Here is a 111,135-nt window from a genome sequence, read left to right on the forward strand (position 1 = left end):
ATTCCAAACCATTTCCGTTGTTAATTGCGAAAAAAAAAATTGTTGTTCTTTGTAACATATTTATTGACTATTTTTTTCACAAATTTTATTATTATAACAATTTATGATCGTTAGGGAAAGTACACGGTATGGATTACAAAGAAAGTTGTATTGAATATGGACTAACTACTGCAAATAAAACTCAACATCCCAAGAAAGCACCAGAGTCGCAAATAGTGCTGTCAATTGTGCAGCAACTTATCTAAAAGCGAATGTAATGGAACTGCTACAGCTGAAAACATTCCAAGCAGGCAACATACAATGTTGTGTGCCTATTTCTTATTTGATATAATCATCATTTATTTCTCTTTCCCCCCTCCTCTAATAGAATAATTATGAATCCTACGCCCCAGATCCAGACAGACGCCTCCTACTGGCATTTGAAATGGACACCTGACCACGCCTATCCGCATCTGTTGATGCCATCCGTTCCTTGAGCGGCATATAATGTTGCAGCCACACTCCAGTATAAACCTGAGATGTTTTAAGAGATTCGTAAAATGATATAAAGAAGACCATTGACAAAATAGTCAGTTCACAATAAGATAATCTATGTAGCCAAGGAAGTTAGGAATCACAAAAACTATTTGGTGGGTCACCACCCTACCCACTCACTTCTAGTATTATTTACGATTGTAATATACTTTCCCTGCTTCCAATGTTTTCCTAGGTCTTTACTGCCATTCATTCGAGGAAATAACATTATTCATTCACTAGATGACAGACAAGACCACTATCTCAAGGTTACAAACGGACATATAGCCGTAATGATATATTTATCCGAAAGAAGGAAATCATGAACGAATGTTCAGAAAAGTCGGGAAGTAACCTGCTGTGGTCTCATTATCTTTGTATCAGGATCATCCAAAGATTCACACCAGTGTGCCAAGTACCCAGCCATTCGAGGAATCGCAAATAAAACAGGAAAGAACTCTGTTGGGAAACCCATTGCCCTGTATAAAAAGTATGTTGTAATTTGTTGGCCAGATTAAAGGAGGAGGAAAATTAAGGACCCACAACATCAGAATGCGTACATCCAGTTGTTATACTAAATGGGTACGAATTCTATGACATCACATACGTACCTATATATCAAACCAGAGTAAAAATCGACATTTGGATATAGCTTCCTTTTAATAAAATACTCATCAGATAGTGCAGCCTTCTCCAAAGCAACGGCCACCTGCAGACAACCCATTACAAAAATCAAACATAACTTTGAATGAGAGAAGTCCAAATAAACAACAGAAAGAGGATTTGCACTCCCCCGCCATAAATAACCATATTTGAAGGTCAGACAGAGACCTCAATAAGAGGATCACGGCCAACAATAGAAAATACTTCCTCTGCAAGTTTCCTTATGACCTTTGCTCTTGGATCATAGTTTTTGTACACTCGATGGCCAAAACCTGACATCTTTCGCTTCCTAAAAAATGTGGGTTATCAAATAATAACAATTAAAACTTCATGGTAAAAAATCACATACAACACTGCAAGCAAATTCAGTCATCACGACCTGTCTGGGAGATAAACCAATAGATGTAACTAAATCACCTGTTTTTCACACCCTCAATGAAGTCTGGAATATTTTCAATCGATCCAATTTCACTCAGCATCTTAAGCACAGCCTACAATAATTAAGGTAATCGATAGCTTAGCCACTGTTAGCCACTGACCATAAAACATAAGTCCAGCCATAAAAGAAGAAGGGGAGTTTGGTTAGCAAAAAGATCAGAAGTGTGACTGTTTTCACTAAGGTATAAGATGTACATGATGCAGATTCTGTTTGCAGTTCCTAGACACAAGAAAAAGAACTCATGATAGAAAACACATTGTCATTATGCATACCTCATTTGCTCCACCATGAAGAGGACCGTACAGAGCTCCGACCGCTCCAGCAAGGGCAGTGTACACATCAACACCACTGCAAGTAGAAGCACTAAAGTGTAATGATGTGCCGATTATATACATACATTTGTGCACCCATTAAATGTGTTTTTGTCTAGTTTTTGGCATGCATGGAAGAAAGTGAGCAAAAAGTAGAGAAATCACTCTAGGGACTTTTTAGATCGATCGGAAATCAAGTCAGATCGATCCGAGTATTTTGAAGCTTGCTAAAAGGAACATTATTCACAGCATTGCGCAGATTTCGAGAAAAAGCCGCACACTCAAGTAGGTCCGACCCAAAACAATACACACTTGTAATAGAAACGGCATAGGGGTTTGGGGAAGTATAAAAGGGCGAAGAATAGCTTTTTGCCTCATTCTTGGAGGCTAGGGCCTAGAGACACACAAGAGGGCAGCCATTGGAGCTTGGGAAGAAGGGGTTTTCTCTTTCTCTCGTATTAAAGACTGCCATTGATTCTCTTATTGTGTATTTGAACTCTATGAGGAACTAATCCTCTCGTTAGGGCCCTAATAGAGCTCCACTTTGAATGTTGAATGAACTTGGTTTGTGATTCTTGATTTCTCTTTCTTGTTGATTGTCTATGGATGTTCTTAATACTTTTGAGTGCTTGATCACCACCAGAATGATGTTTTGCCTAGGTTGAGACCGGAAGGAGATACCTAGGGTTGCTCTCACCATAGATGACATAGGTTACATGAACCATAGGAATATAGGTGAATACTTATGCAATCGCAACATGATTATCCACCGTTCTTAATAGGCTTTCAATATTTGAATATGATTCTTAGGAACAGTGTTGTTAGAATCGCATGAATAGCGATTTGATTCATGCGATTCGTTTCGACTTTTAACAAAAAAGATACGACTCCTTAGTTGAATCGCATTGTATGATGAATTGTGCGAAACAAATTACAAATGATTCAGAGTCTCAGACGACTGATACATTGAGGAAGACGACGACAAGAGATGGAAATCTATGATATTATTATTTTTTAAATAAAAATAACACAACGGCATCATTTTTATCTTGTTTGGTCAAACCCAAAACACAAAGTCTGATATCATTTTTGTGTTGTAATTGTAGTACACATACCATGCGACCAATATGCTATAAGTGTCAATAAATACATGCAACGTAGACAGCAATTTAAGACAAAAGGATTCTTCGTTTGCCTATACATGTGGGTCCCACCTCACCAAGGGCAGAGCCAGGACTCAGTGGGGGGGGGGGCCATGAAAAGTTGAGGGGGTTCGGGGGCAAATCCCCCAAAAATATTTTTTAGGGCTATTTACAACATTACACTTGTTTAAACTGATATTATCGATATACATTTATCTTGATATTTGGTAGAATAAAATAACCCAAAATGTTAGCATAAATACATATTGAAATTGACGAAATCATCTATTAATGAATCTAAATTGACTCTCAACAAATTATCGTTCAATGTAAAGAACCATACAATCTACAAAAAAATTCATCGCCCATTTTGTTGCAAAGTGTTGTCTTAACATTTCAATATTTCATAGTTGACTTAATTAAAATTATTTTTAATTAATATATCTTACCAAAGGGAAAAAGCTATAAGACCATATTAATTATAAATAATATATATGGTATTATCTTTCATGTTAAATACAGAAATGTTAGATGGGTTGGTTGCTACTCAAGGCACCTACACCGCACACGAAATCTAGTATGCATTTACAGCCCAGATAATAATGATGATGAATTGATGGTGGTCCCCTTCTTTAGACAAACCACATGCCACGTAATCACAACCCACCACATTAATGCCCACCCTTCAGCTGCTCTTTTCTCTCTCTCTTCATTTCCTCTCCTATTCTTCGCTAGCTCCTCTGGAAAGTCATCATCTATATATATCTGTATAAGTATATTTCATTTTTTTTTTAAAAACCTGCATTGGGCTACAGCCCAGTGCAGTCCCCCCCCCCCCCATCCACCCTTGCACCTCACAAGAAACCTCCCACCCAACACCCACCCACCATTTTAATCTATAAACCCATCTAACCAACAATAATTTCTCCCTTTCAAAGACTAAACATTTTTATTTTGTGATGTATAATTTTTAGATTTTAGACTATACGAGACATAATGTAATAAAATTCATTTTAGATTGTTATAAATCTAATTTTTAGTATCACCAATTTAATCTATATGAATATATATTTAATTTATATGAATATACATATATTTTCAATATATTATTAAAAATTAAGTGAATATTACGATTCACGATTCAGAATTTTGGTTAATCGATCCATACGATTCGATTCGATTTGACAACCTTGCTTAGGAATAACAAGGATTAGTGTTGAGAATACTTTTGATGTATCTAGGAATAGAACATTGAATAGAATAGGGAAATCGATTGTCAATGATTGAATAGGGAATTAAGGGTTAACAAACCAAGGTAGTTCACTTGTTAATTACTTAATTACTTGCTTAGTGTTAGTTAACAAACAAACAACCACTTCGATTCTCCAAATAGTGTAAGTAAAGCCAAAATTAGTATTCAATTGAATTGTCAACACATCCTCGTGGGAATGATACTCTACTCATTCACTTTATTAGTTGGAACGATTTGTACGCTTGCAATCATTGCACAACATGTAACAAACTATTTCCGTTATTCAAGTGTTATTAAGATGCATACCTTGATGCAAGATGCCGGGCGGCAGCTGTAGAGCAGTTCATTTCATGTTCCGCATGCAGTATGAAGAGAACATCTAAAACTCGAGCCAGCCGAGGATTAGGTTTATAAGACCTATTGCCCCTGCAAAGTTGCAATGAAATCTTGTCAGCAAAAAAAACAGTGCGCTTAACTACATATGCAAAAAAAAAAAAAGAAGGAGTATTGGATGGAGCAAAAGATTCTGGAAGAGCATACAATGAATCTAGCATGTAGAGAAAGTTCTCCGCATAAGAAAGGTTATTGGAAGGAAGAACTGCAGGTCTTCCAGCCATTCTTAAATAAGCTGCTGCGGCAATGGTTGGCGCCTGCAAATAAAGTACCAATTTTATATAGGGGTAGTTGCTATACTGCAAATAAGTGACTAGCCATAGGTCCAGGTATGAAACATAAAAAGTTTGAAAGGATATAAGTACACAGGTTGTAGATAAAAAAATGTAATCCCACCTTTAATAAAGGCAGTTTGGCATGATCGCTACTGATTGGCTTGTCATATAAGGCAAGGAACAAAAGCAAGAGAAGACAAATCAAAATACTGACCTTTCCAAAAATGCGTACAATTTGCTTCTCTCTCACTTGTTTTGACTGGTAAAGATCCTGGCCCTATGTCAATAAAGAATAGATTAGAAATTAATGTAAACCTGATGACATCAACAGAAGTTTCAATCTGAGTCACAAGAACAATCTATGTTTCTTTAAATTGATTTTCTTCTTGTTATGGTAATGCAATGCAAGATCAAATAAGCAAACTATTTCTGCTGAAGATGGAACTGCCACATACACTGCAGCTTGCAGAAGCTATATGTTGAAGTATTCTAGCAATCATGTCCATTCATAAACAACTGTAAAGACAGAGTGAAGTGAAAAAAGAGCAACTTACTCTTAGAGCAGGGTTGGCATCTGGATGAAAGACAGAAAGAGCACTCATTGCACTGACAAGTACACCCATTGGATGTGCATCATGTGGCATTGATTGTATGATATCCTAGAAAAAACATTTAGTCAGAAATAATAAATTCATGTTAACTTAACGCCATATGGCAGCTTATGTTTCACTATTGTAGCAAGCAAAAAATATTATTATACTTTTGACATCCTGCCCTTCCTGAACCCAAATCCTATGTGGTAGCCTTAAACAATGGTTATTTTGGCAAATACAGTTTCCTCATGAAACATTAAGACACCACATAGTAACATCTACAGTTAAGCGCATATATTGTGTATCCAGAAGCACTGATTAAAAACTAATTTATGGTCAACAACAGACAAAAAACAGCAACATGGGATCAAAAAAGTCAATGTCAGTGGCCTAGAACATGTATTATTGTTACTTTAAGAGAGTAACAGAGGAAGAAACTGAGAGAAGCGCACCAGAACTCCTTGTGGCACAGCTGAATGCTGAGAAACAGCAAATTCCCAGTCTGCTAACTGACTCGCTGATGGCAAATTTCCATACACTGAGAAGAGAAATTAACATTAATTTGATAACAGAAGCTGAAACGCAAGAAATGCTTGAGTGCAGAGAAATGGACAGCGTAAATTATAGTTGCCAGATACATGTCTTTGTCTAGGCATTGGGAGACTTGGAAGGGAGCCATTTCGCTCACTATATCTACATTAAAGAACCCCGCACAAAAATGAAATAACTATGCTGTTCCTCTTCTGTTTATCACAAATAAGAATATTATTAAATCCCCATCACTTACTCAAAAGGTAGGCAACTTCCAAATAGGTACTACTCTCGGCCAGCTCTTCAATTGGGTAGCCTCTATATCTGAGGATGCCCTCATCCCCATCAATGTAACAAATGGACGAACGTACAGGAGCTGTGTTGAGGTAGCCTGGATCATAAAGTTTGAGCCCCTTGTCATTCTTTCCTGTAGTGATCTGTTAATTAAGTGTAATAAGTGAAATATTCTTGCACAAAATTAATACTGACTAAGAAGAAAGAGTAAAGCACATCACATCCGGTAATCTTATCATGATTGTATCAGATGAAAGGAAGGAAAGTAAAGGATTCAAATACATACGCCACTGAAAAACAAGCTGGTCCCTCCCTTATAAACACACTCCTCATAGACAAAGACAATTGAGTTCAAGATCTAAGTTTACAATGTTCCTCATAGACACCTTCCGATAAAACGAAATCCGAAGCAATCAGGATTTAATCAGTAATGAATTTAGGATGAAATCAGTTATAAAACGAAATTCGAAGCAATCCGAATTTAATCAGCAATGAATTTGGAATGAAATCAGTTAATTAACAAATATTTAGCTACACCTTTTTTAGATCAGTGGCCTTCACGGTGCCTTCAGGGGAGACCTTAATCTGGTAACTTTTGCCTGTGCGATCGTCGACGACGGTTAAGGCGCCCTTAAGGTTAGGGAGAGATGGGACCATGGTCTGAGATGAGACGAAGTATGGCTCGAGGACGGCGGAATAAGGTTCGTCGGAGCAGACAAGAGAAGCAGCCGCCGCCAGATGAGCGGAGAGCACTGCCAAACGACCACGAGCTGCAACTGAGGAATCTGACATTTTTCTGTGTCCAAAGTGAGAATTGAGAGAAATTTCTTCGAGATAGAGAACGATGGTTTTTGGTTGAGAACTTCAAGCCTTGCTGATTGAGTTTTGAATGCGCTTACCGAGATAAATATAGAAAGAGAAAAAAGGGGAAAAAAAAAAAAGGACAATTTTCCTTTTTCCTTTTTTATATACAATGACAGGCAATGGCCGACTTGATTATCCTTTGGGTTTGGTAAAGTATTTCAAGTTTCTAGCATAAATGTTATTTTTCAACCAAACACCATGCTTACATGAGCATTTGAACATTTGAAGGGGCATTTTGGTAATATTTTCTGGAGTATTTTTGAAAAATAAAAACTCCCTACCCACCTTTTTTAACGGTATTCTAAATATATTCATCCCTCACTCTCCACTGAACCAAACACCATTGGAATATAGAAATATTCACTAATTAATTACTTTTGTAAAATACATAGTACTATTGTATACAATTTGACATGACATTTTCAATAGCTTAAATGCTATCAGTAAGAATTGAACCAAATAGTCACAGCATTATGGACAACATATATGTTACAATTTAATTAGGTGAGAGAGTATTTTATCACATATGGGCTCTGTTTGACAGAGCGGAAAGCTGGATTTTCAATGCTAACGGAAATACTGTGAAAAATATGCTGAGCTTAAAGTTATGAAATATGTTGTGAGGTGTTTGGTGAACTAAAAACTGACGGTAGAAGAAAAGTTGTGGAATAAAAATATTATAATATTATATTTTTTATTTTTATATTAAAATTTGTTATTAAATTTAATATTAGATGAATATAATCAATATAATTTTATCAAAATTAAGTTTAAGTTTAAGCATAATTAATTTTATTAATAAAATAATTAATTTATTAAAATTTATATTTTAAAATAATGTTGTTAATAATTTAATCTTAAAATTTAATTTAATAAATATGATTTATTACTTAAATCTTAAGTATAAATTTTAAAGAAAAATGAATAAACTGTTATAATATTACACGGATTTCATGTGGATAAAATGTTATAATATATTAATAACGAATTTATGTGAGTAATATATTAATAAAAATATTAATATAACTGTGGTCCTCAATTGTTTTTAATCAAAAAAAACTAATATGATTCGTGGGGCTAGTGTGGGCCCCACGTTGCTTTTTGAAAAAAAAAAAGTGGACAGCCGAAACCGCTTTATAAGCTCCCAATGGGAGTTTATAAAGCGCCAACGGATCCGCTTCCACTTCTGTTGTGTCAAACAGGCAGATAATGTGCAGTGATTGAAAGTTTAAAATCCTTAGTTTGTGTCTCAAGGACATCCGTTATCAATATCCATATGAAAATTATGCTTGTTTGTTGGAATATAAAATTATTTCTGACAAATCAAATTTACTTGTGCCTATGTAAATCTATATATATATATATATAAATAAAAGTAGAATACAACTTCACAGTTTTTCCCTCCCAAACCTCCAAGTGTTTTTTTTGGATTTTTTGATTCTTATTATTTTTCAGGTATTTTTCAGAACCGTAACATATTTCTATTCCTTCATCTAACAACCATTTAAAATGATCCTTATCATGTAAGATTATTCTTTATTACCATTCCAATAAAAATTAAACTTTTAAATTAAGATAATTATAGACTATAATAACGATAAACATATTTAAACATTTTTTAATCCTTTAAGTATTTTGAAAATAAATTAAAACACACATATTTTAAATGTAAAAACTTAATAATAATTAAAAATCTTAGTTATGTAAATACACCTAAAAACTAACTATTATCATATAGTCAGCAATTTTAAATATTCAAATCGATTTTGATAACTAACGCGAAGATCTCCGTTGAGGAAAAAAGATATTTCACGCTGTCACGTTTCCTTCTCAGCACATTAGGCTCTCTCCTCTTTTCTAAGCGTTGGCCTTTATCCATTTTCGGCTATCTATTTCAGATAATCGTTTGGGTTTTTGTAGGTGCATGTGCTTTTTGGTATGGATAATTGGGTTCTTCCTCTATTCTCGGCTATCTGTAATTGTTTGGGTTTTGTAGATGCATGTGCTCTTTGGTATGGATAATTGGGTTCTTCCCCTCACTTTGACTTTTTTACAACTCATACAATCCTTAGATTGAAGCGTGGAGAGAAACAAAAAAACCAGAAGAAACACAAAAGGCCGATTTGTTCTAGGAGCGAACGAAGCAATATCCAGAGTACAGGTCAAGTTACCTTCGGTGATTTTTCTGATACTGAAAAGGTCTCACTTCATTATCAATATCTTGGGCAGGCCCTGAAGACATCCACCTGTCCAGTTCTCTTGCTAGCTGTCTTGACAATAAGCTCCCTGCTCCTGCATTTACACTATGTGTTTCTATGTTTTATGACGTTTGTAATATTTATTTCATTAATTTTTTGTGTTATCAGTTTAAAGTTATTAATCCTTCATTTAAAATTGTTGTCTTTAGAGATGTTTAAGCGAAGATTAAGGTTTAAACTGATATTCTGATGTTTTTATGTTACAGAGCAAGCAATCGGTCAATTGGGCATCACATTTATGGCCCAAACGATTGCATTTTCATGGGACTGTTGACAAATGCTCAGTAATCGATGCTTAATAAGTTAGACAATGATTAAATAAATACCAGGTAATGTGCCAATAGCTTAACAAAGAAGGCATGTTTGTTAATGTACTGGAAAGTTCTATACATTCTTTATATCGATATCAAGTGCATTACATTCACTATAACCTTGATGATTACTGTTGGTTTTGATTGTTTTTTTTTGGCAGGAGCTTTGCTTTTGCCTGATCGATTCTTGAGTGTTCAATTTGGTGTTCTTGAGAAGGAATCAGGTGCCCAATTCAATCCAAACAATTCTTTTTATTGCATCGATTGATATGAATTTTTACCTTAAAAATGTTCTTGGATTTGTTTGATTGTTATCCTGGATTTCTGTTATTCATCTTGAACCTCTCTGTGATTTGGGGTTTGTTATGAGTTTTATTTGCTGATAATCGCTTCTCAGAGACCATTCTAGGCGATTTGCACCATTTCCTCTGTTGCAAATTTTAAAAATAATTATGAGCTTTATTCTCTAAATTGTTGTTGGATTGTGATACCAGGTTGGAGAGTGACGAAGAGTTCAGGACGGTGATGGAAGTCCCACCTCTGGTAGGAATAACGTATCAACAGTCCTTCTAAACTGCATTAGGGCCACAGGTGAAGGTGGTGAAAGAAAGATGTAAGAGCCAACCAAACAATGAAAACATGAGTCTTAAAAGTTGAAAATTGTTCGATCTTAATGTGTTTCAGTGTTTTATGGTTTTCCAAGACAGTTAGAGGCTCCATACTCAAATTCTATGGTACGTTTGTTTACTTAGATTTTTTATGAGAACTGCACCATCTTTACTTGGTTTCATTTGTCCTCAACATGTTTATTTTCCATTAGACCATAAAAGCACGGAAGAACCAATACAGAAATTAGTTGTATGATCATTTGAGTATAAGAAGGTATGAATGATTCTTCTGTTGCTTTTTTTTTCCTTTGGAAATGTCTCATATCAGAAAGGAAGGATGTTGTTTTCATGTAATATGTTTTTGAAAGTTTTCTAATATTTTTTTCAACTCCTGCAAACAATATGGTTTCACTGCAACAAGTAATGTGCTTATTAATGATTATCATCACTGTTACTAGAAAGTTAGGTTACATTGATTTGCACAGAACCTTCCATGGGAAGGTGAATTAGCATGCATGGATGCTCTGAGGATGCTAGCCCAGCAATCATTCCATTCACAATGTTGAGTTAAGTCGGGGGTTTGACTTGCATAACAACATAAGTGCTTTGTCTTAAATTTGGGGGGGAAAAACTGCTTCTAATGGTTAGTTTCACTTTATTTTGTGAAAACTATGCTTGATTTTGCTTATGTTGCTGTTTTAGGAACCCTCAAACAAGCAACCACTGATTTGAGATTCACTCATTTAGGAAGAATTCATTCTATTGGTTTGAATTTAAAAAAATCGTAGTAGATTAGGATAAATTTTCTTATGCAGCTCTTTGCATTAGTGTTGACAGGTTTCATGCTGCCTCTCTTTATCTATTTTAAGATGCAATTTTATTAGTTAAGCTACTCTTTTTATGTGAGCATGACAGATTCACTAGACTGTGTTAGCAGTGGATAGGTACAAGCTGTTAAAGGGATCAAAAAGACTTTGGGCATTGGCCAAGTCGTGTGGACTCCATTTACTTGAAGCTCTTATCAATATTTGATTTTAATTGGGTGGTCATCAGATACTAGAAAGCTTGGATTGAAATACTGCTACAATAGGCAATGTGCACTATACGCAGTTAGGGCACCACTTTTGAAATTGATGAACTTTAAGTTAAGTGGGTGACTTGCATCGGTAAATTATACTCCTATATTTTGGTATTCGTTTCAACATGTTAATGCTTTCTCATTGGGGAATGTAACTATGTTTCAAATTGTCAAGTTTTGTCGAAGTTCCAAGAAATACCCTCAAACCCGTACAAAGAGGGAAGCATTGAATTTTCCTTCCTTGATATGCAGGATGATTATGTCTCTAGAGACTCTCTAAAGTAAGAACAACTTCAAAAAATAAAACATGGTGCTTGTGAATCGTGTATCCTGTATATACCATTAACTCAATCTCTATTTAGCGATATATTTCTAGATCAATCTTTCATAACAAACAAAATTATCACACTTTTCGGTAACTCTGTTGATTATTTTATGATAAATATTTCATTAAAGTTATGAAAAAAAAAATTATTTTCGTGCATCGCACGAGTCCAGATATTAGTTTTGGTATAAATTCACATGTGAATACCGGAAAATCCCTACATCTTAATCTCAATCTTCAAAATGTAAATTTAAAGTGGAACTAGAGAAGCCCATGCATCTCGGTCATTGTCAGATTATGAGAATGGTCCCACTTGACGTAGCAAATCAGTTACAATTGTTGTTATTTATTCTTCTTCCCACACACGCAAAAACCATATAGTGATGTTGAGGATATTGTTGTCACTCGTTTACCATTTTCAGTGATAGGGTCAGGTGAAGTTCTTCCTAATGGTTTGTCATTTTAAGTAAGAGTTCTTCGACTTCTTTAATCATTAAAAGTTCATAGTCATGTTAATTGATTTATATACATTATTTTATATTATAAAGAATTGACAGATAACAAATAAGATAAAAAAAAATATTTTACAATCATTAGTTTTAATGGTTAATCAGTAATCATTAAATAATACAATAATAGGGTAAATAACTACAATTGAACTATAATTACTTAATTAGTTCAATTTTAAGGGCTATTTACATGCTGCTTTAAAAGCACACTGTACAATTATTACTAGTTTTAATAATTAAATGTGAAATAGCAGAGAAATTAATTAATATTTTTTTTAAATGCCACTAAAAAATATGTTTCTCATTAACATATATCTATCCGATTGTCAACCAACCATCTCTCGTTGGTGTAAGTAATTACTAACTGAATTAACTACAATTAATATTTGATTATAGATTAATAAACTAAGTCAATAATTAAATACTAATATTTAAATAACATCTGATTTTATTATATATATTTATGTTAAAAATAAAAAAAAAATCCAAGGGCACCCTGCGTACAGCATGGCTCCATCCCTGAATAGAATGAAGCTTTCGATTAGGCGAACTGAAATATAGAGATGCCGACTATAGTACAACCAAGTAATGGACCAATCTCTCACACGCACACACAGAGTCCCATTGATGATATATCATATATGCCTAGTATGATACAAGACCCGTTTGAAGTTAAGTTCTTCCTCGCACAATTGCCTTCTTCATAAGCAAGTGTAAAACTGTAAATACCTTTTTTTGTTGCAAGGAGTGGATGTAAATACTTTTGGGAGTAAGTACATTTTTCATGGCACAAAAAATTTTGGGTGTAAACACTTGCATGTATATCAAGATGGACCATTCTTCAATAAAAGGTGGTCATCCCCACATGGACCCTGGCCCATGGTCGTCGGCTCACATGTCTCTATCTTTCTTTCTTTTTTTGCGGGCAAGTATCGGCCCACATACTTCTCTTGCAATAAAGCGCGTGTTCTACACTCGTCGTTGTAGCCATTTCTGGTACACTCCACTCTTCGAGCCGATCCACACTTTCCACCCTTCTCTCTATCTCATCGCAGGTAACTAGGTAAGTACCCCGAATCAACTCTGCGGCTCCTACTTTCTGTTCCTACTTCTAAGAATCAAATTAAGCAAATTCAATATGTTGAAAGCTTTGATCTTGAGCTATGGATCATTGATCTTTTTTTTTTGGATCAATGTTGGTTTTATGAAAATTAGGGTTTCTAAGCCGCTTCACGAATCGTACATTCCTGGGTCTGGTTGGTTTGACGGGAAACCAAAGAGAATTTTTTTTCCCTGATAGAAACTTAAGAATCGATAAGTATTTATTTTACAAATTTTGATGTCAAAAGGAGTCGAATTATTCTCTTAACAGGAGTTATTTTATTGTTTATATATCAGGAGTTATTTTCTCAGGTACAGTAATGCTGAAGCATGTGAACAAATCAAAGGCGCCGCATGCAATTCAAAGCTACAGGGTCCCAGTTCTTATCCCTTCTGTAATTCTAAGCCTTCTAGTTGTGATTTTCTTCTTTCACAATAATGGACAAAATCTTACTTCTTTACCCTCAATTCCCAGGGAGAAGTCGGAAATTTTTGACTCTCCAATGCAATTTAACCCATCTGTAGAGTTCAGGAATGGAACAGATTTGATATGGCAAATACCTGATTCTCCCAAGGCACTTCTGTTTGTTGCTCACGGATGTAATGGAAGAGCTGTTAACTTCTGGGATCGATCTCCCAGCTGCCCAAAGTGCATTGGCTTGCCTGAGGAAAGGCTTCTAGTTCTTAATGCTCTTTCTCGGAAATTTGCTGTTGTTACTGTATCTAGCGCTGGCAGATGCTGGACATATGGGAAGGAATTATCTATTGTTAGAGACATCATAAGATGGTGGGTTGCAAAAAACAAGCTTGAAAGGCTTCCTCTTGTGGCCTTAGGAGCTTCTTCTGGTGGATCCTTTGTGTCTGTGCTTGCAACTATTTTGCAGTTTAGTTGTATTACACTCATGATTGCTGAAGGGATGTTTGATCAAATGGATATTACCAAGGATTATCCACCTACCCTTTTCGTTCACATGCCCAAAGATTTGTATAGGCAGCAAAAGATAAGTGAATATAGAAAAGTTCTAAGGAATAAAGGAATTGATGTTGCTGAAGTCGAATGCATCCAATTTCCCTTGACGCCAAGTTTCTTGGCCGAAAGAATCCCAGGTCTTGATCGAACAGCCTCTGCTCAGTTGTTTGAGCTATTCCGAGACAAGGGCTTTGTAGATGAGAATGGGTACATGAAGAAGGATGGACGTGCAACACGTTGGAAGGATTCTCTCCGTAAAAGTAAGAATCAATTGCTGGATACAAGTTTGTTTCATCATGTTCAGGAGGAGCTAAATCTTGCTTTTGCATACCATGAAATGACAAGCTTGCAATCGGAGCAGATCTTTAAATGGTTTGAGTTTCATATGAGCTAATCAGTGGTTCAAAGCTACTCAGGGATTTCACCATGTGTCGCATACCGTCCCGTCTTCATGGTTTGTCTCTCATTCTAGCCTATATTTTCTAAATTTGAAACATTGAAGCAATATAAATATGCAGTATATAAGTGATGTTTCAAACGAATCCTCTGTTATCATTGCAATATTCTGGAGTATTTTCTTGTCTCAACATGCTATGTGATAGGTAAATTGAAGAGTGTAACAAGTGAAATTCAGAATGGAGTTAAGAGATGCGGGTTTTTATAGTCATAAAAAAATGTTATGACTTTAGAATTTAGATCATAAAAGAAGGCCCTGTATTTTTTGGGGGTTTTCTTTGTAGTTACTTTGTCTTCTTTTTGTGCTTTCTTTTTTGGGATGCTGTACAGTTTTTAACGTGTTGTCTTAGCTCTGCTTCTGAAGTTGTTTCTTAATCAGCTTCATTTCTTATTCACTTTAGGTTGTCATATCCTGCTAGTTTTTTTTTATAAGCCTTGTGACCGCGCTTTTCGTTTTAAGGAAATTTTGGATCAATAAAAATTGTTTGATGATTTATTGGTAAAATGTCAAGGGAATGAAATCTGAACAAGTTTGATGTCATAGATTTCTCAAGAGCATTAACTTGACGCTTGCCTGTTTAGCTACTTCTATAGATTCCTTGTTATTCTTCTGGCTACTTTTCATCTTCTTTGTTTGATTTATCCCTTTTGCCTTATATATTGGTGGTTTCGTTTATTGTTGACATAACTGTCTGATTTGTGGGTTCGTTCATTGTTTATGTTATCATTTAACCACTTTCTGAACAGAATTGATGTTGAATCATTCCACTAAAAATGGCATTTTGGTTTAGGTGCCTATGGCAATTCCTTTTCAGGTGAGCGGGGTGCAAAATTTCGATTATGCTTGGTAGTTGGTAGGTTTTTTTTTTTTTTTACAATGGTAGTTTTTAGTTGGTAGGCCTTACAATTACAGGATTAGCTAAAAGAGAAAACTTCCTAGTTAATGGTTATCAGAAACATACTAGACATGGTCAATGGACCCAAAAGATTTTCACAAACTTCTAAATACAAAATTGTGTTCGGCACTTTGATTTCTTATATGAAGTGAAAAATTATAATGAATTGAAATGATTAGTGTTTGATTATGAATGTCCAATTGTTGAAAATAGTTATGCTTAACTTTTCTTAGACGTTTGATCTAAAGGTAATTATTACTCAAAATGTAATGATAACAACACCCTTCTTAAAGAAGTCCTTTTCTAGACTTGTCAATTCTGCAATCAGTTTATACAAACAGCCACAAGCTCTTATTATCTGTGATGAGATCCTTTGAATTGTTAGAATTATAGGTAGATTGTCCTTGAGAGAGGGAGCAGTTGGTGTTCCACCATTTCCTTCCCATTGAACAGTCTTTAGAGAAGACATCTATTGCCTTTACTGGCAAAGGAAATATGAAGATTTCAAGCCTAAGGAAACATGAAAATCTCATTTAATATTTAGAATACCTAAAACATTAATATCAAAATATGTAATGTCGCATGACAGATACCATAGTAAGATACTAAGAATCACATAAAACCCTAATCAAGTAGCACACACCAGCAGATAAAATGCTTTCTTGAAATTCTAAGACCAAATAAAGTTGATAGCTGCATTCAGGTTCAGGGCTTGAGGTGGCCTTCATTGGCCAGCTTGAAGACACTGGCCTGAGCTGCTGCAGCCTTGTTTGAGCCAAGTGCAGAGATGAAGTTGTCCCTGACTTGTTTAGTGGTGAAAGGGAACCTGCTATTCACCATGGAGTTGAGCAGCGAAGCTGTTCCTTCTCTGTAGAGAGCTCCAAGCCCATCTGCACGTGTATTGGAAAGTGCTTGCAAGACATTCATGCTTGGGCCAACGCCCGGAACGCTAGGCACTCCGAAGGCACCTCCCAATGTGGACCACCAGCCCAACAGACCCCAGACGACCGTCGGATGAGTACTCCAGTAACTGTACAAGCCAGAAAAAGGTATTTAAATAGACCAGTTCATGTTAATAATATGTCAAATCCCTTGCTTTGTGGTCCATGGACGTGAAAGTTTAATTATTGACTTACTTGCATGTACCACCGAAGGGTGTGTTTGGGTCAGGGATGAAAGGAGGACTGGGAACAATACTTGGAGTGGTTGGGGGGCTTACGATTACCGGGGTTGGAGGACTTCCACCGCTAGAAGTTGGGGGAGGGTAGTAGGTACCACCACCTCCTGAAGGAGGAGGGTTGTAAGATGGCCTGGATGGTGTAGGCATGCTAGGTGGAGTTCCACAGTTGCTACTTGAAGGTGGTGGAGATGATGGTGTTGGATTGCATCCTCCATGTGAGGGTGGTGTGCCCCCAGAGCTGCATCCTGAACCATGTGAACCCGGACTGTGTGATCTCGAACCATGTGAGGGAGTGGTCCTGTGTGGTGGACTGCCATGAGAACCTGATTTAGGCCAGAAAAGAGAGTTAACACTTGACTTATGCATAAGAATGAGTTTCTGCATAAGATTGTGCATATGTATCTCTCTAGAACACACTTTCGAACAATGATGCGAGAGCTGTCTGCAATGAGTCATTTTTGTGATTGAAAGTAGCTTATCTGAAGTACTTAGTTTGGACTTGGACTACTGCTACTAAAGTTGGGAGAAATGTTTGTGTTAGAGATATTATGTTATGTTATGGTAGTCTTAAGGGTAGTTTAGCCTTTCCCTTGTCTCCCTCTATTTTGATTACAGCATATTTCTTCTCACAGTTGTGGATACACTGTTAGAAGAAGTTATAGAAGGCTAAAGCAAGTAACTGGAGAAACAGTTGGCCATCTTTAGCAAAAAATTCACTGTATAAAGTGCAGTTAAGCAAATGAGTGTGTGTGTGTTTGAGAGAGAGAGAGAGAGAGAGAGAGAGAGAGAGAGAGCACTTGGTGGAGTTCCTGAATGTGGGTCTGGGGGTGAGTAGTAGTTCTTTTGATTTTCAAAGCTTCGAGACATAACAGGAACAGCCAAGTTCTGGACAAGCAACCCAGCAACCAAAACCCATATAAACACGGAACGCTCCTGCTTGTTTCTCATCTCACTTGTTTTTTGTTTGGACTCAGAAACGAGAAATGAAGATATCGAAAGGAAGTTGCGCGCCTCATGTGGAGGAACCGGGGGCGAAGTATAAAAAGGGTTAAGAGGAGGTGAAGTAAATAAAGCAGGTAGAGGAGTATGTAGTTGGTAGGATGTTTCAGGAGCATTTATATGTCCTATTAACTACTCGACACTGTGTGTATCAATAATGCGGATGCCATAGTCGAGATTGCTGCACTCTACACATGAACTTTGTCGAATCCCTAGTACTCTTGTTAGCTAGTTGCTTCACTACATGATTAAGAGCTGTTTAAGACGTTTAAATCTGTACCAAATCTTTCATTCTTCACTTGTCTTTCGAATGCCTAGCTACTAAAAATTATGCCGAAAACTTGAGAGGGTCTAATATCTGGTGGATTTGAACGGTGATAGCAAAGAAAAAACATTATTGGTAAGCTCGTTTTCCATTTTGATTGTGATGGAAAAGTTTTTACAAATCATGAGATAATCATTCTTATGGTGGTCGATTGATTGGTTTTGATAAAAATACGGCTGGAACATGCATTCTGAAGTAAAGGGAGGGAGTACTGGAGTGATAGCGGGAAACATTGATATGCTTATTTATATCAAAAACATTTTATGTAAGTGATCACTTTATTTCTGACTTGTGGTTGGGCACTTGGGCCAGCTGTTGCAACCGTAAACTCAATGAAGCATGAAAGACTCAGCCTGCTTATTATATTTCCCGTATGAGATCGAGAGCCTAGGTACTAGCCTAGCTACTAGGGAGAGGTTCCAGTTTCAATTTCTCTTTGTTCTGATGACGAAGAAAGAAAGTTGAAAATTTTTGGACGTACGTGTACAATGAAAGACTAAATACAATGTAGATCTTGTTGGGATCTAAAATCTGCACAAATCTAAGGTGAGTTTCCACGATGGTGAATGGTCCATGCATGCAGACTGCAGTGAATGATAATGAAATTAAAGTGAAACAAAAACATGACAACTGGCAAGCATTCGATAAAAGGGATCTAATTCTGCAATGATACAAATGCTTTCTCAAAGCAAACGTAAATGAACTTGACAGGGAAGTAGGTGGAGCCGTGGAGGTATCAACTATCAAATGTTAATGCCACGGAGTAAAGGAAGACAGCAAAAGCCTGGCTATTTGATGTGTGTCTGTCAAAGCTCTTTTGACGAAAAACTTTTGTATTTGTGGATTTTATTTATCGGATGGGTAAGAAACCAGGTTCTTTAAAAAAAGTGTACGAATCCAGGTTGGCCACACAGTTGCCACAATATGTTCTCGATCTGTTAACTGCCTGTGCTCTTCATGGAGCGGCAATTTTACAGCACTGAATAAGCAGCAAAAAGTCATTCAGAAATAAAGGACTTATCAAAAGGAGGAGCCAGCCTAAATTCGAGTCTCAATGGCTCTTCTCGAGTAGAGACTAGAGAGATCTATATGTCCATATCAAAAATAAAGGAGGGATCAATCTGTTGTTAGGAAGAGGAAAAACGCTCTCACTCACTACCAAATTGTTGAGTTTCGGAGAGGGTGAGTGATTTGAATGTTTTAGAGACAGAGAGATGCACATAAATCAAATTCATATTTTCTCTTTTACACGGCAGCCCATATATAGATATACATACATAATTCTAGACTTCTCTAAATACACAATTCTAGCCACATATACATATGGTTGAAACTTAAACACATATGATACACATGTGAAGCATAAGGCATGTGACTTCAACACATATAAACTGCAATTTATCATTGAGAACACTGGACTAGCATATCCAAAAAAGAGAGAAAATAGGAAGGCTGAAACAATTAACAAGTTTTTGTTCTCCAGTAAATTTCCCCCTGTATATTGAGCAGGTCAGAGGAAAATAGACTAATGCATTTGCAGAAGGATTTGCATTACAGCAGACAGCTTCATTGGAATGCATAGAGGCTACGCATAATTCCTTGAAGTGTTTCATGAGTAGCGTCTGCAAGATCAATGTCTAACATCTCTTCTCAAAACAGATCAGCCAAATTGTATCATTCTTAGCAAAAATTGTGAGATTGTGCAACCAACAAAGGAAATCATCATCAACAATCTCACAGTCAAGTTAATCTGCTAACCAATTTCATAAAAATAATCAACCAAAAAGACCTGCTACAACAATCTCTCCCAATCAAGTTACAACTTGCAAGATAAAGTAATCGATCAACCCAATTTCATAAATATAACAAGCAACCAAAAAGACCTGTTCAAAAGTTACCACGATAAGCTCCTCTAGAATACCACAGAAAAAGACAATCATAAAGCATTGAGCATTTTCTTCTTCTTTTCCTTGTCCTTCACTTCCTCAGTTTTCAATGAAAACCCGCCGTTCTTTTGTTTCTTTTGCTTGATGCTATCCTCACTCGTCCCATTAATGGGCAACCCAACTTTCTTCACCTTAGCTGCCTTCCTTGCCACTTTATCATCCTCAGCTTTCCCCTCATCTGCCATCTTTCTCGTCATACCCACTAATTCACTACCACCCATCTCACCATTCGTATCATTCATACCATCCTCGCCCTCAAAACCACCCATTTCATCCTCATCAAAAATCCCGCCAACATTCCTATCCATATTCCTGACCTCATGTATCCTCCCCTTCTTTTTCTTCTTCATCTCCACTTCCTCATCCTTAACAGCCTCTCCACCCTCTTCCTCCTTGAAATCCACATCTTGATCCTTCACTCCCTGTATCTTCAGCTTGATATCATCAATACCTGGGGCACCCTGATAAATAGGCAATGCCAAGCTCTCAAGCAACTTCACATGGAAAGACCTCACATTTCCCCACTTCTTCGGCACAGTTTCGGCAATCCCATTGATGGCAGCCACTAAATTCTCCACGATTTCCTCTTTCCCCATCGAGAGCCTCGCCACCTTCACGACACTACAAGTTCCTGTACTCAAATACAGCATCGCAGAAGCACATGACTTTTCAATCTGCTCTTTCCAGTTCTGGTGCTTCAAGTCCATAGGCACTGGAATCTTCTTCTTCTTAAAGAACTGCCTCCCCAGCAGCCTAGGCAACAAGGGAATCACCCTCTTATCCGCAAAAAACATGTCGTAGGAATCACAGAGCTTCCGCTTGGCCTCGAAAGGTCGGTAATCGGTCTTAAGCTTCGAAAGCTTCAAGACCTTGGAGATAGGAATATTCTGGCCCTTGATCTTATTCTGGGCCGATTCCTTGGTGAGATAGGATTTGGAGCGATCGTCAATGATGAGGCAGAGCTCCGAGGTGATGGGTTCGGTGAGAGGGTGAGGGAGGGGAATTTTGTGGGCGTTGATGCGGCCTTTCTGTGGGATCTTCTTGAGCGTCAAAATCAGGAATACAAACTCGTCATGCTCGAGGAGTTGAGGTTTCAGTGTCTTCAATTTGGAATCTCTCCACTTGATAAGCGCATTGACAGCTTTCTCTACAACTTTGGAACTCGACGACGGTGGCGCAGTAGGTGGGTTGGTCGCGGCCATTGAAGCTGCTACGGAGAAAGACGAAGTAGACAGATTTCCAGTTCTAGGGTTTAAGCATAACGAGGCAAAGAGGATTGGGTTTTGCTATTTTACAACTGGGTGGGCTCGGCAGTAAGGCCCAATGTTTGTAGTTCTTTCCTTTCGTTCCTTTTTCATTATCTTTCCAAGGCTTATTTTTCACGAAGTAGACAGACTACCAGTTCCTCTTTCCCCATCCAGAGCCTACTTCCCATAAAAAACAAAAAAGATAAGACAACCAGTTCTCGATTGCACTACTTCCCACTCCCCTATTCTCCTTCCCCGCGGCCGCGTTCCCCTTTTGATGAGACCAAACTTCTCATATATTTCAAGGAGGATAATCCGACATACAAATACTATTTAGTTAAAAACTCTACATGATAATTATTATTTTGATTAGTGTTTGCTTTCAATTAACTTAGCTTAGTAGCGAAGGAATAGTTTTCTTTTTGGTTTTAAAGTAATAGTTTAAGTAAAATTTGTTTTATCTTTCTATGACTATATAAGTCGACAGAACATTAGATTGTTATTCATTCAATTAATCAAACAAAGACGAGAATTTATTCTCACATCCGCTTGTTCTCTACTTGGTTTAGTCCAAGTTCTATCACCTTTCCCCTACTCCCCACTGACCAGTCTGACCTACAGGAAAAAAAAATGTGAAATGTAAAACATAGAAGATGAGCCTCGTCACCACTTGGTAAAGTGGTTGAAGTCCCATACTTATAATGGGAATGGAACCCGAAAGGAATTTACAAGCCTTGAGGTAGTCGATGAAGCCACAGGGCTCCAAAAGCACAATATTCATCGACTTGCCCAGCCCTAGCAGTAGTGGACGAAGCACAAGGCCATCCATCAGTAGCTGCAGTCAGGTCACAAGTTTTTAAATGCCCACACTTCTACCGAGACGATATCATTTTACAAAACAAGAATCGGAGAGGGCCCATTTGAAAAATCATATGCTCTACGTATATATAAATAAAAGAAAGACATCAGACACGAATAGTTTCCCTGTTTTATTTATCTCACAAGATTTGCCTATCAAATATAAACATTCTCCAGATATCATCTCCATGTAAGTATCCAATCACCCATTGTTCTTGGGGAAGAAAGTAAAAAAAATTATTTTTGTTAAAATGCAAGTATAATTTGAAGGACGCAATTGTTTACATAACCTGAGGTTGCTGCTGGTGGCTCTAGATAGAAAGTTGAATGCTTCTTTTCCTTCCCCGTTTCCCTCTTCTTCTGCAGTACACACCAAGGGGACAATTGATTTTCCAGAAACAGCCCCTTGCCTCTCCGCATGGGCTACTCGATTCAGCCAAAACCCATAAAACCCTTTTTTTCCTTAGTACATCTTTGTCACACCATACTGCATGGTCCCCATTTTTCGGTGAGCAGCTGCAGTTGCTGCGGCACTGGCAACAACACCTAGACCGCTATACTGGGACTTAGCCGCCTGCAACAAGTTTCCATCCCTCGTCACAGAGTCATTGACATGTTCTGCCTTATTAATCCCAGCACGTGTCATGAAAAAAGGGCTCGAGTCTATGTTGATCTCTACGTCTGGAGCAAATTTGTTTGCCACACCACATTGAGTAACTTGTTTTGCTTGAGAGGACAAGTCCCTCTCAGCTTCTGTTACAGACTTCTCCTGCTTGACAGAGCTAGACTTGTGAAAGCAGTAAGCGGGAGGAACAGCATTAGGAGGGTGGACTGAGCTTCTGACAAATGCTCTTGGATCATAGCTATCCTTCATAATACTTCCATTCTCATATGGAGCAATTGGCCCCACAACTTTTCCAGGTTTGGCTGAAAAGGAAAACAAGTAAATCCAAAAGGCAGAGAAGAAAGAACTATGAAAAGACAATTGCCCGCAAAAAAATCAAAAGTACCAAGTGGAATCCTTTGGGCCGCTTGCAAGGCTCTAGACGGATTTATAGAAATTCCTACAGCATCTCTAGAATTTCTGTGGTGCATATCTTCACCAACGTGCCGATCTTTGAAAGAAGTGACATTTGCTTGCTCCTTTGGAGGGACTGTATTGGAATGTATAATCGTAGACCTACAAATTGTCATTTGATGGAAAAGCAAATCATTTATACTTGCTGAGCGATAATGACAACCACATCAACTCTTTGCCATGCAAAAGTACCATAATTACTTCCATAATTTTCCACAATTAGTAGCTGGTAGCATACTCATAAGTCACAACTATATTGCTATCATTACTTGACTTGTACCAATAGCAAAGAACTATAGTAGGAGGGCATCGTTTGTCAGCAGGTTGTAAGCACCACAAGAAGAACAAGAACCATAAAAGCAAAAATGAGAATAAAAATTAAATACCAAAAGATGACAGATGAAAACCAAAATGAATACCTAGGAAGAGAGACATGCTTCCTTTCTAATGGAATAACTGGACCACTTTTACCACCATTTTCCTCAAGATGCGCAAACTGCTTTCTAAATTGATCAACAGCACTGTGTACAGAATATAAGTTAGAAATTCAGGACAGAGTGGCAGTGCAATATCATGAACTGATCCCTTAACTCGAAATTTAACAAAAAGTGAAACAACCAAGAAAGCAGAACCTTGGGAAAAGGAAATTAGTCCTCTCAGTTCCATTGATATAGTCTTTGAGCAGCTGGGGATGGTATTCAAGTATCTCCCGAAAAATTAGCTCTCTTATGTCCTCCTTTGTGACCCTTCGTCTCTCAAACTCAAATTCCATTTTTGTAATTGGCTGACAGGAAGGTTCCCTCTCAACTTTCGACAATCCCTTGAAGTAGGGATCTGCCAGTGCCTAATATAAAACCAGAAAAGGTCACGACTGCATAGCCTAAATTAACCATAAAAAAGGTTGAACCCGGTGAAGAGAAAAGGAATGTGGGCATATAAACTTTAAGAATATAAAGGTAAAATTGTGCACCAAGACAAACCTCCTCAGCGGTAGGTCGGTCTTTCGGATCAAAGGCAAGCAACCTTTCCAAGAGTCGCAGGGCTAACGGATCGGCATTTGGAAATTTTTGAGCAAAGGGCACCAGCTGTTTCTTCCTCATACTTGTTAAGTATCGTCTTGCCTTCTCATTTCGAACCTATAATAGGAAAGAGCATCAGAGAGAGACAATAAGAGGGAGATTCTAGTTCAAAACTCAACCATGAGCAACATGACCCTACTCTGCATAAAAAAATTAGCAGCCTACCCGGGAGATTGTATCTAACGAAGGTGTCCCAAGTAGATCCGTCATTAAATCCAGCTGGTGAACAACATTCTTTCCAGGAAAAAGAGGTTTCCCTGTTAGAACTTCAGCGAAGATACAGCCTATACTCCATATGTCAATTGCAGGTGTATACTGCATCCAGATGCCAACAAAAATTACTGTAAGCTCAAGATGGAGAATAACATTTACAACAAAAAACAGAATACAACTGGAACAATGATTATCACATAATTTGCTATATCACAAAACTGAGATAGAAAGAATGCCATCGTTTTCTTCCTTTTCCAACAAGTAAGAAATGCAATCATTTTAACACTTACCTGGCAAACTCTCTTTTCCAATAAGATGTATTCTTCTTGATATAAGATTGCTTGACAATACTTAAACTTTATATAATTAAAATTATTACTACCAAAATTTTCATATCCAGGTTCCTATCCCATAGCTTACCAGGTTACCCTCAACAGCCAAGTTCCTATCTCATAGATTAACAGTTATGTAAAAAAAAAGGCAAACGATTCGGAAGGAATCTGAAGTAAAGCAATAACACCCGGAGCACAGAACTTATGAACTGGAACTATCATGGGAGCTTTCATTAGATGACCAATCAGCTTAGGAAAAGGCAACTGAAGATCATTTTGAGGCCTTGAAGGCTTCAAATATGAGAGGCTGTCCTCTTAGTATACATGCAAACTGCCAAACAGGTCACATATTCCACTTACCACATCAACCTACTAATTCACTCAAAAAGAATCTAGAAAAGAATCTAATTATGAAACAAGCTTACATAGTTTCTTGGTATTGAGAAGGCGGTGTCTAGGGAGGGAGATCCAAATATTAAAAAGAATCCAAGGGCATGCATCGTGGTTCGGCCTCAAACAATAAAATAAGCATGATACAGATACACTGCCATACGTGATCATACAATCTTCATATAATTAATTAATAGTAAGCAGTTTATGTTAAGTTATCATCAACCTCAACTCAACTCAGCTCAAGGGCGATGCATGCAATACCCTACCTTCGAGAAAAATGATCCACAGAGTTCAGGAGCTCTATACCATCTTGTAGCAACATAGTCCTGTCGATGTATAACAAATTTCCAAGAAGTGTCAGCTTCCATTATATTCAGAGATTTATAGCACAAGAATGCAAAACAATAATGCAAATGCGCTGCCATGTTCTATGAGAATGAATTACCGTCCAAAAGATTGTAGTTGGCGTATCATTGAAGGCAACTCTCGCCAATCCAAAATCGCAGATCTTAAGTTTGCAGTTTGCATTCGCCAGTATATTCTTAGGTTTCAAATCACGATGATAGACATTCGCTACGACCAATTACAAAAGAATAAGACAAATTTCTCAACCCATTGAAGCAATGAAAAGAAACTAAAACCCCCTCCCTAACATTGATAGTTAGTAGCCAGCAACCCTAGTGTTAAAAGCGGGGGAAGACATTGCCCAAAAAATAGGTACTATTTATCAGAAATTATCATTAGCCTAAAATAAATAGACAAGTGACATTATTCACTATAATACATGTCATTCAGGATTAAGATGGTGAGAAATCATACTATGTTTGATATTTGAGTTAACTCAATAAACTCCCAAATGTCAGCTAAAGAAATTATAATTACCTGTGTGAATATATTTTAACGCACGAAGCAGCTGGTAAAGAAAAAATTGATAGTGCTCTCGTGTCAAGTCATCATTGGCTTTGATGACTTGATGAAGATCTGACTCCATGAGCTCAAAGACGACATAAATATCTTTGAAGTCCCTTCTCGAAGGTGGTAGCATGATATGCTTGATTTCAACAATATCAGGATGTCGTAGAAGTCTAAGCAGCTTTATCTCACGAAGGATACGGGCAGCATCAGATATGTGTTCAAAAATATCATGTATCTTTTTAATTGCCACTTTTTCCCCAGTGTGAGTGTCAGTGGCTGAACAAACAATGCCATAGCTGCCTTTCCCAATAACTTCCTGGATTTTATACCGATTAGCATCACCATATTCAGAGAAGAAGTCCATCTCTGTCGAACTCTGTAGAGTAGAAAAAAAAAACAGTATGAATTAAAAATAATAATAATTAAAAAAAACTGAAAATGCCTAAGAGGTCTGCAGGCAAATACAAACGTGTAATGTATATGTATACATTCTACAGGCAAAGAACGAAGATAATCAATTATTAAAATTTCCTATCAAATGGTGATACAAGCTAACAGAATAGAAGACTATAAAAGTAATATCATAAGATGAATTATCCTCTTATAGAAACAAGTAACTGACCTAAGCCATTTCTGATTAAGGATATAAGTGGGAGGATGATGATCATGTGATAAATTAGCAAAATCATGGAGACAAAGAACCAGAATAAATGCAAAAAACAAAACCAAAAGAAAAGCAACAATGATTCATCGGCCTATTGAATGACATAAATATTAAACAAGCGCTACAGCTCTGAGGGCCAAAAGTACCTCAAATTGCCTATGTGACTAGCAGAACAGCCATATAATGTATGCCATACGCTTAATTTAGAATCTAAAAAACAGACAGTTCAACCATTTCCACCAGCAGAGTATTAAAATACAAATGGGCATAACATTAGCAAGTAAAGGAATCAGATCTGATAAGAGATATAAAATGAAAAATGAAGGAGAGAAATTTGAAAAAAAAAGAAAGAAAAGAAGGCATCTGATGAGAACATAGATGAGGTAAAACGCATATACCTCCATGGATGGCGTTCCATGGCCAGAATGAAACCCACTCCCCCCAAAAGAAAAAGGAAAAAAGATTCCTCATTAAATAGTGGCGTTATCCGCTACCCATTACCCATAACGAACAGAATTTATTGCTAAACTCAATTGAAAGAATAAAAAAAAATTCTAAGGCATCAAAATACCCCAAAACAGGTCACAGTGCGTAGGAATGTATTTATGCATATGATTTCAGCTAATCTATCCACCAAACAGTGCGAATCCACAGTTTTTAATCAGATGATGATGTACGTATAAGAAAACAGTTACCAGTTGTTAATCAGATGATGATGAACGTATAAGAAAACAGTTAGGATTCCAATCTGGGATGATCAAATCGCCTTCTTCTGATGATCCTGGTGCATCACCTTCAATGATCCCCAAACACAACAAGCTTAGTGAAAAACAGGGAGAAGACACGAATTGATTGGGTGAAGATCACTAGTTCAGTATTTGATGAGATGAAATGAGGATGGGATCATTAGCCACATTTGCCCCATCTACCCCTGCTCCGGATCACAAAGCCGCAATCCCACCTTGAACATAAACTCCAGATGAAATCCCTACTCATGCACAACCCTTCCTTGCAATCTCCCTCGCACACCTCAACAACACCACCAACGGCTATCATAAACCAGGCATCGATTGGTTCAACGGAACAAAAAAAACGAAACTTTGGAGCGAGCAAGAGATTTGGAGAGTATATGGGCCGGTTTATTGTCGTTGTTGTTTGCGGTTGTTGGATCTTGAAGCAACCTGCACAGAGGTGTGGCCGAGGCTGTGGAGTGTAGAAGCTGCAAGATCTGAACACCGACAGACCGATAGGAAAATGAGAGAGAGAGTAATAATAAATAAATAAATAAATAGAAGGAGAAGCTTTTGCGGCAGGAATATAGTGGGGTTAATACCGACAGAAACGTACGTACATACCCAAGTGGCAGTGTTGTAGAAATTATATACCAGTATTAGGGGTGGAGTGGTAAAATTGTTTCTTAATTACATTTACAACATGATTTCCGCATGGAAAATTTGGTTTCCTTTTATTTTGGTGGTAAACAACACGCATACTGATACAGTTATAAATATGACTAAGCTAAGTAAGCTAAATTAGATAAAGATCATCATACAAGCCTTAAGGTTGTCTTATCTTCGGTTCATAATCAGTTTCAATGGATATGCTTTGAAACCAGTTTGAATTATGTATAAATGGGAGTCTTAACTCTTAATTTATCAATTTAATTTGACTAAGCTAAGTTGGTTCAGGGGTGGGTTTCGTAGTTAATAAATAAGGGGCACTTCTCGAGACATTATTATTATTATTATTATTTTATAAAAGAAAAGCATATTGACAACGTGATATATATATGTTTGGACCAATTATATATATACACACACACGGATTCATAGATGGGGTTGTTGATTCAAGTGAAGGCTGACTTCCCAACCTCCTCTTTCTAATTGACTTCGGTGGCATGAAGCATAAGCACACATTACCATATATATGTTTTAAGAAAAAGATACCAACTTAATTTATATTGTAGTTGAAACCATTTTTATGCACTATTTTGTTCAAATTTAGGTAGTGTTTAGTTCAATTTTTACAGATAAAATTTAAGTTATGTAATATTTTATGATAAATTACGTGTATAGGTATTATGTATTTTTGTTGAAATTGATAGCATTTTCAAACAAGCATAAAATAATGACAAAAGTGTCGCGGAATTGCTGCCCAAAAATTATTGTTTGGCAACGAGCCACAAACAATTTATGTTAGAAACAAAATTAATTTATAAAATAAAGATAATTTATTGATTAATTTAATAAAGATAGTTAACTAATTTATAAAATAAATATAATTTATTAATTAATGGGGTGAGGATATAATAGGAATGACAATTAAATACTAATGACATAAAAAGAATAGAAATGAAAATGCTACAAAAATTATTCAAATTGATAGTATTTTAAAACAAGTATAAAATATTGGTAAAAGTGTCACGGAATTTGCCAGAAAATTGTTGTTTGGTAGGCACAAACAATTTATGCTAGAAACAAGCATAAATACTGATAAAATTATATTACCAAACTGAACCTTATACTCGCTCTCACTCCACTCCATTTGTGATATTCTTTTCATTTATCTAATATATATTGTTCTACGATCGATGAATAAATGACACGCAATCAATCCTCGATACATATAAATACGTAAATTGTTGGTAAAATAAACTAATCAACATAAATTTGTGACTTTAAAAATTTGCAACTTTATTGAGAATCTAACCGGAGAACATACACATATATGGATAGGGTCATTATTCTGAACTGGTAAACCCGCATTTAGTGCCGCATGTATTTTATGGAACTTTTATTATGTGGAATTAGGAGCACTTGTAACATGTTTTCAGAAATGCAAGTCCATCAATCTCAGGCAATCAAAGTGTTCAGTCTTCTTAATTTTTCCATGTTCTAATGTTTGATGATGTGATACATTAACATTTATAATATATGATTTTGATCAATGTACTCAATGTATATAGAGACTGTACATGAATTTATGCAAATGAATATACATTATGTTGTTTTGTTCAATCCACGCAGCATTGTGGAACAACACAAATTTGACATGGACGCACAAAGTATTGCTCAAACTTGAATTTGTTCCCTTGTTATATATATATAGAGATGATGGAGATAGAGAGTCAACATGGAACCACTCGACATAAAATTAAGTTTATTTATAATTGTAAAGGTTAATATCACTTTTAATCACTGAAAGATGATCAATGTTTCAATTACGGACGTTTTAATTTGTGTCAATTTAGTTATCCGCATAGAAATTGCTCATTTCTATCAGTCAATATGTTGGGGTGGTAGGTTGATCGTTAAATATAATACATACACAATTTCCAAGTTTTTTTATTGCAGTAATTGTTTTCTCTATTAGATCTGGTCATGGAATCTTGATAAAAAGTTATTCATGGATGAAAGCCTGGAAGATGCTTCGCATCTAAAGCATATTAACATGACGTTATTGGGTCTTTTGTCTCTTCTGAGTCGCATTGGCATTGGAGTAGCTAGCAACTGCATGCCATGTATTAATAAAGTTAATAAATTAGTGAGATTGTGGATGCCACGGGTGAGCACTTATAATACAATAACACTAGCACCACTCCATTAATGATTTCTTTTGAAGAAAAGAGAATTAAATTGAGACCAATTGAAGCCACAAGAATAAAGATACAATGAATAGTATATGATTGATAGGTAGTCGGGGCCCTAGCTAGCTATTAAAAATTTATATAATAGTATTGATTGGGTTAAAAAAATCAATATTTCTCAATATGAATTAATTACAGATGAAACCTCCTCTCCTGCCCCTGACCTGATATTGTTTTGCACACTATAGCTAGTTAGAATTTTAACACGTGTCGGTGTTGTTGACTTGTTGCGTCGAAATAATCTCCTTAAACGTGTACATACCAAGGCCATATGTAGACATACAAACACACATAAATATGCTACACCATGCCCCTGGAATTAATGGATCAGAAGTATGTAATCTACTCTCATGCTGGCCGGCCACGTGATTATTGTAGATGCCAACTCACAGTCGTCGTCGGTGTGAATGGAGTCTTTGTAGAAAATAACAATCGGTAGTGATATACATACATAATATTTGTGTACATAAAGATCCATAATGATGTGGCTGCTGACTGGACATGTTAATTGTGTTACTTTTAAATTCAAAATTGTAGATATTAAATAATATTTTAAACTGATTTTACATATTCCAATACTACACCCTTCAAACCTCGGTAAACGTATCAATGAAAAGTTTCCAAAATCCTCTCAAAATTCTCTCATTTGCTTGAGCTACCGAGACCTCCGACTCCGACGAGAAGCTGGTTTTTCCGTTCCCCCGTCTTCGGCATATAGTGTATTTGGCATTTCCGGTGAAGATGGAGATATTTATTTCCTGGTTTTGCTGATTTTGAGCTATTTTTGAAGTGGGTCTTGCTACAACCCTCTTTTCTGTGAGTGTCTGCTTCTTCTTGTTTATTCTTGGTATTTTTTGGTGGATGTGCAGTTGATTTGTTAAAGAATTATGGTTTCCATCCATATATTGATTTTGCACGCAATTATATAGTATTTTATACTGCTTCTTCGATCAATCTATTGGAATCGTTAGATAAATTTAGGTTTTTTTCCCCTGTATTTGTGAATACTTGTAAATTTATGTTTTATTTATTATTCTTCGGTTGCAAAACTTACAAATTGTTTACCAGATAATGTATTTTGTAAATAGTATATTTATCATTTAGTGTATTTAGAACATAGTGTATTTAGCAAATAGTGTATTTTTTTGGGCTGCTCCTCGTCATGATGTCTTGGATTGGTGATTTTAGTAATGCATTTGTTTTATACAAACCAAAAATATTACTACACTGTAAGTTCCCATAATGTAGTTGCATTGAATACTTTAGTTTTCTTGCTTGATGGATTCGATTGGTTCACTGTCAGTGTGCAAAATGTTTTTCACCTCCAAGTATCACTTTTCGTCACCGGCATGATCGACTAGACAACCGTTGTCGGAATATACAGTATTTTAGAATTCGCGTCGAAGAAGGACAGATTTTTGGGTTGCTCTTGTTTGTGTTGGCTTAATACCGACTAGCAATATACATACAAGGTAAATTTATGAACTTTGAGAGTTCCATTTGTTTTTAAAGAATGTATTTGCCATGTTTATGTTGTTTTATCTGGTTACTCTATTGACTGAAATTTTGATGTTTGAATTATTGAACATGAAATTTGCAATTACTTGAACCTACGCTGCTCATTATTGTTTGCTAGACTGGTCCTCGTCATGATGTCCTGGATTGGTGATTTATTGGTTCCACCAAATATTTGATTACACTTTTTTTTAGTAATGCATTTGTTTGGCTTGAATGGTTCTGTTTAGCTGTTATTATGACGAAATGTATAATACATTACCAGTTTGCATAATGTATTGGGTCCAAGTGTTGTATGCATAATGTAACTACTACCATTTTGTTTGTTTCAGTATGCCCAAATTACAGTACCGGTCTAATCTGCAAGGGATAACGACACTATTAAGAAGCGTGCGATTGAAGAGTATTCATAAAAGGTTTTTGCAAATGACACCTTTTTGGAACTTGTACAAAGTGTTCAAGAAGAAGGATCATATGGAAAATAAATACCAAGAAACATGATTTGATCGTACAAGACATTATCGGCACCTACAACGAGAAACATGGATCATTTATTCTTGGAGGTAAGAGAGTTACCATTACAGAGAATGATGTTTCTTTGATCTTTGGAATAGTGTCTGGAGATATCCCATTGAAGATAGGCCGAAGCAAGAAGCCCGATGATTCTGAATTTGTGAATCGAAGGTTTAATGGAATTGATATGATGAGATCACCCAACATAAAGCAAGCAATTGACAATGCTTTGATGGGGGATACTGACGAGGATGCAAAAGATGTCGCACGTTTGTTTGTGCTATACGCATGTCTTACTCTGTTCTTTTCAACAAGAGCAGATGCGTTACCATGGGCTTTAGTAAAATTTGTTGAGGTGGTCGAGGACATGAAGAAATGGAATTGGTCGCAGGCAATCTCAGAGAACATTCTGCAATCAATTAAGAAGTACCAAAAGGAAACAAACAAAGTTACAGGTTGTGCAACTTTGATCTCGGTAAGTAATGACTACTTTGTGCGAGTACTATTTGATGTGTATTTACAGTGACAATTTATGTGTATTTGCATGCAGTATTAGTTTTGTGAACACACAACTGTTTTTACCCCCGCAAAGTCTGACGTGTTCCCAAGGTTTGTAAAATGGGACATAAGTGGATGGCGAAAGGACTTCAAAAAACAGTATATACGCACTTTGGTGGGGGGGGGGGGAGGTTAGTTCATTACGCAAATTTATCTACATTTGACAGTTTATAATTACATTGTCTATTGTATATTGTATTTAAAGGATTTTGGTTAACAGTATTAAATACTTTAGAAAGTAATAATGTATTTATACTGTTTCAGTTTACAAAACTTAATTAATCTATCAAATTATAATGTATTTATACTGTTTATTATTCCATTGCCTAGTGTATAGTGTATTTAAAGGATTTTGTTTAACAATATTAAATACTTTACAAAGTGATAATGTATTTATACTGTTTTAGTTTACAAAACTTAATTAATCTATCAAATTATAATGTATTTATACTGTTTTGGGTCACAGGAATTAAATAATCTACCAAAATATAATGTATTTATATTGTTCTGATTCACACAACTTTAATACTTTACCAAATTATAATGTATTTATACTATTGTGGTTCACATTAATTAAATACATTATCAAATCATAATGTATTGCATACATATTTGATATGCATCTGTGAACAGGTAATTGAAGGTGAATTGTCTAGTGATGAAAAAGAGAGAGAAGCACTGCGAAATGATTGTGTGCCATTAGAAGCAGGTTCTGATGCGGACACACCAAGCATCAGTTCAGTTCACAGTGATCCATCATCTGAATCTGACGATGGCAGTGAAGATGATGTTGAAAAACATTCAGGAGGAGATCAATCAATTGATGCATCCCAAAAAATACAAGAATTGGAGGAAGAGTTGCAGTCCAAAACGAATGCTCTTGAATTGCTTCGGGTTGAGAAGGATAATGAACAAAGAAAAAATCAAGAGCTACAAGTTGAATTGGATCGGGTGATTGCCACAAATGTTCAACTTAATGTTGAGATTCAAATGCTGAAAGATGCGGTGCCAAATACATTGGAGATTGTTGAAGTTAATGACAAATGGCAATCACGTGATGACCAATTTGTCATTCCTGACATTGAATTGTTAGAAAAAGAATATGCTGCAAAAGAGGATACAATCTATGATAATATCATAGCTCAATTAGTGTTCAATGAAGATGAAACGAATGAGAAAAGGGCAGAAGCAATGAAGGAAATAGCTTACCAGGAGCAAACTCGAAGTTTGATGACTAAATATACCCCTAACTCAATGATAAAAGGGTATTAAAAAAAAGGAACGCATCCCAAATGAAGATTCGGACTTTGAGTATGAGGTGCAAAAGAAAAGGCCGAAAAGAAATGTCCATGGGAAGGAGTTGGCAATTATCAATATTGATGATTGCAAGACACCGGAGCCTTCTATGAGCAAAGAATATGTTATGGACACAAAGTGTGCAATCTACAAGCACCTTATTCCATCTGATCGGGATAAATTGAAGGCTATAGATTGTATTAAAAAATCCAAGTAAGTTCCATACATATTCTTATTAAAATGCCTTGAGTACAATTTCTATAGTTTTGATAATTACATTATTATAATTATAGTGTAATAATATGTTAACACCATTGTATGTTGTCTTTGCAGCATTGTTCTGTGGAATGGTGAGAATCAATTGCTGTGGAGTGATATAATGACAATTTATAACAGTAATATGATCACGAACAATGTAAGTATACATGTTATGAAATGTAACTTTGATAAACTATGTTAACCAATATTTCTTAAGTAACCTATATAAATACACTGTAATTTTTTTGTAGATCATTAATGCCCACATGGAATATCTTACAATGAAACAAGGTACTATTGCGCGTGATCCACCTCTTGAGATTTGCAAGACTGCTTCGCTTGCGATTACAAGTTCATGCATGGCTTTCTTGAGGATGAATAATGATTCGCTGATTAACAAATTCATCTCTGACAAACTTCGTGGTAGTGGGACTAGATACAGGTTTATCATTTTCCCACTCCATGCAGCTAGAAATCATGAAGTTCCAAATCACTGGACATTGTTGGTTCTAGACACTGAGGATGGCATATGGATGCACTACAATTCATTGTTACCAAGGAGGAAAACAGGAGTAGACCCATACTTGAAAGATGCTGAGAAACTAGTAAGCCTCCATCTATAATGTAAATGAGTACATATATATATATATATATATATAAAAGTAGATTGTAATAATGTTTTTATATATATATAATGTATGCAGATAGCTTATTACGATACTCTATTTCTACCACCTGTTGGCAGTCAATACACTCAACAAAAATTGGTTACAATGTGGGACACACCACAACAAGCACCGACTTCGTAAGTTCTGAAATACACTGCCATTATTTAGTGTATTTTGTTCAATGGTTCGTTTTCACATTATGCGAACTACACTGCCAGTACACTGTTCTTAACCATTTTTTGATTGAAAGATTCAGTTTTGTTTATTGGTTGTTATTTTTTTTAGAGTCTAAATTATTACACTGCGATTATTATAATTTATTTGACTTGATTGCTATAGTTTGGTTTCTGGGTTCCATTTATGTTCGTAAATAAAATATTCATCACACTACAAGGTTTGTAATGTATTTATTGTTAATGAACAAATCTATAACTACCCTGCCTTTGTGCATATGAGCTTTAGTAATGTATGTCTGATCATGAAGATAGATTGTGTTTGATGGTGGACCATGAGGGTCGATGGACTTTGAAGTGTTATATGTGTTTTTGGATTTGTTTACAGGTTGGGGTCCCCAATTTATGGGGAGATACTGCCGAAATTTTTAGTGATGTCTCATTCAATTATTTAGTATTTTATATAACTTTTATGTTGTGTAATATATTTGGGTTAAGTATGTCCGAGTAATTTTTTCTTTCATTTGTTGTTTACAAAATATATATAAATACACTGACACATTCTTGTGTAATTAAAAAACAGGGTCGATTGTGGCTTAATATGCATGTACGTAATTGATTGCATATTCAACAACGTGAGCATAAAGAAGAAGCTGACCAAAACAGACATCTACCAACTGGGGGCGAAATACATTCATAACTTTTTGAATGATGGTGGATATTCATGGGATGTGGATCACTACAAAAAAGTAGAAATGATGAGGAAGGCATTTCTTTAGTTATGTAATTGGGAAGGGAAGACGTGTTAAACTCGCCATGTTAATTGAACCGTTATAATTTTGTTGATGTTCGGATGCTTAAAAGTCAAGTGAGACTTATAACTTGAAATGGCTGTCTATGTATATTTCTCCCCACGTCGATTGAAACATTTTGTAGGTAAATATATGGTTATCTCATAATGCATTAACAAATATGAGATGAATAGATAGACATTACTAAACCTTATATGCACAAAGGCATGGTAGTTATAGATTTGTTCATACATAATAAATACATTACAAACCTCGTAGTGTGAGGAACATTTGATTTACGAACACAAATGGACCCCAGGAACCCATCTACAACAATTAAGTCAAATAAATTATAATAATCGCAGTGTAATAATAACGAATTCAACTTCCATGAAGAAACTGGTGAACAAATTCAACTGGGTCATAAAAACGAATGATATACACTATCATATTAGATTTTAATAAATCATTGACATAAAAAGGAAAAACCAAGAATTGAGAAGTGGATAACCATACACTACCGAAACATAATGTAATAAGTTACTGCCATGGATAGATATGTTAAATAAACTGTTAATTTATAATGCATTAAAAACAGTGATAAAAAAACACTACTAAAAACATAATGTATTTAGCTACTGGAATGATAACAACCGATAATTACACTGTTAATTCATAATGCATTAAAAACAGTGATACAAAAAACACTACTAAACATAATGTATTTAGCTACTTAAAAGGATGACAAAATATAATTACACTGTTAATTCATAACGCATTAAAAACAGTGATACAAATACGCTATTAAAAACATAATGTATTTAGCTACTGGAATGATAACAACACTCAACACCCTAGATCTCCATTTGTCCCAGATCCTCCAGCTGCGTTGCTCGTGTTACCACTATAATTTCTCTTGAAGACCTTCTTCTTCATCACACTGCGTGGACGTCCTTTCCCTCTTTTGATTATTGGATCATTAGATATTGAAGAACCCACTGTCAAAGAAGCAATCGGTATTTGCCTTGGAATTGTTGCCATGTTATTTATGCACCCTTCAATCCACTTTATGACGTTTGAATAATGGTGTTCATTTTCCGCCGCCAAGTCTGCCAACCGAGCAAATATCTTACACATATGATCATATAGGACTTGATCATTTGTGGTTGTCCACCCATCAAAGTTTATCTTCACTCGAGAATGACATCTTCTAACATCTTTCCTCCACCGCGGGAAGATGTAATATGCCGAAAGTAAATACTCATCATTTGCCAGAAGGACAATTATAGCATGTCTGCACAAAATACCCCTAAACTCAAAGTTCAAACAAGAACACCCAACGTTTAGTCCATCGTACATTACAGTGAACATAACTTTCTTCTTGCCACCTTCACCATAAAAAATGTCTTCATATAGAATGTATTGTGTCCCTAAATCAACGGTACACATTGACTTGATACCGCAATACATCATCCCACTCAATTCCTTCTGAAACTCTAAAAACTTCGCGTGGGTCAATGTGTTTTGCATTTGCATTTGCATTTCGTATTTTGTAACACACACTAACTTCTTGTTGGCTGAGTCAAAATCCGCCTGGCATTCCTTCTCAATTTTCTTCCTCAAAGCATTACTATATTGCTTGACAAATTGTTTCAACGTTGTCTTTGAGTTGACATAACCGTCAAAGAAAGCATTCATGCTCTCGCTCCGACCAGTTGTTGACATTCCGGCCCAAAAATATTTTTTTACGTAGATAGGAACCCACTTTTCTTTCTCCATGTACATATTATCCAGCCAATAATTACCATCCAGATTATGCAGGTAAATAAGCAGACTCCAATTATCTAAGAGAAAACAAAAAATTATAAGTTATATAAATGCATTTGATGTTCACAGTGTAATTAATTAATTACACTTTGAATTATATAGTGTATTTAATGCACTAAAAAATTGCCAGTAAGCTTAAATAAAAAAAAAAAAACTCACTTTCAAAATCTTCAATCCTATGTGAGTCATAAACAGCTTCAGCCAACATTCGCTTGATGGATTCATATTCACCATGTGATCCAAATTTCTCAGGGACCTTCTTCATGATATGCCATAAACATAATCTATGCCTTGTGTTTGGGAAAACAATTTCAATCGCATTCTTCATTGCCCTATCCTGGTCAGTTATTATACCATGAGGAGCAACACCACCCATGCACGCTAACCATGTCGTAAATAACCAAACGAATGTTTGAGTGTCCTCACTAGAGATCAAACCACAACCAAGAAGTATTGACTGCCCATGGTGATTCACACCAACAAACGGGGCAAATGGCATGTCATACTTGTTAGTTAAGTATGTCATATCGAACGTAACAATATCACCAAATTCATGATAAGCTGCCCTGCTGCGTGGATCTGCCCAAAAAACGTTCCTTAAACGTCCATCATCATCCCAATCTATCAATGAAAAAAACCCCTGATTATTAGCTTGCATTTTAAGAAAGTAATCATGTACGACATTAGCATCCCCTTCACCAAGGCGCAAACGTCTAGTCCTAGCAATACGGTTTCTAGTATCTCTCTCCAGAAATTGAATATTATCATGACCACCCGCACCAATGACAAATGAATTGAAACTCTTGTTCGGTCGAATTCCAGCAATATCATTAATTTCTAGTTGTCTTTTCACGGTCGGATTTATTTCCCTATTGCACACAAAGAATCTAGAATGACTAGGACTTAGATTGTGGTTGTGGACATCTTCAAACAATGTAATCTTCCATTTCCCATCAATAGAAAGTCTACCAACAAGCCTCCCCTTGCACTCATTCTTACTATAACCACGATGATTGACTGGATTCTTCGAACGTGATACAAATTTATCCGACCTCCCGCATGAAGATATCAGATATTTGTAATCACCATTCGCATCCTTCGTTAATGACCTCCTCTTGACTGAAAACCCATTTACTTGACCATATTCCTTGTAAAATTTAAACATCTCATCAACCGATTCAAACAACATTCCTACAACTGGAACATTCGATCCAACCGTCTTGGCACCAATTTCAACACAATCATTAACACAAGCAACTTGATTGATATTGATATGACTATCAATATCATCAAGTGAAACCATATCTTCACTGCAAAAAGAATATTGAAACATATACTTGTTAGGAAGAAATATAAATTAAGTAATTTATAACCATAATAACGCAAATAATATGTAGGAAAAAAATTAATGGACACTAACATTATGACACTATCATACCAGATCTGCAAGAAATAAAACACTGGCCTAAAAAGTAATACCAATGTATAACAAGGAAAATCTATATGTAATGAATAACTGGGATAAATACACTGGTTATTCGTAATGCATTAAAAACTGTTTGACAAATACATTACGCAAACATAATGTAATAAGCTACTGGCATGATAGAATTGGTATCCCAGTGATAAAGTCTCACCATCAAAGTAAGACCAATCTATTTATTAACAAATAAAAGATCTCTATACAATGAACAACTGGTTTAAATACACTGATTGCTAGCAATGCATTAAGAACTGGTTAACAAATACACTTTTGAAAACATAATGTAATAATTAAATGGGTTACAAAAGTTGGTATCTCAGTGCTAAAGTCTCACCATCAAAGTAAGACCAATCTATTTATTAACAAAGAAAATCTCTATACAATGAACAACTGGTTTAAATACACTGATTACTCGCAATGCTATAAGAACTGGTTAACAAATACACTTTCGAAAACATACTGTAATAATTATCTGGGTTACAAAAGTTGATATCTCCAATGATAAAGTCTCACCATCAAAGTAAGACCAATCTATCTATTTATTAACAAACAAAATCTCTATACAATGAACAACTTGTTTAAATACACTGAGTACTTGCAATGCATTAAGAATAACACAGTCTTCAACCACATCTAACTCATTTACAATAAATCAACAAAGAATAACATCAACATCTACCACACCCAATTCATTCTCAACAAAAACCATTCAGATCAAAAACATAAACTCCAGTTTTCATAAAAAAAAAAAGTTGAATAAGAGAATATGAACCTGGAACAACTAGGGAAACTCATAACTCGTAAGTATAATAGAACCAAAACCCTGCCAAAATAGAAACTTTCAGTTGATGAATATGTGCAACGTTTAACCGATTATTCACGTCTGCAACATCGCCCCATTCGAAAAAGATAGAAAGACAAATATTATTCTAGCCGGATTCGGAAAAGGGAGAGACACCCAGATGGTTCTAGCCGGAGTCGGAGAAGAACTGTGGTCGGAGATATCGTAAGATCTGCAAGATGAGAGACATAAGTTGGTAACGTATGATATTGGTTAACGTATAAGAGTGGACAACAGAGTTGTACTCAAGGAGAGATAAGCGGGAAAAGATGTGAGCTTTAGGGTTTTGTGTGTGTAAAATATCTATGTGGCATGCCTAGTTGACATGCCACATAGATTATGTAGATTATGTATACTAAATATTATTTATATGACATGCCACATAGATTATGTAGATTATGTATACTAAATATTATTTATATAAGTCATTTTCCAATAACAATAGATGACATATTTGGTAGCAGAACTCAACTGACAAGTAAGTAATCAGTGGAAACACCATTCTTTGATCCGATCTGTTTAAAAGTGGTACAAGTTTTTAATAGAAACAACATTTCAAACAGACTCCTTGAACAATCCTGAATTTCACTGTTGTCAACAATATAATATATTAATAATATTCCTCCAACATACTCATCATATATATATATATATATATACTACGTACGACCAATTACAAATGCCACCAGAATTATGCAAAGCTAAGAATAAAGAAATGTAATTAAAGTGATTAGTTTACGGTACTTGTTATATGAAAATTTTCAAGGAACGGATATTCCTTCCTCTGCCTTGTTACTTGTAACTTGTAAGACATAACCCTCGATATATATATAATCACTACTAAATCTGGGAATAATGATTACGCATGCCTCAACAATTTAAATATAGTGAAGAGACTTGAACTTCTGAGCAAAAACAAAATAAACGATCCCCGGAGGACATAGAGCCATACCAGTATTCAAAGTAAAAAACTTACATTTGATGCAATGTTAGAATTACTTGGATTTCTTTTGTCTTACTTAGAATGGGAATTAAAGGGGTTTTGATATTGAAATGACAGAGTTGAAATGCATACCAGTAAAGGAGGAGGCAGGCATGGGATCGCAATTGACAGTCCCATCGAGTATCAAATATCAATGCTTTCCCAAAGCTATTAGTTGAACGACAACGACATTGCATGTAAGGGATTATCCATCCATTAAGTTGTGGGTTCGAATCTTATCCCCTCGTCAAATTTCTGTTTCAAGGAAAAAAAAAAACGCTCTAAGACATGTAATAGTATGCTTGTGGTAAGGAAGATTACTATAAAATCACAAAGCAGCAGCATACATATAGAATTAATGCTTATACATCCATGGAGTTTTCAGTTTTTGATTGGTGGGGTATCTCCCGATGGGTTGGACTGAATCTAACCACTTTTATTTTTTAAAAAATAAAATAAAAAGAATCTATCCACTTTTGCCGAAGTAGTGACCCCTCACTATTTTCATAGAACAAAAATGACATGTAGCCCATTAATTTGGTTGCTCATGGGAGTCCACTAGGTTTATTCCATTGATTTAACATAGATTCTATTGTTTTTAAAAGCATAGTCGATAATTGATTGTTTTAGTTATGAATTCATTGTTTTTGAAAATTCCATTGAAAAAAATAATGAAATTAAGAAATTTCATTGAAAAAAACAATGGAATTAAGATTTATCCGATAAAACTCATCGACAATGAATCCTTTTAGAAAGAGCTTTATGTGTTGATTCTAAATATGTAATTTTTTTAAAAATCTAACATGTATTTTGAGAGTTAAAACTTAAAACGTTTTAAAATTTTATTTAAAATACTTGGGCTCCCATGGATTACCTAACACTACTCTTCATAGAAAGAGCGAAAAATCGGCTACATTAAAATTCATTCACTCCTTTCTTACACGCAAATCTCATTGGCTCCCATAAACTAATTTTGTCTCTTTTTATTCAATTCAATATCACATTTTTCTCTAATCACATCATGGCATGTCCCCACTGCAAAGCCTAAACTCCCCCATTTTACAGCTACCACTCTCATCTCAATAATAATAATTATGATTTCTTTTTAAATTATACGAAAAAGAACTCGAGATCTCTATAAGACATCATACATATGAGTACCATACGAGCTACTCATGATTCTCCTAATTATGAATCTTTTCATAACTCCGGAATGCCATTATCTTCATTTTTTTATTCTTCTAAATACCATAATTAACTGCTAACATTTAATATAGCGTAAAATATTGACAACTGGCCAATGTGGATTAATACTCATTTTAATATTTAAAATGTTTTCATGCCTATTGTGTCAACGGACTCCAAAAACAATTCAAATCCAGCGAATTCTGATATGTAGAGTAGAGAGCGTAAAAAAATAAAATATATATATATATATATTAATAATAAATAAATCCAAAAACAAAATAAAATAAAGGTCGTCGGACAGAGAAGCAGAGAAAGCTTAATTTAGTGCCGTGTTTGTTGTTGGTATCTCTCCCAATAATTTCTCCGTAGTGGTACACTCCGCTCTCTCCAATCATTCTCCGTTTTCAGTGTTTTTAATTTTAGTTTTGATTCTAATTTTCGTGTTTCATTTTCCCTCTGTGCGTGCATTGAGAGGAGTATAAGAAACAAATATCTCTGCTTCTACGAAACTCTCTCTCTGTGTGACACTATAAAGTAATCTTTTAATCAAGACAAATAAACTTTGTTTGGAATTTGCAAGAAATCCATTTCCAATGCCCTTCCAGTGTTTGTTTCTTTCTTTTTTTCTTATCGAGGTATACTCTCTCTCTAATTTTCCATTCTAAATGTGATTCTTACTCTATGGGTTGTTTCTACGGTTTGTTTTTTATATTGGCTTTCACTGTTCCCGATCATGTCTGCGCACAAGCGATGGTATAAGTGGAATTTTGGGTGATTGTTTAGGAAGAAGTAAGTGATGTTGGGATCGATTGGGTTTTTGGTTGGTGGGTATTCCTGGGTGTGCCGAAAGTGGCCATCTTTCGGTTTTTGATTGAGTTTTTGAGTGGGGCTGACTTACTATTAGCGGTATTTCGTAAGCTGCTATGTGATTATTTGTTCCCTTTTTGTGCTTTGATCTTGTTTATTTTGCTTGTATAATTCGAGTTTTGACCTAATTTACTTGTTTGATATGGGTTCTGGGAGCATTTGACATGGGTAAATGTTAGTTATTGGGTTAGATTTTCATTCAATTCGTATTATTGGTAACTCGTTGTGGAAACAGATGGGTTTAAGAAATTTTCTGGTTGATGTGTTCTTTTTTGCCCTTTTTCTCCCTAATATCTTGGACTATTTGGCTGTCTCACGTAAAGAATCGACCTGACTGTTTAAGTTTAAACTCAGATATATCTTTCTTTTAACTCAATTCCTGATAAAATCTGCTGTGGTCTATACATTTAGTATCTGGTCTATGGGTTTTGACTACCATATGATTATCTCTATTTATTGAAGCTACGCTTTATCTGTCTGCGCATATGCTATTGGATTCGAATTGAGAGTTTAATGATTACTTGGCTTCTGGTTTTTCCCAACTTTACCTGTGTAAGCAGTAAGTAATTGGCTGGACCAGAATTCTAAGGATCGGATATCAGGTTAGTCTGCAGATGCTGTATCTTCTCCTGGTGAAAGCTAATATATCAGATATGAGTGTATGTTATGTACTTAGATATATCTTTCGCAGCATCGTATGTCTGTTTGTAGGTTGGTCTAATGCGCCATCGGCTAATATGGAAATGGTGACCAATTGTGTTTAGGAAATCCCACATAAACGTATGGCATATCAAGCATCCAATGATGCAAGCTTGTTCTCTAGCTCATTGCCCGTGCTTCCACATGAGAAGTGTACGTCTCCAGCTATTGTTACAAGGTTTCTTGGTTCCTGTTATGGGGTAACTTCTAAGATTTTATTTTGCCAACATGCAGTGAACTTTGCTGATTTGGAGGATCATGGTCAATCTCTTGATGATAGCTCGCCTAACTTAGGGAAATTTAATGAAGACGAAAGTAAAGATGAACTTGAAGTTGTTGAACAGAATGCAATTGGGAACTTACTTCCTGATGACGAAGAGGAGCTTCTTTCTGGCATAATGGATGATTTTGATTTTAGTGGGTTGCCTAGTCAGCTGGAGGATTTGGAAGAATATGACCTCTTCGGAAGTGGAGGCGGGATGGAATTGGATTTTGAAGCTCAAGAGAAGTTTAGTATTGACATGTCAAAGCTACACATATCAGATGGGGTTGCTACAAACGGCATTGGCAATTATGCCCTTTCAAATGGTATGGGGAGTGTGAGTGGGGAGCATCCGTATGGAGAGCATCCATCTAGAACATTATTTGTCCGGAATATCAATAGCAATGTGGAGGACTATGAATTGAGAGCTCTCTTTGAGGTAACTTCACATAACCTTAGCCAGTAGTAATTGCTTGTTTCCTTCCTGTCCCTCCCTCGCTTCAGTCAACTTCTTGCAGTTCAAGAGAGTATAATGTCATTTCTGAATCATTTTCCTTTGTTGTGTGCAACAAATGTGATTATAGTCTGAAATATTGCTTATGTTCAAACTGGTGTTTGCTGTAGCAATATGGGGATATTCGAGCTTTATACACTGCATGCAAGCACAGGGGCTTTGTTATGATATCATACTATGATATTCGAGCAGCTCGCCACGCAATGCATGCATTACAAAATAAGCCCCTGAGACGAAGAAAGCTAGACATTCATTTTTCAATTCCGAAGGTTTGAGATAGCGTAGTTTCTACGTTTTGTTTGAAACTGTTGATTATCAGCATCCTTATCAAAGAGTTCTTTTACCTACATATCAGGATAATCCATCGGAGAAAGATGTGAATCAAGGAACTCTTGTAGTGTTCAACTTGGATCCTTCAGTATCAAATGATGACATCCGTCAAATTTTCGGGGCTTACGGAGAGGTTAAAGAGGTAGAAGCTTCTTGTATATAATCTTTAATTGCTTTGTGCATGTCTTCCCATTAAGCTAATTCTTTAATTTTTTACTGCAAAATTCAGATCAGGGAAACACCTCACAAGCGGCACCATAAATTCATTGAATACTTTGATGTCAGAGCGGCAGATGCAGCTCTCAAAGCATTAAACCGGAGTGACATAGCTGGAAAACGTATTAAGCTTGAACCTAGCCGGCCTGGTGGAGCACGTAGAAGGTAAATACTGAGTCGCTGTCTTGTCTGTTGGCTTTATCACAAATTTCTGAGGCATTAATGCTTTCTGGGCTTCTTTCTTGCCATCCAACCCTTACTGAAAGGGTCATTCTTTCTTCTGAGTACCACGTTGATTGATTTAGGTGAAATATTTTATTAATTATTAATCAGAGATAATTGGGTTCCGTATGGTTCTTCTGCTGAAAAGGTTCTATAATGATAATCAGAATATTTTCTTTTAGAAGGTGGTATGACTTCCGTTATGCACCATTTAAATTGGCTGAGTGATATGTGACTTGCATCTGTTAAATTGTGAGGACTACATGCAAGATCGTCTTGGTATAATTTGGAATTATTATTGGTGATTAGATGCAGAGTTGCATTCATACGGTGCATGCAATTCATAACCATTGTGCTGTCAAGAGAATTTCCTGCTGAAACACAGATGTTCCAGGAGTTGCATAGTTTTTTTTCGCCTTTCTAAGTGAGAAATACAACTGCATACATAGGTTTTTACGTCTTTCTAAGTTGGAAATACAACTGCATACCGAATTTCTGAATAAGCAATGGTTAAGACTTAAGATTGCAAGCATATGGCTCTTTTTTGTGTACGTCGGGATGTGTAACTGTCTTTATTTTGCTTTGGGATCCCTGGATAATCCTCCCATTTTATATTTTATATTTTCTTTTTATTGTTTATTTGTTTTGCTTCATCAGGGTATTAAATTGTGTACTTTGTGAATATAGCTAAGAATACATTTTTTGTGTTTAGCTTGATGCACCAACTGAGCCGAGAGCTAGATCAAGATGAAGCTCGAACTTTTAGGCATCAAGGAGGCTCACCTGTGGCCAGCTCTCCTCCTGGTAAATATATTTTGAAAGTTCATTTTACTGAAAAAGTTTCTGCTACCCTTTGGCAACATTTTGCTGTCAGTTTCTTATCTTCTTATTGAAAGTTCATTTTGGATTATAAGTAAATTCCAGCATGGCAATGACAGGTAACTGGGCACTATTTGGCAGCACCGTTGAACATAATCCTTTGAAAAATTTTAGTAAATCTCCAGGTGTGGGATCTCTCAGCCCTGTAAACAGCAATAATTTGCCTGGGTTAGCTTCAGTTCTTCCAACTCATGTGTCTAACTTTGGAAAGATTGCACCTATTGGTAAGGATCAAGGAAGGGCCAACCACGCAAACAACATATTTACGAATATTGGGTCCACTCAAGGAGCAATTTATCAGCATTCTCATTCCTTTCCTGAGCAAAAGCTAAGCACAAGTGCTGGGCTCATATCTGCTTTTGGCGAATCAAATTCAGGTTCACCCGGTATTGGAACCCTTTCCGGTCCTCAGTTTCTATGGGGAAGTTCGAATCCCCAATCCGAGCTTGGCGGTTCTTCTGCTTGGCCAAAATCATCTGCGGGGCACCCTTTCATATCAACTGGGAGAGGGGTTGGTTTTCCATACACTAGTCAGCATGGTTCTTTCCTTGGTTCTCGTCATCACGTGGGATCTGCTCCTTCTGGTGCCCCTCTTGACAGGCATTTCGGCTTTTTTCCAGAGTCACCAGAAACATCTCTCAGGAGCCCAATTGCATATGGGGGGATGGGTATAAATCACAATAATGGAAGTTATATGATGAGCCTAGGTACTCGTTCTGCGATGGGTGCTGGTGTTACCATTCCTGGCAATATGGGTGAGAATGGTCCACCAAGTCTTCGGATGATGTCATTGCCAAGGCACAATCCTACCTTTATTGGGAATGGTTCATATTTAGGACCTGGATTAACCAGTAATGAGGGGTTGGCTGAACGTGGTCGAAGTCGGCGGCTAGATAATGGTGGTAATCAAATAGATAGCAAGAAGCAGTATCAGCTTGATTTGGACAAAATCATAAGCAGGGAGGATACTAGGACTACATTAATGATTAAAAACATCCCTAATAAGTAAGATTCATTGATTATCTTTGTGGAACAAGTATGACACTGTTAGGTTCCTGTAGATTGCTTGATAAATGCTGTTATTGACTTTCTTTAGGTACACTTCCAAGATGCTACTGGCTGCTATTGATGAAAAACACAAGGGTACCTATGATTTTCTCTACTTGCCTATTGATTTTAAGGTAAATATGCACATGTGGAGAACTTATGTCTAGTATCTTGTCCAAATTGAATCACTCTAAAAGTAAAACTTGTCTGGTTGCAGAATAAATGTAATGTGGGTTATGCCTTTATCAACATGGTGTCTCCTTCACATATCATCCCTTTCTATGAGGTTCAAATTCTGGTCCCTGTACTATGTAATATTATAATCTAAAAAGTCTATACTTTGTTAAATTTTCTTAGGAATTACACAGTATGTGTTATTAGTCGGAATGGTGAGCTATAAATCCGTGCAGTTTTGGCCTGTTTATATGGGGTCCCTTGAGTTTTTCCAGAACTTAAACCATAAAATTTGTGCAGGCATTCAATGGGAAGAAGTGGGATAAATTTAACAGTGAAAAAGTTGCTTCATTGGCATATGCACGGATCCAGGGCAAGGCTGCCCTTGTGACACACTTTCAGAATTCAAGCTTGATGAACGAGGATAAACGATGCCGGCCAATTCTCTTCCAGTCAGAGGGCCTTGAGATTGGTGATCAGGTTACTAATCTGTACACGCTCTTGTTTTTGTTGTCAGGATAAGTTTGCCGGCCTTCAAAATTTGGGATTTTCCGTGGGAATCTGTTGCATTACGTTTGAAATGTGGATCTTCTTTATTAGCTACTTGCGTCTAAATCAAGGGAAAAGTTATATAGCGACATCTAGGGAAAAAGAAGAAGGAAAGGGGACCTAATAATAATGTGACTTAGTTGGCATACATAAAAGATAACAGCAAAAGTGATTTAAATGTAAAAGCTGCCATTGCCTCTCAGAATTCTGGTTGTAAATGTTTTGCATTATGCTGTTTTGGTGAATAGGGGCTTATTTTGAATGTTCTAGTATTTTCTTGGTTATGCTATTATACTATCTGGTGGGTATTGAGTATTGTTTATGGAATGTCCAGGAACCTTTTCTATCTGCAAATTTGAACATTTGTATTCGTCAGCCTGATGGGTCTTACTCTGGGGATTCATTGGATAGCCCAAAGGGCAGCTTTGATGAGATGCTGGAGCAGAGCTAACACTTCATTGGAGACTTCAGTTTAACAAGTGACGACTAGGAGTTCTAACTACTGTATAGATTTGTGTAAAGGTTACAAGAGATGCCATGTCATGATGTTTCTGAAGAAAGTTCCGGAAGGAATGGCAACAGAGCATTTTTGTTCATAAGCAGGGCAACACATTGTCACTTAAGCGGTGGAGAATAATAAGATGTAGCATGTATAGCTGACGATTGTGAGTCTCTTGTGCAGAACCCGAATGGCTCACCATGTCTCCTCAAGCTCCTCTTATCTTTCAGTTTCTGTAATGATTTTCTTGATTCCATTTGCAAATATGGTTCCATGTGTATATGCATCAGGTATCTTTAAGATCAGGGGTCATTAGGCTGTTACCAAAAATGTACGTAAGGGAGATCAACAGACCCTGTTCATCAGTCCTTTTAAGTCTTAAGACTCTTTAACATTGTTAGCATTGTTATATACTCGAGCAGACGGATTATGGATGGCTGCAAAGTTGTCTATTGGTTCTCTGTCACTCTCTGTTAAATGCTTGAAATTCGTCAAATATGTTAATAGGTTGTTTTAACCAAGAGTTGCATCTTTTTCGTGGTTTGAACCTTTCAGTTGGCCTCTGTTGAGCACCATATTTGAAACATTTCATTACTCTTGCAACTAATCGGTGGTAGCTTTGCCAAACAACGTCAGGAGCCACAGTTAAAATGATAGCAAAATTGAAAATGGACACCAGTTAAAATCCGCTTAATGATGTTTGGAGTGATTAAAGAAATTCTTATCCCCTTGAATTCATTGATTCGTTGAGGGTTGATGTATAATCAGTTCAAATCACGGAAGGAGTGAAGGCTGCAAACCTTAAGTTTGTGTTGATGCCATTGAGGCCAGAATTTTATGTAATTTACACACTGTATATCAGAATCAGAACAAATGTTTTAGATGTAAAATTCTTTTACAAAGAGAAATTATAGAGGACAGAGACAAACTCTATTGAATATTGATGGACAATTAGACAGTGTTTTCTAAGGAGATTTGGCAGGTGAAGTTACAAAGCTAATGCTATCAATAGAAAATTAAATATGCTGGAAATGATGCTTCGTAACATACGTAGAATATAAAGACCCTGAAACAACATAGAACTTGTCAATTTGATGAACAACAGATCAGGATTTTGACATGGTTCGTCCTGGAGCCCAACTGTATATCTCAGGAGGCATAGTGCCATTAGTGAGCAAGTTCTGGGGCATCCCAAATAAATCTGAAATGTCAAGATGGTGGTGACGACCGTTCTGATAATGCTGATTCTGCACAGCTGCGGCAATGTCATCATCATCCAGTGGCAAACGATCAAAAGTTGCATTCATGAACGATGCAGCCATGATCACAACAGGGCCTGAAGCAATGAGTGCACCAACAACACCACCACCAACCACCTGCCCCTGAGCCCCTGCTAAGTAAATGGTTAAACCTGTGATTCCTGGTGGGGCTGGTGGGGGTAAGATGGATCCAAGCAATGAGAGAATCTCGAACCTGCCATGGAGGGTCACAATAGCCCCCTGCGAGGCAGGTTGCCGTAGCATAACATTGGTTACACACCCACTTCCACTAAGGACACAAATTCCTCTTTGCTTTCTTCTAGCAAAGTTCACTAAAGACTCGCTTACATCACAGCCTGAGCTCACTTCCATGGCATGAGCCCTGAGCGCATTTGCACTGTCTCTAGTGACAATAATGGGTGGTTTTGGCTTATTTTTAGAGCCGGCTGGCCTGCCACGGGGGCGTCTAATGCTCTCACCCTCAGCTGCTGATGAAACTGGTGGCACAGCCTTGGGCACTTTTGGAGCCATGAGGACTGCATCAGTGCCAGGCCTATGGTGATTAACCTTCTCTGCTTCTTGGTTTCGGTCCATTATATTTTTCATGCCCACTTGAGGAACAGTTAGGTCCGCGCCTCCAGCCATTCATTCATCAACCAGAGCACACACTGATCCAATTGTTCACAAACAACTTGCAGGAATTCTATTCATCATGTGTGCTTTAAGTAGCGGAGTCGTGCCAATAATTTTATTACAAAAACTAGAAAGAATGATTGAAGATTAGGCGGCAGTTAAGTATCACCAACCTTTAAATTAACCGTATTTTTAGGCTTCCCACTTCTACCTCCCAACTTACTTCCTTCATGTCAATTGCCTTCTCCAACAGATACACTATCTTATACAAATATTCACCCCAAGCAAAAGTAGAGTTTAAATGAGTAGATGGCCATAGTTTGGGTGGTAAATACGTACCCAAAATATTAAAAATGGAACCATGCAATCTGAATTTGATGTGATATGCAAGAATTGAATACCGTGCACAGCAGAACCGCACGACTTATTGAAAAACGCAAGACACTAACAACTGAATTTAGGAAGTAATCACATTCAATTATCTAAACAACCATAAATCTAACCCGCATTATGACACTGCCAAACTTTATTTGCCGCTTTAAAGCTCACTGAAAAAAGGGAAAAGAATCGAAGATCAGCAACTATGCAGCCAAGTTTGGTGTGATTAATCGTATAGCCCAGAACTGAAAATCATTAGCTGAGCTGCCAAAATTTGGAGGAGCTGATTGGATGAAGGATTATGAGTTTTGACGCCTTCGCTGCCAAAATTGGTGTACTTCTTGTGACGATGGCTCTTGATTACCATGTAATATAAAATCCCTGAAGTTCTGTAGTTTCTGTTCCTGTGTAATTTCTATTTGAGAAGGATAGAAATTCAGGTACCCTGCCGTTCCATAAGTCTTTGAAGACTGCTGGCCTAATTGATATGCTGAAAGCTGTTGATTTTGTCTCATGATGCTGGAATATTTGCTGTCCAAATCATTTGACCTGGAGCATAATCCCCAGCGGAAGAGCTACCATTCTGGTAATAAAACAAATGAGAAACAAGCATAAAAACTTATGTTCAAAAGACAAACAAGACGGGACTTTAGACTCCTAAATTTTTGTATATATCATCATCATCATCTAAGCCTCTTATCTGAAAATTTTGGAGTCGGCTATATGAGTTTATGAGAAAATGAACTACAATCTACTATGTGTATTCGTTTCTGCCATTCATTTCTACTTAGGATCATACTTTCATCTACCCGAATCCATATCATTTTTTACTACCTCGAGCCATATCTTTTTACTCTTCGCTTGCTACTCTCTCATATATAAATTCTCTCGATTTTCCTGACCGTCGCGTTGCTATCTCTATGTTGTACATGTTCATACTATCTTAAACAGTTTTCTCGCAACTTATCTTCAATCGGTGTCACTCATACTTAGATCTAATAATATCATTTTTTATTTTATATTCCCTTGTGTGACCACACATCCAAAGAATCATTTGCATTTCTGCTATATGCATTTTTTTTGGGATATGTTGTCTCTTAATACCTCAACAATTAGAACCATACATCATCTCGGGTCATATAGCTGACTTAGGAATGGGGAGTGATCTGATGACATAATCCCTAGTCCTTCAACTGAGAATAAGATACAGTCCAGCAAACATTCACTTAAGAAAGGGAATAACCGTCAAAAACATGAATCAAGCTTTAAAGTTTCCAACCTCCTTACATCCACTAAGCTGCAGATGCTACTGGACCTCAATTCAGTAAAAATTAAAACTGTGAGTGAAATTATACTCTTATACTCAAACATTATTGTCTTGAGCAGGTGGAGCTAATTACTTTTATCATTTGGAAATCTCATACCTTACAAGTGAAAGCTTATTCTTCGCCTTGAGCATGGAATTGCAAGTAATTGACATGATTTCATCGTAGCAATTCAATGTATATAATTGAGCAAGGAATATGATAATGCTCCAAATCAGAAAATTCCACATAAATGACTACCACGCCATTGTATACCTCAGTAAGTTTTACAGAAAGCTTATCAAGCAATCCAAAGACGACTCTTTGATCTTTCCATAGTCTGCATAACCTTCTTCTTCTGAAAAAGTAGCTCCCTCGCATCATCCTCATTCCCAGTATGAACACGGACAGTTACTTGGCGTTTAAGGCTTTCTGCTGCCTCAGACAATCGCAAGAGTCTCATTCTTGCTTTCTTTGCTGAATTGACAAGAAAGAGTTACAATCATCTCAAAAAAGAAAAACCAAAGTGGCAGAAACAACCCAACACATCTTCCAAACCAATCCACTCTCTTTCACAACCTCCCACCGTGAAAGGAAAAAAAAAAAGAAAAGAAGAAAAATAACAGAAAATAAATGAAATGCTTCCTGCTTAGGTTAAGTTATACAAGCAAGCAATGGGAGAGCATTGAAATAGTTACACTTAAGCAGCAGTCCATCATCTTCTTTGAAACTCTGAACCAACAGTTCAAACAAATAACCATAAACATCATCATCAAAACCTTGTCCCAAAACATTTTGGGATCTGCTGAATGAGATAGGTTAAATATGCTAATGAAAACAAAAGAGCAATTAGTTGGAAAACCAGGTAAAAAAAAGAACATAAAAGGATAAATGCACATCTGAGCATCTTTCACCTAGCATTCATATCGAATCAGTGAAACACCTTGCCCATTTCTGCCTTGACATTTTCCAACACTAAGAAAGTTGAATTTTGCAGGAAAAACAGGTTATTAATTTTCTCGGAGCTCAGCAACAGGAATTTATCATATTTTGATAAATCTATTCTCCAAGAGTCTTGGTTTTAAGCTCTATCCTTTCCTTACACTGGAAAACAGACTCAAACCCTCATAATACCCATCCAATATCAGTCTCAACAGCAAGAAGAATATATTTTCCAAATTTAGTTTAGAATAGTAAGATGATTTTGTAGTGGAAAGAGCAAATGAATAGAGTTGATTTACCTTTGGCTCTGGTGCTCTCTGCTTCTGTGTGAAGTTGGGTTCAAAGCTGCTAGTGTGTTAATCTTGGTATTGGAAACCACGAACATGGGTCTCAGCACAGGCCTCCACGATGCCACCATTACAATACTACCACACGAAGCTCAATTCTCATCTCTCCTCCCTAAACCAGAAAATTTTTGGAGTGCACTTAACAAAGGTTTTCTTAATAAAATTCAGAGAGTGTGACTAACGCTACCTTAATACTTAATAGAACGTGTGAATAGGCTGGGCTTCGATAGCCAATTCGGCCCATTCTCAGCCCATATTGTTGTTCACTAATTAAAACAATTTGGAAGTTTTGGACACCCTTATTAATTACTTGCTAAACCTCTCATGTTATGTTTATCCATGACAGTACAACACTATATATGTGTGTGTGTTTTTTCATTGAATGGTTATATTATATATGCATATGTATATACATAGAAAATGAATGGGCTCCATGTTTTCTCTCAAGGCATGAATGAACACCCCACAAAATGTGAGGTTTTCAGCTCCTGTCAATACTCAATCGGACTGATGCCAACAAAACAAACTCCTTATGTTTGAACTTTGAAGGTTGGACGCCTGTGTGTTGTGTGGCCCATTGTAATTCATTAAAATAGGATAGCTTTAGTCACACTCCGGTTTTTTCTAAAGACACCCCAATCTAAGTTGATCATCCCTTGTAAAAATCAGTTGACGGGGTGTCTTTAAAAAAAACCGGGGTGTGACTAAATTTACCCTTAAAATAAGCATGTCTCTCCTTTTATGGGCTTTGGTAAGATGAGCCTATCAAATATCGGGCCCACTTGACAGGACTGGAACAAGATTCTGAGCCCATGAGGGCATCTAAATGACCACCACGCAGCAGCTATCAAATGTCATCTAAAATTATTAACAGTAACACTTCATCACCCAAAATCTGACCCACATTTAATCCTCATTTAATGTGTTGGATGTTAAGTTAATCTTATATGTGTGTGTATAATTCATGACTATATCATGTGCCACATCGATGTGGGGATAAAATGAGGATCTCTTATGTTTTGGTTTTTTTCTTTAAATTTGTTCTTGATTCTCGATTTTTATTTTATTGTACTGTTTCTGAGGTTGGATCCTCCTTATGTAATATATGCTCGGTTGTTTTAATATAAGTGTTCTTATTTTCAAAAAATAAAATAAAAATGGGGGTCCTATGTTTTGAAAGAGCAATAAATAAACAGGAGTGTAATGATTATTGAAAGAGCAAAATTTAATAAACAGATGATCAATAATATTGTTGCCAAACAATTTGTAGTTGTTGAAAGTAACACATCAAGTAGGTAATCTCCAAGGAAAACATATCTTTGCCGTTGAAAGAGATAATTAGTTTTCTATTATTATGGGAAATCCTTGTCTATATCTCATCGCATCTAGACGCTAATGTAGTGCGTCGTTTGTGGGAGTCAAGACGTCCTAATATGTCCTCGCTCATTTTTTTAAGCAACTCGTCCTACACAAAGAACACCTCAACGAAGTTCTCATTTTTACTCATATTTATAAGTTTGACAAAATTTCTCGTTGGCTACGGACTTATTGCAACCCTTTCTTTTATTCAATCTTGGAACCGACTGCAAGTGTAAGTGGATAGAGTTTATGTAGAACTATTAAATACAATTTTAATATGTAGGCATATTCTTATTACTCAAATAATAAAGAAGCTCGGACAAAAAAAAATAATAACAATAATAAAGAAGCTGGTGTTGACTTGATGATTCCACCAAGTCTTTAAGTCTTAACAGAACTTTTAGTGGTTGGAAACAGTCCATAATGGTTCAAAAACTTCAAAGGTCCCCTACCCGTTTTGAAATCCTTTCACATTCCAAATTGAACTGAACTTGAAATCTTACAATTATAAGATTAACTTATTATATAATGTGGGGCAGGAGCTTGTTGATTATATATTAGTCTAACTCTTCTTCTTTTTTTCAATTTGTCAAAATGGAATATCGTCTCCCACTTGTAGATCTAATGCTTGTTTTCTTTTTCTACTTTTCTTTTTGTTTTTAAAAATATCTTCATCACATTCTATAGATAATTGCTGGATGTATCCATGACTATATAACAACATGCACGCAAAGTCAACAATCTCAAGCTCTTCAGTCTTCATTGTGGGGCGTTACTATTATTTTATTCGCCCAAAAAAGAAACAAAGGTCTCACTCACACCCATTTATATATCACCATCCATATATACATATGTATATCGATCGTCAAATCCTGTATTAGATTGGACATACATAGCCACTCATTCGGCCTTGCCATTATCTCCCTCTAACTGTACTATTATAGACATAAATTAAGTTGTCAATTTTAGTTCTCGTGATCGAGGTCGTACCTGGAGCATGCCATATGATATGATGATGAGACTCTCCATTAAAGCACAAATCAACCAACTTGCAATCGATCAGCAAATAACACTAGCTACCCTCTTTCTTTTCGATCTTTTCTTTTATTTTTCCTTATCAGAGTCCTTGATGGGTTAGATGTTTGTGATTTTAGTATCTCACTTTGATCAGAATCATGGTTTAGGACAAAAAGAAGAAGAAAAACAGGAGCAGAGACAGACAGCATGGATGGAAGAGTTTGACCAAGCCTTGCTTGTTCTTGAGGAAAACAAAGTTTGCCGCAATATGTATGTATTGATGGTAACGGCGATATTGTATGAGAAAGCCGAATCAGCACAAAACGCGCGGATAACATTACAAAGAAAAATCTCCCACTTTACACTTACGGTCAAATGACGGTGCCCAATACTACACGTGTAATCTCCATCCTCCTTTTATTATTATATATAAATTATAAACTTGAAACGCTAAAGTTGGACTACACTCACCACCACGATTGATTAATAATTATGACACCCAATATAATTCTCCTCCAATATTCTTCCCCTTCAAATTATATATATACATATAATATAATAATTAAAAACTTAAATACAGTGGTATGAAATTACATATGAAAGACCATTTTTTTTTACAAAATTTTTTACGTGTGAACTGTGAAAGATTCAAACCTTCAACATGTTCAAAATCCTAATTAAGAACTATGTTACTTGTTGAAGATGTATGGCATGTGAAGCACAAAATTCCACATTAATATTAGTTAATCCCTGCCCTAATAAATCGAAGAGAATTATTAGAATGATATATAAGTTGGCTACTGCACATCAATGTATTGTTATCTGAAGTTTATAAACATGTTATTAAATATGCTCTCTAATTGGACTTCGAAGGTTGCTAATTATAGGTAGATCACATCAAATGTTTGTAAACTTCAAAAAGCAATTAATAATGAAATGTTGGGGAAAAATTGATGCGTATATGCATTCATTAAACCTAGCTAGCTAGCTCGTAATGCAATATGTATTATAGCATTCAAAATTGAACGTTAATATAATAATTAACCTATAATCATATATATGTCTTCATATGACAAGTGGGATATATTTTACTGCAAAAGAACAAAAACACAATGAACTAGCCAAAACCTACCATCCAACGCCCCTTATCTCTCAATCACAAGAAAAAACTCTTTTTCTTGTGAGAGAACAAATTGAAGACCATAACTCAAGCTAGCTTTCTCTCACAGCTCACATACCTAAAACCCTTTTCTTCCTCTTTCTCCACTTCCTCCTCATCGCCTTCTTCTTCTTCTCCTAGCTTCTTGATCTATGTCAAATAATGATCAAAAACAAGATCCATTTCATAATTATGGCTCTTTTTATTATAATGATTCATCAGTTTTTCCATTCTTCAACATCACACCAACACAAAATCACATACAACCAGCTGCTGGGTTTGATCCTCCCTCAAACATGAGCTTCACTGACTCCTTACATCTCTCTATGGACTACAACCAGCTGCAGGGTTTGATCCAACCAGCTGCAGCCTTTGACATGTCTTGCTCTTCACCTCAAGTTATCACTGATCCCAATGTTGAAGAAGATGCTAAGTTGAAGAGATTTGGTGTTGGGGATCAAAACCCACCTTCAAATCCAAATTCATCAGTTTCTTCCTCTTCCAACGAGGCCGGACCCGACGATGATTCTGACAAGATGAAGTACAAGCATCCCAAAGAGACTGGTACTCATGAAGATGCAGCACATGACAAGTCAAAGAAAGTGTAGGGCTTTTTAATTATTTGATTTTTTTTCCAAACAAGCTTAATTTTGAGAGGACTTGCTAAATAGGGTTTTAATTTATCTGTTTTTCAAGGTAGATTTTCTCGAAGTCTCTTCAGTAACTATTTTCCTAAGAGGACTACTTCCACTACCTTCCAACTCTTATCAACAACTAATTCCTTGAAATGCCATAGCATTAACCTCTGGGTTTCAAACCCTAATATAGACGCATCGGTACACGCGTTAAATTAATTTCCATTAATTTGGGGTTGTTGAACATATGTTTTAGATTATAAAATTAATGAGAAACTGACATTGATTTTGGAATGTCGTAAGGAATAACAAGGCTAAAAAGAAAGAGAAAACACCAAGGGAGCCTCAATTTGCATTTCTGACCAAGAGTGAGATTGATCATCTGGAGGATGGTTACAGATGGAGAAAATATGGACAAAAGGCTGTCAAGATTAGCCCTTATCCAAGGTTTAATTCATTTTTACTAATTGTCTTTGTGTTTTGGTTGGTATGTTTATATATGTACTGCAAAATAGACTCTTGTGTTTTGAATATTAATCCTAGTTTTTCGTTTCCTTGTGTACTCGTATATATTGATGTTTGTTGAAATGATCATCACTGAAATTTGGTAAATAACAATTTCTGGGTTTTTCTAAAAAAAATTTATCACTATGAGGACATTATCAAGCTATTTGTTATATATATGAAACCCTAATCAATCATCATAGAAACCTTATATATGTTGTTTTCGCCTTTCGATCGGTTGAAGATGAGTTCTATAGCAAAGTCGCTCTAACGGATTGCTATTTTTGATCGAATGATATTGCTATATATGTTTATATAAATGATATTGCAGAAGTTACTACAGATGCACGAGCCAGAAGTGCAAGGTGAAGAAAAGAGTAGAGAGATCATTCCAAGACCCATCAACTGTGATCACCACTTACGAAGGCCAGCACAACCACCATTATCCTGCAACGTTCCGCGGCAATGCAGCAAGACTGTCCCCTTCTCTTCTGGCTTCAATTGCCTCCTCGACGCCTAACTTGCGCCAACAACTCCTTCTCACGAGCTTGTTTCCTCACCAAGCTGCTGCTGCTACTACTTCCAGCATGTTGTCCCAAAACAATATTACTCATCATCAACAGCATCAGCAACAACAGGAGCTCCATTTTCCTCCTGATTATGGGTTGTTGAAAGATTCATGTGGTCCCTCTTTCTTCCACAAACAGGAGCCATAACTAGTTAACTAGAAATTGATATCTCTACGTACTCTATAAAGGTACCTCTACAGAGTTTTCATTACACACATATATGTCATTCACTTAATTAGTTTCATGGATGATGATGAACTAATGCCGGCATCGGCATGGCTCACACATATACCATTCAATGCATATCCTTGACTTATTGATATATATGAATTGATGTAGTCATTCTCTCTGGCAATCGAAAACCCACTTGTTTAAATTTTTTGTCGAAAAAAAGTGACCACCACTTTGATATTGAATGTCTGGGGAATGGAGTATTATGAGGTATATTATGGGTTGCATGATGAGAATACTATAAATATTGATATTTAGTTGGAGCTATATATGCAAGTAATGCTTGCTCTTGTGCAAGTGCAATTAATACGTACGTATATGATGCCTGCTTAAGCTTTTATATGTGAATTCTCTCTCATCACCCAAGTTATATATAATTCAATTCAATGATACTAATTAGAAGAAAGTTAATCTCCAGTTGTAGACAAGGTATTCATATTGCTTTAAATATGATAACTTTGTTGGTCACAACCTTAATCTTATATAACTTAGTTAGTTAACGTTGACAATCTCCCTTTTCTCGGATTGGTAATGGTATATTATATTTAGGCGGAGAATGAATATAATATAATTGGTTAAATAATCCACCATTGAATTTCAATCACGTCCTTGTCCTTTTGATCAATATTTTAATTAAGAAGTAGTATTGAAACCATAAGTCGTCTTACATATTCCTTAATTATTTATTGTCTGCTATGAACTCTCAATCATGTTGTTTAATTTTTGTACCTAATTAGAAGTTAGAAGTCAAGCAACATGTCCTTGAATTTTTTTAAGACAAGTATGGGTTAGGGGATTTATCCCATCAAAAGCTACAAAGCCATCTCCGTGTATTTTACTATTTTCGGGCCGTGGAAATGGACTTTTGGCCCTTGGGCTAAAATTGAGCTATAAACTCGGCCCTTTGACGATCTGCCTTCACATTCTTTTTCTGTAAATTTTTAAATGCTTTATTTTAAGAGTCCAAGTGGACGGTGGGGTTGCCTTGTAGAAAGTAGAAACCGTACGTAAGAGATGATCTCATTAAGCTGCTAAAATTAAAACGTGGCAGAGGAGAGGATGACAATCACAAAATTGTCTGCGCATGTGCCACCAACAAAATAGGACCGTTAGACATCCATTAGTCAAAAAGCAGGATGGGCTTACTGACACTACTGCCTCTGAATCCCAGTCTCCTCCCATGCTGAATTGCTGATGCCGTCCCACAAGCAATGGCATGGGAAATGGGAATGCAAAGGACATCATCAATTTACTTCTCGAGTTGCAGTGACTACCTTCAAACTAAATTAAATTCAATCACAAGTGTGTACAAAAGAGGGCGTGGGAAAATTCAGCAAAAGAAGAATGATCATTGAATTAATACTTTTGATACCTAAATACACAACCGCCATCCCCCCACCCCCCAAACAAACAATTCCCCATGGATAGAAATAGTAATCAAGTGCAAAAAAGAAAAATCAAAGAGCAATAATGTGTCGGGGAAAAAAGGACACCCCACAGATCCCTGTACAAGAAACTCTAATTCGCTTTTCATCTACCTCTCTTCATCCATCTCTGCCTGACAAGGCAAATACTGATCATCCAAAATGGGCAATCTGCAATCCAATTCCTCCCTTGAATAGATAAAGAAATTCCTTCAGCAACAAACTTTCTGACAAGTATGTAAAATGTTAAGTAACTCTAAGCGCTGTGACTGTGAGATATTATTCTCCCATCTCATGTTTGTCAGTCCTAACATGAGTTGTTGCCAATGCATTACTCTCTGAACCCCCTACTTTGTTCTCCAAATCAGTTGCTTCTTTCATAGATTCAAGCTCCATACTAGCTGTTCGGCTCTTTCTATTCCTCCGGTCCTTCAATTAAAAAGCAGTAAGATGAAGAACATATTAAACTATGGACTTCTTGATAAAACATCAGAAATGACTAAACATGGTAAAAGATTCTGAATTCCTAATTGAGAAGGCATCTTCATAACTTTGAAGAAGCCTCGTTGGCTAAAAAAAGGAAACAATAGGCATGCAAGGGAAAGGTCTTGCCTTATTGAAAGAGTAAACATCTTGAACTCTACAGCTTTAAGCCATCTCAAAAGAAGATTTTTTTTTTTAAAAAAAAAAAAGGCATTTCCCAGACCAGATCAAAATGCTATATATAATGACAAGTGATATTCACACGAGACACCATTTTCTGATAAAAGACTCCAATTTCCAATTGTTGTGGAGCAGATGAAGAAAATCATATAAGTTTGTTTTGGTAAACAGTTCTATTATCCAGGGAGAAAGTCGATACCTCTCGATATGGGTACTCATCAGCTTCAAGCATTCGTACAACCTGACTCATTTTGGGTCTCTTTTCTGCATCTGGGTCAACACATCTAAGTGCAACAAGAAGGGCACATTTAAGAGCACGCGTTGCTGGTTTGACTTCAAGATTAGGGTCCACTACTTCCTCAGCTTTTTTCGTCCCCACCATCATCTTTAACCATTCAACAAGATTGACCTGCCATAGGAATATGAAGTTGTTACTATAATTTCTTCCTAGACGAAGTCACCTTCTGTTCACATGCAGAAGTAACCATCAACACCAGAAAATAAATTAAAATCAACTCCTCCGAATTTTCACAAAATTCCAATATGCAATGTTTTCAGTGGTGTCAATGAGTTGGCTAGGGAAACAATCTGAGGAGCTCAAAGACCAGCGCCATTGGCTTGAATACAAGATATGGATCCCTATCTACTTTGCTTCAACAAAACAAAAAACCTCTACCCATCTACTTTAATATTATATGAAATTCAACCCACCAAATACAGAAATAAGCATATCTCAAGGGGCAGCACCTCATTAGCTGGGCGACCATAGTCCACGGGGTCCCTTCCAGTCACTGCTTCAAGCAGGAGAACTCCAAAGCTGTAAATATCACTCTTCTCATTTAGCAAGCCGGTATTGGCATATTCTGGAGCGACGTAACTGCATTTCAAGAAAGAGAGGCTCCTGTCAGAAGATACTTCACATACTCCAATTAGAAACCCTGAAGGAGTCAATATCCAGGCATACCCAAATGTTCCCATAACACGGGTTGTGATGTGACTCTCTCCCGATCCCAGGAGCTTGGCCAATCCAAAATCCGAAACTTTGGCGTTGAACTCATCGTCAATCAGGATGTTGCTCGATTTAATGTCTCGGTGAACAACTTTTGGTTCTATTGCTTCATGCAAGTAAGCAAGCCTGCCACCCAAGCATGCAAAACCATTATTTACTTTTCATGAACTAAACATGGCAAAATCTGCTAAACCTTCAGTTGCAGCCTAAATTCTCAAAAAAAAAAAAATAAAAAAATAATTTATATATATAGAAATGCTTACAATTTCCATTTTACTATCCATTATAATAATTTAGAATTACGATTTTGAGTATTAACACTTGAAGTGAGAAGTAAATAGATGAACTTACGCCTTCGCAGTACCAAGAAGAACCTTAATGCGAGCTTCCCATGTAAGGCTACCATACTGCCGCATAGCACCATGCAGCCATTGCTCTAAGTTTCCATTATTCACATATTCATACACCAAAATCCTATACAAAAGGCCAGTGAAATATCATTTTACAAACCTAATACCCAAAGCCAGTGAAATATCATTTTACAAACCTCATACCCAAAACTGTAGTCTAACTTCTTCAGGGAGATCATTGTAAAATGATTACACGGAATATATTAGAAACTTCACAAACATAACATGCTATGACGCGATAAACATACAAATCTTTGCAAGTGAATGAAGCTACCTGTGAACTCCTTCTATGCAGTACCCTAGAAGCCGAACAAGATTCTTATGTCGAACATGTCCTATAGCCTCCACCTCAACCCGAAATTCTTTCTCCGCCTGTCCCCTAAAAACTCAACATATAATCAATTAGAAGAAATGAGTAAGGGACAAAGCAGTAAAGAATTGTGACTTGGCGTAGCCTTACAGATTATTAAGAAGCTTCTTCACAGCTATCTCGGTTCCATTGATCAGCCTACCCTTGTATACAACACCATACCCACCCTCGCCAAGCACATTTTCTGCTGCAAAACGATTTGTAGCAAATTGAAGATCTCTAAGAGTAAACCAATAGCCCCATCCAAGATGTGAAATTTCAGGCAAGCCAATCAGGGGGGAGGCATTTTCAAGTCTTGCATATGGCAATGAAGATTGCTTCCAAACAGTCCCAGAGCTTCCCTCCTCGCCTGACTGTGAACTACATGCCCTCTCGTGATGATAAATAGAGCTGCACTGACTGGTGTTATCGGCATCAATTGATTTACTATTTCTCAGATGAGCCAGCATCTTCTTTGAGTTATTGTCGCTGAATTTATCATTGACTGTAAGAGATACACTTTCAGGATGATCATAAAACCCCTGAGCCCCAACCCTGTCGACCTTAATATCTTTTGAAACATTTGGTATTAGGGAAAGGGAGAACTTATCCACTGATCTTCTGGTTTTCCTCCGATATGTAAACCACACAGATAAGATGCAAAGAATCACAACTATAAATGCACAAACTGAAATTCCTATCAGAACCCATAGTTTTAGACCCAAGATAGATGTCTTCTTTGATAAATCCTTGTTCAGTGAAGTCTCAGACATCGCTGATATTCCAAGATCAATTTGATCTTGTACTCGGTCCTACTTCAAGTTCCACACAATCAACACATTCTAGCCTGGGAATTAGAAACTTGTTATGAAAATCCATAAAACTCGAAATGGCAAAGAAGCATCTCAAACTCTAAAGTTCTAAAATGTGTGATTTCAATTATAGCAGTAAAATTTTTGCACAGAAGCCTAATATGAGCGAACCAAGTAACCCAGCACTTTAACCATATATATCAAATAGCAACGCTCAAATAAGTAGAACAATATATTAAGATTATCAAAAAAACAAAAGGTAGGATTATGAGTAATATATTAGATTCCTGACTTCATCAAAACCAACTCAAAAGATTAAAAGAAGCATGGAACAAAAGGGGCATAAAATTGAATCTGATTCAAGGTCTAATAAGTTCAGATACTTTACCAACGACAATTCCATAGGAAAAAAATAGTGAATTCAATGCGAAAATCCAATTGCCATATAATTAGCTATAAAACAAATCAGAAAAAGAACCACTTGCACAAATTTCATAATATTTCAAAACCGACCATAAATTCAACAGTCATAAACCCATGAGTCAGCTACTTCGGCGTCACAAATCCGACTCTGGTAAAAGTGTATAAAAAGCATCACTTATGATGCAAGTAAGAGACATAAAAAATATATAATGTGAATCTCCAGAGTATAAAAAATAAAGTCAAGCAGAAAAGAAACCATTTACCTTTGCAGTGGTCTATGCTAGCCTCCTTGATCTTCTTCCCTGAGCAGCCACAAGAGCAAAGAAAGGGCGTCTCTTTTTCGAACCAGCAGAGACCCAATAAGCATAGATAGGCCAATCTAGACCTAAAACAACACAATCCGACCAAAACCCCAGTAGCCCCTGAAAGGCACAGTGGCAGAAAGGAGTAGTTTAGAAGCAGAAGTTAAGGCCCCTAGTGGGTCAAAAAAATTCCACAGAAAGACATTGCAATGAAAGCCATACAAAAATCAAATCTTTTGAAGGGAAAATGTACAGAGAGACAGAAGGAGTTACCTGTATATTAAATCAATAAATCTCAAAATGGTGAGATTTTGAGGGGCGAAAAACAAAGGTGGATGAAATGGTTGGTGGGTCTTGAGTATGTGGAGAAGAGAGGGACCTCTCAGAAAGCTGGAAAGGAAGCTTGGTTTGCAATGGAGGAAACCAAAGGGGGAGAGAGAAAGAGAGAGATTGTGTGAGAAACAGTAAAGGAAAAGCAAAAAAATACGGTGAACAGAGGTGGCATTTATGGCTAGGTAAAGAATCAATCAATATTGAATACCCAACAACAAAAGGAAAATCCGAAAATCAAGAGAGAGAAGAGGTAACCAGACTCAAGTAACACTTAAGCTACAAAAGATAATTTGTATTCTCCTCATAATCAGGGTTGACCGGCTGAGTTTGGTAGGTGTTAGAATTTCTCATCCCTTGTCTTGTAACAACAAAACCTTATTTAGGAAAAAAAACTAAACTTAAGGAGGAAACTACCAAATCTATCAAGTATTACTGCTTACTTTTCAAATTATCCTTTTTGCCTTAAAAAACTTGATAACAATTTGATTATTTTTCCTTCTTTTTTTTTATCTGCAAAACAAGCTCCATTAGTGACTGTTGCTTAATAGAATAGAGTAAAGTTTTTAACTTTTTCTCAACTGGAAACAGAAAATAAGAAAGAAAAAAGGGTTTTGTTATGCATTGAAATCACAAATCTTAACAAGAATGAGTCATAGTTTCGCTGCTATGCACTAGGAACCATCTAGCCTCTTCTACTAATTAATTGTTTGATTTTGAGCAAAGGGTTTTCATAGTCAAACCAAATCATAACGGTATTTAATTTAAGGGCGTTTATACCATTAACAGCTCTGCTTAAAGGATATTAGTGCATATCGCTTACTAATTTGATGAGCCTCAGCCTTTCTTTGAATATCATTACAGTTTTGGTGGGCATAAAAAGGCCCCTTAAACGAAGGCTTTCATTTGAAGCATAACTTTTAATTAAAGTAGGACTAAGAAAATCCTTTCTTTCATTATTGATTTTCTTTTTAATTTCTTATTTTGTTATCTTACATTCAATCATCAAAAAACAACTAATGATTTTTGTATAAAAAGTAGCCAATGAGATCCTTTTCATGGGTTCCAATCCACCACTCCAAATCCATCAGAGTTTGACCTTAAAATTAGAGAAAAGGACGCTGGTAACCGTCCGACCATTATAAATCATGTGAAAGATGATCTCTCTGATACTCTGTAGAAGTTGATTAAATCTGCCTAGCTGATTAAATTCTTTTATTTTGAAAAAATATTGGATGACAACTCTGTAACAAATCAATATCAATACTATATATAATAGCGGAAGCCTCAAACGGAAAAGGATCAATTTCATGCTGCCACGTCATCTAAAGCATGACCAATTATTAGTTGACACGTGTGACACTGAGTTAATGTGAAGACTTGGATGACATTTTAGTCTAGATACATTTGACCGTCGATTCACATCTCCTTTATTTGCTCCCGTTTGTTAATTTCAAAAACTTCAGGAGGCTTCTGATTTTGGGAACATGAAAAGCTTTAGTTGATTTATTTCGTTTCCTTTTCCCTAGATGCATTTATTTCCAAATGGTACACAGAATGTAGATTTCTTCCTGCATTTAAATGGGTTGAACGGCCTCACAACTCGCCAAATTCCAGGTTAATCTACTATTGTCTCCCGCGGTCACAATCAGATCTCCCATGATTGACATATTTGCACGAAATCGGTTGTCTGAACAGCGAAGTCTGATCCGATTGCTTTCTGTATTCTCTTAAATGGGTTGAACGGCCTCACAACTCACCAAATTCCAGGTTAATCTACTATTGCGCCTGTTCCATTATCGTCAACAGGTATGGCTTTCGAAGTCCTTATTTCACCTATTGCTTTGAAAGTTCTTATTTGACCTATTCTCTAAGCTTAGGTTGGTTCCACTCTTCGGTTTCCACTCTTTGTGTGGATGTGTTTTTCCTGCTGCGATTTCAGTGCTTTCCACATCGCAAAAGTTGCGAAGACAAACTAATTCAACTTCGAATTCAGGTCTTTCATTGATTTAACACTTCTTGCTTCAATTTTTGTCTATGTATGAGTTAACAAATTAGTTTACACGAAATATTGATTATATGAGTATTTACTCAATTGGAATAATTAAATTTGGTTACTTCTGTTCATTATTTCGTTTTCTTCTTTCCTCATTCTTACGATTTGATTTTCCTATGTTGTAGGTTCTCTTCTCGCGCATATCTTGATTTTTAGTTGTTCATGTTGTGGGTGGATGATAAAGGTGAGTTATGGGTTTTGTCTTATCCAATGTGGTAACAAATTTCCATCTGTTGCTCTCATGTTTCAAGTTGGGAAAGTTCCAAAATATGATAATGTGAGTTGGTCTTTTTGGCTGCAATAGTTTCTCATGTGAATTATATTTTGTCTCCTCTTTCTTGATTTCGGGTTATAATCGAGAAATACTATTAGTTGGTAGATGGGTCGTTGTAAGGAGGAACCAGCTCTTGCACCCAAAAGAGTTGCACAGGCCGTGAAGTTGACATTATGCACTTCTCAATCGGAATTTTTGTAGTTGTACCAGGATGCATCTATGGTGGCAATACAATAGGCAACACCCAAAAGAGTTGCACAGGCCGTGAAGTTGTCATTATGCACTTCTCAATCGCAATTTTTGTAGCTGTACCAGGATGCATCTATGGTGGCAATACAATAGGCAACAAAGAAGGTGATGAGGACACGTTAGGTGTAAACATTTATGGAAGCTTTGGAATTACATAATTTTTTCAATTCATGCTTAATTTATACTCATCACTCACTATGCCAACAGGTTTGGTCATTTGGTTGATCTTTATGCATGGAACCCGCACTATAGATATCTGGGTGCAGTTGGACCTCCTGGTAATACTAGAATTTACTATTCATTTAATCTTTCTTAATAGGCTATGAAAGGCATGTGGTGAGAGGCGACTTCCTTCTACATCTTCTATTGTGAATGGAGCTTTTCTTCGGTAGCTTGCTTCCGGAAGTTGTATATGGATGAATATACAGTTATGCTGAATGGTTGCATGTTGTTTTAGGCACTTTTGTTTGGATGGCTTTCTTATAATAACCGTGAACGCAATCATGTAGTTAAAACTATCAATTGCTTGGTATGTATTGTTGACTTGACAAATACTGACATAACTTATTTCTAGCGTTACTGGTGCTCCCACTACCATTAATTTGTTCTCACTCCACATATGTCTTGCATTGAAGCAAATCGACTTCATTCTGTAATGATTTACTCTATGCATTTTGATTATGAATTTCCTTCAGGCAAATCGTATACTAGAAGCATTTGGGAATGCAAATCTGCTAAAGAAACCATCTTCAGTAGGGGAGGGAATCGAAGGTCCTACTAAAATGTCAAGGTATCCAGTGAGAATTGTTCTTTGGCCGTATATGATATTGGGTCATCCAGATTCTGTTTTCTATGATCAAGGAGAGCGTAAAATTGCGTTGTCCAAACCTGCGAAAGAATTTGTCCGAGAGTTTGAGTTGTTATTGGAGATGATATTAGAGGGACCCAAACAAGGTTCTGATGAGAATCTAACACCGCCACATCACAGAAACGTCCGACCTTCAGGTTTCAGCTTGCAACTTTTGACCGAGCATGGTCGTACTTAAATTATTTCATAGTGTGGAAAGGGATTCTCAATCTGTGGAGGAGGATTTGGTTCGAGCAGCTTGCAAGCTTTATCTCTCAATAATTCAAAAAATGCAAGCTTACTCCAAAAGGGGATGAATGATGATCTCTTACTTATGATTTGATGGCCATTCAGAAACAAGATCTAATCTCTCATTGGCTTATCAAACTGACCTGATAATTGAACATCATTTTTTTTTTGTATCCCAAAAAATTACAAAAAAATTGCTACCTGCGTAAGGAATTTCAATTTACCAGAAGATACAATTATTTTGATTGGTTAACCTGTTGAAATTTGGTATTGGTTTTCATTTCTTAGCTCAAAAGTGTAAAAAGATGGACTTTTCCTATTGTGGTATGTCAAAATTAATTGACATTCACTATTATTCATTGTTTTGAATTCTGTCTACTTTCACATTACAGTGGACCAAAAACTTATTAGAAGGTAAAACATCGGAGTGGGTATGCTGGGATTGACCCGTATGAATGAGCTTCACCTGAGACACAATCTAAATGCTTTCAGCCTTTAATCATCACCACAAATGTTATTATTGAGAATTTATATACAACGCGTGTAACGCGGGTATTCATCTAGTTTCATTCAATGACTAATACTAATTCATATCATAACAAACTCTATCTTTATGTGCTGAAAAGGACAAGTATCCATATACATACATATATACACACACATGTGGACTGTGGCCTATATATATACACAAACAATAACATAATTTAATAGATAATGATAATTAAATTATGATATATATACAGGCGAAGATTAGACAAATAGTAACCCTAGCTAATCTAGCATATTGTTTTAGTCTTCACACCCATTTAGTTCAACAACAATAAAAGGCATGACCCCCTGCCTTCCTTCGCACACAAAGACTTTAAAACATTAATGCGATGCAGCCCAGAATTGCCCATATAAACTGCTAAAAGAATCTCAAGTAAACTCAAGCCTCCGAATCACACCAAAAAATTTTCATCCCAGTAGGCAGTTGCTCTATTCGGATATGTAATACCAGTACAACTGGTACATAGATTATAATCGATTTTCATACATTGATTTCTTTTACCAAAATTTAAACCAATTCCACATATATAAAGATATGAAATAACTTGATTCCTTTGTGAAATTGCAGGTGAGAATGAAGAGACTAAGAAGAGAAGAAGAGAAGCATGGAGAAGAAGATGAATAGTGGGAGAAGATTGAAATTCGTATTCAATAAAATTATGTTACAAACGGTAACAATCAACTAAATATAAAGACTGTGCAATACACACAACGGTCAAATGATTTGAAACGGTCAAATGATTTGACCTGTTAAAGTAATCAATAAAACAAATGAAGCTAATAAAGACTAAAAGATCAAAACGGTGCGTGTTACTTCATAAGTTAAACGGTGCACTTTGAGACAAGAGTAACTTTGGTGAAGAAACCAAACTGGGACAAATAATCCATTTCGTATCCATATAAACTAGAAGAAGAAACGCGTGAAGCAGAGGAGATCAAATTCAGAAAACCATCCACGGTGGAGGAGAAAAAGCATCAAGCTTATCAAGATAAGCTTTAACACAAGATAAAATTTGGGAATTTCGGTGGGGCTGAAGTAGAGGTCAGTTGCATAGAAAGATGGTGGAATGAAGCGGGATAAGAACAACTAATATATATGGGAAAAAGTAGCAGATTAAAAGACATAAATAACGTATGCTACATAAACAACAAAAATTAAAAGAAAAAGGCAGCCGCTCACCATAGCAACCTAGAGCTCCTCCCAATAAGAGCAATGCTGCTTGTGGCAAAATTAAAAATCGACATATACCTGTGCAACATTAATAAAGTGAGGCTCGAATGAAAGCTGGTAATAAAGTTTCAGGGAGATCCTCTCCTCTTTTAACGTACAACTATATATTTAATCCTCAGAATTGTTAGAATATGATGTTGAGATCATGTTAATCATGAAATACGTACGTAGTTAGAAATAATTAATATGAAGGTATTTCGCGCGTCAGGGTATAGCAAAATTTTACTACAAAAGTGAGGTGAACAAAGGGTAACATTCATATATACCTGCGCAACGAGCAACGAGTACTGAAGAATCAATGGGATACACCAATCCAGATAACGGCAGCAAATGATATCATTAATGTGAAGATCACCACAACAACCTAAGAACAAAATAAATATAATTTATCAAAAAATAAAATGATCACGACAGAGAATAGGGGGGCACAAATTATAACAACTGTGAAAGAGAATCAACAAAAGACTTCTATAATTTTCTTCATCACCATCCTCTGCATTTGTCTCTGATGGCAAAGGTCGACCCTATAGATTCATTGCCATAAATGCTACATATATTTTAACTTGCCTACTGCTATTTGTATACTGGTGGTAATTACTCAGTAAAATGTTGGCTGGCTGCTTCCATCGTATGCTGAAGTTGACATTGACATAACTATAGTATTGGAAAATAGCCTGGAATTCCACACGACACCGTGTGCCTTGTGGAGGGGGAGACCGGGCCCAAATTTCGGCCTGTGATGAGACCCAATATGAGATATCATTGTGGACTGCACCTAAAGGAGGCCCAATATCTGTGCCCATTTGGCATCTGTCTTTCTTCTCTCCAGTCATCTCTTACGAAATTGAAATGAGTGGGTGCCAGTGCCAACCTACTATAACGTTATAAATCATAAACAAGTGGGCCAATTCAATCGTTTAGCCGTTTAAGGCATCTTGACCCTATAATTATAAAGTTGGGAATTAATTAAAATTATATATAATTACAAAAACATAAAGGCAGTAACGGACATATAGCCATACAACATTGTGTGATGTTGGGAAATAACAGTTGATTGTGTATTTTTATTTCTTAAGAATGGCAAAAAATAGCAGTTAGAGAAAAGAGTCTAGGAATTAGGACCGACCAAATAATTAACCCAAACATACAGCATCGAACACACAGGGACAGGCAACACTTGTCCGCACTGGAACATCATTTGTAAAGCAACACTATCAAAATCCCCAATATACCCTCCTCACTCCTCCATATCATCCTCGGCCAGCAAGCATTTACACGGTCACAACTTCATTGGAGAGCCCAAAGCTCACAGCTTTCGCAACACTCGACTCTTTATACACAATTACAGAGAGAGGGGAGGTGGGTTCTGTTGTGATGGCAAAGAAGAAGGCGTGGTCATTGAAGAAGTCGATGAGCAAGGACTACTTGTGGAGGCTTCTGCAAGGGAGGTTTTCTGGAGCTTTCAAATTGAAGATAGTAGATGAGGTGGTGTTCAAGGTTCTGTATGTTGTAGAGGCCATTGTTCTCGTCTCCACGCTCTGCTTCTTCTTTCTGTGCTGTGGATGCCACATATGATTAAATATTGTTTCTTCAATTTCATTCATTCTTTGTTTTGTTGTTTAATTAGCTTTCCTCGATCTCTAGCTCTTTCAAATATTGAGAATCTATTTCTCTTCTTTCTGCTTCAAACATTGTATTGGGTCATTCAGGCTGTTGCGTTGATTAATAAGAGTTTTTCTTGTGTCAGTCGGAGAGAGTAAGAACAAGTCCACTCCTTTTTTTCTTTCTAGTCCATTCTGTTTAACAAATATTTAAGAAGAAATAAACATTAAAACAGGAAACACAATGATAATGCTTCTTGTTTGTTTCATTGTTGGGTTTAAATCATCAATTTCTCTCATTTCCGTCCAATAAACAGAATAATTTAAAATATCATCTACGATTGTGGTTGGAATCGAATTTTGGACACATATATGCTTAACCCAGTCGATTGCTAACCAAATCAACTCTTGTTGATAATAAATCGAATAATTTGATGCATAAGAAAAAAATAACAATTTGATGAACGATTTTTTTAAAAATATATTTTGTTGAGTATTTAATGGCACATAGGTAGGTTTTTAGGGTCATCTGGATTTGAATTAAAAATAATTGAATAATAATAATAATCCATACTGATATAACAGTTTAAATTTAAAGTTTAAACAAAATTTATAAAAAAAAAAAAAACTAAATTAACAGAAGCAGCAAGGCAAAAGGCTTGCAATTACGACTTTACCAGTGAATCGCAATGGCGCCAGCGACAGCGCTCCTAAGATCTCCGACCTCCGCCTCTCCCTCCCCCCTTCACCGCCTCCCAACCTTCAGAAACACCTCCTCCCCCCCTAATCAACAGCCCGCTGCCGCCTCTCCACTCGACTCCTTCGCATCTGATCCCATTCTCTCATCCTTTCTCTCACCTGAATTCTCCCCTTCCTCCTTCTCCTCGGCAGCGCTATCCTCCGGCTCTCCAGCCTCCACCGCCGAGCATCTCGATCATGCTATTGGCCTGCTTGAGTCTCAGCTCCGATCCGAGGTTCTTTCTCGCCACGACGACCTGCTTCACCAGCTATCCTCCCTCCATCACGCTGATCATGCCCTATCTTCGCTTCGATCATCAGTTTCTTCCTTGCAAGCCTCTCTTCGGTGCGTTCGGTCTGAGTTATCGGATCCGATCGCTCAAATACGATCGCAGTCCCTCCAGCTCTCTAATCTTCACTCAACTACTGAGCTCCTCTCCCACACTATTCGCGCCCTACGCTTGTCCAAGAAGCTTCGTGACCTCGACACTGATCCCGATAAGATGGATCTTGCCAAGGCTGCTCAGCTCCACTACGAGATCCTTGGTATGTGCGAAGAGTACGGTCTCATTGGAGTTGATGTCATCGACGAGGAGCTCGTTTGGGTAAAAGAGATTGGGGTGAAGCTGCGAAGTGAAGCGATGAAAGTTTTGGAGAGAGGAATGGAGGGGTTGAATCAGGCGGAGGTGGGATCTGGGTTGCAGGTGTTTTACAATCTCGGAGAGTTGAAAGGGACTGTGGAGATATTGGTGAAAAAGTACAAGGAAATGGCAGTAAAAAGTATTGGCGCTGCATTGGATATGAAGGCAATTACAGGCGGAGGCAGCGGATATGGGCCTGGAGGGGTGAGGGGCAGTGGGACGCCGCAGATTGGTGGTGGGGTGAAGGCCATGGAGGCGCTGTGGCAGAGGATGGGAAGCTGTATGGATCGGCTACATTCAATTGTTGTCGCTGTGTGGCATTTGCAGAGGGTCTTGTCGAAGAAGAGGGATCCATTTACGCATGTGTTGCTGCTTGATGAGGCTATTAAGGTACAATTTGGTTTGTGATATCTTACTCCAGCTATTGCTTGCTTTTAGATGTTTTATTTGCTGAGACTTGTTACGAAAAAATCAAGGGAAATAAAATTTTGACATGGGAATTCAGGAGACGAGAAGCTTGGAAGAATTTAGCCCAATAGATTTTTTGGGAATGGGTATTATAATCATAATGAACATCCTATGGAGTGTAATGTCATCCCTATCCTATAACCAAAATGATATGTGTCCATAATCTATGTGGCATGTAGCACTTCCGTACCTATAAACAGGGATTCTTTTTCTGTGATGTGTTGCTCTATTTTCAGTATGTTGAAGTGAACAAAATGTTCCAACGCAAACAAAGCTATGGGTTAAGGTAAATGAATCCTTTGGTCTTTTAGAGTAAAATGATAATACCTTCTGCACTTGGGGAAAAAAAGAAAAAGAAACAGGAAGAGCAGTCATGTACAAAGGTTACAAAAGATAAATTTATCAAATGAAAGGATATAGTAGAGTGATAATGAAATTGAAATCTGCATAAGAAAAAAAATGTTGAAGTTGAAAGTATCCAAAAAAAAGAAAAAGAGATGCCATTGAATGCAATTAAGGATGACACCTTGGTGTTTGAGAGTTGAGTAATGAATGGATTTGCATGGGTAGCTAGAAATGAGTGGCAGCACAATAAATTACTATTTTTCGTAAACATAATAGGCTTCAGCATGCTTTAGATGCAATTCTGTTTTTTCTTGGCTAAAATCTGCCATGAAAATGTCCTTTCTGGTGTATAATCATGCGAGTGTTACATGAGCATACATATTGCTAATTTCATTTTCTTGTAACTTTGCTCCTTTGGTCCTCTCTGTTCTGCTAAATTAACTGTTACTTGCTTAGGAGGGTGATTCCATGTTCACTGATCGAGTCTGGGAAGCAATTGTAAAAGCTTTTGCGGGCCAAATGAAGTCTGCTTTCACAGCATCAAGTTTTGTCAAAGAAATATTTACCATGGGGTATCCAAAGCTCTTGTCAATGATAGAAAATTTTCTTGAAAGAATTTCACTGGACACAGATGTCAAAGGGGTTTTACCTGCTATTAGTTCTGAAGGAAAGGATCAGATGGTTGCAGCTATTGACATATTCCGGACAGCTTTCTTGGCTCTCTGTTTAAGTCGTTTGTCAGATCTTGTGAATTCCATCTTTCCAATGTCAAGCCGTGGAAGTATTCCTTCTAAAGAACAAATATTAAAAATTATATTGCGCATTCAGGATGAGATTGAAGCAGTTCAGTTGGATGTGCATTTGACTCTTCTTGTGCTGCGTGAAATTGGCAAGGTTTTACTTCTGCTTTCACAACGAGCTGAGTACCAGGTAAAATTTCCTTGATTCCTTCTACTTGCAAAATTTTTTTATCTTTGCTGCCTTCTTGTGATTCATCATCACCCGTCTTTTAATTCCCTGTCTTTATTTAAGGAGTCAATTAGTATATCTGTATATTTCACATGAACATTGCCTTATGTTCTGGTATTCGAGGGAAACTATATCACCTTCTTAAGGAGAACGATGCTGTTAGTTTGTATCTAAGTGATCATCTTTTATGTGATGCATGTAAATAAAGAATCTCTTTATTGCATTGATTCATTCCTTGATTAATCTTACCTTTTTTGTCCCTTTTTATCTTAACTGTTTTTATGTGCTCTTTAAGCTTGTTATCTTGTTACTCTTGCTATTGTTTCTTCTGTCTTGTTTTTCTTTCATTTCTCACCATAGATGTTCAGGTAAAGCATATAACTAATAAGGATTCAGTTGATTGAGTCATCCTTCTTGTCATACATTTTCTAAAAAGCAAAATTTTCAATGATTTTCCTATTCTGTTAATGTTATGCAATTTGTTGCTAACTAGATTTTGATGGCAGATTTCTACAGGTCCCGAAGCTCGCCAAATAACGGCTCCCGCTACCCCAGCCCAAGTCAAGAACTTCATATTGTGTCAGCATATGCAAGAGATTCATACACGCATATCATCTATGATTACTGGACTTCCCAGTATTGCCTCGGATGTCTTGTCACCCGCACTGGGTGCAATTTATGGGGTTGCCTGTGACTCCGTCACATCCTTGTTCCAAGCAATGATTGACCGTCTTGAATCTTGCATCCTGCTAATTCATGAGCAGAACTTTGGTGTTCTTGCTGCAATGGACAACAATGCTTCACATTACATGGAAGAGTTGCAGAAGTGCATTCTTCACTTTCGTAGTGAGTTCCTATCCAGGATGTTGCCTTCGTCAACAACTGCTACATCCACTGGAACAGAAACTATATGCACCAGGCTTGTTAGAAGCATGGCTTCTCGAGTTTTGATATTTTTCATTAGGCATGCTTCTCTTGTGAGACCTTTATCTGAATCTGGAAAACTGAGGTTAGCTAGAGACATGGCTGAACTGGAGTTAGCTGTGGGCCAAAATTTGTTCCCAGTAGAGCAACTCGGTGCACCCTATCGAGCCCTTCGAGCATTTCGGCCTCTTATTTTCATGGAGACATCGCAATTGGGAGAGTCTCCTCCTCTTCTTCAAGATCTGCCGCTAAGTGTCATACTTCACCATCTTTATTCTCGAGGCCCCGATGAATTGCAATCACCACTGCAAAGGAACAAACTTACACCTCTGCAATATTCATTATGGTTAGATTCTCAAGGAGAGGATCAAATCTGGAAAGGTATCAAAGCAACTCTGGATGATTATGCTGCAATGGTTAGGACAAGAAGAGACAAGGAGTTCAGCCCTGTATATCCTCTTATGCTTCAACTAGGATCGTCTCCCACAGAAAATGCTCCTGTTTCACTAAAGCCTTGATGGCTGGTGTCCGTCTCGTTGACTAGAAATTTTTGCATTTACTAGAATGTTGTAAATGGCCACATTAGGAAACCGGAGAGTTATTCTAGTTTTGCTACCGAGTTTAAGTTAAAGCTGCTTTACTTGATAGACAAGATTATTCTTTTGTTATTGATTTTTCTAAAGAAGCTATTTTCTTAATTGCTTTGTTTGGTATGCTCTCCATATAAGAATTTTATTAAGTTGATTGGCAGAATGAATTTGGTTGTTCTAATGCTCTAAAATTTCTTCTATCTGCTTAGTCTGGAGTCCGATTTCAAGTTATGAATTTTTTCCATACCCTATTCACGTAGAGGTGGTTAGTTGTGTGGTGCATGATGCAGTGAGCTTTGTTTTCATGTATGTTTTGGAGTACATGTATTAGTCCTAATATAAGTTGCTCTTCAAATCTCCCTATTTTCAACTCTCTGGCACAACTGGTCCTCAAATCAAATGCTTTTCATATGTAAAGTAAACATAATCAAGTGGGAGAATTCAATTTTAGATACTGGAAATTTACAGATCTCATTTAGGGCACAATATCAAGCATTTGAGTGCAACCTCAAAAGCAGAACTTCCCATTAATTGAAAGACTTGAAAGCTACGTTTTGTGCAGAACTGTTTGATTAAGGATGTCTGAATTAACAATTAACTAACTTAACTTGATGGGCTTAATACCTTTCACTCTCAAGAAGACAGCCAACTCCGAAACTCTAGATATTCATTTTGATCTGTGACGCGGACATGGAAAGTTACATATTAGAATTGTGATGGACTATACCTTTTTAATATTCTTTTGCAGACTAATCAACCCAATTAACATAAATTCCATACTATCTCTGTGGTGTCATTGTCCCCTAAATTGGTTCAAAAGATCAAAACATCTTCTTCTGTATTTGGTTTCCAAATTCTCTCTTATCAAGTTAATTTATCTGCATATTCTTTCTTTCTGTTCTTCTTTTCCCTACACACCATTTTTTTGGTTTGTTTCCACACAAATGCCTTTAATCACAGTAACTTAATTTTCATTTGTTCTTCAAATTCCAGAAACTTTCCATAATATAAAGAGAAAAAAAAAATTATAGGAAGATATGTAATGTATTTCCTTCTCAATGTCATCCAAACAAACAGAAGAAGACAGCATTTTCAATATTAAAATGTACGTGCCTTGAAAACCCTTCTATCCCACACTATTTTAATGTTATTATTATACCTTGGACAGTAAGAACTCTCTTTCATTAATTGACTAATTGTTAATTAATTTCCATGCAAATACAGACCTCAGCATTTCCACTGTTTCACACTTTGAAAATGAGATAAATGTTAGGGAGAAAGATAAACAGAGATATTTTAATATAGGTTGTTCAGAGGGCAAGGATTCCTGTGTAAACATTTTAATATGCAGAAATAGACATCCATTTCAGCATCTTTGGAGAGTTTAGTCCATCAACAATTAAAAAATAATTAATCGAAATTAATCTTACATTTCATTAAGCTTAGTATATAAATATGCCCTTGGGTGGCTAACTATTTCAAGCAAAAAGGGGTGAGTGAATCCAAACAAAAGATAGCTGGAGAGAAAATGGGAAAGAAAGTGAATCAAAAATCTTTCAGAATATCCAAGAACAGTAATCAGAAGCAACAGTTCAACAGTTTGATAAAGGTTTTGAAGCCAAAAGTTTATATCACAGATAGCTCAAGCTTCAAAGGACTTGTTCAAGAGCTAACCGGTGATGGAGGAAGCACAACATCATCTCCAATAGCAGAAACAGTGCCAGAGAATGTTCCTGTACTAGTAGAGACTGAAAGTAGCATTGAAGGGTCTATTGATGCATCCAATGATTCACTTGAGTTCTGCAACCAAGTATCTTTCTATGAAGAACCAAGTCATGGTTATGGTCAGATATCAGGTGATCTATCGATGAATCAACAGGTGAATCAAGCGGTCACAAATTTAGAATATCAAGAAGAACCTGAAAGTAGCATGGAAGGTTCCCTTGATGCATCCTTTAATTCACTTGAGTTTTGCAACCAAGTATTTTCCGATGAAGAATCAAATCAGGGGTATGATGGGATATCAGGAATTCTACCAGTGAATCAAAATGTGGCCTTGTTAGAGCTGGAGTCATGGCTATTAAACATGGACCCATCTTCTATCTGTGACAATTTCTCTCAAATACAGCAAGAGTTAAACATTCATGATTATGGGTTTTCTGGCTTGATGTGAGGGTTTCCCCCCACCAGAACATATAATAGGAAGCAAAACACAGCAGTGGTGTTTGCTTTACATGTACATATAATGATAGCAGAAAAAAGGGTTACATAGTCCCATGTAAAGTCTCTATATAGAAACTATGATTTTTGGGTTTTCGGATATGTGCTTGTCTTGTTTATTGATTTTCTATCCCCTGCATAAGAAAATGCATAACACTTGCTTAGGAAAATATTAATACAAGCTGAGGTAATGGGATAGCTATTGCCATGAAACTTATGGGTTTACTTAGTCTTATGGATAATCACTTCTACACCATTTCAGACAATATTTTATAGCTTAAAAGGAAAAAGTTTAATGTCTACACAACCCAAAAAGCTGCATCTTGAGTTGAATACAAATTCTACATTTCTTCGTAATTCAGATAAAGATCTGCTAAAGTATTCTAACAATAATATAACAATATTGCTATCCTTTGATTTAAAAAATTAATTTAACTTAATTATAAGAGATCAGGGAGATAAAGACAGGAAGGCAATATATGTTGTTTAGTTTTGATCAGTTTCCACATTTTTTATGCAACTACAGGCCTTTAACATTTTCCCTTGAACAGTCAATGTAAGAGACCTAAAGAGGGATAACACGCCATCATAGAAAGTAGAAAATTGAAGGTAAGAAATAACATCTATTCTTATTGAATAACCTAAGGAAATAATCTAAAGTAGAAAAAAAAATCAATTTAGTTATTCAGTTGCAGAGACCAGTATTATATTGCCAACCATATAACAGACTTGCACCAAAAAACCCCTTTGAAATTTTAATTTCTCTTCTGCATACTGTTGTGTTTACATCTAATATTGCTATGTATTTACTAAAAGATAAATATCAGATCGGATTTGGCCATACAAGACATAAACGGAGACGTATTTTGGGTTGGTTGAGATTCTCTAAAAGCTAAGCATATGAAGTTGAGAGGATCCTAGAAAGTTTTATGATTCTCAACATGACTCCAGTGTGATAATGCTGTTTTCCATGCCCTTTTCCCTCATGAACGCACACTTTTATGGTATAAAATATACTTTCAGTCCTGAAAGTAACTTCAGAGCTTGACCAACTTAATGTTACAATATCCATGTAAATACAAACCTTAGCATATTCTTCAAATGATCATGCATACTAAAAGAAAAAAAGAGATAGATAGATGGGTAGAGGAGAGAGAAGAGATATGTCATGGAAAGGTAGGGAATTGGTGGGCATGGACTACTATTGTAAGCCTAATTGGCGAATCAACATCATTTTAAGCATCTTTATGTCTTTTAACTTGTTTCTTTTCTATTACCTTCAAATCCAGCAACTTCATCCTCTGCCTATATAAGCATGGAAATATTGAGTCAAGGGACAGCAAACCAACCAATTTGAAGATTTGAAACAATGGTGAAGAGAGCAAGTGAAGCATCCCTGGAAATTTCTAAGAATGAGAAGAAACAATTCAATAGTTTGATCAAAGTTATGAAGCCAAAGGTGTACATCACTGACAGCTTTAACTTCAAGAGGCTTGTCCAAGAGCTTACCAGCAATGGAAGCACGATTTCTTCAGCCCCACCTCAAACCAAACCATCCCAAATAGTAGAGACATCAATCACTGTCATAGACATTGCAGACCCTCAAAGTAGCTGTAGCACAGAGGATGAATCCGTGGATGAATCTTTCGATCCATTTGATGCCTGCTACCATGTGGTTCTAAATGAAGAGATAAATGTAGCGAATAAGACATGTGACTTATCATCGACAATGCAGCTGGAGAATCTTTCCAACGATTGGGATTTGGAGTCATGGCTCTTAGCAACAGAACCAAATTCTTTCCACACCAGCTATGCATCCTTTTCTCAGGATGAGCAGGAGGTCTGCTTATATGCGTACGAGTGATCAGGGCTGATATGAAAGTATTCTATCACTACAAGCAAGCCTTAATGCATGGACATTGTTCATGTGAATTCATAATTGTAATTTAGAGGTGAAAGAAAATATTCATTATCTGTATGTATTGCTATTCTCCATTTTATCTGCAGGTTAACTGCAAATTTCTGACATATAGCTTTGTAATTCAGCATATATATTTTTTTTTCTGACTTCTTAGACATGTTAGAAATTTTGTTCCTAGACTTTCACAGATTAGCTTACACTAATTTAAATTCTCAGTTTTATTCCTGAAAGCAGCAACTTTTTTGACCAGGTTTCCTTTCCATCACCTTCAGAGTTGAGACCAATCAACTTCATCATCTGCTTATATATACACAGGAAATTTGAGCCAAGTTAGCACCAGCTTAATCCATTTGCATTGCAGGAATACATTCTCAAAACTATGGTATGTGCTTTGAGAATTCTCATTTTAGTAAGTTGCTTGTACAAGTAAACTCATTCCTGGGAATCAAAACCACTTGCAAAAATCCTAATGAGAACAATATGAGAAACTTTAGTCACATCAATGTTTTCCAAATATACCCCGACTTATGTTGACTTTACCTTGACCTAAGCTTTTTTTAGACCTCAGCTCTTAACACCCCATCCTCTCCAACTTCTTCTGAAGAACAAAAGTTCCGAAAATGTTCCACCTTTGTCGACAGCGAAATCCGTTTGTTTCTATTCCGATTTGATTATTGGGCTCGTTCTCGGACTTACGCACATGGCTATTGTCTTATCACGCATCTGGTTTGGCCTCTTTCTGTGACTTATGCACGTGCTGTTATTTGGCTCCTGGTTTGTTGTTGATTTTATGGACCTTGTGCTCGAGTCTACAGGTCTTGTAAAGAAGGATTCCATGATCAAGTCTTTCACTTTGGAGGGTGAGAACTCGGATCTGGATTCGATGATCAAGTCTTCCACTTTGGAGAGTAAGAACATTGAGAACCCGATGACTGTACGTCCTCAAAAGCGAAAATTTTCTCCTCTATCAAAGCTATCATGTTCGAGATCATACTAGTTAGTGATTACCTATTCAAAAACCCAATACTGTAAGCGACGATGATGATGCTTCGTCAAACAGGGTATTTGATAGTCCTCGAGAAATCAAATCGGATTCTGGATTGTCTTCTTCATCTTATCTTGGGTGCATTTCTAAAATTTCTAAAATTTTATATATTTTGGTGTACAGTGTACTTATAAAAATTTTAGATTTTCAGGGTTATGTTTAATAAGGGATTTCATTACTAAACATCGGGCTCTGACTAAAGTTTCCCGAACAATATTAGTCGGACAGGCCGGCCTTACCATCTCTTAACGAGCCCATTTAATGAGAACAATATTATTCGGCCCATATTGTTTTGGGCTTCAATCCAGCAACATAGAGCGAACCACTCAAACAGAAGGATTAAGGATCCAAATTCCACTGCAACTGCTGGCTACTTCTCTACATAGATCATGAATCCATGGTTACTTACTCGCTAGAATGGCAAACGTCTCGGTGGCAGCGGAATGGCAACTCCTCTACAATAGGTACTACCGGAAGCCCGAGCTCTACCCAATGAGATGGAAACACGTCGACTTGAGCCGGAACAAGATTGCCTGCGCTAGCTTCGGAGGCCCAATCGCCGTGATCCGTGACGATTCCAAGATCGTCCAGCTCTACTCCGAATCTGCCCTCCGCAAGCTCAGAATTTTCACCTCCTCCGGCGTCCTTCTCGCCGAGACCATATGGAAGCACCCGGGAGGACGCCTGATAGGCATGTCATGGACGGACGACCAGACACTCGTCTGCATCGTGCAGGACGGCACCGTTTTCCGCTACAACATTCATGCGGACCTTATCGAGCCGCACTTCTCTCTGGGGAAGGAGTGTTTCGAGGAGAATGTGGTGGAATGCGTGTTTTGGGGGGACGGCGTCGTGTGCATCACCGGGGCCGGGAAGGTCTTCTGCGTGACGGATTTTAAGAATCCCAGGCCCAGTAGGTTGGCGGATATTCCGGGAATGGGTGGGGAGGAGGAAGGGGTGATGCATTGCGTCGTGGTGATCGAGCCTCAGTACACGATGTCTGGAAATGTTGAGGTGTTGGTGGGGATGGATGAAGGGTTGGTAATGGTGGACGAGGACGGAGTGCAGCCGGTGGGGCTTGGCGTGGTGGAGGGACCGTTGCAGAAGATCGTGGTGTCTCTGGATGGGAAGTATTTAGCTTCGTTCACTCATGATGGGAAGCTTTTGGTGATGACTACGGGGTTTTCAAAGCTCTTCGAGTACGAGTGCGAGGTTAGTTTATGCAATTCATTGCCTTTTCTTCCTTAAAGTTGTCGAGTGAAAGGAAATGTGCTTCTTCATGGTACTAATTTGGATGTTAGAAAATAAGTTATGGATCCCTGGTTGTTGTCAATTATATAACTTTTGAATTAAATTCAACAGACTGATTCAAAATTCATGGAATCCATTGTCCATGTTTCTTTGGTTGGTTTATACCTTAGTTTTCTTGCTCCGCCTCAGAAGTAGTGTGTTTTGGCCTAATATTAATGTATTCTGTGTTTACAGTCAGCCCTTCCTCCAGAGCAGATGGCTTGGTGTGGATTAGACAGTGTGCTGCTTTATTGGGATGATATGCTCTTGATGGTGGGTCCTTTTGGAGATCCAGTGAAATATATTTATGATGAACCAATGGTGTTTATCCCCGAGTCTGATGGAGTGAGGATATTATCAAACACCAGTATGGAATTTCTACAACGTGTACCTGATTCCACTGTATCTATCTTTAAGATTGGGAGCACATCTCCTGCTGCATTACTTTATGATGCCTTGGATCATTTTGACAGGCGGAGTGCTAAGGTATGCCACTCCCATTCCTTCTTTGGGAATAGATATAATATTTTTTTCTCATCTTTTTGTGCGCACTTCATCCCTCAAGCTATGGAATATGGATCAAAAGGGCCTATGTGTGAAATAAAATTACTTTTATTTTTTTTCCTGGAAAAATTGATCTATTTTCAGTTCGTGATTCTTCTTAGACCCTTCTGCTCATTAAGCTATAAAATTTTCTTGTTAACATGGCATGCTGTGTGTTCGAAGCATTGTGCATTCTCGGGTCCTTGTTGATCTATTATCTTTTGTTTTCCTTGATATTTGTCTAAGGTTTTTGTAGTAATAATGGCAGAGATGATGCCTTGGGGTATATAACTTCCTATCCATGTGCATGAGGGCTTTTGGAGGAATTTGCTTAAAAAGTATAAATAACTTGCTATGTAGGGTTTGTGTATATTCTGTAACTTGTCATGAGAAGACTCTGATGGTTTCAGTTTTCCAGGCTGATGAAAATCTGAGATTAATACGCAATTCCTTGCCTGAGGCTGTTGAAGCATGTGTTGATGCTGCAGGACATGAATTTGACATTTCCCGTCAAAGGACGCTATTAAGAGCTGCAAGCTATGGTCAGGCTTTTTGCAGGTGAGTTTGGATTGCATTTTGCAATAGAATGTGGAATTAGAAATTTCTTTATATCCCTGCATATGGCCTTGGTGTCGGTGACATGTGACTCAATTGTAAAGAAGGGCGACATTCAAAACAATGCAGTCTGGTTGTATGTCTGGCAGGCTGAGACTGATGAAAGCTTTTATGAGTTCTTGCAACATTTTCTTGGTTTGCCTTTACTCAATAGACCCATATATTTGGAATTTATAGCTTTTCTCCATGTTGGTGATCTATCATCTATGTGGCAAAAGCCTGGTTATTACATATTATGGTTCTGCTTGCTTCCATATGTCACTTGAAGCTTGCTTCTCATGGCTCCCTTTTTGCTGTATCTTAATGCAATATCTGATGAATAAGAATTTTTCATGTGCGATGATGATATTTTTATCTTCTGCTGGATAGTTTTTGATTTGTGGTCTTTAAACAACGAGCAATTTTTCCCCCTGATTTCTGGTTATCGGTAATGATATCCAGTTGGCTTTGGCAGTAATTTCCAACGAGATCGTATTCAAGATATGTGTAAAACTTTGCGGGTCTTAAATGCTGTGCGCAGCCCTGAGATTGGCATTGCTCTTAGCATTCAGCAGTATAAGGTCTTTTAGACTTACTGGTTTCCATTTAATTCTCAATTTGCATTCATTTTCTGCAATTTACACTGAGTAGTTTATTGCTTCAGTTGCTTACAGCTCCGGTTCTAATTGGACGTCTGATTAATGTCCACCAACACCTCCTTGCATTCCGAATATCAGAATTCCTTGGAATGAATCAAGTAAGTTCAGCACCCTTTGGTGCCCTTTCATAAATTCTTTTCTATGACTCATAAATAAAGGGCGATGTAAATTTGGTGGTTCTATTGTGAAGTTGTTATCTTATGGCCTATGTATGGTTGTTCTTTTTTTCCTATATAGGAACTGAAAGTAAATTTTATTTCTTCTGATCTACTTTCTGTAGGAGGTGGTGATAATGCATTGGGCTTGTTCAAAGATAACAGCCTCACTAGCAATTCCTGATGCCACTCTTCTTGAAATTTTACTCGATAAGGTTCGCCATTCTCTCCTAGTTGTTTAGTTTAGCCTCAAAGTTTTGCGCCTTCTGCTATGTAGTCATTTTGTTTCATGCTAATGCCACATTTGTAATACTGTGCTTTGAGTTTCAGTTGAAATTATGCAAAGGAATATCTTATGCAGCAGTTGCTGCTCATGCAGACAAGAGTGGTCGCCGGAAATTAGCTGCAATGCTTGTTGAGCATGAACCACGCTCCTCCAAACAGGTATGTTTTCTACAGTTATTTGTTATTGCTGAATCTTTATTGCCTTTGCTATTTGACTTATTCCGTAAGTTGACTACCTTTTGAACAAACAAAGGTGCTAATGCAATCGTGTTATGTAAATTTTTTAAATTATATGTTTTTTTATTTGAGGTCTATTGTTTCAGGTTCCTCTTTTATTAAGCATAGGGGAGGAAGATGTAGCTTTGACGAAGGCAACAGAAAGTGGTGATACGGACCTCGTATATCTTGTCGTCTTTCACATCTGGCAAAAGGTATTACTTCCATGTGTTCAAGCATCTCCTTAGGAAGAAACTATAAAGTCATACATACTGCCGTAATTGATTTATGAACTATTCTGTTCATTTAATTTATGCAGAGGCCACCATTGGAGTTCTTTGGAATGATTCAAGCCAGATCACTGGCACGTGATTTGTTTATAACTTATGCACGGTATGCACAATTATTTCTTTATCGTAGGCTTTTGATCTCCTCTCTCATTAGGACTTCAATGTGCAAATACATGTCTGAACCATAATGAATCGAACAGTTATTGAGATTTAAGGTTTTCTTATAGCATGTGGACAGCATAAGACAAGGCACTGGGTGCAGCTGCGTCAAAAGTAATGTTTTGCGCTCTAGATAAGTAAATTATGTACTGCAAAGTGGTAAAGGTAAAAAGGATGGGGAAGTGGGATTTGAGGAGTGGATTTTAAAGGAGAGAACTTTAGAGGAGATATAATAAGAAGAATGAACAGGAAAAATGAATCGATATTATCAATTTGATAGTTTTTGACATCAATGGTCCTATTCGTTTTGTGCATTACTGTATCGTCTCCCTTATTTTTCAGGTGTTACAAGCATGAATTCCTGAAGGATTTCTTCCTATCAACTGGACAAATTCAAGTACGTGTAAATTGCTTGGCACTGTTTTATATACATACATATATATGTGTGTGTGTGTGTCTTGTGCTATGTGCGTGCACAGAATTCTGATACGGGGAGATTTATGGAGATAATGGGTTTGGGCATTACAGGAAATCTTCAAAAATCTTATTTGCAAGAAATAGTTAGCTTTCAAACTTAAGTCTAATAAAAAATTGCGGCCTCTTATCCCCTGTTCTCTCTCTCTCCCTGTGTGTGTGTTTGTGTGTGTGCATCCTATGCACATGTGGTTGTACATTTTCGTGCTTTAGTTCATTGTTCCAAATGGGAAAACTTCTAGTATTTAAATCCATTAAGCCTTTTAAAATTCCTTTTTGTTGTTAGAGACTAGATAGACATGCATAACACACCTAAGCTTATTCGATAGTCGATCGAATAGCTGATTTGTGTCCTTTAATATTGTTTATGTGGCCTGTATGTGTTAATATGAAGTTGACATGGTTTCTAGGAAGTTGCTTTTCTTCTATGGAAAGAATCATGGGAAATGGGAAAAAATCCAATGGCAAGCAAAGGATCTCCACTTCATGGCCCACGCATAAAACTTATTGAGAAGGCCCAAAGTTTATTTGCAGAAACCAAGGAACATACTTTTGAATCAAAGGCTGCTGAAGAGCATGCAAAGTTGTTGAGGTACGAGATAACAAACTTACCTTGGTTCTTCAAACCATTTAACTAAAATATATGTGCATAAAACTTGTAGTTTATCCGTATGGCTTCATCTGGGTATGCTATACTGATTTTACAGAATCCCTTGGGATGGAAATGGACAAGTAATCTTAAGATATAGCTAAGAATAAGAAGCATCAAAATTTCTATCATCTTTTTCTCCAGTTAGTAATTTCTAAAAAGGTGACCAGATACATATGCTAAAAGTTTAGACTTTTTTCTACTTGCTACTATGAAGAATTGGATGTTGAAATCATTATCCGGATCACCATTGCAATGGCCAAACCTATGTGGTATCTACTCTTCTTTCTTTTTTTTCCACCCGTAATCTTCATCTCAAATTACTTTCATAGTATTTTAAAGTATGTGTGCCATATTAGCAATTGCATGTACTAGAATTAATTCATCTTTGCTTTAAAATGAACTGGGATTACATTATATTATTAGTGGTGTCATTGTAATTGCACCGGTAATGGTTTCCCCTTGTTCGTGCCTTCAAAACTTGAGATAGTGGTTTGACTCATAGTTTTGTTTGCAAGACAAATGAATTTTGTACCTGATCAGAACCCTACTTCCTTTACCTCTCTTTCCCCCTCTTATTCTTGGTTTATTAGAAGCTGTTACTTCCTATACTAAAACCAATGTTGCTTGGACTGATGATTTCTTTTAACTTGTACAGAATTCAACATGAGCTAGAAGTGTCTACGAAGCAGGCTATTTTCGTTGATTCAAGTATCAGTGACACGATTCGGACGTGTATTGTACTGGGAAATCATCGTGCTGCAATGAGAGTGAAAGCAGAATTTAAGGTCATGAAAGTTACCCTGCAATCACTGATAAAGTGAAAAAGTATATTTACATGGGTGAACTGTGATAGAATACCCACCAGTCTCTATGATCGTTGTAACTATTTATTTTACAATTTATGATAAAATATGCATCTTGAATGTTGCATTGTGGTCAACCTAGGTTTCTGAGAAGAGATGGTATTGGCTTAAAGTTTTTGCTTTGGCTACAATCAGAGATTGGGATGCACTGGAAAAGTTTTCCAAGGAGAAAAGACCTCCAATTGGTAAAGTTCAATTTCAAAGCCAAGTTAGTTTCAACTGACATCCGCTGCTTGCTTTTTGGGCAATTAAATGTGTGGGTTGCTTTAATGTTGGGATAGAGCTCCTTTTCAACAATTTTTTTTTGAGGATATCTTAAGTATATCTTTCCCGTCAAGTAGGTTACAGGCCTTTTGTGGAAGCATGCATTGATGCGGATGAGAAAGGTGAAGCTCTGAAGTATATCCCAAAACTTGCAGATCCCCGTGAGAAAGCTGAGGTAATCAAAATTTTCCCACCACAAGGTCTAATATATTATATTTACTTTGTGCCATACCAGGTCATCCCTTAAGAGATGCCTAATTGCTGTGGCACGAGACTGCTTAATGATTGGTTTGGTTTCTGATAACTGTTTGAGAGAAGAAATTTTATGACCAATGAAAGGAAAAAGAAAATTTTTGAATTTTACTGGTAACTATAGTAAGTTTGTAACATAAAACTCTTATATTTATTCTTCTCACATTAACAGTAATGTGAAAATCCAAAGTTTTGGGGGATATGCCTCCACTTGAGCCCCTCTTCTTTGTGTAGTTTTTGTTTGCTGCTTTCCTTTTCCCCTGCAAAACAGACTCGACATTTCTTTTCTCAAACCCCGCCTCTCCTTTGAGCAGGCTTATGCTCGGATTGGCATGGCGAAGGAAGCTGCAGACGCTGCTTCTCAGGCAAAAGATGGTGAATTGCTTGGTCGTTTGAAATTGACTTTTGCGCAAAATGCAGCTGCTTCATCAATTTTTGACACTCTTCGTGACCGACTTTCCTTTCAAGGTGTTTCATAATCCTTTGAGGATTCATATATCTGCCATTTTAAATTCTGTTGTATGCGTACCCTGAGTTCATACAAAGATGAGTAGTAGTTTAAACTTTAAAGGCTAAGAAGTCTCTCCCTTTATGTATTGCTGCCTTGTAAGTTGTGCCAATTATATCCTTTGTACATGTACCCGTTGGTGAGTGAATGCTTTTGTAAAATGATGTAACAGTTTCTATATTGACCCTTTTGTTTTGCAATCTTTTCTATTTGATTGCGACATAATCATTTCGAGTAAACGCTGCGTGCCTTGTGGTTTGTACAATACTTGTTAGGAGTTTCTAGACATTTTTCATTTCCATTTGAATATTACATTACCATTTCACAGCAAATAATGCTAACGCCTACAAAGAGAGATGCACTACACCCCAAATACATTCATTAAAAAATAGCATTAGCACCACCCTCAAATCAAATAAATTTAGGTTTAAAACCACTCCATCTTCAAAAATTGAAAGGCTTAGAACAACTCCAAACATGCGCCATCCCGAAACAAGGTCGTAGAAGAAACACTATTGTCAACTATTTAACTTATCAAAATTTTCAGATGACAAAACAAGTATGCAAAAATCCACATCACATGAACAAATTGGGCTTGGATGCCTTGTATGTTGTAATGAGCTTCCTAGTAGGTGCGCGAATCTTTCTGGACACCAGGGGGAATTTGATTTTGGAGTCATGGAATTGCTTGGTGCTCTCCCTCTTGCAGAGCTTTGCTGGGATTGAAGCCGTCTTGATGATTTGGATGCAGGGAAACCTCACTCTGTGACGAGAAGCCATCTCCGTGTACATTTGTTCCACAGCACCATTTAGAGTTGTGTCACGGTATTCCTTGTACATGTTGTGATAACCGGTTCAGCTCTGATATCGTAACCAAATTCCATAGTTCGACCTTGGAGGGATTTTTCTAAAAAATCTACAGAAAAGAAGCACAAATGGAGTGCATTAGGTTGTATACAAAAATTTGCAATAAACAAACACAAAGCACAATATTACAAACAAAAAGAAGAAAACCAAGCGATAATTCAAAAGAATCTCAGTGTGGTATTAAGCAGGTAAACAATGCCTTTTCTATATGGATGATCCAAAAACCTATTAACTAAAGCCAGGAATTTAGTACGAGCTTCTACAGTCCCACCAACACACTGCAAAAGCCATAATCTAGACAACAATTGCCTCACAGTCTACAAACATACATGTCATGTAGGAACTAGGATAGCCCCATGTTTTATATTTCGCAGTAACTTGCTCACACAAATACAAACCACAAAGGATTTATACAAAGTGTCGGATAGAAATACCTCATTTATAGCTAGAACCTGCCCATTACTCTTCTTAACCTTCTTCTGCTTCCTCATGTAATACCTGAAAAAAAACCACACAAAAAAATAATAATAAAGGGAATAAGAACAAAAGCAAGAGCCCACGAATGAAGTCGTCCAACAATAAAAGAATCCTGGATCATTTAAAAAAGTTAAAACCCTAGATTTATAATAGCCTCAGAAAAAAGAGTAAGAAAAAAAGCAAACCAAAGACGGAGAAAAATCGAAACTTTCTTCATGTTCATCCAACAATGTCGCGAAACAAAAAGAGGCAGAGGAAACATACCAGCATTTGGATTTGGCACAGACCTCGTTGGTGGCCAAGAGCTTCATGCGAAAGATGTTGGGATGCTCATCTGTCTCGGTAGGGAGAGCTCTCCCGACCACTTGGTACTGATGAAACTGATCCCAAAAACACAAAACGAAATCATTTTACTAAGACAAAACAGAGAACCCAAAAAAACAGGCGATTTTGATGACCGCACATAACATACCCTGTAAGCAACCATCTTTACGATCGGAGAGCTACCGGTGACTACCCCCTCTCGATCTCCCTTTCTGGTTGAAGACCAAGTGGCGGTCTTTAAACCCTAATAATACTCAATTTAGCTTATTGGGCCATAACATGTGTCCAACGAACCTTTCAAGGCCCAAAACGTTCGAAGGTCCTAACTCACATTTGCAAGTCCAAGCTCGAAAAGGAGACATCCAATCCAATCCAATCATGAAAGCAACCATACCAATTACCAAACCATTCATCTTTTGATTTGCATCCCTATGATATGATATGAATGATAGAGATAATCAAGCATCTGTGGCAGAGGTCAGTCCTAATTGTGTTTGGCTTGACCATGCGACCAAAACAATCTCCCCATTGACATTCTTCTTCTATGACCAACTTGTTGAGAGAAAACCCTGCACCATAGGGCAGACTTTGATCACAACAATTAAAGTGGTGATATTGTTAGTTGAAATGTCTCTTCTGTTCCTCTCCCATTAATCCACTTGCACCCACAACAAGACATTAATTAATACTTGCTCTAATTGCACTCACCATGAATTTGCTAACTATCCCTATCAACTCCTCCACCTGTACTGTACTAACCCTCAGAAGATGATTATTGAATGTCTGTTTTCTTGAACTGATCGTCTTCCAGGAAGTTTAAATATAGGTTATTCTTAAGGGTTTTAGAGGGTATATATCTGTTAGAGAATGTTTATCCAGCCAAACCAAGATAGAAGAAGTTCCATAAAAGGTGGACGATTCGAGTGGTCCAAAAGATAATATTATTCTCTCTGACTTGGTTACAACAGCAAGAACAACATGATCATCACGTTATCTTCAAAGTTCTGTTCCAAGTTGTTGTAACAACAATCAATCACTTGTATGTAGGACTCTTGTAAACAGTAGATAGAATTGTACAAACAACCATGTGTATTTATATGTCTTCTTGTAACTCAATTAGAATCAAGTTGCAATGCAAACAGAATTTAATTTCAGCCTATTCTCTTATCCTATTAATATCTAGCTAGAATAATATTGAACTGGGGTTTGAATCAAAATTCATTCTTGCTGCTTGATTGTTTGTGAATCCTCCTTCATTTCTGCTGTCTAAACATTCTTTTAACATCAAATTCTAAGTACAACGGGAGAGTTCATAAAATGCAGAAATAGTATTAACTTATTTCAAACGATACTGCAAGAAAAGTAGTAAAAGACAAACATCTTGAGGCAGCAAACCAGGAAAAGCTTCCCAGTCACAGCAAATTTACTCACGTCATCTTGCATTAAGTACTAGTCGACATCAATACAAAGAGTCCAAATAATAATAAAGCTGTTTTTTTTATTCAACTATGCTGATATTGTTGAAACAACTGCCTGTTACAAGGGAAAAAAAAATTTACCGGCCGTTTTTCATTGTCATTCAACAGTCTGTCGTTTGAAGGAAGGAAGAAAAGAAAGAAAATAACATAGAATTCTTGTTACTTAACTTGCCTAACAGTTGACTCTCTTCCTTCAATTACACACAAAATGAAGAACACACCTAACAGTTGACCTGTTCTTAAATTATAATAATAAGTAACAATCTTCCCACATAATATGTGGGTGTGAGGTCTGCATGCATCTTGCAACTCTCCGACCCCACTGCATAAATCTTGTGCACGCAATGTTGTCTTCAATAATGCTACAATGATGATGATTTTCTAGTTGATCTGCAAGTTGGACTAAGGACGAATTGAACAGTAAATTATAAAGCAATGCATCAAAGAGTGTCTGTAATTTGAACTTTATTCTTTATCCTTCTTTTCTTTGCCAGTAACAAAATGAAGAGGTAAATATGCAATATGCATGGAAATGCAGTTGCAGATTGCCGCATCCTTTGTTAAACAAACTATAATTCTCTTTGTCAATACACAAGTCATTAACCTCAAAAGAAAGAAAAACAATGAATCTAATCTGTGTATTTCATCTCTATCTTAAAAGAAAAACCAAAACATATATATATCCCTTCGGAGACACCGTGTTTACAGTTTCTCTCCTACCACTTTTGGAGTTCTTCGACAATATGTCAAATGTCAGCACAATTTGCTGGTGCATATCCCAGCCTAGACTTCTTGGTGTCATACAAGATGTGAAAGTTTTGCTGCTGATAATTGCCAATTATTGAAAGAGGAGATTGGGGAGTTGCCATAATTGCCAAGCAAACAACATCCTCATCCAGCCGGATGAAGTAGTTTTCAACAGGAAAATTCCACACAGCTCCATCTGCAAAAAGTAAACCGAAATCGGGCACCTCCATCTTCTCTACTCCTGATACATTGTAACAAGGTTCAAGAATCGGGATGTCTTTTAACAACGGATAGCCTTTCACCCTCTTCAAGAAGGCCTCCTTGATTATCTCATAAGCTGGTTTTGCAAAATAACTTAGTGTAGTACCCGAATCAATGATGGTTCCACCACTACCATCAACCGATAACTGCCAAGACTCCTCTGGTATCTTGAGAGCCTCTCCACCAACCATGACTGATTTTATGTGGACATAATAGAATGTATCGGCTGGGTTTTCTTTCCCGGCAACCAATGAAGTGAAATTCAACTCTGGGTGGTTCAAGAGGTCCTTGTCCTCTCCAAAAATCAGCTTGCTAGTGACATTGGCATCACTATTTCTATCCACCAAACAATATGAGAAGGAGTGACCATATAGTGATTGAAGCTGAGAGGAAAATGAGAGAGGCCCTCTCCCAAGTCCTAACAAACCTGCAGCTCCATGAAATAGGCCTCTATTCCAATGACCACAACCAAACATCACATTTTTTACCCTCGTGAACTTGGATTTCCCAGTAGAAGATGTGAGATTAACTGTAAATGTTTCCAGAGCAAATTCCCCAGTTGTGTTAGAACTATCACCGTACCAATAAAAATAAGGACACGTTTGATTGTCAGCTTTACAAGGCTGAGGAGGATCAGGTGATGAAACCAAATGACACCTCGGATCGTTGCAGCCTATGTTCTTAAATGAATTGGAATCCTTAGGATCATAATAAGGTCCATTCTGCTCAAAGCAATCATAACAAGGCACACATTGAATCCAATTAAGGTCACTACCAGTATCAAGAATCAGAGACAAATGCTTAGGAGGTGTACCCACAAAGACATCCATGAAGTACTCTCCAGAGCCAAGGCTCACACCTGACTCCAAAGTGGCCATGAGCTGCCCAGAGAATCCACTACTTTCTGGTGAGGCTGCCGGAGAAACCACTCGCTTAATATCCTTTTTTAGTCTTGAAACGGTGTTTTGGTTCTTCGGTGAGGCTGCCGGAGCAACCACTCGCTTAATATCCTTCTTTGGTTGCTTAATATCCTTTTTTAGCCTTGAAATGGTGTTTTGGTTCTTCTCCTCTGTGATCCTTGTATGAAGAGTCTGAATTCTAGTCAAGTCTCTTAGGTTGGACTCAGCCACGGAACCTTTAGCCTCTGATTCTTTCCTAATTGGTCGATGCTTCAAGTGCAGCTTCACTGTTTGTTTGTTGCTTTCCTCAGATATTGCATCCTCTCCATCAATTTCGTCATCAACATTATCTTCTTCAGATAGATTAGTACTTTCTACTTTCTTAGATTTCTCTGACGATGTGAAATTGCAACCAGTGCTTGTTGAAGAAGCAACTACATTGAAACTCACGTGAACAGGCAACTCGATTCCAGCAAGAGAGGAGAAATTGGAATCGAGATTCCTTGTATGATCATGGATGCTGCGAATGGCTTCAAAGGTTCCAGAGACAACAAAAAGAAGAACCAAAAGGAGATAAACCTTGCAACACATAGCAGTGATCTCTCCTTGCTTGGCTTTAAAGAAAATCCTACACAAACCAAGAGAAAAACGATTTAAATACCTTGGGAAACAAAATTCAAGAACTCCCCAACTTCAAAAGCATTTGTTAAGGGAAAACCCAGAAACGAAAAAAAAAATACAGGCTTGGAGAAGTGGATTTTTCTGGGAAGGGGGGCAAAAAGAAGAGTCTTTACAACAAAACAACAAACGAATGCACTCAAGGAAAAGGGGAGAAGGAAATGAAGGAAGGAGACCACGAGACGAACCCAGAATAAAAAAAAAACAATCCTATTTGCTGTCACTAAGATATTTAAAAAGAAAAGAACACAAAAAAAACCCAAAGAAGCTTAAGAAAAACTAGAGAAGTTGAGTTCTTGATGCTAAACACGAGTCTTTCTTTCAAGAGATATCGAAAGAAGGAAGCGAAACCATGGTAAAGAAGAGGCCTTTGATTTGGGTATGGCGTTTTTCCTCTTGTTGGAATCAAAGTCTTGGACTTTGAACGCGGGTGATACTGATGCAAAGAAAAGTCACACTGTTCACACGCGGTTTCATGAGAGGAGAATTCAATTGTTAAAAGCACAAATAAGTGCAAGGATGAAAGTTGACTTCAAATTTAATTTTGCGAGTCACAGCATGTGCTCCCAGCCCCAGGTGGTGAATTTTTACCTGGTCTTTGTGCTGCTTAGCTTCTTCTTCTTCGCCTCTGTTTCCTGTTCCATCCCGGCATTCCCTCCCTAGTCCTAGTGGGGTTTTCTTTACTCTTTTACTCGGTAAAGCTATATTAGCTAGTCAATACTATTGACTAGGAAAAATGTATAAATTGACAAAGAGAAAATCTCAAAAAATATTTGTAAACTAATTCAATTTGATTATTTCCCTGTGTGCTCTGAGGTCTGCTCTACAGACCAAACGTGAGCCTATAATTAGGGTTTTATGTCTTCCATAAGATCTACGTCCTAAACATCAGAAAAGTAGCAGATTGTTGGCGTAATGAATCAAAGTTGATATTCAATTGAAATGTTTCCTTTCTAGCTAATTCAACTATTCATAATGTGCTTACATACATACAAAACCATAGTTATATGAGTCGAGATATTACAAATTAAAAATTTGCAGCCAAAGTAAATAATTTTTCTGCTGTGTCTTTTATTGCAATAAATTGTTTATACCAATTTTTTCCTTGTCGGGAAAGTGACAATGGAAAGACAAAACAGCTTCATAGTGTCCATTAATTAGAATTCAAAGATGACGAGATTTTATATATATTTTTTTTCTTTTATTGGCATTAATTGGAGACAGGAGTAGATATAATGTTAATAGAAATAATAAGAATGACGATGCCTTGACCGACTCGGAGGTCTCTTTCCACATAATGGTGTTTGAAACTTAGAATTTGATAATGTGACGTTCAGCTACACAATATATATGATATCATATGAAGTAGCTAGCTTCATAATGTAATAATGTTGTTGCCTTTGATTTTGTTATTTATATAATATCACACTTAGTGTTCGTATTTACTTATGTATTATTAATTACTAATCTGGTTTCTGGTCTGGTGACAGCAATTTGAAAATGCCCTAAACTTTCTTTCTTGCGGTTAGAGCAAGATGCAATCTAATCACCTAGGGGTGGGGTGACCTAGTCGGCTAACATAAACATGAATTCTTCTTCCAGCTGCGGAACTCAACTTCAGCTAGCTCTTGGCATCAATAAACAATTCATTTAACTAGTCGGTGAGTTGCGACAATCTAAGTATTTGATGTTTACAGGGACCAAAAACTGCCGACAAACATGCCGTTGCCGCCATGAACTTTTTAGTGCTATATGTAACAAATAATTTTATAGTTATTCCATTATCAGTTGGCTTGTATGTATCATTGAATTGTGGTGTTTTGTTGACTCCAAGAATAAATCATGGGAATAAAATATGGATTAAGCATTTGGAAGTGGAAGTGGAAATGGGAGCAAGCATTGACTTCCCACATTCTGTGCAAACAAGGGAAGTCTCAATAGGCCAGGGTTAATGGGCCAGGAAGGAATTATGGGTTTTGTTGAATGATTTATGGGATTCAAGGGGTTCTTGTTTTTTTTTTTCTCTCATTACTTTCTCTTTAGGTTTAGGGTTTAAGAAAAACTAACTCAGATTAAATATTTATTGATATTTGACATTATTGCGATAGAAAGATTTGAGGAGAGACAAGTTTCTTTTTTTTAATAAGTGTTTAGGTTTAACACACAAGAGGGGAAGTAGTAGGTGGCATTCCCAACACGCAATCACGTTGAGTTTCCCTCTCATAGTCATGAATAAGCATAACTAGTGTTTGTTTCTTAGGAGGGGGACTACATTTTCCAAGGAAAACAGGGTTTTCAGAATCCCAATTACAACTCCTCTTCTTGCATTTGTATCTTTTTATATACTGACATATACTCACAATCTAAGTAAATACCTCAATATTCCCCGGGTGGTCGAGTTGGCTGGATCAAACCTTCCAGCAGGGGTCCCAAGTTTTACTCTTCATATCAACACCACCCAACAACTTATCAGATACTTGAGAGCCAAAGGGCCATAAATCCTGTCATAAAATTTTTTTAAAAAAAGAGTAAATACTTTAATAATATATATGCCATGGACTTTGGAACTCCAATACATTGCTTGGATCGATTAAACTCTTGTTCCTATTGTTTTCAACTCCTTTTATCTCCTTTTCTTGAAAATACATCAATCAAGCTGCGAAATCAAAGGATGGTGAACGGAGGAAGGATTGGGGAATAGAATCAAGAATATATCAGCCAAGTCTAAACTACTGAACAAAGGCCGTATTGAATTGTATACAAGATTGACAAGGAAAAATGGTTGGTACTCCAAAAAAACAAAGAATTGAATATAAGGTCAAAGTAACAATAGTAGAATGAAACTTAGGGTCAAGGTGAGCTGCCATGTTTTCCATTCACTGAGGGGAGACACACAGGAAGCAACTACTCTTCTTATGTTCAAGATAAGACTTCAGATTTCAAATAAAGATTTATTTTCAGTAATATATTTCACAATTCACATCAGCATGCTCCTCTAATCCTTGAATTAATTTCCATCCACATATTACACCACAAGAATATAAGATTCAACATTATTATATTAAATGAATGGTGTGATCAAATCTATAATATTCAAATCAAATAATAAAGAAGGTCAATAATATCTTTCCCAAGAAATTTCCAGGCTAGTGAACTGGCCAGGGTGTACACAAAGAAAATTCAGGATCAAATAATCAGGATCCATTTGTTACCAACCTCAAAATTTATTGGAAATTCGAACTTCAAACTCACACATTGTGTATATAGAGGGCCTGGGAAGGCAGTCTTACTTGCATCGTACATCGTGTATGTAAAGTCCAATTGGTATGAAATGTTAATTGTTAAGTACCTCACTTCTAGATGGAGACTAGCTCAATTCTTCTCTTCTTCCACAAGTGTTATTTTCATCCATCTGCTGAGTAAGCTCACAAAATAACATGAGAGAGAATTTGCACTGAGTGAAATGGGAAGCTCTGCCTACATATAAGAAAGGCCATTAGATTATACAGATTATACGTATTTGGATTTAAATTATAAAGATACCACAAAATATGCAATACCAATTTCGAGATAATTGGTTCAAATACTATTAAGGATTCGGGGTGGGGTTACTGGGGTCTATAAATGTGGGAGTTCTATTGATGGTTGTGTGACTCGAGGAAGAAAAAGAAAAAGATTTACAAAGACAATGTAGCTAACTATTTGAGCAAGTAACACTGAATAACTATTACGCGTCCTAGCAGCTTCCAATAACTAAGATGCTCAAATAACCTGAAGAAACTTCTAATACCGAGAATCAGAAAATATGCGACGGAACATCAGAAATGAAAAATAGCTAATAGGAAACAAATGGAGCTGCAGATAAATGCATTATCAAAGTCAATCAAATTTACATGTTTGAGCAATCAATATATATGGTGAACATTAAAAACTGTACCTTTACATATCTAATTTGCAACAGCCTCAACATGCGTAGCAGACAGATCTTGCAACCCACAAACCATATTTGCAGGAACAGCTACATCAATCACATTTGGATACGGGAGATTTAGATCTGAAAATAATACGGATGATTAGTTCACATATAAAAATTTAGTCCTCAGTAAGACAGTTCTCATGAAAGATTTTTCAAGTTACAAAAAGGCATACTTACTTTCCATGATATTCTTGAATGTTTCCTGCATAAAGTAGTTCCAATATAGACTCACATCAGATATATATAAGGAAAAAAAAAACAACGAGAGCAATCCCCCCCACCACCCGTGCAATAAAAAAAAATATAAAAATAAGAATAAAATTCCTTTAAAGAATGTAAAATCCAGACAATTCTTTCTCAACTTTTTTATACAAATTTCAGTGGGATTTTTTTAGTAACATTCAGACTAATTCAGATAACATGCATCCAAGAAATAGATATTTCTTCTTCACTTCTTCTTCTTGGAAAACATATCGAAGACCAAAGTTCAAAAACTTCTCTACAAGTTAAAAAAAGCCAAATGTTTCCGAAGAATCTTTTAAAAAATTAATAAAGAAGCAGTCACAGTACAAAGTGAACAACAAACTCTAATTTCTAGCGGTACAATTTTAACTTCTTGATCATGGATATTTAACAATCCAAGAAGATGAAAGTTACATTAGTTTTTACGGGTATGATCATCAAGCGTAAGGTGAAAAGACAATTACCTTGTCCTTTGTGAGCCTCGGATTATACAGCATCTCCTCACTTATGGTGCTAACCTGGATCTCAGACAGAAATGACATTATCAGCTGATTGAATCAATTTCACAGTCTTACAAAACGAAACAAATTAGACCATACAGTAAATCCCTTGTAATCATGAGCAGGAAAGACCAATGTATCCTTGGGCAGCGTGAAAATCTGAGTCCATAATAAAGAGAGAATAAATGTCTGGAGATCAGACTATGCAAATTCTATCTTCTACGAGGAAGTATGGCATGTTATTGTTCTTGCCTGCAAATGAACTGATTTATAGAGTTGCTCAGAACATCCTCCCTGCAAGTAAATTAATGAAATTTTTTTTAAAAAAAGTATCTATAGAATTTCCTTTAAAATAATTGCCTCCGTAAATGTATCAATTCTTTACTCAAGGTCTGACAATTTGAAAGATTTTTCTCCAGTGATTCTCATTTTCTAAAAAAAATAATCTGTTTTGAACATATCAAGATATAATCTACATCCAACGTTTTTCTGAAGGAAAATTGTGTCTACAGCTTTGCATGTGCTGAACCTGAAAATCAGTTCTCCTGCACCCACGTATCAGTAAGGCGTCACCAGTGAAAGCCATCCTTGGTTGGGAGTGATAAGGGCCATCTCCAATAACATATGTTACACAACCTAAAGTATGTCCAGGAGTAGCACGAACCTTAAAAACGAGGAAAAAAAATCATCAAATTTGAAAGTTCTGAACAATACATAACAACTGTTCAATTGCCAATACAGGTTAAAGACATCAATCAAAAGTACATAAACTTCTCTGTTATATTCTAAAGGGAAATGGCATATCCGCATATACCTCAAGAAACAGACCACCAAAATATATTTTATCACCAGCTTCAACGTGAATATCAGCTTTTGAATTGCTTGCTCTTGAGATCACAGATTTTACAACAGGAACCTTTGACTGCAACAAACCCATTTGTGGTCATATGACATTAAAGGGGTTATTCCTATCAAAGGCCCAAAGCATTACATGAAGCAAAAGAGGAAATTTGGGAACATATATGGAAGAAATTCCAAACCTTTAACACACCAGTACCAGTGACATGGTCACATGAACATGAGTATTTATAACATAAATTAGCTTCAATCCTAGATCTTTCACAAGGGAGAGGTCCCTCTCTACGGTCTTGTCAACTGGATGAATCAACTTCACAACCAAATAAAGTAATAATAAATTAATGATACAAAAGAGAAAATTAATATTAAGCAAACTCTTTCCACATACCTTCAATTCCAGATCTTTCCGTTTTCTCAGAAACAAAAACAGATAAAACGATCATTTCAACTGGACCAATCAACTTTTCAATAACGATTTGAAAAACAACGAAAAAGAACAAATTTTCACACAGTCAACGCACATTGATTTCCACTTTTGTTTCCATTTCCTCTTCTACTTTCTCAGCAATCAACTAATCAAGTAATTCAATGCATTAGGTTGCAATAAAATAGACCCTAACCAGAGCAGGTTTATCGGGGTGAGCCACATCTGCCAGCAAATACGTGTAGGTAGACGATTCCTTCTCGAACAGTTGTCGAAGCAAAAGCTTATTATCCTTCAAAGGCGACGCGTCCCCTGATGACGTCGTGTAGGCTGCAACATATGGAGCAGAATACCTCCCCGCCATTGGCGATGGTGATACCAGGTAGCCTGTCTTCGTCGCGAGCGAGGTCGTAGTCCACGAAGCAATTCTTGGCGAGAGCGAATGACTGAATATGGAGAGTCGAATCAAATTCATTCCAAGTATAATCTGTTGTTGGATGTAGCAATGAAACAAGAAAGCAACTGACATGGCATCAGCTGGCGGAAGGAATACATTACTGGTATCCGGATTGTGACACATGACCGACAGACAGTTGGTTTGGGCTTGTACTTAGCACAAATTTATTCAATCAAGCTCGAGCCCAACTTCGATGAGAAATTGGGCCATGATGGGCCCGGCCTTGGGCCTTATTTTAGGCCCGACATAAAAAATTAGGACGTGCTTGGAAATATGGAAGATCCAGGTAGATTAACTAGCGATACATGCTCTTGAAGGTCAGTAGAAGCGGAGTTTTTGGAGTGGGGTTTTGAAACTTGCAGAAGATTGAATCCACCCTTTGAGTGATATGGTCAGACAGCACCTGTGTTCTAACTTCTCAGGTAACTTAATTGCTTTCTGTTCGTAAAGTTCCATGCTTTCCAATACTATACTCAAGTTATAGCCTTTTAGTATTGTGGCTGGGTCATTGTTGTGTGGTGCTAGTTGATGGATTGTGAAGTTCAGTTTAGTTAGTATTCCGTTTGTGTAATACTAGTTGCAATGGTGACTGTTTAGAGCTTAATGGGTTGTGCATGAGACTGAATAATGAATTTTATGTTAAAAGTTACCCTCGTTGATTTGTTTCAATTTGGCATTTGGGGTTTAGTAATTTTGTTGATTTGCAATGGCTGCTGAGTAATTAATTAATCATAAGACACAAATATCAATTAAATACAGAGCAGTGGCTTGCGACTTGCAAGGGACCTCAATATCTAAGAAGATAATTTTTGGGCCACCAAGTTGCAATCCATGTAGTTATACATAATCATAATGGGACAGGGGTGGATGGGCAAGTAGTTCTCTTTTAATTAGTCTCAACCCATTTTTCAATCTAAAATGTGCCATAAATGCGAAAGATGAGCCTTTCAGACATACGTTTAAATAATGAGGTTTCTTCTAGATTTCTTTTTCCTTTCCAAACATCATTTTTACCAGCTAGATGTTTAAGTTTGTGCAGTCATAAGGTTCCTCTATTACAAGCTAACAGATGCAAGATCTGGACAAGCATGCATCTCTAATTTTCTAGTGACACGTAATATATCATCTGATTTCTCTCATGCATTTCTGTAGCCAACTCCTGAAAGTCTAGGATAAGGCTCGGGTGATGATGATATGTAATATATCATCTCTCAATAGAATTCCCATAATCCTACATATATTGTTCCTCTATTACAAATTGTCCTCTGCAGATCATATACTGACAACTAGTGTTGCCAATTGTCATTGCGACAACTCTTACATCTTATCCGTTCTCATTTGCATTAAAAATCTTACCAGACATTTAAAGTAGCTCTATCAAGTTCCCATCTCTTCTGTCACCATATATTATACAAGTCAATATTTAGTCGCTATAATTACAAAACTGAGACCAAGAAACATGGCTCCAATGTACAATATTCTATGGCTCCTCTTATTTCTAAGCTTACTAGTATTGGTCCCTGAAACCGGGGCTAAACAACCCGCAGCAGCCAACCCTAAGATCCCAGCAATCATAGTTTTTGGAGACTCAACAGTTGATTCGGGGAACAACAATTACATTCCAACAATTGCAAAGGCAGACTTTAGGCCTTATGGCAGGGATTTTCCTGGGGGTACCCCAACTGGGCGGTTCTGCAATGGCCAGCTTCCACCTGACTTTACATCGGAGGCTCTTGGCCTCAAGCCAATCATTCCTGCTTATTTGGATACAAACTATGACATATCAGATTTTTCTACTGGAGTTTGCTTTGCTTCTGCTGCGACTGGTTATGACAATGTCACTTCTGAGTTACTTGTAAGTAATACACACACACACATATATATACATGCTTGTGTTAGTGGTGGTGATCTTTCATCACTTCGCTGTACATTTATTGTTGATAATCCGATTTGTCAGATTGTGTGACTGTAAGTTGAAGGACGAATCTTGGTGCAATGGTAAAGTTGTGTCAACGCAACATAAACGTCACAGATTCAATTTAAGTGTACGTTTTTCCTTTTGTGAATTCTGATTTCGAACTACTTTTACAGTTCTACTTAACAAGACTAACATCAATGGACTAATTTTCTATCTTATTACTTATTAGTACAAAAATCCTTAAGGAGTAGTTTATTTTCCATTCAGAGAAAATCCTTCTTAATAAAATTTCTTCTGTTTTGAGTTGCAGAAAGTGCTTCCTTTATGGAAGGAAGTAGAGTACTACAAGGAATACCAGACAAAATTGAGAGCCTATCTTGGGGAAGAGCAAGCCAACAAATTGTTAAGAGAGGCTTTATACTTGATCAGTATGGGAACAAATGATTTTATTTTAAACTATTTCTTGATCCCCATCCGTCGATCTCAATTTACCATCAAACAGTACCAGAATTTTCTCATCGGAGTTGCCAGAAATTTTTTGGAACAACTTTATGGTCTCGGAGCGCAGAAGATATCGTTTACTGGGATTCCTCCAATGTGGTGTTTGCCGGCGGAGAGGACTTTGAATTTCAAGGAATCTCATGATTGTGTGAAGGAGTTGAATGCAGTTGCCATGGAGTTTAATGTGAGGTTAAAGGCTTTGGTGGCAGAGTTGAACAAAAAGCATCCTGGAATGAAACTTGTGCTTTCTAATCCTTATCCCATTTTAGAGAAAATCATTACAAGACCTTCTTTATATGGTAAGTTTCTATTTGGTATGTCTTTCTATTTTGTGAATTTGATAACTTTGAAAAAAGTTGTACAAGAGAACAACAGGTTAATTTGTTCATGATTGGCAGGATTTGAGGTTGCAGAACTCGGATGCTGTGGAACAGGGACAATAGAAGCAAGCATTTTATGCAATCAACATAACCCACTGACATGCACAGATGCAAGTAAATATATATTTTGGGATTCTGTCCATCCAACAGAAAGAGCAAATCAAATCATTTCTGATTATTTATTGAACAATCTCAAACAGATACTGTTTTGATTAATTTCATTGAACATGCCCAAACATATTTTTCTTTACTTGGGTTTCTTGTTCTGGTATGCCCAGTACTTCCTTTACCTTATAATAAAAGATTTGCATATTGACATCTCACAACGTATTGATATCTGTCTTGGGCGACTATTTATTTAATGTGCCATAAATGAATACAACCAAATAAACACAACTGAATCTGTACTGAGCAATTATAGAATTCAATTACCTTCCTTTTGCTGCAACAAGATTACTTACTTCTGCAGTGAAATATGTTCATTCATAGAATGTAAAGAACAATACAGAAGTACATATATAGAGAGAATTTGGATTTCAAGAAGTCAACTATATATGCTGTAATTTCTCTTGTAATTTAGAGTTACTTCTACATCTACAAAGCATTCACTTGGCAAAGAATGCTTCTAAAAAAAACAAACGAGCAAGGACACTCCAATGACCTCCTATTAAAAATCCACCCAACCATTCCATCAATGCCATCATAAAAGCTTTGCACCAACAGCCAATCCATCATATTATTTATGACAAGCACTATTTCCCTCCTGTCTCTGCTTTGCCAGTCATGGATCATATCTTCACTCTATGGTTATTCTTAGTTCAAATCCTAATAGTATTTCAGATGTGTGAAGCTCAAGTTCCAGCCGTCATAGTGTTTGGTGACTCCTCTGTGGATACAGGTAACAACAATTTCATTCCAACAATTGCAAAGTGCAACTTCAAGCCATACGGCCGCGATTTTCCAGGGGGTAGCGCCACCGGAAGATTCTGTAACGGCCGTTTACCTCCTGACTTCATCTCCGAGGCATATGGTCTACCGCCGACAGTACCTGCCTACTTGGATCCAATGTATAGCATATCAGATTTTGCCACTGGAGTCTGCTTTGCTTCAGCTGCAACTGGTTATGACAATGCCACTGCTGATGTGCTAGTAAGTGTTAACCAACCAAAAATAACAACTTGAGATTAGTTTAGTGGTTATATGGTCGGGTTTAAAGGTCAAAGATCCTTCAGATCGGGCATTCAAACGGGTTATTCTTTGGGTTCCATGAGTCAATAGCATGGACTTGTTTTTTGAGAGGGGTTAAAGAGCTTTATTCTTAGCCTTGGTCCAGTCTTACTCGCGCATTGGATTTAGACTCAGGACTAAATTTGTGACCCACTGTGCGCACGGGGTGCACATCCCGGTTTTAAAACGTGTCCACGAATTACGAAGTAACCGTTGGTGCTTCCGGGTCACAAAATAAAAATAAAAATTAACCAACCAAAATACATTCTGATTGGTATTTTTTTTTTCTTGCTGATGTTCAATTTCTGTAGAAAGTGATTCCTCTGTGGAAGCAAGTGGAGTACTACAAGGAGTATCAAGAAAAGCTAAGATCCTATCTTGGAGAAGAGAAAGCAAACGAAATAGTAAGAGAAGCATTGTACTTAATAAGCATCGGAACAAATGACTTCCTGGAGAACTACTACACACTTCCAGGTCGACGACATCATTTCACTATCGGACAGTACCAGGATTTTCTCATTGGACTTGCATCAGATTTCTTGGAACAACTTTACGCTCTCGGAGCTCGGAAAATATCCTTGACAGGGGTTCCTCCAATGGGTTGTCTGCCAACAGAAAGAGCTACAAATTTCAAAGACCCTGGTAATTGTGTCAAGAAATATAACGACATTGGCTTGGAATTCAATAGGAAATTGAAGGCTTTGGCCACAAAATTGAACAACCAACTTAATGGATTGAAGATAGTGAATGCAGATGCAAATCCCATATTATCGCAGCTCATCGCAGAGCCTTCTCGATATGGTAACTTCTGACACTGGATTCACTATGATTGTGCAGCAGGATAACTGATATGCAAGTTAAATATTTTTTTTAAAAAAAATTATTTTGTGTTATAAGGGGTAGTAATCATTCTATTATACTTTAAAGCTTGAGCTTCACTCATTCGCAGGCTTTGAAGTTGCAGAAGTGGGATGCTGCGGGACAGGGACAATCGAGATGGGCATTCTGTGCAATCAACACAATCCATTTACATGTCCAGATGCAGATAAATATGTGTTTTGGGATGCCATCCATCCATCACAGAGAACAAATCAAATCATCTCGGATTATTTACTTAAAAGTCTCAAAGCCAATTTTAAATGACAATTTCGTCATACAAGAGTAAGTGATCAATTTTTTTTATTTTTTTTTTTATCAATATTAGCGCCATGGTAGATGTCAATAAAATGTCTACAATTTCCATATTTAGTGTTCTTGGCGTTGTATATCATTTTTATGGAGGTGCATTCTGAAACTTTGAGCTAAAGAAGCATCCACCAACTGCCAAACAATTAATAAATAACAAAACCACCAGTTTGCTGCCAAATGACCACTAATGGAGGCAACTCTGAACTGCCAGAGGATAACTCATAAAGGAAGCTATCCTGCAACTGCCAACGGATCAAACACATGCGACATTAATTATGACTCTGACTCTAAGAAAGGGTATTGCTTTCTTTTGAAAGATGATTAGAAGATAACATCATAGAAAATCTTATAAGAGGCACTATGAGTACTTCCCATTTATCACAATGATCATTCCGTGCTTTATTGTCTCTTGTATTGACTGAATCTTTAAGCTGTTAAACTAAGTTCGTTCTAGTAAAGGTAACAACATCCGTGCGTAAGGCTGCTGCAGTATGTGTTGTATCATATGTAGCATCTGTAAATTAAAGACAGACCAGTTCTGTCGAAACTATACCAAAAATTAATGTAGACCTTAAACAGGTCAAACATAACCAACAGCACCAACTAAGCTATATATATGCATATATCTAGTGTTTATTTTAACTTAATTCCTAATATATATTAACTATCTGCATCCATAATAAGGTTGAGATGGATCAACAGCCAACTCAACAACTGATCTGAGCTCATCCCAATTTCCATTCACAAAGAAATCATCATTACTACTTGGATTATTGCAGAAGCTTGTGTAATCCATTGTAGAGGTATGCGGAGCTTGTTCTTGTGCTTGTGCTGCAGCCAATTGACTCATAAGAAAGTAGGGGTTTCTCTGATGATCATCAGTAGCACTGATCACTTGGTCTGAAAAAGTAGTGAGTGCTGCTGCAGGTTTCCTTTCATTGATTATAAGATTATAGGTAGAAGAAGAATGATCTCCAAAACTGTTTTGATCAGATTCAAAGCTGCATGTTTTTGAACTCGAATCAGTTGTATTACGCACTGCTGTTTCTCTCCAGTGGGGTGCGTACTTTTTGTAAGATGAGATCCTCTTGAAGATTCTACACAATGTCCATACTTCCTGCAATAGTTCATGCATATTCCTTAATTAAGCTTAATATGTTTGGTTAAATTTGCTATAACAAAACATGAATGTACATATATATATATATATATATATTCATATCGCTAAATAAGATACCTAAAAAATGATACTGTAAAGATCATATAACTATTATGAGTAAACATATTGAAATATAAATATCATACAATCACTTGAACTTCATCAGTAATATGCAAGAGATCACAAATAATATAAAGAGCTTATATGTGGATTTTTTTTCTTCCTAAAAACAATATATGACCATAATTGAACGTCTAATTTCTTGAGGACAAACCCTATTATATAGTTCAAGATTAAGAGCTAATAAATAAATGCAAATGAACTTTAAAAAAAAAAAAAAAAACAATTAACGCTGTATGATCTTACGGCTTCTTGATGAGCAATATTGTTCTTGATATGATGAGTCGGTGAGATATTGGCATTATTCTTTCCATTTGGTGGGAGGCGAAACTCATGCATCATCCAATCGGTTTTCGTGCCTTTTCCAGCGCTTCCACGGTAGTAAACCAAGGATTTCTTGAGGCCAATGCAATCCTGGGGTTCTTTGAGTGAATGTATAGGCTTGTCGATCCCGGTCGCCTTCCAAAATCCAGATCCTGTAACCCTATTAGGCCTTATGCTGTTCCTGTACTTCCTTCCTCTTATGCAAAAGAAGTACCACTCCTTGTCCCCAACACTACTTACTTCTTCATTGCCACCACAAATAAGGCAAAGTCAATATATAAACCAATTAATATATGCTTGTGTCTATGAATCTGTGCATATATGGTTATACGTGAAATACGTATAGTTATAGGTCGGCAAATATATAATCTTATAGTTGCAAGGCCGGCCTGCATATACGGTGGATTAAGTCAATCAAGATTTTTTTTTGTTTTTGGAGACATTAACATAGAAAGATATAAACGTCTTTTTGGTATATGTATTGTTCATTTCTTCTACTCCAATATCATCAACTTTTGTGGTCTTAATTAGTTGCAGTTCGAACTGAAACTATCTAAAAGAAAGAGAGACTATAGAGAATAAAGATAACAAACAAGGAATTGAATTGATGAAATCTTACTTGGAAGATCCCATGGATCATATTTGTAGATATCAACTTGTTTGATGAGTTCAATACTAATGGATTTCTTGTCCACCTTTCGTCGGAGATAAAACCCGACAAGTTCTTCATCGGTTGGATGGAATCGAAACCCTGGAAGCATCACTTCTTCATCTGCATCATTATTCTTCTTGTCTTCAATTGTTTTTGCCACCTCCATCTCTCTCTCTCTCTCTCTCTCTCTCTCTCTCTCTCTCTCTCTCTCTCTCTCTCTCTCTCTCTCTCTCTCTCTCTCTCTCTCTCTCTCTCTCTCTCTCTCTCTCTCTCTCTCTCTCTCTCTCTCTCTCTCTCTCTCTCTCTAGGGCTTCAAAATGGAAGCATCTTGTGCATATGTGTATATACGTATAGATTTATATTAGTTATAGATACCTATATATGGAGAGAGGGGGTTAAGCAAAAAAAAGTCTTCCATGTGATGATGAAGCAAGACTTTTTTATGCTTGAAACTGATATGTTCCTTTTGGGTTGGGTCTGGTATTCAACATATAATGTGTTGGATATATATATATATATAGAAAGTTGTAAAAGTCAACTTAAATGGCCCCAGCTTTGACTAATAGAAAGTCTAGTTACACTTTTGACCAATACAAAGTCTAGGGATTGATCCATTACGTGTAATTTGAACAAAACCTAATAATGTATACTCACAAGGCTAATATTTTTAGCCTCCTTTATGGACTAGGGTTATTAATTTCAACTCGCAAACAAAACTAGTTTCTCTTAAATGTCTTCATCAGTTGGTTAGAAATGTATACCCTCAGTGTTGCTGGGGGGTTGGGTCCAATGTCTGATTGGTAATATGTCACAGAAAATTTCCTAATTACTTGTTTGTAAAATTTACCATTTAGGGTTTTTTTTTTTGAAAGGTTGGGACTTGGGAGAGGAATCGATCACACCTTCTACAAATACAAATAAATAATAATAACTCTTGATCACCACTTCTCTGTATTTTTTAGTTAGTTTATAGATAATGTGTATGGGCTAAAATCAGCACTCGTCCCAAGCAATGCATAACAGAGGCCCACGACCTAGAAAACATCTATTAAGTCTACAGCTTAGGCAGAAGATTATACAAACCAACGGCCTAAAAGATTCCCGATTGGTTTACTGTCTAGGCAAAAAGACTACACAGGTCCATAGCCTAGAAGATGCCCATGACCTGGACATACAACTCTTTAAGCCCATGGCCTTGAAAAGCTCAACAGGCTCATGGCTTTGGATAGTACAAATAATAAAATATTTGTACTATGCGATCTTTGTAGGTTGTCGGTGTCCTATGACGAACAAGACTTTTATCATAGAATCCCGCATCTATAATATGTCAATTCATTGGGTAACTAACTCTATCTTGACAAAATTTGTAAAATAAATCCCCATATATTAACGTGAATCTTTCTAGAATGAATTTAAGATCGAGTCTTATGTTGATATAACCCTAAAATTTTCACATAAATAATAGAGTCTAACGTGGGCCAATCCATTGATATGATCCAAGTCGGCCAATTTTTCAAAAGAAGAAGAATATAATAATATTAAAGAAGAAATTATTGGCTTAATTAGTTAGATTAACAATTTTGCTCACGTGCAAGACCTCTATTTTACATGTCAAGCCAATCACATATTTTTTAATTGGACTACTACTCATCATTGTCGTCATCCATCCATAAGCTATTAAGCTAACTAGACTAGATCGAGGTCCAAATATTTTATTATTTTATTTCAATCTCAAAGCTTCATTATATATATCATTCTTTCCTCTAGATGTTGTGTGTATATATATGATGTATCTTCTGCTGTTGATTAAGTATATCATCCTCTTACTACACGCGACGCAAGATGAGGAGATAAGACTTCAAGATTTGACACAAAAGCCCATGACTTCCTTACACACAGTCACACAAACATACATACTTCCTTAGAATTATATGTGTATGTGTATATATACATTATATGAGATCGCTAATTTAATTTGGTTATCATGAGAACAAGAGTTTACATATAAAAGGATCTTGTCCATTCTCACTGGTTGGTTCGATCGATATATATATATATAGTTTTTGTGATTGAGTGATTTCCTTTTCATACCTCCTTTTCTTCACGCTCTTAATTATCTCTCCAAATCGAAAGAAAGTAAAGATCAATGTTCGACTTTTCTGGTTCACAAAGTCAACATGACATTGAATTAGTTGTATATAGTACGACCGTACGATGGAGAAGGAGCAAAATCTTGGGTTTCAAGGGTCAAACTTCATGCCAAAAATTGCCAAGACAAAAATACAAACA

At 36.8% G+C, this 111,135-nt stretch overlaps 17 protein-coding genes, 2 long non-coding RNA genes and 2 pseudogenes across 45 annotated transcripts; 10 read left to right on the forward strand and 11 right to left on the reverse strand.

Annotated features, from left to right (window-relative positions):
* Positions 1 to 70: 70 nt before the first annotated feature.
* On the reverse strand, positions 71 to 7,295 carry LOC119984604 (citrate synthase, glyoxysomal-like). The gene is made up of 13 exons (XM_038828633.1): positions 6,944 to 7,295; positions 6,369 to 6,549; positions 6,034 to 6,119; positions 5,543 to 5,647; positions 5,203 to 5,265; positions 4,861 to 4,970; positions 4,627 to 4,746; positions 1,888 to 1,963; positions 1,594 to 1,667; positions 1,345 to 1,465; positions 1,125 to 1,222; positions 869 to 992; positions 71 to 513 (listed from the first exon to the last, which is right to left on the reverse strand). The coding sequence occupies exons 1-13, from the start codon at positions 7,196 to 7,198 to the stop codon at positions 382 to 384; spliced, it is 1,545 nt and encodes a 514-aa protein (XP_038684561.1). The 5' UTR covers positions 7,199 to 7,295; the 3' UTR covers positions 71 to 381.
* A 1,771-nt stretch (positions 7,296 to 9,066) lies between these two features.
* Positions 9,067 to 11,729, forward strand: LOC119984743. 3 transcript variants are annotated; one of them, XR_005464964.1, is made up of 4 exons: positions 9,067 to 9,206; positions 9,343 to 9,857; positions 10,001 to 10,063; positions 10,334 to 11,729. It is a non-coding gene; the product is annotated as an uncharacterized LOC119984743 (long non-coding RNA). The 3 variants fall into 3 exon arrangements; XR_005464965.1 differs by having other exon boundaries at positions 9,100 to 9,431; positions 9,735 to 9,857; XR_005464963.1 differs by having other exon boundaries at positions 9,100 to 9,857.
* A 1,553-nt stretch (positions 11,730 to 13,282) lies between these two features.
* On the forward strand, positions 13,283 to 16,621 carry LOC119984234. 6 transcript variants are annotated; one of them, XR_005464841.1, is made up of 4 exons: positions 13,283 to 13,422; positions 13,758 to 14,884; positions 15,634 to 15,701; positions 16,486 to 16,620. XR_005464841.1 is itself a non-coding variant. In XM_038828084.1 (3 exons), the coding sequence occupies exons 2-3, from the start codon at positions 13,815 to 13,817 to the stop codon at positions 14,822 to 14,824; spliced, it is 909 nt and encodes a 302-aa protein (XP_038684012.1). In that variant the 5' UTR covers positions 13,283 to 13,422; positions 13,758 to 13,814; the 3' UTR covers positions 14,825 to 15,105. The 6 variants fall into 6 exon arrangements, 4 of the variants coding, with proteins under 4 accessions (XP_038684012.1, XP_038684013.1, XP_038684011.1 ...); XR_005464840.1 differs by lacking the exon at positions 15,634 to 15,701 and having other exon boundaries at positions 16,486 to 16,621; XM_038828084.1 differs by lacking the exons at positions 15,634 to 15,701; positions 16,486 to 16,620 and having other exon boundaries at positions 13,758 to 13,834; positions 13,936 to 15,105.
* LOC119984235 (protodermal factor 1-like) lies at positions 15,737 to 18,314 on the reverse strand. The gene is made up of 3 exons (XM_038828086.1): positions 17,760 to 18,314; positions 16,919 to 17,285; positions 15,737 to 16,812 (listed from the first exon to the last, which is right to left on the reverse strand). Exons 1-3 carry the CDS (start codon positions 17,908 to 17,910, stop codon positions 16,488 to 16,490), a joined length of 843 nt encoding a protein of 280 aa, XP_038684014.1. The 5' UTR covers positions 17,911 to 18,314; the 3' UTR covers positions 15,737 to 16,487.
* Positions 18,315 to 20,025: 1,711 nt separating this feature from the next.
* LOC119984233 (ribosomal L1 domain-containing protein 1-like) lies at positions 20,026 to 21,798 on the reverse strand. The gene has a single exon (XM_038828081.1). The coding sequence runs from the start codon at positions 21,432 to 21,434 to the stop codon at positions 20,223 to 20,225; it is 1,212 nt and encodes a 403-aa protein (XP_038684009.1). The 5' UTR covers positions 21,435 to 21,798; the 3' UTR covers positions 20,026 to 20,222.
* Positions 21,799 to 22,444: 646 nt separating this feature from the next.
* Positions 22,445 to 28,293, reverse strand: LOC119984232 (mitogen-activated protein kinase 20-like). 2 transcript variants are annotated; one of them, XM_038828078.1, is made up of 10 exons: positions 27,778 to 28,293; positions 26,315 to 26,723; positions 25,878 to 26,005; positions 25,699 to 25,758; positions 24,660 to 24,809; positions 24,396 to 24,551; positions 24,048 to 24,259; positions 23,835 to 23,936; positions 23,348 to 23,517; positions 22,445 to 23,264 (listed from the first exon to the last, which is right to left on the reverse strand). In XM_038828078.1, the coding sequence occupies exons 1-10, from the start codon at positions 27,799 to 27,801 to the stop codon at positions 22,801 to 22,803; spliced, it is 1,875 nt and encodes a 624-aa protein (XP_038684006.1). In that variant the 5' UTR covers positions 27,802 to 28,293; the 3' UTR covers positions 22,445 to 22,800. The 2 variants fall into 2 exon arrangements, with proteins under 2 accessions (XP_038684006.1, XP_038684008.1); XM_038828080.1 differs by having other exon boundaries at positions 27,707 to 28,292.
* Positions 28,294 to 37,275: 8,982 nt separating this feature from the next.
* On the reverse strand, positions 37,276 to 41,700 carry LOC119984251 (protein FAR1-RELATED SEQUENCE 6-like). The gene is made up of 6 exons (XM_038828117.1): positions 41,656 to 41,700; positions 41,057 to 41,095; positions 40,304 to 40,372; positions 39,677 to 39,699; positions 38,416 to 39,566; positions 37,276 to 38,273 (listed from the first exon to the last, which is right to left on the reverse strand). Exons 1-6 carry the CDS (start codon positions 41,698 to 41,700, stop codon positions 37,276 to 37,278), a joined length of 2,325 nt encoding a protein of 774 aa, XP_038684045.1.
* Positions 41,701 to 43,031: 1,331 nt separating this feature from the next.
* LOC119983708 (protein MEI2-like 2) lies at positions 43,032 to 49,504 on the forward strand. Of its 11 annotated transcripts, none has more exons than XM_038827400.1 (13): positions 43,032 to 43,121; positions 44,080 to 44,276; positions 44,382 to 44,469; positions 44,551 to 45,017; positions 45,203 to 45,361; positions 45,448 to 45,564; positions 45,652 to 45,803; positions 46,573 to 46,664; positions 46,799 to 47,744; positions 47,836 to 47,920; positions 48,004 to 48,072; positions 48,261 to 48,440; positions 48,844 to 49,504. In XM_038827400.1, exons 2-13 carry the CDS (start codon positions 44,232 to 44,234, stop codon positions 48,958 to 48,960), a joined length of 2,517 nt encoding a protein of 838 aa, XP_038683328.1. In that variant the 5' UTR covers positions 43,032 to 43,121; positions 44,080 to 44,231; the 3' UTR covers positions 48,961 to 49,504. The 11 variants fall into 11 exon arrangements, with proteins under 11 accessions (XP_038683328.1, XP_038683331.1, XP_038683337.1 ...); XM_038827403.1 differs by having other exon boundaries at positions 43,103 to 43,121; positions 44,178 to 44,276; XM_038827409.1 differs by having other exon boundaries at positions 43,103 to 43,121; positions 44,178 to 44,219; positions 44,329 to 44,469.
* Positions 49,505 to 50,066: 562 nt separating this feature from the next.
* Positions 50,067 to 50,912, reverse strand: LOC119984609 (AT-hook motif nuclear-localized protein 16-like). The gene has a single exon (XM_038828640.1). The coding sequence runs from the start codon at positions 50,910 to 50,912 to the stop codon at positions 50,115 to 50,117; it is 798 nt and encodes a 265-aa protein (XP_038684568.1). The 3' UTR covers positions 50,067 to 50,114.
* Positions 50,913 to 51,254: 342 nt separating this feature from the next.
* On the reverse strand, positions 51,255 to 54,018 carry LOC119984610. Its single transcript, XR_005464940.1, has 3 exons — positions 53,824 to 54,018; positions 52,859 to 53,059; positions 51,255 to 51,861 (listed from the first exon to the last, which is right to left on the reverse strand). It is a non-coding gene; the product is annotated as an uncharacterized LOC119984610 (long non-coding RNA).
* Positions 54,019 to 57,358: 3,340 nt separating this feature from the next.
* Positions 57,359 to 59,490, forward strand: LOC119983923 (WRKY transcription factor 71-like). Of its 3 annotated transcripts, none has more exons than XM_038827660.1 (3): positions 57,359 to 58,010; positions 58,345 to 58,488; positions 58,889 to 59,490. In XM_038827660.1, the coding sequence occupies exons 1-3, from the start codon at positions 57,559 to 57,561 to the stop codon at positions 59,259 to 59,261; spliced, it is 969 nt and encodes a 322-aa protein (XP_038683588.1). In that variant the 5' UTR covers positions 57,359 to 57,558; the 3' UTR covers positions 59,262 to 59,490. The 3 variants fall into 3 exon arrangements, with proteins under 3 accessions (XP_038683588.1, XP_038683589.1, XP_038683587.1); XM_038827659.1 differs by having other exon boundaries at positions 57,360 to 58,010; positions 58,877 to 59,490; XM_038827661.1 differs by lacking the exon at positions 58,345 to 58,488 and having other exon boundaries at positions 58,877 to 59,490.
* Positions 59,491 to 60,674: 1,184 nt separating this feature from the next.
* Positions 60,675 to 65,438, reverse strand: LOC119983922 (probable receptor-like protein kinase At2g42960). 2 transcript variants are annotated; one of them, XM_038827658.1, is made up of 9 exons: positions 65,011 to 65,438; positions 64,699 to 64,857; positions 63,312 to 64,042; positions 63,126 to 63,230; positions 62,793 to 62,915; positions 62,397 to 62,567; positions 62,180 to 62,309; positions 61,632 to 61,841; positions 60,675 to 61,198 (listed from the first exon to the last, which is right to left on the reverse strand). In XM_038827658.1, the coding sequence occupies exons 3-9, from the start codon at positions 63,971 to 63,973 to the stop codon at positions 61,049 to 61,051; spliced, it is 1,551 nt and encodes a 516-aa protein (XP_038683586.1). In that variant the 5' UTR covers positions 63,974 to 64,042; positions 64,699 to 64,857; positions 65,011 to 65,438; the 3' UTR covers positions 60,675 to 61,048. The 2 variants fall into 2 exon arrangements, with proteins under 2 accessions (XP_038683586.1, XP_038683585.1); XM_038827657.1 differs by having other exon boundaries at positions 63,312 to 64,047; positions 65,011 to 65,437.
* Positions 65,439 to 66,494: 1,056 nt separating this feature from the next.
* Positions 66,495 to 68,902, forward strand: LOC119983736. 5 transcript variants are annotated; one of them, XM_038827457.1, is made up of 6 exons: positions 66,495 to 66,876; positions 67,010 to 67,063; positions 67,249 to 67,307; positions 67,496 to 67,769; positions 67,854 to 67,924; positions 68,342 to 68,902. In XM_038827457.1, the coding sequence occupies exons 4-6, from the start codon at positions 67,571 to 67,573 to the stop codon at positions 68,690 to 68,692; spliced, it is 621 nt and encodes a 206-aa protein (XP_038683385.1). In that variant the 5' UTR covers positions 66,495 to 66,876; positions 67,010 to 67,063; positions 67,249 to 67,307; positions 67,496 to 67,570; the 3' UTR covers positions 68,693 to 68,902. The 5 variants fall into 5 exon arrangements, with proteins under 5 accessions (XP_038683385.1, XP_038683383.1, XP_038683382.1 ...); XM_038827455.1 differs by having other exon boundaries at positions 66,495 to 67,063; positions 67,249 to 67,400; XM_038827454.1 differs by having other exon boundaries at positions 66,495 to 67,063.
* Positions 68,903 to 71,659: 2,757 nt separating this feature from the next.
* LOC119984253 lies at positions 71,660 to 72,282 on the forward strand (the record flags this gene model as incomplete). Its single annotated transcript, XM_038828118.1, has 1 exon — positions 71,660 to 72,282. A coding segment is annotated over one exon (438 nt), but the record flags the coding sequence as incomplete, so codon positions are not given.
* Positions 72,283 to 72,786: 504 nt separating this feature from the next.
* LOC119984350 (conserved oligomeric Golgi complex subunit 5-like) lies at positions 72,787 to 76,979 on the forward strand. Its single transcript, XM_038828256.1, has 3 exons — positions 72,787 to 73,892; positions 74,772 to 75,245; positions 75,791 to 76,979. The coding sequence occupies exons 1-3, from the start codon at positions 72,813 to 72,815 to the stop codon at positions 76,724 to 76,726; spliced, it is 2,490 nt and encodes an 829-aa protein (XP_038684184.1). The 5' UTR covers positions 72,787 to 72,812; the 3' UTR covers positions 76,727 to 76,979.
* A 5,341-nt stretch (positions 76,980 to 82,320) lies between these two features.
* LOC119984774 (protein VACUOLELESS1) lies at positions 82,321 to 89,388 on the forward strand. The gene is made up of 15 exons (XM_038828882.1): positions 82,321 to 83,196; positions 83,470 to 83,760; positions 84,236 to 84,375; positions 84,887 to 84,992; positions 85,076 to 85,168; positions 85,351 to 85,440; positions 85,556 to 85,669; positions 85,834 to 85,941; positions 86,046 to 86,119; positions 86,518 to 86,572; positions 87,060 to 87,241; positions 87,957 to 88,086; positions 88,247 to 88,349; positions 88,506 to 88,603; positions 88,995 to 89,388. The coding sequence occupies exons 1-15, from the start codon at positions 82,402 to 82,404 to the stop codon at positions 89,157 to 89,159; spliced, it is 2,544 nt and encodes an 847-aa protein (XP_038684810.1). The 5' UTR covers positions 82,321 to 82,401; the 3' UTR covers positions 89,160 to 89,388.
* Positions 89,389 to 89,550: 162 nt separating this feature from the next.
* LOC119984254 lies at positions 89,551 to 95,459 on the reverse strand (annotated as a pseudogene).
* A 2,497-nt stretch (positions 95,460 to 97,956) lies between these two features.
* On the reverse strand, positions 97,957 to 101,676 carry LOC119983694 (annotated as a pseudogene).
* A 131-nt stretch (positions 101,677 to 101,807) lies between these two features.
* On the forward strand, positions 101,808 to 104,414 carry LOC119983693 (GDSL esterase/lipase At2g42990-like). The gene is made up of 3 exons (XM_038827386.1): positions 101,808 to 103,232; positions 103,606 to 104,095; positions 104,195 to 104,414. The coding sequence occupies exons 1-3, from the start codon at positions 102,837 to 102,839 to the stop codon at positions 104,386 to 104,388; spliced, it is 1,080 nt and encodes a 359-aa protein (XP_038683314.1). The 5' UTR covers positions 101,808 to 102,836; the 3' UTR covers positions 104,389 to 104,414.
* A 523-nt stretch (positions 104,415 to 104,937) lies between these two features.
* LOC119984820 (GDSL esterase/lipase At2g42990-like) lies at positions 104,938 to 106,592 on the forward strand. Its single transcript, XM_038828941.1, has 3 exons — positions 104,938 to 105,325; positions 105,715 to 106,204; positions 106,353 to 106,592. The coding sequence occupies exons 1-3, from the start codon at positions 104,960 to 104,962 to the stop codon at positions 106,544 to 106,546; spliced, it is 1,050 nt and encodes a 349-aa protein (XP_038684869.1). The 5' UTR covers positions 104,938 to 104,959; the 3' UTR covers positions 106,547 to 106,592.
* Positions 106,593 to 107,063: 471 nt separating this feature from the next.
* Positions 107,064 to 109,054, reverse strand: LOC119984410 (transcription factor JUNGBRUNNEN 1-like). 2 transcript variants are annotated; one of them, XM_038828335.1, is made up of 3 exons: positions 108,814 to 109,054; positions 108,117 to 108,433; positions 107,064 to 107,708 (listed from the first exon to the last, which is right to left on the reverse strand). In XM_038828335.1, exons 1-3 carry the CDS (start codon positions 109,010 to 109,012, stop codon positions 107,256 to 107,258), a joined length of 969 nt encoding a protein of 322 aa, XP_038684263.1. In that variant the 5' UTR covers positions 109,013 to 109,054; the 3' UTR covers positions 107,064 to 107,255. The 2 variants fall into 2 exon arrangements, with proteins under 2 accessions (XP_038684263.1, XP_038684262.1); XM_038828334.1 differs by having other exon boundaries at positions 108,117 to 108,436.
* Positions 109,055 to 111,135: the final 2,081 nt, after the last annotated feature.

Source organism: Tripterygium wilfordii, chromosome 18 (genome assembly GCF_013401445.1).
Source record: "Tripterygium wilfordii isolate XIE 37 chromosome 18, ASM1340144v1, whole genome shotgun sequence".
In the NCBI taxonomy this organism is placed as follows: Eukaryota; Viridiplantae; Streptophyta; class Magnoliopsida; order Celastrales; family Celastraceae; genus Tripterygium; species Tripterygium wilfordii.

Bases quoted from the DNA above. Each gene is read 5' to 3' on its own strand.
- LOC119984604 (XM_038828633.1), bottom strand. From the start codon at position 7,198: ATGTCAGATTCCTCAGTTGCAGCTCGTGGTCGTTTGGCAGTGCTCTCC. The intron at 5,266-5,542 runs GTAAGTTGCTCT...TTATTGACATAG, and splicing joins ATGCCAACCCTGCTCTAAGA to GGCCAGGATCTTTACCAGTC. The intron at 1,223-1,344 runs GTCTCTGTCTGA...GGTTGTCTGCAG, and splicing joins GCCGTGATCCTCTTATTGAG to GTGGCCGTTGCTTTGGAGAA.
- LOC119984234 (XM_038828083.1), top strand. From the start codon at position 13,781: ATGCTGAAGCATGTGAACAAATCAAAGGCGCCGCATGCAATTCAAAGC.
- LOC119984235 (XM_038828086.1), bottom strand. From the start codon at position 17,910: ATGAGAAACAAGCAGGAGCGTTCCGTGTTTATATGGGTTTTGGTTGCT. The intron at 17,286-17,759 runs GTGCTCTCTCTC...GGCCTAAATCAG, and splicing joins ACATTCAGGAACTCCACCAA to GTTCTCATGGCAGTCCACCA. The intron at 16,813-16,918 runs GTAAGTCAATAA...TGGCTTGTACAG, and splicing joins CCCTTCGGTGGTACATGCAA to TTACTGGAGTACTCATCCGA.
- LOC119984233 (XM_038828081.1), bottom strand. From the start codon at position 21,434: ATGGCCGCGACCAACCCACCTACTGCGCCACCGTCGTCGAGTTCCAAA.
- LOC119984232 (XM_038828078.1), bottom strand. From the start codon at position 27,801: ATGCACCAGGATCATCAGAAGAAG. The intron at 25,759-25,877 runs GTAATTCATTCT...ATACATCGACAG, and splicing joins CAACTACAATCTTTTGGACG to GACTATGTTGCTACAAGATG. The intron at 24,552-24,659 runs GTAGGCTGCTAA...TTCCTATTATAG, and splicing joins CGTTAGATACAATCTCCCGG to GTTCGAAATGAGAAGGCAAG.
- LOC119984251 (XM_038828117.1), bottom strand. From the start codon at position 41,700: ATGGGACTGTCAATTGCGATCCCATGCCTGCCTCCTCCTTTACTG. The intron at 41,096-41,655 runs GTATGCATTTCA...ACTTTTAAACAG, and splicing joins GCCTGCCTCCTCCTTTACTG to ATCGGATCAAAGAATGGTGT. The intron at 39,567-39,676 runs GTTAGTGTCCAT...TTCTTTTTGCAG, and splicing joins TGGTATGATAGTGTCATAAT to TGAAGATATGGTTTCACTTG.
- LOC119983708 (XM_038827400.1), top strand. From the start codon at position 44,232: ATGCTGTATCTTCTCCTGGTGAAAGCTAATATATCAGATATGAGT. The intron at 45,565-45,651 runs GTAGAAGCTTCT...TGCAAAATTCAG, and splicing joins CTTACGGAGAGGTTAAAGAG to ATCAGGGAAACACCTCACAA. The intron at 47,745-47,835 runs GTAAGATTCATT...GACTTTCTTTAG, and splicing joins ATTAAAAACATCCCTAATAA to GTACACTTCCAAGATGCTAC.
- LOC119984609 (XM_038828640.1), bottom strand. From the start codon at position 50,912: ATGGCTGGAGGCGCGGACCTAACTGTTCCTCAAGTGGGCATGAAAAAT.
- LOC119983923 (XM_038827659.1), top strand. From the start codon at position 57,559: ATGTCAAATAATGATCAAAAACAAGATCCATTTCATAATTATGGCTCT. The intron at 58,011-58,344 runs GTAGGGCTTTTT...GAATGTCGTAAG, and splicing joins CATGACAAGTCAAAGAAAGT to GAATAACAAGGCTAAAAAGA. The intron at 58,489-58,876 runs GTTTAATTCATT...ATGATATTGCAG, and splicing joins AAGATTAGCCCTTATCCAAG to AAGTTACTACAGATGCACGA.
- LOC119983922 (XM_038827658.1), bottom strand. From the start codon at position 63,973: ATGTCTGAGACTTCACTGAACAAGGATTTATCAAAGAAGACATCTATC. The intron at 62,568-62,792 runs GTAAGTTCATCT...CTTGGGTGGCAG, and splicing joins CTTCTTGGTACTGCGAAGGC to GCTTGCTTACTTGCATGAAG. The intron at 61,199-61,631 runs GTATCGACTTTC...TTTTAATTGAAG, and splicing joins ATGAGTACCCATATCGAGAG to GACCGGAGGAATAGAAAGAG.
- LOC119983736 (XM_038827455.1), top strand. From the start codon at position 67,571: ATGCACTTCTCAATCGGAATTTTTGTAGTTGTACCAGGATGCATCTAT. The intron at 67,770-67,853 runs GTGTAAACATTT...CTATGCCAACAG, and splicing joins AGGTGATGAGGACACGTTAG to GTTTGGTCATTTGGTTGATC. The intron at 67,925-68,341 runs GTAATACTAGAA...AATTTCCTTCAG, and splicing joins GGGTGCAGTTGGACCTCCTG to GCAAATCGTATACTAGAAGC.
- LOC119984350 (XM_038828256.1), top strand. From the start codon at position 72,813: ATGGCGCCAGCGACAGCGCTCCTAAGATCTCCGACCTCCGCCTCTCCC. The intron at 73,893-74,771 runs GTACAATTTGGT...TTACTTGCTTAG, and splicing joins TGCTTGATGAGGCTATTAAG to GAGGGTGATTCCATGTTCAC. The intron at 75,246-75,790 runs GTAAAATTTCCT...TTTTGATGGCAG, and splicing joins CACAACGAGCTGAGTACCAG to ATTTCTACAGGTCCCGAAGC.
- LOC119984774 (XM_038828882.1), top strand. From the start codon at position 82,402: ATGGCAAACGTCTCGGTGGCAGCGGAATGGCAACTCCTCTACAATAGG. The intron at 84,376-84,886 runs GTGAGTTTGGAT...TGGCTTTGGCAG, and splicing joins TATGGTCAGGCTTTTTGCAG to TAATTTCCAACGAGATCGTA. The intron at 86,120-86,517 runs GTATGCACAATT...CTTATTTTTCAG, and splicing joins TTGTTTATAACTTATGCACG to GTGTTACAAGCATGAATTCC.
- LOC119983693 (XM_038827386.1), top strand. From the start codon at position 102,837: ATGGCTCCAATGTACAATATTCTATGGCTCCTCTTATTTCTAAGCTTA. The intron at 103,233-103,605 runs GTAAGTAATACA...TTTGAGTTGCAG, and splicing joins ATGTCACTTCTGAGTTACTT to AAAGTGCTTCCTTTATGGAA. The intron at 104,096-104,194 runs GTAAGTTTCTAT...CATGATTGGCAG, and splicing joins TACAAGACCTTCTTTATATG to GATTTGAGGTTGCAGAACTC.
- LOC119984820 (XM_038828941.1), top strand. From the start codon at position 104,960: ATGGATCATATCTTCACTCTATGGTTATTCTTAGTTCAAATCCTAATA. The intron at 105,326-105,714 runs GTAAGTGTTAAC...CAATTTCTGTAG, and splicing joins ATGCCACTGCTGATGTGCTA to AAAGTGATTCCTCTGTGGAA. The intron at 106,205-106,352 runs GTAACTTCTGAC...ACTCATTCGCAG, and splicing joins CGCAGAGCCTTCTCGATATG to GCTTTGAAGTTGCAGAAGTG.
- LOC119984410 (XM_038828334.1), bottom strand. From the start codon at position 109,012: ATGGAGGTGGCAAAAACAATTGAAGACAAGAAGAATAATGATGCAGAT. The intron at 108,437-108,813 runs GTAAGATTTCAT...GTGGCAATGAAG, and splicing joins TGATCCATGGGATCTTCCAA to AAGTAAGTAGTGTTGGGGAC. The intron at 107,709-108,116 runs GTAAGATCATAC...GAACTATTGCAG, and splicing joins ATATTGCTCATCAAGAAGCC to GAAGTATGGACATTGTGTAG.